The 144,179-nt window shown below is 44.1% G+C and overlaps 2 protein-coding genes, 1 long non-coding RNA gene and 1 pseudogene across 8 annotated transcripts; 2 read left to right on the top strand and 2 right to left on the bottom strand.

The window, feature by feature from the left end:
• Window positions 1-2,483: 2,483 nt before the first annotated feature.
• On the bottom strand, window positions 2,484-21,136 carry TRIML2 (tripartite motif family like 2). Of its 5 annotated transcripts, XM_063604046.1 has the most exons (9): window positions 17,097-18,633; window positions 16,418-16,821; window positions 16,075-16,170; window positions 12,290-12,484; window positions 10,267-10,407; window positions 9,435-9,509; window positions 8,555-8,577; window positions 8,292-8,392; window positions 2,484-3,159 (listed from the first exon to the last, which is right to left on the bottom strand). In XM_063604046.1, exons 2-9 carry the CDS (start codon window positions 16,604-16,606, stop codon window positions 2,591-2,593), a joined length of 1,389 nt encoding a protein of 462 aa, XP_063460116.1. In that variant the 5' UTR covers window positions 16,607-16,821; window positions 17,097-18,633; the 3' UTR covers window positions 2,484-2,590. The 5 variants fall into 5 exon arrangements, with proteins under 5 accessions (XP_063460116.1, XP_008975423.3, XP_008975422.3 ...); XM_008977175.5 differs by lacking the exons at window positions 9,435-9,509; window positions 17,097-18,633 and adding an exon at window positions 20,648-21,136 and having other exon boundaries at window positions 16,418-16,825; XM_008977174.5 differs by lacking the exons at window positions 9,435-9,509; window positions 17,097-18,633 and adding an exon at window positions 20,501-21,136 and having other exon boundaries at window positions 16,418-16,825.
• Window positions 21,137-32,903: 11,767 nt separating this feature from the next.
• LOC112439659 (U6 spliceosomal RNA) lies at window positions 32,904-33,003 on the bottom strand (annotated as a pseudogene).
• Window positions 33,004-48,382: 15,379 nt separating this feature from the next.
• Window positions 48,383-59,081, top strand: TRIML1 (tripartite motif family like 1). 2 transcript variants are annotated; one of them, XM_055112093.2, is made up of 7 exons: window positions 48,383-49,676; window positions 51,084-51,366; window positions 51,927-52,022; window positions 53,620-53,850; window positions 55,201-55,223; window positions 55,399-55,496; window positions 58,166-59,063. In XM_055112093.2, the coding sequence occupies exons 2-7, from the start codon at window positions 51,250-51,252 to the stop codon at window positions 58,714-58,716; spliced, it is 1,116 nt and encodes a 371-aa protein (XP_054968068.1). In that variant the 5' UTR covers window positions 48,383-49,676; window positions 51,084-51,249; the 3' UTR covers window positions 58,717-59,063. The 2 variants fall into 2 exon arrangements, with proteins under 2 accessions (XP_054968068.1, XP_003823548.1); XM_003823500.5 differs by lacking the exon at window positions 48,383-49,676 and having other exon boundaries at window positions 50,747-51,366; window positions 58,166-59,081.
• Window positions 59,082-68,059: 8,978 nt separating this feature from the next.
• LOC134730216 (uncharacterized) lies at window positions 68,060-70,601 on the top strand. Its single transcript, XR_010111882.1, has 3 exons — window positions 68,060-68,129; window positions 68,222-68,338; window positions 68,523-70,601. It is a non-coding gene; the product is annotated as an uncharacterized LOC134730216 (long non-coding RNA).
• The last annotated feature ends 73,578 nt before the right edge of the window (window positions 70,602-144,179 follow it).

Here is a 144,179-nt window from a genome sequence, read left to right on the forward strand (position 1 = left end):
CATGGTCTAGCTTATTATAAACAATTTTATTTTTATGTTGTGGGTTGTATAGCAATGTTTGATCCAAAGTATTTATTTTAGCTTGAAATTTACAGTAGCTAGACATGGAGATGTCTATTACTGGGTTTTGAACATTAATTATACATTTATTGCTAAATCATCTCACATTTCCCTTTATGAGTCATCATTATATTTTCTTAAAAAATCAGGTAAGGGTTTGAGAGCCATTGCTCTGAATTCTTTTTTTTATTTTTATTTTTTTGAGACAGAATCTTGCTCTGTTGCCAGGCTGGGGTGCAGTGCAGTGGTGCAATCTCAGCTCACTGCAACCTCCACCTCCTGGGTTCAAGCAATTCCCCTGCCTCAGCCTCCCAAGTAGCTGGGACTACAGGGGTGCACCACCACCCCTGGCTAACTTTTTGTATTTCAGTAGAGACAGGGTTTCACCATGTTGGCCACGATGGTCTCGATCTCCTGACCTCGTGATCTGCCGGCCTCAGCCTCCCAAAGTGCTGGGATTACAGGCGTGAGGCATCGCGCTCGGTCTGCTCTGAATTCTTCATCTCAGTGTTTCAAATAATTATCTCACTTCCAGCTCACTTATCTGACCTGACCCTGACTTTTCCGATAGAGCCATTTCCCCCAATTCTCCATGTGATTCAGCAACAAGATGTACTGTGGCTTTTCCAAGTGTATATCTTTACCAGAATATACTTATTCACATCTTTTTTTTTTTTTTTTTGAGACAGAGTCTCGCTCTGTTGCCCAGGCTGGAGTGCAGTGGTGTGATCTTGGCTCACTGCAAGCTCCACCTCTTGGGTTCACGCCATTCTCCTGCCTCAGCCTCCCAAGTAGCTGGGACTACAGGCGCCCACCACCATGCCCGGCTAAGTTTTTGTATTTTTATTAGAGACGGGGTTTCACCATGTTAGCCAGGATGGTCTCGACCTCCTGACCTCATGATCTGCATGCCTCAGCCTCCCAAAATGCAGGGATTACAGGATTGAGCCACCGCGCCCGGCCTTATTCACATCTTTTAAAAGCACATTTTGAGAATTCGAAATGGTCAAAAATGTCTCCCCAAAAGATAGATAAGTAAGATCCTACATCTTCCTTGACTCCCATGAGTCAACAGAGGCAATTTTCTGACATTTGCCTTTCGTTCCTTCCTCCTCTGCCCATCCTAAAGAACTTGGCCTCCACGAGCCAAAGCCCACCTACAGAGGGCTGTGTAAATGATATGCTGCTTCTATTTTCTGTGGGAACTGACTTGCATTTTGAGAACATTTGAGTAAAACTGGACCACCGTTCCACCTAGTCATGCTCATTACAACAGATCCCTGTGCGACAGGAGTCAAGGCGGAGCTTGCTTTTTGATCTTATGACGGTCTCAATTTAATTCCTTCTCCTTGTCACTAGATACGTAACAGCAATGTCACTTTAGAAAGAACAAATCAGCTCTCTGAGCATCAGTTTCCACATATGAGTAAAAACATTAATGCACACTCATAGGCTGTTAAAAACATTAAAGGAGATAAAGCATGATAGAACTTAAATATAAAAGTCCCTATGTAGATACTTATTTTCTCAGCATTATACAACCATCCCTGAGCAAGGATGTAAGAGAAGGCATTTGCCAGTAGACCACCAAACAGAGAAAGAAGAGGGCGAACACCAGGCATCATCGGTATTACTTACCTGATTCAAACCATTACCTATCGGGCTTCTTCTAATAAATCAAATTGTTCCTATCAGAAAGAGAGGTAGGCCGGGTGTGGTGGCTCACACCTGTAATTCCAGCACTTTGGGAGGCCGAGGCTGGTGGATCTCTTGAGGTCAGGAGCTCGAGACCATCCTGGCCAACATGGTGAAACCCCGCCTCTACTAAAAATACAAAAATTAGCTGGGCGTGGTGGTGGGCACCTGTAATCCCAGCTACTTGGGAGGCTGAGGCAGGAGAACTGCTTGAACCCGGGGAGGTTGTGATGAGCCGAGATCGAGCCACTGTACTCCAGCCTGGGCGACAAGAGCGAAATTTCGTCTCAAAAAAAAGAAAAAGAAAAGAAAATTTAAAAATATTCACATTTTCCACAACTCCTCCTTCTTATCCACATAAAATATCTATATAAATTATTATTCTCTATTTGGAATAAAACACTTTAGGAAGTCCTGATACTCACTGTCAGTAATGGGATGTCTCTGTTCCGCATGCTGGCACGCTCACATCTGAAGTCCCGCTTTCATTCCTGATTATACCTGGTTCTGCAAATGTTTTCAGAAATACATCGAGTTCCCAACTTAGTTCTAAGGACCCCAGACTGTATTTCTTCTCTAATTCCCCAACCTTACCATGCATATGCATTTTTTCTCATTAGCATAGGATCTCCCCGTTATTATCATTCATGATTCAGGTTAAGTGCAACCTCTGCCACTACACACAGGTGTTGACAGTTACACAGATGCAAAGGCTCTGGATATCGGGCTCCAACTCCTGGAACGCTTTTTATTGGGTTAGTTTACACAAATTATTTCAAAGTCTTGTTCTCCAACTTTCTGGTGTCTCGTGGTCTTGGATTTTACACACAGAAGACTAAGGGCTGACAGTAGCATCGCAAGAAGGACCATGTTGTAAGATGGTGAGGGAGTCTGGACTTGTGTCTCCATTTGGGATACAGAGGGAGAACACAGGCCTGAGAGCTCCTTGGAAGGCGCAATGGGAGAAATTGTAAATGAGGGACGTCTCGGTCACATTGTAGAATGATATCTGCCCGTGTTCGCAGTCAAGGAAAACCCCAACTGTGTCCAACTTCTTTTCCAGGAAGAGCCTTTTCAGAGGGGGGAAGACCCAGAGGGTCCACTCGGTCCCCATCACCGACCCCGTGAGCAAGACTTTCTCTCCGGAAGCTCTGGCCGTGCTGCCCTTCGCGTCTGCAGAGCCGTGGTATATGCCTACTTGCCACCTGGTTGCCTTTCCCACGTCCACCTCCCAGTAGTGCCTCCCTGAGGTGAAGCTCTCCGCAGCCAGCACCATGGCACTGAAATCCAATCTTTCTGGGTTGCCAGCCCCATCCTGCTGCCCATGTCTCAATCTCATAGTTCTCAGGTCCTCAGATAGTGCCAGGCAGGGATGAGCTGTTTCAGGATCCAATGTTAAATGTCCTATCAGGAGAGAAAACCCTCATTAACCTAGGAGTTCACCAATGCCAATGCCAGAGACATGATTTCTAACACGCCTGGGCTTCCCACTGAGTGGGCACAAGTCCCAGGCCCAGATACGGGAGAGGCAATTTGGGAGGGTCCAGGAAAAGGAACCGCTGAACCTCAACATGGACCTCATGGAGGAAAAAGTCCATAAGATATGGAAAGGGACACAGTCTACCTGAGCAGGAAGAATAAAACAAAGACGAATGAGCTAAGGAAGGTTTAGAAACACCTTCACCCAACGTGGCGCGGTGGCTCACGAGGTCAGGAGTTCAAGACCAGCCTGGTCAAGATGGTGAAACCCCGTCTCTACTAAAAAAATATAAAAATTAGCCGAGTGTGGTGGCAGGCACCTGTAATCCCAGCTACTCATGAGGCTGAGGCAGAAAATTGCTTGGACCCAGGAGGCGGAGATTGCAGTGAGCCGAGATCACACCACTGCACTCCAGCCTGGGCGACAGAGCAAGACTCCATCTCAAAACAAACAAACACACAAACAAACAAAAAACACCTTCACCCCAGAGGCTGTCAAACTGTCCTGGTGCCAAGTTCCACCCAGATATCACCTGGGGCCCAACCCTGGTCTTCTAGATCTCCAAGCCTGGAGCGGCCGCAGGAGTCGGCCAGCAGCAACTCATTCGTGGCCCTCCCGATGCCGTACTCTACACATCTTAAATATCCCCACAGGGTGACATAGAGGCCTGGAAATTGCTGACAACAGGCCCTGGACATCAGGCAGCACATCAGAGAATTTATCAGCGGAGGATGGAACACCTGTGTGGACCCTCCAGAAACTCACGCTGAGAACACGCAGGCTCAATGAATTCCTCACCCCTGCATGAATACGTCTTCTTCCTATCTCTGACTGTTCCTCTCATCTCCTTCTGCCCAGCCTCTAACTATTGTGATCTTTCAGGGCTTGGTCCTGGGACTTCTTCTTTCAAGCAGTATATTCTCCTTCACTGTCCCCAGGTAACTGTGCATAGCTTCAGTTTTAAACATCTTCTCTGCGTTTGTGACTCACTCCATAAACAGCTAAATACCAGTTGGAAAAAACACAGGAATTTCAAACATAATACACCCAAAATGGAACTTCAACGCCAGCCCTCTGCAGTCTCTACTTCTCAGTTCACAGCTCCCTCATTGCTTCAGTTGTCTAAGCCATAAACCTGGAAGGCCTTTATTTCCTACTTTCTGTAACGTGGAATCCAGCTTAATTTCTATTATTTGACTGAAGTAAATTTAATGAACTTAAATCTCTGAATTTGAAGCCCAATTCACATTATTAGGGTGGTCTCAACAGCTACACGTCTTGAATTTTAAAAAAATTGTCTGAGACTCTCAGTATTTCTAGGAGACTGGCAGAAACAAATGCAAATTATCTCTGGAAAAACGCACAGCTGTGGCTGGGCACAGTGGCTCACGCTTGTAATCCCAGCACTTTAGGAGGCCGAGGAGGATGGATCACTTGAGGCCAGGACTTCGAGACCAGCCTGGCGAAACCCCATCTCTACTAAAATTACAAAAATCAGCCAGGCCTGGTGGCGGCCTGTAATCCCAGCTACTCAGGAGGGTGAGGCAGGAGCATCGCTTGCATCTGGGAGGCAGAGGTTGCAGTGAGCCGAGATCATGCCACTGCACTCCAGCCTGAGCAACAGAGCGAGGCTCATCTCAAAAACAAAAACAAAAAAGGTTGAAGAAGAAACAACAGGAATATCTCAAGAGAAAAAGAACTTGATAAATTCAACATTGATTCATAAAAATTCTTAGTAAACCAGAAATAAAGGGGGACATCCTCAATTTGATGAAAGGCAGCCCTTAAAAAAAACTATAGCTAGGGCCAGGTGCGGTGGCTCACGCCTTTAATCCCAGCACTTTGGGAACTCGAGGCAGGCAGATCACGAGGCTGGGAGTTCGAGACCAGCCTGACCAACAGAGTGAAACCCCGTATCTACTAAAAATACAAAAATTAGCTGAGTGTGGTGGCACTCAGTAGTCCCAGCTACTCGGGAGGTTGAGGCAGGAGAATCGTTTGAATCTGGGAGGAGGAGGTTGCAGTGAGCTGAGGCTTTGCCATTGCACTCCAGCCTGGGTGACAGAGCCAGACAGCATCTCAAAAAAACAAAAACAAAAAAACAAAAACAAAAACAAAAAACACAAACAACAACAAAAAGCCCTATAGCTGTATCAGAATTTAGAGTGAAAAGACTTAATGTTTTCTTTCTTCCTAAGATCGAGAATAAGCAAGTGTCCACTCTCACCACTTCTATTCAACACACTGCAGGTCTGAGCCAGTATAATAAGGCAAGAAAAATTCAGAAAAGGCTTACAGACTGGAAAGACAGAAATAAAGCTATCTATACTCATATACTGCATGACTTTGTAGAAAATCCCGAAGGATCTATTTATAGAAATCCACTGTCTAATAAGTGAGTTTTGCATAGTTATAGGGTACAAATGTCAATATATATAAAACAATTCCATTTCTATATACTTGTAATGAACTAGAAATGAATGAAATGTCAATTAGAAATTGATATTTTAAAATACCGTTTACAGTGGCTGTAAAAAACATAAAATACTTAGGGATACATCTCCAAATACATATAACATTTTATGCCGAAAGTGACAAAACACTGATGAGAGAAATCGAAGACCTAAACAAATGGAGATATTTTGTATTCCTGGACTGAAAGCACTAAATATTGTCAAGATGTCAATTCTCCCCAAATTGATCAACGGATTCAATGTAATATGAATAAAAATCCCAGCGGTCCATTTTGAAGAAGCCAACAAGCTGATTTCAAAATTTATGTGGAAAAGCAAACAACCTACAGTAGCCAAAACTATTCCGAAAAAGAATAAATTTGGAGAATGCACAGTACCTGCTTTCAAGACTTCCTACAGAGTTATCAATCAAGCCAGTGTGCTATTGGCAAAGGGATAGAGTCAACCATCAATAGACCTATTAGAGTCACAAATAGATGTGATCACATATACCAGTTGATTTTCAACAAAGGGGCCAAGTAAATTGAATGGACAAAGGTAGTGTTTTTAACAAATGAAACTGGAACAAATGGATACATGTGAGTCAAAAAATAAAAATAGAAGGTGGGGGGAGGAGAGGGTTTGCATCATTCTGTGAACTGTAGACAGACATTAACTCTCTGTGGTTCATAGGCCACAATGTAAAACCGAAAACCAGAAAACTTTTGGAAGGAAATCTTTGTTGGCTTTGGCAAAATTTCTTAAATAAGACACAAAAAGCAGAAGTCATAAAAGAAAAAACTTGATAAATTGAACTTCATCAAAATGCAAAACCTCTACACTTCAAAAGACAGTATTAGGAAAATGAGAATATAAACCATGCTGGGAGGAAATATTTGCAAAATTTATCTGATAAATGAATGCTAAACAGAACATATAAAGAAATTATAAAACTCAAGAAACATACAACCCAGTTTAGACAAGGGGTTTGTACATGTATTTCACCAAAGCTGAGATAGAGGGAAAAGAAACACATGAAAATATGCTCAGCATCATTAGTCATTCTGGAAATGCAAATTAAAATGAGATACCACTACCCATCTATCGGGTCGGATGTAGTCAAACAAACTGACAATACTAAACCCTGGTGAGAATACAGAGCAACTGAATCTTTCGCACGTTATTGGTGGGAAGGCAAAATGGCACAGGCAGTTTGGAAAACAAGTTTGGCAATCCCACACTTAGACAGTCAGTCAAGAACTATGAAGCTGTGCCCACACAAAAATCTGCTGCTAATATTTACAGCACAGAGCTGGAAACAACCCATGTCCATAGAATTGCAAAAGGATAAGTAAATTATGGTATATTTATACAATGGAATATTATCAACAATAAAAAGGAACAAACTACTGATACATGAAGCAGCCTGGACGTTCTATATGTCAACTGCAGTATGCTGTCAGCCTCGAAAGGCCACACACTGTAGGATTCCATCGATAGGACACTCTGGGAAAGGCAAAGCTATAAGGACAGGAGATATAAACCCTTTGTTATACATGCTGAATTTCTTCCCCAGAAGTTTTAAATTTTTAAGCAGTGGAATCTGCCTGCAATCATGTTTCATGGCTGGGGAACTGGTAAAGAATCTGCAGCCAGGCGTGGTGGCTCACGCCTGTAATCCCAGCACTTTGGGAGCCCGAGGCGCGCGGATCACCTGAGATCAGGAGTTCAAGACCAGCCTGACCAACATGGTAAGACCTCGTCTCTACCATAAATACAAAAAATTAGCCAGGCGTGGTGGCTCACGCCTGTAATCCCAGCACTTTGGGAGCCCAAGGCGCGCGGATCACCTGAGATCAGGAGTTCAAGACCATCCTGACCAACATGGTAAGACCTCGTCTCTACTATAAATACAAAAAATTAGCCAGGTGTGGTGGTGCATGCCTGTAATCCCAGCTACTTGGGAGGCCGAGGCAGGAGAATCACTTGAACCCAGGAGGGGGAGGTTGCAGTGAGCCAAGATCGCACCACTGCACTCCAGCCTGGGCAAAGTAAAACTCTGTCTCAAAAAAAAAAAAAAAAAAAAAAAGATTTTGCATGGGAAGAGCTTTCATATGAGATCATACAGTTATTTTTTTGATCCTTATCTAATAGGTATAACATATTAAGCTCTCCAGTCTCCTAAAATTTTTATTTATTTATTTATTTATTTATTTAAAGACAGAGTCTCATTCTGTCGCCCAGGCCGGGGTGCAGTGGTGTGATCTCAGCTCACTGCAATCTCCACCTCCTGGGTTCAAGCAATTCTCCCACCTCAGCCACTCAAGTAGCAGGGACTACAGGCACGCGCCACCACAACCGGCTAATTTTCATATTTTTTGTAGAGATGGGATTTCACCATGTTGGTTAGGCTGGTCTCGAACTCCTGGCCTCAAGCAAATTGCCCGCCTTGGCCTCCCAAAGTGCTGGGATTACAGGAGTGACCCACTGTGCTGGCCTAAAATTTTTAAACTACTGGAATTTGTTTTCATTTATGGCAGGATGGTCACCTGATTCTCAAATGCAGAACAGTGCCCTGTGAGTATTCACATGTGTCAACTTACTCTGGAGTACTCTGAACATGCTGCTGAGTCCTCTTATGTGGCATAAACTCAGGTCTGTGATATGAGCGGGCTCCAGATGCTCAAGCAGCAGTGACTTGCTCCTGAAGAGAAAGGACAGCCTCAGTCATCTGCACAGACCACAGGCCCCTTAGTCTACTGGATGGATCCCATTACATCCTACCAGCAAATGCAATCTCCCTATCTCAATCAATATCTTACTGGACTCTGATTCTCACCCAATTGTATCCAAAATGAAAACTCACCTTTCTAAAGAGTATTTTGCATTCTAAGGGAAAGAAAAGAGACCAGGTTACTACTGGGTTTTTGAGCTGTTTTTGCAATCTGTGCCCAGGAAAATATCCTCTTACAATGAACTCAATTTCCATGTCATTTCTTCAGCCTCATAATGCTAGTTATCAGATGAACAAATTCTAACATGGAAATAGAAAAAGTCAGAAAAATGCATGAAATCATTTTGTCGTAGTCCCAAGGGAAAGGTTTTCTATCCCTCACCCCAGCCATCTTACTCGGAGCCATCATTTCTCAGTCTTCAGACGGGAGCATCTATCTGCTTTCCATGCAGGGGGTGGCCAGAGTTCAGCAGGTGAAGGGGCCACTGGCTGGGAGGGCAGTGGGAGCCAGGCAGAGCCACACCTGCCTGCACGCTCAAGAACTGAGCTGCTTCCTAAGGATTTACCTGCAGACGCTTTCCAGAAGAGCGCATTCACTTGCAATTATAAGCCCAGGAGAGGGATATGGACAGTCTTAAAAAGATAGTAAGGCCAGGCGCGGTGGCTCATGCCTGTAATCCCAGCACTTTGGGAGGCCAAGGTGGGCGTATAACCTGAGGTCAGGGGTTTAAGACCAGACTGACCAACATGGTGAAACCCCGTTTCTACTAAAAATACAAAAATTAGCTGGACATGGTGGTGGGCACCTGTAATCCCAACTACTCAGGAGGCTGAGGCAGGAGAATCGCTTGAACCGGGGAGGCGGAGGTTACAGTGAGCCGAAATTGCGCCACTGCTCCAGCCTGGGAGATAGAGCGAGACTCCGTCTCGGGAAAAAAAAAAAAAAAAGGTAACCCACTTTCTGAAAGGCAACGTATGTTACTATACAAAATTCAAAATATGCAATACTTACCATAGACTGAGCAGCTTCTGCACAGCAGAAATTCATTTCTCGCAGTTCTGGAGGCCGAATTTCAAGATCAAGGCACTGGCAGATTCAGTGTCCGGTGAGGGCTCCATCCCTCCTAGGTAGCCTCCATCTCCAGCCTCACAAGCTGAAGGGGTGAGGTCTTCCTTGGCCTCTTTTATAAGAGCCCTAATCCCATTGACAGGGGCTCTGCCCCCAGGCCCCACTCACTACCCAAAGGCCCCACCTCCCAATACCATCGCCTTGGGGGAGAGGATTTCAACATATATATTTTGGAGGGACACAAACATTCAGACCATAGCAGATAATCTCACCCTTGTTTCAAGATTATCACAGATGGCTATATATTTATTAATTTTTTGCCAGAAAGTCTGTGAATGTTAGCAACCACACATGTATATGTATGTGTATATATACTTATTATCCAAAGATCAAACAAAAAGCAGTCTGCATCTTTCTTTTTCACTTAATGAGTGCTTGAAATACTATTTTAGTGCCTATAGAGCTGTTTTATTCTTTATGATTACAGAATATTTCATTGCATGGAGGTATTAACCACACTGTGTCACATCTCAACCCTAACTTACTGCTGATAATTTTAAGGTGAGAATTCATCTCATGAAGCAGCTCCACACTATCCCACAAAGCTATGACCATTCTTAAAGCTTTTGGCAGCTGAAAGAAAGTCATGTAGCCTTCTTTTGTGGTTGAAGATCATTGGATATTGTGTTCTGGCAGCAACCCCTAATGAGTACTGTCCACTTCTCATTTCTCAAATACTGGAATGAATTTTATTTTCTTTTTCCCAGCATCTTACCTTGAGCAATGCCAAGGTGCCTTCCCCACACTTTTTCTCAAGCTCCACGATGAGCTTTAGGAGGCTGCGGACCTGTTCAGAAGCCCTGGCTTCACTCTCCTTCAGTTTCTCCATGTTCTCTCTCCCGACACGGCCCAGTCTCTGCAGAAGCATCTCTTCGTTACTATTCAACAACCTCAAGTTCAGGAACAAGAGTTCAGTAACTTCTCCTATAGATTAATTCAACCATGTCTTTAAAAACCTGCTTTTCGGTTGGGCGCAGTGGCTCACGCCTGTAATCCCAGCACTTTGGGTGGCCAAGGCCGGCAGATCATGAGGTCAGGGTTTGAGACCAGCCTGGTCAACATGGTGAAACCCAGTCTCCACTAAAAGTACAAAAATTAGCCAGGCGTGGTGGCGCGTGCCTGTAATCCCAGCTACTCAGGAGGCTGAGGCAGGAGAATCGCTTGAACCTGGGAGGCAGACGTTGCAGTGAGCCAAGATCGTGCCACTGCACTCCAGCCTGAACGACAGAGCAAGACTCCATCTCAAAAAAAAAAAAAAACCAAAACCAAAACCAAAACCAAAAAAAACCACCTGCTTTTCTGCCTGCTACCCCAGGAACAGACATAATTAGGCAAGGCCATGATATTCTTCTGCTGAAGCAGGATTCCTCTCAAGAGACAGTTGATTCTTTGCCCCCTATTATGTATGTTTAAGCCGATACAGATGTGTGTGCCCACAGCCCTTACTCACATTAATATGCACCTAAAACATTTCATGTTTTTTCTGTGGCTGTTTGTTCAGAAGGTTCCCTATTTTTTCATTAACTTGAAATGAATTAAAATTAAGGTATATAGATTAACTAATAAGAAATAAATAATTATGTTACTGATATCAATTTTCTTTTTATCCTTCCAAGTATACTTTACATAGATAGTCACATACGCAACATGAGTATGTTATTTAGGGGGAAAAAACATAAACATAAGTGATAGTTTATTATATTTGATTACTAATCTGACAACTTACTTTATTCTTGGAGAACATTCCTTATTCATATACACAGAGCCATGACATCCTCTTAACATGCTGAAGAGTATTCTTCCATGTATGTATGGAGCACATTTTGTGAGTCTTCTATTGACAAATACAGGGTGTTTCTAACCTCTTGCTATGAATGTTATAATTGTAACATCTGCTGCTCATCAACTGCTTAACATGGACAAGACACGATTTAATAAGCTTTAGCAGATTATCTCACTCAAATCTCACAATAATTTTATAAATTAGGGGTCATTGTTATATCCAGTTTACAGCTAAAGGAACCAAGTCAAAGGTTAAGCGCAGGTCGTAGGCCACCCGGGAGCCAGTAAACAGCTGGCTCAGATAGGAACTCCATTCATCCGGCTTCAAAGGTGAATTCTAGGCCGGGCACGGTGGCTCACGCCTGTAATCCCAGCACTTTGGGAGGCTGAGGCGGGTGGATCATGAGGTCAGGAGATCGAGACCATCCTGGCTAACACGGTGAAACCCCATCTCTACTAAATATACAAAAAATTAGCCGGGCGTAGTGGTGGGCACCTGTAATCCCAGCTACTTGGGAGGCTGAGGCAGGAGAATGGCGTGAACCCGGGAGGCGAAGCTTGCAGTGAGCTGAGATCGCGCCACTGCACTCCAGCCTGGAGACAGAGCCAGACTCCGTCTCAAAAAAAAAGAAAGGTGAATTCTAAACCATGGCTCTAAACTGAAACTCAGTTTCAGTGTTGCCTTACCCAGGTGTCTTTTTCTATGTGTGTAAGTATATTTGAAGCATAATAGAGTAATATGTGTACAAATATATTTATAGGTATATTGTGCTTTATTTATGTCTTTTTATATGCATGTCAAGATAAATTCATAGAAATGGAGTTGCCAGGTAGGTATATAATTCATTTAACACATGTGTGGTTGTCACTGGCTATGTTATTTTGGAACTGACATAATGTTTAGCTCTTCTTTTTCTCATTTCTCAAATGCGAGGATGTTGTTTTCAACATCTCACCTGTAGCATTTCCTGGAACATCTCCTCTAGCTCCGTGGCAAGCTTGATCACTTGATTCAGAAGGGTTTCTCTCAAGTTCAAGTCAGATACGCATTCCTGCTGTCTCTGGAGATTCTGCTCACACTCTTCATTCAACAACCGGAGTCTCATACTATACTCAGACTCAATCATCTTTTTAAAATTTTGTTCCTCTTCCTTCCTCATATAGACATGATAGACTTCAGGTTAAACATGATAGATTAACAACACACACACACGTCATAATAGATAGATATCTATATCTATATATAGATATATATATCTTACACTGACCACAATGTATTCTTTCCATCTCTAACCCCAATATAAAGACAAGGAAGGCTGGGCGCAGTGGCTCACGCCTGCAATCCCAGCACTTTGGGAGGCCAAAGTGGGCGGATCACGAGGTCAGGAGATCGAGACCATACTGGCCAGCATGGTGAAACCCCATCTCTACTAAAAATACAAAAATTAGCTGGGCGTGGTGGCGGGCACCCATAATCCCAGCTACTCGGGAGGCTAAGGCAGGAGAATCGCTTGAACCTGGGAGGTGGAGGTTGCAGTGAGTAGAGATTACGCCACTGCACTCCAGCCTGGCAACAGAGCTAGACTCTGTCTCAAAAAAACAAACAAACAAAAAAGACGAGGAAATGTAAAGTACAGAAGAAAAGGAATAAACCCAAAGGAGAAATAGAATTTGAGTCAACATCAGCCAAGACATCAACACAATTTTAGAACATAAAATGCAGACGAAGAAATGTTCATCAATGAATTGGCTGGGCGCGGTGGGTCACGCCTGTAATCCCAGCACTTTGGGAGGTCGAGGCGGGCGGATCACGAGGTCAGGAGATCGAGACCAATACTGGCTAACACGGTGAAACCCCGTTTCTACTAAAAATACAAGAAATTAGCCGGGCGTGGTGGCGGGCGCCTGTAGTCCCAGCTACTCGGGAGGCTGAGGCAGGAGAATGGCGTGAACCCGGGAGGCGGAGCTTGCAGTGAGCCGAGATGGCGCCACTGCACTCCAGCCTGGGCGACAGAGGGAGACTCCGTCTTAAAAAAAAAAAAAAAAAAAAAAAAAAAGAAATGTTCATCAATAAGGAAAAACTAAGGAAGCTACAGCCTCTGTCAACACAGAGGAGGAGACCAGGACATTGGAAAAGGGCCAATGGGATTTGCTGATGCTTGGGTAAGAGTTGTGGGGAAAAAAGGAGTCACGGATGAAAGACACCGAAAATTTTAGACTAAGCAACTGGAAGAATGGAATTACCAAAATATATAGAGAGAATCTATGGAAAGGCTGGATTCCAGAAGTGAGGAGTGTGCGTTAGTTCAGGATGTGATGAATTTGATTAGTCAATTAGACATCCAAGTAAAGATAGTAAGTAGGAAATTGGACATGAAGCCTACTACCATTTGGAAATCTGAGCTAGGGATATATATTTGAAAGTAGTCATCTTAGAGATGCTTAAATAGCATCTCTATTAAGCTATTTAAGATTCAGTGAAATTGTCCGGGCTCACGTCTGTAATCCCAGCACTTTGGGAGGCCAAGGCAGGTGGATCATGAGGTCAGCAGTTCGAGACCAGCCTGACCAACATGGTGAAACCCCGTCTCTACTAAAAATAAAAAAATTAGCCAGGCATGATGACGGGCCCCTGTAATGTCAGCTACCTGGGAGACTAAGGCAGGAGAATTGCTTGAACCCGGGAGGCGGAGGTTGCAGTGAGCCGAGATCGCGTCACTGAACTCTAGCCTGGGCAACAAGAACGAAAGTCCATCTCAAAAAAAAAAAAAAAAGATTCAATGAAATCAAGATTTATCAAGAACCTGACCACTTCTCACCACTGCTCTACCTGTCCCCCAGCTCACCATCATCTCTCCTTAATTATTGCAAGTCCCTTTGCACGTCTCTCCACCTCTGCTTTTACTATCTTGGTTTTTTTTTTTTTTTTTTTTTGAGACGGAGTCTCGCTCTGTCGCCCAGGCTGGAGTGCAGTGGCGCGATCTCGGCTCACTGCAAGCTCCGCCTCCAGGGTTCATGCCATTCTCCTGCCTCAGCCGCCTGAGTAGCTGGGACTACAGGCGCCTGCCACCACACCCGATTTTTTAGTAGAGACGGGGTTTCACCGTGTTAGCCAGGATGGTCTCGATCTCCTGACCTCGTGATCCGCCCGCCTCGGCCTCCCAAAGTGCTGGGATTACAGGCGTGAGCCACCACGACCAGCCTGCTTTTACTATCTTAATGTCTATTTTCATTTGGCAGCTAGCATGTATCTATGAAAATGGAAGTTAAATCATGTCAGCCTTCTGTTCGAAACCTTCCAGTGGTTTTGAACCTTGTATTTCACTGAAGGCTGCCACCCTAAATGACTGACCGCCTTCTTCTGATCTCATCACCTACAGCCCCCGTTTCCTTACACAGCTCCAGCCAGATACACGGCAGCCTCCAGGCCTTTCCTCTGCCTAGAATATTCCTCCCCAAGAAAACTGCATGGCCCAATCCCCCACCTCCTTCAGTGCCACCTTCTGAATAACAAGGTTCTGATCACTTTATTTAAAAGCTCACTCCATTGCTTCCTTTCTCACTTAAAAAAAATTTTTTTAAACACTTCCCAGGTAACATACTATACATTAAACTTATTGTGTTTATATCCACTAGAATGCAAGTTCCACGAAAGCAGAACTGGTTTTTTTTGTTTTCCATTGGTGAGCCCCTAGCACCTTGCATAGTCCCTGGCAAACAGTGGGATCTCAGTATTTGCTGAACACGTGGTACTTGGAACTGAAAAAGAAGGGGGATCAGTTGAAAAATCCTTACCTAGCCAGGCAATTCTCCTCCACTATCTTCCCTAAGTAGGCATTTATTTCCTTTAAAAATTGAGGGAGAGAAAAGACCCAGAATCGGGGATACCTTGCACAGAATAGGATTAAGTATGAAGATACAGGCTGAAATTAGAAGTGAAATATGCCTAACAGGTGGTGAACCCTCAAATCTGAATAGCTATTCTCAAATTGCTCTTTAAAGGGTTTTAGAATTTATGTGGCAACCAGAAGTACAAGAGATGCTCATTCTCCTATGTCATTGTTATAAACGGTGTCGTTAATCTTTTTGATCATTGCAAATAGCATTGCAAATGCCATTTTACTCACCATATAATTCGTATTTCTCTTACCACGAACAAAGTTCAAATTCTTTCAATGTATTTAAAATATATTTACAGTTTCTTTTCTGCAAACTCTTATTTGATCGTTTTTTAAAATTAAATTTCTAGTCTTTTCCTTACTGACTTTTTTTATTTTTATTTTTTTGAGATGGAGTCTTGCTCTGTGGCCTAGGCTGGGGTCCAGCAGTGTGATCTCGGCTCAGTGCAACCTCTGCCTCCCAGTTCAAGCGATTCTCCTGCCTCAGCCTCCCGAGTAGCTGGGATTACAGGCTCGTGCAACCACACCCAGCTAATTTTTGTATTTTTAGTAGAGATGGGGTTTCACCGTGTTGGCCAGGCTGGTCTCAAACTCCTGACCTCAAGTGATCCGCCCTCCTCAGCTTCCCAAAGTGCTGGGATTACAGGCGTGAGCCACCACACCCAGCTTCTTACTGACTTTAAAGAGCTTTTTATACATTAAGATATTAGCACTTTTCCTTCCTATAGATTTCACATTTTTCCTGCTTTGTGATTTGTCTTTTGACTTTGTTTATGATACACTATTTTCTAACAACATTACTGGTAATTTTCCCCCAAGAATCAAGATAAGCACTCACTGACCTGAATCATCGCCATTCTTTCTTGCTCATCAGTCAATATGCTTTTAGCTGCTTCAAGTTTCTCCCTCGATGTGTTCAATATTTCCTGGAATAACTTCTATAGAGAAAGCACAGAATTCCAGGTGAGATCATTGATTTAGAACAGTTGGATTCCTGACCTTAAACAGCCAACAACTCTGAGTATATATTTTCTTAGCCTTTAGGTTGAAGGTTCAACGAACTTATCTAATATTCTGTAATAAACATCAACTAAGGTAATGGTTTTGGAGGACCAGAATGTCTGTCCATTTCATCCATATAGGAGTCGGCCAGAGTGTTTTGGGATTTGCGTGAGTGACTCTTACCCTGTAATTCTCAGCAGCCTCTTGTATCCCACACACCATGTGATGTTTGTGCTCCTGGGACTGGAAGCATTTGCTGCAGAGTGTGATTTGGTCAACATCACAGAACAGCCGTGTTGGTTCCAGGTGTGTTTCACAATAGGTATCTTCTGTGATGTTGTGCTGTAACTGAGGGCTGAGCCTTTTGGACATCCTGGTAGGGGTCCCTAGTTGAAGACTGGACTGTATGCTTCTACTGAGGTATCTCCCTGCGCTGTGAATGAGAAAAAATGGTGGCTTCCTTTGTTTTCTGGAGCAGGCACATACACTTGGCAACTTCAGGGTCCACGAAGATCCAAGGAAATAAGTCCACGCAGACAGAGCGGGTCGGCGCTCTGGACTCCTCAAATCCAACGAATTTCTGGCAGCTGCCTGCTTGGGGAAAAAAGACAGAGTTAGGCCAGTGTTCTAAGACCAGCGGGTTTCCCTCAGGTCTTCTGACAATCTTGAGCAATAGGCTGAAAATTAATTACAAGGAACAGCACTCACTTATGAGTCATTCAGGGGAAAACAGTGCTCAAAAGGCATCGCGCTAATTACTGAAGGAACTTCAGGACTAGAGTGAGGTAACAGGGTACGAAAGAGGTTCGTTGATAGAATTACAGAAAAAAACCACAAGTATCTGAAAAAGTTATTAAAATACTTTCCCTTTGAGAGACAGGGTCTTGCTCTGTTGCCCAGTCTAGAGTACGGTGGCGTGACCACGGCTCACTGCAGCCTCTGGAACTCCCAGGCTCCAGCGATCCTCCCACCTCAGCTTCCGGAGTAGCTGGGACTGCAGGCGCGAGCCACCACTGGCGGCTCAAAACACACGCAACAGAAGGAATGGGGAAGCAAATAAGGGAAAACAGCTCCTCTTTTTTTTTTTGAGACGGAGTCTCGCTCTGTCACCCAGGCTGGAGTGCGGTGGCCCGATCTCGGCTCACTGCAAGCTCCGCCTCCCGGGTTCCCGCCATTCTCCTGCCTCAGCCTCCAGAGTAGCTGGGACTACAGGCGCCGCCACCACGCCCGGCTAATTTTTTGTATTTTTAGTAGAGACGGGGTTTCACCGTGTTAGCCAGGATGGTCTCGATCTCCTGACCTCGTGATTCGCCCGCCTCGGCCTCCCAAAGTGCTGGGATTCCAGGCGTGAGCCACCGCGCCCGGCCGAAAACGGCTCTTCTAAGAGGCCATCAATTAAAGAGATTTGCAAAACAGTGAAGCCAAAGCCACTCTTCTCAATAATTGTTTCCGAAATAAAATTTCAGGAGTGACGTGACGCGCTGCCCGCGGTCTGGCCGTGAGCGCCCTCGCTCCTTCCTCTTTGACTCCATCTTCGCGGTGGCGGCAGCCGGAACCGCGGTTCAGTCACCAACATGCAGTTCTTGGTCCGCGCCCCGGAGCTACACGCCCTCCAGGTGACCGGCCAGGAGACGGTCCCCCACGTCGCGGCTCAGGCAGCGCCACTGGAGGGCCTCGCCCCGGAAGATCTATCGTGCTCCTGGCAGGCGCGCCCCTGCAGGGCGAGGCCACCCTGGACCAGGGCGAAGTGGGAGGCCCCGACTGCCCGGGAGGCCAAGTCCGTGGTTCCCCGGCCCGCGCTGGGAAAGTGACAGGTCAGACTCTTACTAAGGTGGCCAAGCGAGAAGACAGGCCGGGCTGAGCCGCGGGTGCAGTATCACCGGCGCTTTGTCGACGTTGTGCCCATCTTTGGCAAGAAGAAGGGCCCCGATGTCCTTCTTAAGTCCTTTGTAATTCTGGCTTTCTCTATTAAAAAAGCCACTTAGCTCGAAAATTTTTTTTTCAGAAAAATGTTTTTGTTTTTATTATTTTATTAACTTATTTATTTATTTATTTTTGAGACTGAATCTCTGTCGCCCAGGCTGGAGTGCAGTGGCACGATCTCAGCTCACTGCAACCTCCACCTCCCGGGTTCAACCGACTCTCCTGCCTCAGCCTCCCGAGTAGCTGGGACTACAGGCGGGTGAAACCACACTCAGCTAATTTTTTGTATTTTTAGTAGAGACGGGGTTTCACCGTGTTGGCCACACTGATCTCGAACTCCTGACCTCAGGTTATCCGCCCGCCTCAGCCTCACAAAGTGCTGGGATTACAGGTGTGACCCACCGTGCCTGGCTTGTTTTTATTATTTTAAATGAATAACTGTAAAATGCAATTTTAAATTTCTAATACAGTAAACATAGATATTAACGCTCATAAACAAAAGCTTATTGGGATCTTCATCAATAATGAGTGCAAAGGAGTACTGATTCCAAAAAGTTGAGAATCTTGGCCTGAAAAGGCATATTCCCCACAAATAGGACTGTGAATGAATGCATCCATAATTTTGATATGTTTTGTCAGTTTCCCAAGCACAAAAGTTGTACAATTTTGCACTCCAAGCAACAAATTAAAAAGATGTTAAACTTTTGGATCATTGCCCACTGGCTGGGTGAGAAATAGTGTATTCATATATTTTCAACTTCCATCTGTTCTATTATTAATATGTCTAAGCCTTTTATTTTCATATGCTAAAAAACCATTTTCATTTCTTTTGCTGCAAACTCTATGTTCAAGCCTCTCTGTTTATTCCATCAGGTTTGGCCTTTTTGGAGGGAGGGTCAATTTTAAGAGACAGTTATAGATCCAAGTTCCTGTAAATTATATGAGTTGCAAATACTTTCTCCCTCCTTCCTTGTCTTTGATGCTCTCATCCTTTCTTCTGCTTAGGTCTTTGAAATCCCTGCTGGTTTCCCGTGTCTTAGGCCCCTGAACATGTCCGAGATGACTCCACTGAGTCACCAAAACAAAGAAATTCACCAACTCAAATTTTTCCTTGAGCTCTCAGCAGCAGTTAACATAGCTGACCACGCCCTTCTTCCTAGAATGTTTTCTTCTCTCATCTGTCTGCAGCTGACATTCCTCTAACTTGACTGGTCTTGTTCTCCGTGGCCTTTTCTGGTCCCACATCCTCTGAACCTGTCAATCTTGGGGTGCTTCAAGGTTGAGTTCTGGTCTCCCAGTCCTGGTCTCTCCCTAGGTAATCTTACTCGTTTTTGAAGATTTAAGTTTCACTCTCCGATTTCAATCTCCTGCCCAATTCCCAACATTTTTGCAATAGAATGTCTAAGGAGCACCCCAAATTAACATATCTAAAGCCGCTCAGGATCTCAACCCAATGGCTCTCTTCCCCCAAACTCATTCCTTTAGAGCCACCGTTTAAGCCTTCCTTTCACCAATTCAACTATTGTTTTCCAAATTTATATTCTGTCCTGCCCTCCTCGCCCATCTCCAGCTCCTCTCTGCTCAACCACCAGAATACTATTTTAAAACCAAAACCAAGTGAGCAGGTTTCTGGTCACTTTCTATGGCATTTAGAGTTAAGATCCAAGTGGGTAACCCCGTCCTATACAATCTGGCCTCCTGCCTTCTTCTGATCTCTCTATAGCTTTCCCCCATCACTGTCAATTCTAGCTGCCTCTAATTCATCACAGCCCTTCCCCCTTCCGTGGCCAACAGAGCTCTTCTCTCATATTTTTGCAATTCCAGCTGCCTCTTCTTTCTTCTCTTCAGTTCTCAGCTCAAATGTCTTCCCAAGAAAGACCTTTCCATCACTACTCAATTTGAAATACCTTCCCACTACTCATCTCCTTATTTTATTTTCTTAGTAGCGAAATGATTTTATCTTTCTATGAACAAGTTTACTTGTGGGTCACTCTCCATCCATAAGAAACTAAGTCCTTGAGATGCCCTGTGTCTACATCTGACATACTCGATGCACAATAAATATTGTAAACGATATTTTATGTTAAACCAGTAAAAATTGAAGGTGTAATGAGAGAGGGACAGAGACTAAATATTTTTACAGAAACAGCAAAGGAAAATTGACGAATTAAGTCCCCAGCATGTTGTCTACCCTTATTTTGTTTTTCCTCATATTTTTCTTCAGGCTTTTTCCTGATAACACACAGATACACACACACACGCACACATAGATTCTAAGATCAAGTTTAGAAATCTAAAGAAATAATTATTAAGAAAATGATCTATAGAGAAAATCTCACTTACTTTCTTTGTAGCAATCCTGGGTATTTCCTTTTTTTTTTTTTTTTTTTTTTTGAGACAGGGTCTTGCTCTGTCACCCAGGCTGGAATGCAGTGGCGCGATCTCGGCTCACTACAGCCTCGAGCTCCCAGGCTCAAGTGATTCTCCTACCTTGACCTCCTGAGTAGCTGGGATTACAGGCGCTGCACGACCACACCCGGCTAATTTTTGTATTTTTTGTAGAGACGGGGTTTCAGTATGTTTCCCAGGCTGGTCTTGAACTCCTGGGCTCAAGCGATCTGCCTGCTTCAGCAGGCTTCAGCCTCCCAAAGTACTGGGATTACAGGAATGAGTCACCACACCAAACCAAGGTATTTCCTTTAGGGAAAAAGCTGGAACAGTGGAGACTAAAGAGATTTTATCTGTTCAATTCCTCCCTCAGCCCCGCCCTCACACCATCAGGAAGGCGTCTGTGAAATTTATTATATTCGCACAATTAATCTCATTAGAACCACCTGAGTTTATTAAAACGCAAGCCTCTTCACAGGGTCTCTGATTCCAGAAATCTACGGTGGGGCCCGTAATTTACATTTTTAATGGACTCCCAGAAAATGCTTAATAGCTCTGACCTTGGTTGGATAAATATCTTGTTTTATCTCCAATGCCACGTACAGTGCCTAACACCTCTAGCTCCGTAAGGTTTCGGGTTTTCTTTCTTAATGAATCTAGTGTATATTGACAATTTCACAGGAAAGAAGCCTTCGAGCTAACACTCAAGACTGTGTTTGTTCCTTAGTAGAAAATAATGCCTGACTTGTTAGTTTCTAGAACGTTTGCTGGAGAAGTGTTCATTCCAGTATCTGTGGAAAGAAAAACCAAGAGTAGGGATAACTGCCTATGGAATCTGTCACAGATGGGAGGTCAGGGAACAATCCCAGATAATTCATATTTGATATTTGGCTTCAGTGAGGAGGAACTCTTCACAGCTTTCTAAGTTTTATAGTTTTGTCCCCGAGGGTTTTTATTGCATCAGTCAATCAATCCCCTGCTAATCAAACCAGGGAGTTTTTTTCTTTATGCTGCTGACAGGATAATGAGAATTCTTCTGCTTTGCTTATCTGATCTTTCAGAACCTGGTTCTACCTTATGGAATCTCAATACACCGTTTCTCTTTTTCTTTTTTCTTTTTTTTTTTTTTTAGATGAGAGTCTCACTCTGTTGCCTAGGCTGGAGTGCAGTGGAGCGATCTCGGCTCACTGCAGCCTCCGCCTCCCAGGTTCAAGCAATTTTCCCACCTCAGCCTCCCGAGTAGCTGGGATTATAGGCGCCCACCACACCCAGCTAATTTTTGTATTTTTAGTGGAGATGGGGTTTCACCATGTTGGCCAGGCTGGTCTCAAACTCCTGACCTCAGGTGACCCACCCTCCTTGGCCTCCAAAAGTTCTGGCCACCGCGCCCGGCCATACACCCTTTCTCTTATCTCAGATGATTACCTACACCCACTCTCTTTTCCAAAACCCAATTCCCCAGCTTTCTTCAAATAGACCACATTTATTCCTGTGCCCCGCTCCCCTCCTCAGCCAGTCCATCCTCCTTTACTTCTCTTATTTTTCTAATCCAATCTTCCTTTCTCTTCTAAGCCTGGGTACAGCCAACGTCTGTGAAGATACTCACACATACTTGTTGTCAGATACTCTGTCATTTATTCTCACCATCCCTTGAGCTTTCATAACTCTTGAGCTTACTCATTTTGACAAGAAAACTTTGTAATCTTTGAATCAAATGGAAAATAAACATCAAGCGTATTGTCAGGTTTTGAAGTCTCTTAAAGCCTGTTTTAGAGTATTAAATACTTAAATAAATACTTATTAAAGCCTGTTTTACTATTAAATAAATATTTATTTATTAATAATTAAATTATTAATTCTAGAAGAGTCAATATTTTAAGATAATTCTAAAAACATTACAAAAAAGTGTGCTAAACCCTTATTTACTGCTACATGCCCCACCTGTTGCATGCTCCAACCCCGTGAGGTACATCTGCAGCTGATGAAGTAGATGGCGTAGAGAGTAAATCATGGGATTAAGTAATTGACCAAGAGCACTGGGTGCAGAAAATTGAAGATGTGGAATTTGAATCTGGTGCCAAATTTCATGATATTTCCTTATTATAATTATTTGTCCTTATTAAATATTAATCAAATGGCTTGACAATTTACAAAAAAGATGCCTCAAATTTGTATGACAATTTATCAGGAGATGCTTTCATAGGGCTAGAGTAATCACATTACAAGGAACACAGATCATTTTAAGGTAGTTAGATTTTTCATAGGAAAACTTTTCATTAAAATAAAAATCCTGAAGAAATGTAGTTTTTTTTCACTGTCAAAGAACAAATACAATTAAGAATGAGTAAGTCATTGTTCTCATGAGTCATTTCATGAACTTATAACAGTCGTATCCCAGCCGGGCACTCTGGTTCATGCCTGTATCCCTAGCACTTTGGGTGACCGAGGCGGGTGGATCACTTGAGATCAGGAGTTCGAGACCAGCCTGGCCAACATGGGAAACCTCGTCTCTACTAAAAATACAAAAATTAGCCGGAAATTGCTTGAACCCAGGAGGCGGAAGTTGTAGTGAGCCAAGATCGTGCCACTGCACTCCAGCCTGGGCAACAGAGCAAGACTCGGTCTCAAAAAACCAGGACAAGACAAAAACAGTCCTGTCCCCTTTGTTAGCCACATCACCTTCACCACTCGCCCCGGGCTGGCATACTCTTGGCTTCTGGGTGGGATGAGTATGGCTGGTGCCAAACAAGGCTGTATTTGTTACTTTGGACCAAATCTGCGGCAGGAGACTACCACCTTCTCCCATTCCAGAAAAGAACAGCTAGAGGCAGGGGTGCGCTGGTTGTGGTCCCAGTGTTATCACTCATCTGGAAGGTGTGGCTTCTCTCTGTCTCCTTTTCTCCAAGGCTGCTCCATTAGAAGCAGGGGCTTGGCTCTCACTGGCTTACTTCCCACAGCTCTAAGAGGTCCAGAAGTCATGTTCAACTGCTTCTTCCTTGCTTAAGAAAGCATTAAAACTTAAGAATCAGGCCAGGCGCAGTGGCTCACACCTGTAATCCCAGCACTTTGAGAGGCCGAGGCAGGCGGATCACCTGAGGTCCGGAGTTCGAGACCAGCCTAAGCAACGTGGAGAAACCCCGTCTCTACTAAAAATACAAAATTAGCCGGGCGTGGGTGCATGCCCAGCTACTCAGGAGGCTGAGGCAGGAGAATCACTTGAACCCAGGAGGTGGGGGTTGCAGTGAGCCGAGATCGCGCCACTGCACTCCAGCCTGGGCAACAAGAGCAAAGCTCTGTCTCAAAAAAAAAAAAAAAAAATTAAGAGTCAAACATTATGGGGGCCGGGCGCTGTGGCTCATGCCTGTAATCCCAGCACTTTGGGAGGCCGAGGCAGTCGGATCACAAGGTCAAGAGATCAAGACCATCGTGGCCAACATGGTGAAACCTTGTCTCTACTAAAAATATAAAAATTAGCTGGGCATGGTGGCGGGTGCCTATAATCCCAGCTACTTGGGAGGCTGAAGCAGGAGAATCATTTGAACCCGGTAGGCAGAGGTTGCAGTGAGCCGAGATCACAGCTACTGCACTCCAGCCTGGGTGACAGAGCAAGACTCTGTTTCAAAAAAAAAAAAAAAAAGAATCAAACATTATGGTCGACCTCATGATAGCACAGTTACCCATTTGTTGTTGTAAGTCAGTGCATGCTTATCTGAACCCAACATGTTCAGTTTGCTTGCACTCTTTTGTAAGGAAGATAATCCTCCTAACAATTCCAGCAGAATTAAGAGGTCACCTTCACCTCACCTATTACAGCACCGGGACAAGCCCTATCGGTTTTCACCAGACAGAATACCCTCAGCAAAAGGAACGGGCTGGCTTTAGCTGAAATCAGTGAATCCTGAGCAAATAAACTTTGGATTTTTGCCAAAGTTCACAGGCTGAGGAAAGCATCATGTCTCATGGATGAAGTTAGACTGATGTGGGCTCTGATCCCAGCTTGGCCACACACTTGCCATGACCTGCAGCAAAGCCACTGAACGCTGAGCATCACTTGCACCATGCGTCACCGTCACCAGCTTTCACAAGTCTCTGAGCATTAGGAGAGGTTCGATGAAACACACGTAGGAGCGAGGAGGGTGATAACGAGAACAGAAATTGCTCTCTGAATGAGTATGCTTCCTCTCCTCACCCAGAGTCATTCTTTTCAGCAAAGTCAAGAGCACGGCCCTCTGCATAAGGGAGGGTGCAGCCGGGAAGGTGATGGAGGTGGTAGAGATGAATTATTGGCATATGGGAAATAAAGAGATCTTTGATGCCCTTTTCAGTTTCTTTTGTTTAATAATATATATATTAGTAATGTAGTAACTGCGTAATTGATATCAAGGCATATATTCAGCTTTTATTAATGTAATGTTTATCTGAAAACTTTTAGGCCACTGGTATAATTTTTTTTTTTTTTGATACTGAGTCTTGCTCTGTCACTCAGGTTGGAGTGCAGTGGCACGATCTCAGCTCACTGCAACCTCCAACCTCTGCCTTCTGGGTTCAAGTGATTCTCCCACCTCAGCCTCCCAAGTAGCTGAGACTACAGGTGTGCGCCACCATGCCCAGCTAATTTTTGTATTTTTAATAGAGACAGGGTTTCACCATATTGGCCAGGATTGTCTCGATCTCCTGACCTCGTGATCCACCCACCTTGTCCTCCCAAGGTGCTGGGATTACAAGTGTGAGCCACCGTGCCCGGCCACTGGTATAAATTTTTAGGAAGAATTTTTTTCTGTTCCATTATAGTCAATTTCAACAATAAAGCCTCATTGTCAAGATATTAAAATCGCTGGGCATGGTGGCGCCCACCTGTAGTTCCAGCTACTTGAGAGGCTAAGGCGGGAGGATCTCAAGCCAGACAGGTCGAGGCTGCAGTGAGCTATGATTGTGCCCCTGCACTCCAGCCTGGGTGACAGAGTGATACCCTGTCCCTAAAAGAAATGAGTAATAAAAATGTAACAAGATACTAAAATCTACATGCTGCTCACTATCATTGGAGGATATGCATCTTTACACCCTCCTGAAAGAAGGAGTCAAAAAGCCTGCTCCACACTTTAAAGTTATGTGATAATCTGGATACCCTTCAGGACCTGGACCTGTTTAAAAAGACTGGCATCAAATGTTGTAAGGGATTGGATCTCAGAGAAAAAAGCAGCTTTATAAATAAACTTGACCAGAAGTTATTATGCCGGCAATATTCGTTCAAACAGAAAATCTGGCCAGGCATGGTGGCTCATACCTGTAATTCCAGCACTTTGGGAGGCCAAGGTGGGCAGATCGCCCGAGGTCAGGAGATCAAGACCAGCCTGGCCAACATGGTGAAAGCCTGTCTCTACTAAAAATACAAAAAATTAGCCGGGTGTGGTGGCGGGCACCTGTAGTCCCAGCTACTCAGGAGGCTGAGGCAGGAGAATGGTGAGAACCTGGGAGGCAGAGGTTGCAGTGAGCCAAGATCGAGCCCCTGCACTCCAGCCTGGGGGATAGAACAAGATTCTGCCTCCAAAAAAAAGCAAAGCAAAGCAAAGAAAATTTTATGCCGTCAAAATATTTTTACAAAACCCAGTGTTAGTCTTGCAGAACTTAATGCAGTTGAGTTAATTTATTCAACCTACTCAATTTAGTACACAGTAGTGTTGTACTACTGTGAACATAGTTTCATAGTCTGATTGGAATGAATGAAGAAAGATGGCTGAGAGACAAAATAAATCAATAAATCAGTACTATCCATCTTCTCTCAAAATATAATGCAGGAAATCCTTCTCCAAATCCACCTTCAATAGTAGCCCTAGTAGTGATGTAAACAAGAGTATTTCCTCAGCATACTCAGTCCCTTTACTAAACTTTACACTACATTTCCTTGCTGCAACGGCTTAGCATGGATCCGTTGATCAGTATTGTCGGTGCAATCCTGGAGAGACACTGCTTTTTTGCTTCTCTTGTTAAAGTGGTTAAAGTGAATGTTAAGTAGAAAAAGGGCGTGGTTTGCTAGGGTGGAAGCAGCACAGAGATAGAAAACATCAGGGCCACCCTGAGTAATGAACATTTAAATTTAACCAGGTAGGATATAAACTATGGATTGCTTCTTAGTCATAAAGTACCTTATATAAAGAAAATGGAGGCCAGGCGCGGTGGCTCATGCCTGTAATCCCAGCACTTTGGGAGGCCGAGGCGGGCGGATTGCCTGAGCTCAGGAGTTCAAGACCAGCCTGGCCAACATAGTGAAACCCTGTCTCTACTAAAAATACAAAAAATTAGCTGGGCGTGGTGGCGGGCGCCTGTAATCCCAGCTACTCGGGAGACTGAGGCAGGAGAATCACTTGAACCCGGGAGGCAGAGGTTGCAGTGAGCTGAGATCGCTCCACTCCACTCCAGCCTGGGCAACAGAGTGAGACTCCATCTCAAAAATAAATAAATTAATAAATTAAAAAAAAAAAGAAAGAAAATGGAAACAGCCAGGCGCGGTGGCTCACGCCTGAAATCCCAGCATTTTGGGAGGCTGAGGAGGGCGGATCACCTGAGGCAGGGAGTTCAAGACCAGCCTGACCAATATGGAGAAATCTTGGCTCTACTAAAAGTACAAAATTTGCTGGGCGTGGTGGTGCATGCCTGTAATCCCAGCTACTCAGGAGGCTGAGACAGGAGAATCGCTTCAACCTGGGAGGTGGAGGTTGCAGTGAGCTGAGATCGTGTCATTGCACTCCAGCCTGGGCAATAAGACAAAACTCTGTCTCAAAAAAAAAAAAAAAAAAAAAAGAGAAGAAAAGAAAAAAAGAAAATGGATACAAACATGAAGTTATAGAAAAGTAGTGGAGATCATGTAGTAAAGTAAAAAGATCTTATGGATATAACTCTTTGGGAAAAGTTATAAACACAAATATTTTAGTAAACATTGTAAGACTAAACTAACTAATGCAAAAGACTGTTTTCTAAGATTCGGAAGTTTACACGGGATACATCTACCTAGGCCTAGTGTGCTTTCTCAGGTTTTGTTTCTTTAAAAACTTAATAATTCTCTTGGTATTATATTCTCAAAAAAAGTTGTCTGCAAATGATTTTAGCTGAGCATCCCTCTTGCAGGTAGAAGGAGGATAAATCTGACAGAAACATCCATGGGCTGTATGTAGTAATCACAGTTCGTGTGTGTGCATGTGAATAAAATATGTTTCTTTCACATTATTAAATCGTTTTTTCTTTTGAAATGAAGTCTTGCTCTTGTCCCCCAGGCTGGAGTGCAATGGCGTGCCCTCGGCTCACTGCAACCTCTGCCTCCCAGGTTCAAGCGATTCTCCTGCCTCAGCCTCCTGAGTAGCTGGGACTACAGGCGCCCGCCACCACGCCCAGCTAATTTTTTGTATTTTTAGTAGAGACGGGGTTTCACCATGTTGGCCAGGCTGGTCTCGATCTCCTGACCTCATGATCCGCCCACCTCGGCCTCCTAAGGTGTTGGGATTATAGGCGTGAGCCACCGCGCCCGGCCCACATTATTAAATCTTAATATTTATATCATTTCCACTAGTGTAGATGCTAACTTAAATGCTTGGTCTTGATCTCTGATCATTACCAAGTCAATATATCTAATACTTAAAATTAATGTTTTTCCCTCTGTTGCTGAGTCTGGAGAGCAGTGGCACCAACATGGCTGACTGCGGCTTTGACATCCTGGGTTCAAGCAATCCTCTCACCACAGCCTCCTAAGTAGAGACACACGCCATTGCACCTGGCTATTTTTTCACAAAGTTTTTTGTAGAGACAGAGTCTGGCTTTGTTTCTCAGGCTGGTCGCAAACTCCTGGCCTCAAGTAATCCTCCCCGCCAAAGTACTGGGATCACAGGCGTGAGCCACGGCACTGGCCCTGTTGGAACGCAGTGCTGGCTTTGAACTCCTGGCTTCAAGTAATCCCTCCCGCCAAAGTACTGGGATTACAGGCGTGAGCCACGGCACTGGCCCTGTTAGAACATAGAGCTAGCTTTGTCAATGCTTCTTCATCAGTAGTAGGTAGAATGTAGGGACTGGTTAAATGTTACGGTGATTACAATCTTGAAAGAAAGTAAGTGGTATCATTACTGCCAAATAACTTCTTCTTTAGCCTGTAACTATTTCAGTGTGCATTATGATTGTAATTAGAAACAATGGAGGCAGGAGCCAGGCCTACATTTTATCTATTATTCTATCTGCTTAGTGCAAAAGTCCCTGACTCCTAATCCAGGATTTTTTTTTCTCAGAGGGTTAAAAATAGTTTTCTTTTTAAAGATTTGTGGACTGGGCAGACAATTAATGGTACAGAATCCCCACGCATATTGTGGGAATGAAAAAAAAGAAGACAGGATGCAGAGTTCTAATGGCACAATTGGCAAACAGAGTAGGAGGCAGTCTCTAGTAGCATCATAAACGAAAACAGCCCCCAAATACCTAGGAAGAGCTCTTCCTTGTCTGTAACAAGCTTTGTTTGAGGAACTAATAGTAAAGAATGTGGTTACAGAAAATACAGTGGTGTCTGCCAAGCACCTCGGCAAATACAAATCCACACTGGAGAAAGGGACTACTTTATCTTCTGAGATACCTGCCCGACTCCTACTGCTCAGCCACGCTTCTCTCCCACACTCACCCCCAGTAATGACTCCAGAGGTCAAGTTCTGAGTTCTCACGATGGCAGGAGAATCAGCCTGTCAAGACGGTCACCTTGATTAACCACACGCTGCAAATCTGAGGACTCCGTGAGGGAAGGGCTCTGTTCCTATCCAGGGTTTAGGCACTGGGATTAGAGTTCTCCAGAAAGACACAATCAGTAGGATAGGTAGAGAGATGCATGAGAGGAGGTGTATTAGGGGAACTGGCTTATGCTATTAGGAGGCTGATAAGTCCAAGGATGCGACATGCCCTCCTGTGTCAGCTGGAGACCAGCCACGTGTGAAGGCCTTAGAGCCAGGGAGGCCGATGGTGGGGCTCGTGGCCAGGGCTGAAGCCCTGCAAACCCCGGGAGCTGCTGGTGTAAGTCCTGGGGCCCAAAGGCCTGGGAACCCCGAGTTCTGGTGAACAAGGACAGGAGAGGAAGAGGGCCTGCATCCCACCACAGAAGATGGACACACAGATTCGCCTTCGCTCTGTTTTTGCTCGCAGTGCCCACCCGATTGAGGGTAGATCTTCCCCATCCCCTCCAGTGTGACTCTCACCCTCATCTTTTCCAGAAACACTTTCACAGACACACCCCAAATAATGCTTTCCCAGGTTTCTAGGCATTCCTTAATTCAGCCAAGTTGACACCTAAAATCCATCGTCACAATGCGGGGGAAAAATGCATAGCCCCCACCCCAGCAATGTATAGACACGTCATTATGTTCTTGCCAACAGGTTCTACCACAAAGTTTTTGTGCCACTTTGTAGAGTCCTTTTTTTCTTTTTTCTTTTTTATAAGACAGAGTCTCGCTCTGTCACCCAGGCTGGAGTGCACTGGCATGATCTTGGCTGACTGCAACCTCCACCTCCCAGGTTCAAGCGGTTCTCCTGCCTCAGCCTCCCAAGTAGCTGGGCTAAAGGCGCCTGCCACCATGCCCGGCTAATTTTTTGTATTTTTAGTAGAGACAGGGTTTCACCATGTTGGGCAGGCTGGTCTCAAACTCCTGACCTCAGGGATCCACCCGCCTTAGCCTCCCAGAGTGCTGGGATTACTACAGGTGTGAGCCACCACGCCTGGTCACTCTGTAGAGTCTTAAAGAGAGAGGGTGTACCCTTCTCCTCTTGAGCCTGGCTTCAATGTAAACATAATGATAGAAACTGGGTCATCAGATATCCTGTAGGATGGAGGCTGTATGTGTCGAAGAAACAAGAGTCGAGGTCCCTGAATTCATTCTGCCTACCGGGTATTAAATGAGGAAAATGAACTTCCACCCTCTTTAAGCCACTGTTACTTTGCTTTTTACTGTCACACATAGCTGAAGCTAGTACATTGGATACATTGACTGTCCTAAAGTTAAGATCTGGAAGATCTAACATGGGCAGCTGAGCATGGGATTTATTTGAGTTTGGGATAACTCGTGGGATCATTCTGAGTTTTTTGGCAGTGATGGCGAGGGGAGGTGGCTTAGGAACAGGAGATAAAGCTATGGAAAAAGCAGTGTTAATCGTGGAGGAGGACTCAGACTGTCTCTGCCTTCTAGACTATGTGGCTTTAATAATGAAGAGCTGCAACATAAAACCTGCGAACCAAAAGCATTTTCTTGAAACTGATAGTTCCTGAAAAGAGAGAGGATAGAAGGAAACCGCTATTTCTATCTAAGTCCTGTGTGCCATGGACAGTTTCATTGGATTTTAATCCTGTATGGGTAAGCCTTGGTCTTTTCCCTTGACTGCTCCAAGCTTGGAGGTGCAGTACAGTGATAGAACAGCCGTGAATCCAGGCCAGCTCGCCTGCGCCACTGCTGACTTCGCCTGAAAATTCTCTCATCCATTCTTATCATCTTGCCGCATGCTCAGGCCTTCTCAAAACCACCTTGGGGACGTTCTTCATCTTGGAATGGTGCCTGTGAACAAAGATGGAGTTACTCTGTTTAGGTAATGCTAAGAAAAAAATTTGTTTTCCTTACTCCCTTCCCTCACTGGATGCCTGCAGTAAGTAGGCTGTCCCTTAGACACAGGCAGATAGAGAAGAGGCACTGTGGTGGGCAGAAATGTGAGAATGCCCCCAGGATTCTCACCCACTAGTACACATACACTTTCTCCCAGTTTTTCAAACACACACTAATCTGGGTGCTGGCCAGGAGTGGTGGCTCATGTCTGTAATCCCAGCACTTTGGGAGGCCGAGGCGGGCGGATCACAAGGTCAAGAGATCAAGACCACCCTGGCCAACATGGTGAAACCCCGTCTCTACTAACCTCCAAAAATTAGCCAGGCATGGTGGTGCGCACCTATAATCCCAGGTACTCAGGAGGCTGAGGCAGGAGAATCGCTTGAACCTGGAAGGAGGTGGAGTTTGCAGTGAGCCGAAATCACACCACTGCACTCCAGCCTGGGCAACAGAGTGACAGAGTGAGACTATCTCTCAAAAAAAAAAAAAAAAAATCTGGTTGTTGATGTGAGGGATTTTGCAGATGTAATTAAGGCCAAATCAATTGACCTTAAGGTAGGGAGACTGCCCTGGATAGGCCTGACCTACTCATGTGAGCCCCCAACAAAGACTGGGTTTTTGTGGTGAGGAAGACACAATGTGAGGGATTGGCGGCTTGGGAGAAGGATTCTGGAGAGACACACGGTGGGGATCTGACAGTGGCGGACAGTGGCCTCTGACAGCAACTCTCATTGACAGTCAGCAAGAAAATGGGGTCTTCATCCACTCCTGTAACTTTAAGGAACTGAGTTCTGTCAACGATGTAAATGAACTTGGAAGAAGACCCCAAACTTAAGAGAATACATGCTGTCCAACCTCTGAGACCCTGAGCAGAGAACACAGTCATGGGATGCTGGATTTCTGGCCTGCAGAACTGTGAGCTCATACATGGGTGTTGTTTTCAGATGCTAAGTTTGTGGTCACCCGTTACAATGCAACAGACAACTGACGCAGACACTCCACTGAACTGCTCAGTGACTAAGGAGATAAAGAGGATTAGAAGTGGATTCTTCAAGCAACGCCTACATCTTATGTTGGGTTCAGGAAACAAATCAAGCTGGGCGTGGTGGCTCACACCTGTAATCCCAGCACTTTGGGAGGCTGAGGTGGGTGGATCACCTGAGGTCGGGAGTTCAAGACCAGCCTGGTCAACATGGTGAAACCTTGTCTCTACTAAAAATACAAAAATTAGCTGAGCATGGTGGCGCATGCCTGTAATCTCAGCTATTCGGGAGACTGAGGCAGGAGAATTGCTTGAACCTGGGAGGTGGAGGTTGCGGTGAGCCAAGATAGCGCCACTGCACTCCATCCTGGGCGACAGAGTGAGACTGTATCTAAAAAAAAAAGAAAACAAATCAAGAATTCTGTTCTAACACAAAATTATTTTATTATACCAAAATGATAGCCTCAACACAAACCTAGAATAGCTTTGACACAGAATTTAACCTAGAAAGAAAATATACTCGGTGAGGATTTTTTCATGAGAAAGTAATAAATTTTACCCTTCGCCTACAAGGGTGAAACCCTCTCCCTGAACCAAAGTTCTTTAGAAGATACAAAGTATTTATTTTCCAAGAATTCACCCTATTTGTCACTATACCTGTTCACACGAGACAATGAACTAAATGTCTTCACATGTTCAGTGAAATGAGCACAAATTGCTACCAGTTTCAGTAGTTTTACATTTTATTTTAAGGATTTTCTTATTTTAAGAAAATGTGAAATGCTTCACGAATTTGGGTGTCATCCTCACGCAGGGGCCTTGCTAATCTCCGTATAGTTCCAATTTTAGTTTATGTGCTGCTGAAGCGATCATGGTTTCCGTTTTTTTCTGACCAGATTCTGCATAAGCATCTTCTATAGAGAAGCCTCCTGCAGGTATTGACAGATTCTTGCATTTTCTTTGTTTTTCTCCACTTCCTACTCATTCACGAGAGGTTTCACGTTTGACTACTGGTAGTTAACTGTGTAATCCACGTGGTTGAAGTTCGTTCCATGAAGTTAGTGGCGTACCCACTCTCAGTCTTACAGAGGCTAACAACAGGTAGTCACAGATTGTTACCTGTGGCTTTCCACTTAAAGGAGATAAATCCTTCTTCAAAGGAAATCCGACACACAGCACACACACACGTAGTTGAAATTCTCATCCAGCCCTTTGTTTATCCAGCATCTGTTTGTTGCTAGTCTCCATATATATGCACAGAACTGTTAGAATGCAATGTGTGGAGAAAAATAAAATACCCACAAACACACACACACACACGGTCCCCTCCTCTTGGGTCAGTTATTCTAGACTGCAGGTTGCTATGTCAGTTGAATTAAACATGACCAGTACTAAAAAAAAAATAAGATATTTGGGCCGGGAGTGGTGGCTTACACCTGTAATCTCAGCACTTTGGGATGCTGAGGCGGGCGGGTCATTTGAGGTCAGGAGTTCGAAACCAGCCTGGCCAACATGGTGAAATCCTGTCTCTACTAAAAATATTAAAAAATTAGTCGGGCATGGTGGCACGCCCCGTAATCCCAGCTACTCGGGAGGCCGAAGCAGGAGAATCCTTTGAGTGGGAAGTGGAGGTTGCAGTGAGCTGAGATTGCACCACTACACTCAGCCAAGGCAACAGAGTGAGACTCCATCTCAAAAAAAAAGATTCAGGGCACTTTTTCTGCAGCAAAGATAAAAGTGTTTCATCAGCTGCATGTCCCACGTCGTGTAAAACTGTGTTTCTTCCAGTGGGTCGTGGTCAATAGTATGAAAAGCACTGACATAAGGGAGTTACAGTCTAAGGCAAGAGACAAATGGCAACACTAAGGCATTGAAGGAGAGATAGGAAGAACTATGAGCTCTTGTATCAGAGGGGGAACTTAATTAACCAAGGAGACTTGGAAATGCTTCCCGGAGGAAGCTCAAGCTGAGAAGCAATAAGTGGAGTAGATGCCCTTTACCCTGAGGTATCTTCCATTAATCCTCGCAGCTCACTTCTAAAAGTAATCATCGTTGGGCAAATAGATGAACGAAAGCTTGCTTTCTTCTTCAAAATGATTGGTGGTTTAAAAGGAAAACTATTACCGAGTAAAAACAAATAAATTCTTTGTTTCTTCTTTTTTTTCTTTTTCCTTTCTTTTAATTTTTTTCTTTGTTTCTTCTTATCATCTGGAAGTGCCTTTGGTGTGGTCCTTTCAAAATCTTGAGGGTTTTGCAAAGGTTAGCATTTTACACGGAGGTTCCCATGGCTCTATAGCAGATCTTACATCATAGGTGAATTTATATAAAGGTTAGGGGAGCCACAAGGGCAGTATTTTTATATGTAGACTATCTGGAAGGTTTGTATTTATAAAGCCAAACCCCAAAATAGGTTTTCTTAAACTTTTCAGCTTGTTTAGAGTTGTCATATAATTCTAGTAAATTTTACCACTCAAAGACCCTTATGCTTGGTCTCGTTTACAAAGCTAGACCATTTTATATAGTGAGGATATAGTTATCAATTAACGTAGTCAATATTTTTAAATAGTTTAATTGTCTGACTTGAAAAATATCCTTCCTCAGCAAGAAATTCTTTTTTTTTTTTTTAATTTGAGATGGAGTTTTGCTCTTGTTGCCCAGGCTGGAGTGCAGTGACGTGATCTCAGCTCACTGCAACCTCTGCCTCCTGCGTTCAAGCGATTCTCCTGCCTCAGCCTCCTGAGGAGCTGGGATTACAGGCACCCACCACCATGCCGAGCTAATTTATGTGTTTTTAGTAGACACACGGTTTCACCATGTTGGCCAGGCTGGTCTCAAACTCCTGACCTCAGGTGACCCACCCGCCTCAGCCTCCCAAAGTGCTGGGATTACAGACGTGAGCCACCACACCCGGCCCCAAATTCTTATATGATAAATCAAACTTATAAAAATAGTGAACCTGATATTCTGAAACATATATATTTAAACCTCAACTTAGAATCACAAATCTAAATCAATGACTCAATTGTATGTTTTACATTGGAGTTACTTTGTTATTTGCATAACTGAGTTCTCCTAAATATCACAAACAAAACTAAATAGAGTTTTACATATCCAAAAGTATGAAGACTCTGGTTATGGTACTTCTTTCAGTTAAAAGGCACTAGCCTTCTAGGGAATCACTGTCATTGGGTTGGACATTTCAGCTGGGCGTGAACTCTAAGGCAGCAGATACCCAGGGTGCTTCTCCTCAGCACCCACCAAGGAACTGACCTCCCACCGCGTGATGTGGATGCTTCCCTTCCTATGTGATTTTTTGGTATTTCTTTTGCAGCCTGCTTGAAGTGACATAATGACCAGATACGTTTGTGAGGATGCTGACTGGGATTTGGTCAGAGGCCCTGGTAGGCCCACTGAATTCTTACTGTACATCAGTGACCTCATAACCTTTCAAGCTTTCTATTCATGAAGCTCAAAACACCCCTCTCAGTAACATACACACATCACTTGATAGATTTTGCATTTTCTTGGCTCTTAATATACTCAAATGGCTTTTTCATTTAAATCTAGAGTTTGATCTGGATGAAATACTGCATTTTTCCATATATAGGCATTTCTGCTACGTGCAATGTATTTTCCTAACAAACAAACAAAAAGACACCCCACTCTGCCAGATAATGTATTAAAATAATAGTGCTTCCATAAGAGTTAGAGTGGAACACTCAATCCCTACACAACTCAAACCAGATGCTTACAAAATGTTAACAGCCCTTAAAAAAAGGCCACATGTAGAGTCGAAGACACATAAACTTCTAACAACGACAAAAACAAAAATACAGGGTAACTATTGAATCTGCTTTTTTAGGAAGTGAAAGTTATTTGAGAAGAAATTTGGGAAAGGGTTGAGGCTGCCGAGTTAGGGTGGCCAGGACAAGAGGCACATAGGAACAGCAAAATCAGCATCTCCATGACGGAGTATCTGGTCAAACTGAGCCAAGAAGAGTGTGGTGTGGATGGCCGTCATGATCTCATCATAGCAGAGAGATCACCCCACTGAGGGCTTGCTGCACTTGGCTGCCTTAGTGTTCTCTGCCTTCGACTGCTCTTACTTACAACCAAACTTCAGTGTGCCAGGGAAAGGTCATGTTTGAATCAACATGATTTTCTTGTCATACTAAAACAAGTCCTTTACTTTGCATTATAGAAACATGTTATCTTTAGCCCTACAGTTGATTTCCAATCCTCGTAGGACAATTCCCAAGGATGTTTAAGATCTATTTGAACTTTGAGTTTCACCTGCTTTCTATAATCATGACAGTGGAGACTCCCCATTCTACATATTCTTTCTGGACAGTTACTTGTGATCTAGTCTTCAGCTACCTTCTGTATGCCAGAACTTCATCTCTAGTTTAGGTCCCTCTGTTCGTCTTCAGGCTCATAAGGATGTACATATTGATCACTGGAGCTCTCTATCCAGATATTGTGCAGGACACCTCAAAGTCAAGGTGTCCAAGATGAAACATGTACATATATATACACCATTCTCTCCCCGTGTCAAAGGCAACCACATCCACTCAGTTTTTCAGGAATGCCAGTATTGTCTAGGAAAGACTATCTACTTCATATTTCTATAGTTAATTACCAAGTTTTAGCTATCTAAGGCTTTTTTTTTTTTTTTTTTTTTTTTTTTTGAGATGGAGTCTAGCTCTGTCGCCCATGCTGGAGTGCAATGGCATGATCTCAGCTCACTGCAACCTCTGCCTCCTGGGTTCAAGCGATTCTCCTGCCTCAGCCTCCCGAGTAGCTGAGACTACAGGTGTGTGCCACCACACCTGGCTCATTTTTGTATTTTTAGTAGAGACAGGGTTTCAACATATTGCCCAGGATGGTCTTGATCTCCTGACCTTGTGATTCGCCTGCCTCAGCCTCCCAGAGTGCTGGGATTACAGGAGTCAGCCACCGTGCCCTGCATGTCTAAGACTTTATACAACATTAAAGTCCACTTATCTGTATCCCACTGCCACTACCCCAGCCCAGCTTCTAGCTGAGAACTGCAACCAAATATCAAGTTTTGTGACAGTGTAAACTATTTTGATCCCAACCTGAAGCCAGTCCAAATAAACAAATAAATAAATAAAAAATAATCTTTCTTTGCCAATCTCTTGTTTACCACTTTGGTGGATGTATATTTACTTTGGAATTAAGTAGACTTTTTTTAGATGTGCAAGGCCCTGCCTATTTTCTCCCAGATAACTTTTGCTGATGAGGAGCTTGACTTACTCCTCCTTCCAGTCCTTTCTACGTAATAATGGTGCCCTCTGAGCCTTCTTGTTCCTTCAAACCCTATTAGGATGGAAGAAGTGACGCTTGAGTAGAATCCTTAACTATTTCTTTGAAACTGTTTCTGGCTTTGGTGCTTTGTGTATCCACTACAGCCATTTTACCATAGTTTCTAGATCATGACCGTCCAGTGACTTTTCTGACTCTTCCATGAGGATAGTTTCCTTGAGGCAAGAACTCGCTATATTTTCTGGCCTTTATATAGTTTGGGTGCTCACATTTGGCCAAATTGGTGTTTACACTGTGGTGAGGAGAAGCTGCAGCCTGTGACCCTGGACTCACTGAAGACTCCTCCTTAATCAAGCGGCCATCCTTATTTGGAAGAGCCCCAAGCATACTCACCTGTTCATTTTTCTCTGCCGAGGCAGTTGTCCGCTTGTGAGACCATTGCCTTGTGTAGAGAATTCAGGATTTCTTGGGCCTCATTCTGAAAAGGATAACGATTATCCTCTCTTGGAGGTTGCTATGCTAGAGCTATAAAGTCAAAAGTAAGCACAAATTTAGGCGTGAATTAGAATGTGGAAATTAGCATTACTGTCAGTCAAAAGGGGGCTTTTGGGGCTCCTGAGTCTCCGTTGTTGACAGGTCAGGGATAGAAAATGAATGAGCTAGTAGGAATTGTTTTGAAGACCCCACGTCTTCAAAGACGGAAAGAATGATTAACAATGAACCCCTGAAATTTTCTTTTTTTCTTTTTTCTTTTTTTTTGAGACAGAGTTTCATTCTTGTTGCCCAGGCTGGAGTGCAGTGGCACAATCTCAGCTCACTGCAACCTCTGCCTACCGGATTCAAGCGATTCTCCTGCCTCAGCCTCCCGAGTAGCTGGGATTACAGGCATGTGCCACCACACCAGGCTAATTTTGTATTTTTAGTAGAGACGGGGTTTCTCCATGTTGGTCAGGCTGGTCTCGAACTCCCAACTTCAGGTGATCTGCCCACCTCGGCCTCCCAAAGTGCTGGGACTATGGGCGTAAGCCACCGCTCCCAGCCTGAAATTTTCAGAGTAGACAATCTGAAGATGACTTTTGCCTTCCCAGTGATGAATTTTGAGAGAGACTTGTGTTGCTGAGACAGAACACGAGTCTCACACAGGAGCATCAAATCTGTCAACACAAGCCTTCAGGCTTTTTGGGTGCATCTCACATATGCTATTCTTGAAATCCATTACATGACATCTCAGATGCTTTGCCATCTCAGCCATCATCCCCTACTGCACAGCAAACCTTGGAGCCATAACCAGATGTTCCTTTCCATCTCCCTAGAGGCACTCACAGCAAGGCCTGCATGCACCTGCAATTACAAGTGGTTTGATCAAATGATGCGACTGGATAGAATAAGTCAGCTCTTTCTTGAAATCTGGTAGATCCAAGCTAGCCTTCATACTTTTCAGGGAGGAAGAGAAGGATTAAGGAGAGAAAAATCAATAAAAACCTCTCATCTTGACCTGATTTTTTTGCAGCAACAGGAATTTGTCTTTAATGTCAGCTCACGATCACATGCCTTCATCTTCTGAGTCACACTCTGACTGAGTCACACTTGCCATTCTTAGCCTGTATAGAAGTTGTCTGGGACTTTCCTCCCTCCACCCTAGACCTCCCTCAGAATGTTACTGTCTACCCACACTCATCTGGGAACTCTCATTTGGAATGAGGGGAGGGAGGCACAGTTTTGCTAAGAGGCAGAATAAAAGCATGCCCCGGGTGCCAGCCTCCAGCTGCCTGGGAACCCAGTCTTTGTGAGGTGGTTTTATTTGTGAAAGTCGTGATTCTTAACTTCTTAACTTCATTGCATGTTAGAATCACCTGAAAAGTGACAACAATTCTGATTCTTTTTTTGTTTTTTTTAGACGGAGTCTCGCTCCGCTGCCCAGGCTGGGGTGCAGTGGCGCGATCTCAGCTCACTGCAACCTCTGCCTCCCAGGTTCAAGTGATTCTCCTGCCTCAGCCTCCCGAGTAGCTGGGATTACAGGCATGTGCCACCACACCCAGCTACTTTTTGTATTTTTTAGTGAAGACTGGGTTTATTCATGTTGATCAGGCTGGTCTCGAACACCTGACCTCAGGTGGTCTGCCTGCCTCGACCTCCCAAAATGCCCAGATTACAGGCGTGAGCCACCGTGCCTGGTCTTGCTGGCTCCTTTTGAAAGCCCTGTCATAAACTTACCTAGAAGTAAGCGCTCTCTTCTCTGGCCTTACCAACTGCGGCTACAAGTAATCAATGAGCATGGGAGGAGTGTCCCCAGGCAGCATCTGGCACCAATTATTATTGGATAGTTCAGGGGCCAGGGGAACCTCAGCCCATCCACTGCCAGGGACGGACTTGACAGGATCCTTGCCCAGCAAGCCTCCTTTTGGTCACAAAACTCAAGGAGTCTGGTTGCCAACCAAACTCCTTGAGTTCTGCATTTGTGGCTCATTCAGTTCTGTGGAAATGGCAGCATGGCTCTGTGGTTGATAGCCTGGACTCTGAAATAAGGCCACCTCTGGGCCGGGCGCAGTGGCTCACGCCTGTAATCCCAGCACTTTGGGAGGCTAAGGTGGGTGGATCACAAGGTCAGGAGTTCGAGACCAGCCTGACCAACATGGAGAAACTCCGTCTCTATTAAAAACAAAAAAAATCAGCCAGGCGTGGTGGTGGGCACCTGTAATCCCAGCTACTCAGGAGGCTGAGGCAGGAGAATCGCTGGAACCTGGGAGGCAGAGGTTGCAGTGAGCAGAGGTCGAGCCACTGCACTCCAGCCTGGGCAACAAAGGGAGACCCCCTCTCAAAAAAAAAAAAAAAAAAAAAAGGCCACCTCTGTGAATCTAAGAGAAGTCACATAACTAGAGTTTGTTTTCTCATCTGTAAATGGGGCAGGAACTCATGTCCACCTCACAGGGTCACGTGTTGAAAGTGTTCAGAATGGTGTCTGGCAAGAAGTGGTTGCCATTAGAACAACTAGTCTCGTTTCTTTCCGTTAAAGATCCTATTTTTTGCAGGGGGGTGAGAGGTAGAGTCTTATGGATAAATGTTAAGATTTCTGGGCCGGGCGCGGTGGCTCACACTTGTAATCCCAGCGCTTTGGGAGGCCAAGACAGGTGAATCACAAGGTCAGGAGTTCAAGACCAGCCTGGCCAAGATGGTGAAACCCCGTCTCTACTAAAAATACAAAAATTAGCCGGGCATGGTGGTGGGCACCTGTCATCCCAGCTACTCGGGAGGCTGAGGCAGGGAATTGCTTGAATCTGGGAAGAGGAAGTTGCAGTGAGCCGAGATCGCGCCACTGCCCTCCAGCCTGGGCGACAGAGAGAGATTGCCTCAAAAAAAAAAAAAAAAAAAAAAAAAGATTTCCCTAAGAAAAGCAAAAAGTGGACTTTCTCATTAAGGAAGTGGTGTGCACTTATAGTCCCAGCTACTTGGGAAGCTGAGGCAGGAGGACCACTTGAGCCCAGGAGTTCAAGGCCAGCCTGGGCAACATAGCAAGACTCTGTCTCTACAAAAACAAACAAACAAACAAACAAAAAAAAAAACAGATGAGGAAACAACGTGTATATACTTAAGCATCTGTTTCCCTATAAAATACTAGTTTAATGTGGGATGATTATTTATTTCCTAATATACTGGGTGTATTACACCACCTAGAACTTAAAAGGTTTTTAATAATTCCTGCAGAATTAAGTGATAGAAGCAAGCACAGAACAAGTGATCTTTGATCTCAAGGGTTTTTCTAAATTAATCTGCCATTATTCTTTACCAATATTAAATCCTATACACATGGTAGTAATTCAAATTATTTATCTCTAATAATCTCAAACCCCAGAATCTGCATTAGAATGAGGGAAGAAGTTAGACTATAACTCCTTTTTTTTTTTTGAGACGGTGTCTCACTCTTGTCACCCAGGCTGGAGTGCAATGGCATGATCTCGGCTCACTGCAACCTCTGCCTCCTAGGCTCAAGTGATTCTCCTGCCTCAGTCTCCCAAGTAGCTGGGATTACAGATGTCTGCCACCATGCCCGGCTAATTTTTCTATTTTTAGTAGAGATGGGGTTTCACCATGTTGGCCAGGCTGGTCTTGAACTCCTGACCTCAGGTGATCCACCCACCTCAGCCTCCCAAAGTGCTGGGATTACAGGCGTGAGCCACCACGCCTGGCCTTAGACTATAACTCCTAAATGTCAACCAAGTGTTTAAATTCTTATTTGTCTTATTTGTTTGAACTGCTTTTCAAAGTTTCCTGCCCAGGCTCCCCAACTTACACAATTTCTTTTTGACTTCTCCCCCATTTTTTTTAAATCTCTTTAAGAGACAAGTACATAAAGCACCCAGCAGAAAGCCTGAAACAAGGAAATTTTCTTCATTTAACGTTTATTAAAGCAAGGGGATGAACAATATAGCCTTTATTCTCCAGAAACAAAGCACCTCCCCCTAAGTCCTCAGGGAAGCTACGTAGATGGAAGCTCTAGAGAGCACCTCCCAGTGGCCAAGCTGGGCAACTGGTTGAGAGTGGCTGGGTTCCACACACCAGGAAACCTGTGCAGTTACAGTGCCCGGACCCTTCCCCACAGATATGGCCCCATGTCTTGCTGTGTAATGTTAAAGGCGAATATTGTCAAGCTGAATTGTGTCTTTAAATATTTCCGAGATAACAAGAGTATTGCGATTTTTGTTTGTTTGTAATATTTTGACTCACCGTCAATCAGATTATGCATTTTATTTCTGAAATATTCAGTGAGTTTTCTCACTCCTAAATAGTAGCTTATCTCTTCAGTTGAAATATGTGTTAGCCCGTGAAGGTCCAGATCGAATACCATTTCTCCCAGAAGTTTTTTCTAATTGTTCCAGCAAGAATGTCATGTTCCCGCCACTAAAATGCCAAGGCAGTTAATTAATTTAAATTCTACCACTCTCAGGGCACACGTCTTTTCATTTCGTAGATTTTTCTTCTTCTTTTGCACATATATCTTCTGCTCCCAAAGAAGAGAAATAATTTTTAGTCACTTTCAGCACTGAGCTCATTGCTCTCTGGATAATAGAGGCGCAATATCTATTCGTTAAATAAATAAAAGCTGCCATTGAAATTGCAAACTATTAAAAAAATTTATTCTATCACAGCTGAAACCAATCTTCAGAGACAATTTCATCCTTAAAGCTGAGGAAAATTGCTTCATTAATTGGCTTACTCCAAGTCACACCTCACATTTCTTAGCTCCTACTCTATTTCCAATATTTCTTCACTGAAAAAACTGCTGACAAATTATTTAGAAGGTATATGTGTGTGTGTGTGTGTGTCTGTGTGTGTATTTGGAGACAGGGTCTTGCTCTGTCACCCAGGGTGGAATGAAGTGACAATCATAGCTCACTGCAGCCTTGAATTCCTGAGCTCAAGAGATCCTCATACCTCAGCCTCCCAAGTAGCTGGGACTATAGGCACACATCACCACTCCTAGATATATATATATATATATATATATATATATATATATATATATATATATTTATATTTAGAGACAGGGTTTCTCTATGTTGCCCAGGGTGGTCTCAAACCCCTGCTTTCAAACTGTTCCCCCACTCTTCGTTTTATTTTTTAATTTTAATTTTTTTATTTTTTTTGAGATGGAGTCTCACTCTGTCGCCCAGGCTGGAGTGTAATGGCACGATTCCGCCTCCTGGGTTCAAGCGATTCTCCTGCCTCAGACTCCCAAGTAGCTGGGATTACAGATGCTCACCACCACGCCTGGCTAATTTAAAAAATATTTTTGGTAGAGGCAGGGTTTCTCCATGTTGGCCAGGCTGGTTTCGAACTCCTGACCTCAAGTGATCCCCCAAGTGATCCGCCCACCTTGGCCTCCCAAAGTTCTAGGATTATAGGTATGAGCCACCGTGCCTGGCCTCCCCAACTCAGTTTAGCACCTTCTCAATTTTTCCCTCCCCCTAGTCCCTGGCAACCACCCTTCTACTTTCTGCTTCTGAGTTTGACTATGTCAGGTAACTTGTAGAAGGGGAATCATGTGGTATTTGTTCTCTGTGCTTGACTTATTTCATTTAGTATAATGTCCTCAAGGTCCATCCATGCTGTAGCATATGACAGGCCTTCCTTTTCAAGACTGACTTGAATATGTACAGTATATTCAATAGAGTATATTCAATACAGTGTATTCAATATATGTATTGGTATGTATAGATCTCATTTTCTTTATCCATTCATTCCTCGAAGGACATTTAATTGTTTCCTCATCTCTGCTATTTTTTTAATTGTTTTGAGACGGGGTCTTACTCTGTTGCCCAGGCTGGATTGCAGTGGCACTATCACAGCTCACTGCAGCCTTGACATCTTGGGCTCAAATGATCCTCCCATCTCAGCTGGACTAAGGACCACAGGCATGGACCACTACGCCTGGCTAATTTAAAAAGAAATTTTTTTGTAGAGAAGGGTCTGGCTATGTTGCCCAGGCTGAATTCCTGCCCTCAAGCAATCCTCCTACCTTGACCTTCCAAAGTGCTGGGATTATGGCATGAGTCACCATGCCTGGTCCCTCATCTCATAGCAATTGCCCCTATTTTGGATTTCCACCAATGGGGTTCCAATTTCTTCACATCCTCCCCAACTTTTGTTGTCTGTTTTTTGTTTGTTTGTTGTTTTTTGATAATAGCCATGTAACAGGTGAGAGGTGCTCTCTTTGTGATTGTAGATTTGCATTTCCCTGATGATTAGTGATATTGAGCATCTTTTCATATACCTGTTAGCCTTTCTAGGTCTTCTTTGGAGAAATATCTAACTCTTTAGTCCATATTGTAATCTGGCTATTGGTTTTTTTGCTATTCAGTTATAGAAGTTCCTTATATATCTTGGGAATTAACCCCTTATCTGACATGTGATTTGCAAACGGAGTCAGCCCTCCATATCTATGGGATCTGCATCTGTTGATTCAATCAACCGTGGATCAAAAATATTTTTTAAAAAACTCATTATGGGGCCAGTCATGGTGGGTCACGCCTGTAATCCTAGCACTTTGGGAGGTGGAGGTGGGAGGTAGGCTTCAGGCCAGGAGCCTGAGGTCAGCCTGGGCAACATAGGAAGAACATATCTCTACAAATAAAATAAAATAAATAAAAATTATATGGGCATAGTGGTGTGCACTTGTTGTCCTAGCAACTCAAAAGGCTGAGGTGGGAGGATCACTGCAGCCCTGGGGGCTTGAAGCTACAATGAGCTATGATTGCACCACTGCATTCCAGCCTGGGTGACAAACTGAGACCCTGTCTCAAAAAAAAAAAAAAAAATTATGCTCCTTACCTTGTTTAAAATTTGTTCTTTCTAGCACTTATAACTACTTAATATATATCTGTTTTTGATCTTATGCCTCTCCTTACTAAAATATAAATTCCATGATGGTAGAGATTTTCCTTTATTTTTTCCTAATTTCTCATTTATAAAGAAAAAGCTGGGGTGTTCATGTTATTTGTATTTCTTTCACATGTATGTTTCTTTGATTTTCTGAAAATGTTATATAATATTTTATAATTTTATCACTCCTGTGCCTAAAATCTCTAGCAATTCCCATCGATTACAGAATGAATTTCAAAACTTGGCGTAACACAGAAGCCTATCGTGATTGGCTCTCTGCTCACCCTCACCTCCAGCCCGACTCCCACTTCGTCAGGTTCTGAACAGTCTGCCAAAACCTCTAAGTTTTCCATTTTTGAAGTTTTTTTGTATTTAGAATGTTAACTATTTGGATGCCACATGCAGAGTGTGGGGGAAAAAAAGCAAGAGCATTAAAAATACTTTAATACTTAAAAATAAATAATAAAAGTGAAAGTCTGCACATATAGGCTTTTTTGGGTCATTCTCTAAACAACACAGTATAACATCGATTTACATAGCATTTACATTGTATTAGGTATTACATGTAATCTAGAGATGATTTAAAGTATACAGGAGGATGTGCAGGGTTAATGCAAATATTATGTCATTTTCTTTCCGGGACTGGAGTATCCCTGAATTTTGGTATCTGCAGGAGGTCCTGGAATGAGTCTCCTGCAGACGCTGAGGGGCCACTGCATTTTCTTTCGTTCCGCAGAATATGCCTCTTCACGCTGTCGATCGTTTCCTCTGCTGTGCAGGAGCTTTTTGGCTTGATGTAGTTCCCTTTGTCTGTTGTTGCTTTTTTTGACCGTGCTTTTAGTGTCACAGTCATGAAATTCCATACTTCTTCTGTGCTTTCATCTACACAAATACATATGTCAACATCTATAGCATGACCTCTTATTTTTAGGAAAAATACATAAATAGTGGAATATAATTTTTATTATTTAGACAAACTATTTTTGAGGGCAAAAATTTATTTCCCCTTAATGTCATATAATGGATGTCATATCATGTTAATGTATGTAAATAGATCTGCTTTTTAAAAAATGTCTATGTAGTAAGATGAAGGGCTATTATTTTGGCCCGGTGTGATGGCTCACGCCTATAGTTTCAGTGCTTTGCGAGGCCATGACAGGCGGATCACTTGAGGTCAGGAGTTTGAGACCAGCCTGGCCAACGTGGTGAAACTCCATCTCTGCTAAAAATACAAAAATTAGCCAGGCATGGTGGTGCACACCTGTAATCCCCAGTTACTCGGGAGGCTGAGACATGATAATCGCTTGAGCCTGGGAGCCGGAGGTGGCAGTGAGCTGAGATCACGCCACTGCACTCCAGCCTGGGCGACAGAGCAAGATTCTGTCTCAAAAATAATAATAATAATAATAAAAGCTATTATTTTAAGTATACATTCAGGTAAGACTGCTCCATAATTTCAGAGTATATGTTTGACACCTGTTGCAAATTCTCTTTCCTAGAAATATATAAATAAGTTGAAAAAAGTAATAAAAAAGGAAAAATATGAGTAGAAATTCATACTTGGGAAAAAATAGACACACTCCCCCTGCCCACGCACACACACATATATCCTGTATTTATCTACCTGGAATATACTTTGGTATAAGTTGCTGGGTAGAGATCAACTGAATTTATTTTTCCAGATGACTCCCCGACTTTCCCTAAACTGTGTGTTGAGTAACCTATCTTTTCCAGACTGGCGTGAAATGACAGATACACAGAGGACCCTTGAACAACCTGGGTTTGAACTCCTCAACATGGACACTTATACACGGATTTTTCTCAATAAAAGTGACACCAAGAATGCCTGCCTCTCCTGCTCAGCCTTCCACTTCCTCTACCTGTCTGGCCTCTGCCACCCCTGAGACAGCGAGACCAGCCCTCCCACCCCCACCTCCTCCTCCTCAGCCTACTCAAAATGGTAACGACAAGGGTGAAGACCTTTATGAGGATCCGCTTCCACTTAGTGAATAGATTTTCTCGTAATAACATTTTCTTTTCTCTAGCTTATTTGATAAGAATAAAATAATACATGTAACACAAAAATATATTAATTGACTGTTTCTGTTATTGATAAGGCTTGGTCAACAGTAGACTATTAGTAGTTAATGTTCTGGGAAAGTTAAAGTGTATTTTTGACTGTGCAAGGGGTCAGCACCTGTAACCCCTGCATTGCTCAAGGGTCAATTGTATTTTTTTAATCTCGCTCTGTGCCCAGGCTGGAGTGCACCGGTGATCGTGTCTCACTGCTGGCTTCGTCTCCTGGGTTCAAGTGATTCTCGTGCCTCAGCGCCGAGTAGCTGGGATTACAGGCACCCGCCATCACGCCCGGCTAATTTTTGTATTTTTGTAGAGACAGGGTTTCACCGTATTGGCCAGGCTGGTCTTGAACTCCTGACCTCAGGTGATCCACCTGCCTCGGCCTCCCAAAGTGCTGGGATTACTGGGGTAAGCCACTGGGCCTGGCTAACTTTATTTTTAAAGCTAGGCTTTCAAGCAATGTATTTTTCAAATAAGCTCCCAACTAGTCCACTGCCTCATCAACAAATAAGCCCTTACTGTATCTATAAAGTTCCTTTTTTTCTGCATGTGCCAACCCTGATGGCATCTGGGTGATAGTTGTGACTGTGACCCTCTTGAAGCACCCCTAGCATCACCCTCTCAGGAGAGAAAGGCCAGAGAAGAAGCTACTTGAGTTGTTGATCTCAGAAGCCGTGTCTGGTAGTGTGATTGGGTCATATATTTTGGGAAGGCTGGTCTATTCTATGAATGCATTTCATCTATGAATTAAGCCCAAGCAAAATGTTGAGAAAGATGGTAAGGAAGTCTGCCTTCCCAAGAGTGAATGTGGTCAGTGATTTCAGATGCCTGTCACACCATCACTCCATAATGACAGCTGTCTGACTTCCTTCTCACAGCAATTGGACAATGTTCATTTTTTTTTTTTGAGATGGAGTCTTGCTCTGTCTCCCAGGCTGGAGTGCAGTGGAGCGATCTCGGCTCTCTGCAAGCTCCGCCTCCCGGGTTCACGCCATTCTCCTGCCTCAGTCTCCCTAGTAGCTGGGACTACAGGTTCCCACCACCACATCTGGCTAATTTTTTGTATTTTTTTAGTAGAGATGGGGTTTCACCGTGTTAGCCAGGATGGTCTCGATCTCCGGACCTCGTGATCCACCTGCCTTGGCCTCCCAAAATGCTGGGATTACAGGTGTGAGCCACCGCGCCTGGCCTGCAATGTTCATTTTATTGAGATAACTGGAAATTTTCACCCACTCACAAGTCAACAAGTGAGATGCAGTATAGTGTGTTGACAAAAGAGAAAGACTGGGAGGTAGGCGCTCCAGTTTCCTAGTCCTAATCTGGCGTATGTAGTAAGTGAGTATCAGGAGACGAATTTAATTTATTCAAGCGTCAGTTTTCCTCAGCATCTGTAGAAGGTAGTTGGACTATTATCTCTTGACTTCCAGCTAAATATAAGACTATGATTCCATAATAATATAGTTCCTGTATTCATTTATAACTCATTAACAGAAAAATCGAGCCATGTGCAAAGAATTCTTGTAGTCATCAATGAATAACACGTGGTTATTGTGTTACGATGCCTATAAAATAAAAAAAATTATCTGGAAGAGGGAAACGGGATAGAGCAGATCAGTGTGACTTGAACAGAGACTATGCCAGCCTCCCTATTCCAAATTGGAATACTGGCTCTGTGATGTGCTATAACTGTATTGTGAGGCTTATTCTAATGATTTTGGTAAATGTTAAAGACTCCTCCTGGGGTTGTGTTGAAATAACACACTGAATGGAGATGGTAGTTCATAAATTCTTTTTCTAGTGGTGGCAGTTAGTGTTATTGTAGTCTTTTTTTTTTTTTTTTGAGATGGAATCTTTCTCTGTCTCCCAAGCTGGAGTGCAGTGGCGGGATCTTGGCTCACTGCAACCTCCACCTCTTGGGTTCAAGTGATTCTCCTGCCTCAGCCTCCCAAGTAGCTGGGATTACAGGTGTGCAACACCACGCCCAGCTAATTTTACTTTTTTTTTTTTTTTTTGAGACAGAGTTTTGCTTTTGTTTCCCAGGCTGGAGTGCAATGGCGTGATCTCGCCTCAGCGCAACCTCCACCTCCTGGGTTCAAGCAATTCTTCTGTCTCAGCCTCCTGACTAGCTGGGATTACAGGCATGTACCACCACGCCCGGCTAATTTTGTATTTTTAGTAGAGATGGAGTTTCTCCATGTTGGCCAGGCTGGTCTCGAACTCCCGACCTCAAGTGATCTGCCTGCCTCAGCCTCCCAAAGTGCTGGGATTACAGGCATGAGCCACTGCACCCGGCCTAATTTTCATATTTTTAGTAGAGACGGAGTTTCACCATGTTGGCCAGGCTGGTCTTAAACTCCTGACCTCAAGTGATCCACCCACCTCGGCCTCCCAAACTGCTGGGATTACAGATGTGAGCAACCGCGCCCCGCCAACCTTTTTTTTTTTTTTTTTAAGACTCTTACTTAAGACTAACTCATAGCAATATTCTGAAGCTGTGACAAGTTAGGATCCTGGAGGCTATCTGGGTAGAGGTTTCATGATGCCACCCTGATGCCACCTCTCTTCCTCTTTGCAGTAGTATAACTCTTTGCTCTGTTATTTTTTCGTAGCTTAAATTCTCATCCTAGCAATTCACGTATGCTTTACAAGCGATGTATAGGATTAAAACATTTTGAATTAATGATTTCAGAAAGGTGAGTTTTGACTAGGAGAAAGGAAGGTGGAGGAAAAAACATTCTCAGCCAGAAAACTTCTTTTTCCCAAAGTTCGAGATAAGAAAACATCCAACATCCTGTTGGAGGTAAGTGGGAGAGAAGTAGCAGTTGGAGCCTTGAAAGTCAGAAACCCACGAACGGAACAGCCTGAGTAATGGACCCGACCCGTGGAAGGCTGCCCAGCTGGAGAGTGAGGGGACGGAGACAGAAATGTGGCGTGATGAGTGCGTGGGAAGGTCAAACTCGCTGGCCTTTGAGGAAGAGCTTTTGAGGTGCAACTTCCTGGCATGCAGTGAGCAGAAGGCAGGCCAGGACAGGAGCTGACTCCCGAGCAGGGGACACAGTGAATTTGTGGCGTTTGTTACCAATCTCGGAGTTCACGGTGCACAGTCTCCACACTAGGCATTTACTTTTTCATATGTCCGAAAAAATGTCTGCACACTTCATTTCTGTCCAGTAAGAACGGATAGAGAATCAGGGATTTGAAGGGGCCTAGTTTGGAAATTTTCAATGGGTGAAAATAAGTGAGCAAAATTACATTTATACTAAAATATAATTCTTTCCATCCGCTCCATAGTGGGATAGCCTCTTGAGGCAACTTCCAATTAGAATGTCATTTTAGATGCTTTCCAAGATGGCAGATGGGTGAGTACTAGGGTGTGCAGGGAAGAACAATAAACAGCTCTGGCGATCCATCGTGCATCTAACACCAAGGAATACTTCAGTGGAAGAGCTCTCATTTTGTTGGGATGAATAAAATTAAATAAAAGTACACAGTACCCAATAAAGGAACAAAAGCTTAGGCTTTGGTCAAGCAGAACAAAAGGGGCTAATGAGGAAAGGACTATGTATTACAGTTTTCTTCTCTCAGTTCTCAACTAGGTTTTATTAGTGGAGTTCCCAAAAGATTTGGACCAAATTTCCAATTCAGATATTATTAGAGATCATCAAAACTCAAATCTCTTTACTGGTTTACACCAAATCACCCAAGCTTCCAGCCTAAAACCCACATGCTCGCATGGTTCCACAGTGCTGTTTATGTACAATAACCAATTCTCAAAATGGTAATCCTGTTAGAAGCCAGAATCCTCAGCCTCTAGCATGTGTGCTTTTCACAGAGATAAGTCTCAAAGTTTGGGGTTGGTGAGGAGCCCAGTGTACAGGAGTTCCACATTAAGTCATAATTGGCTTTGTGTTGGACAGTGTATGTCAGCTGGTGAAATCAGGCACAGAAGAGATAAGGGTTTCTTGTCATAACAACATAGCAACAGGTCACCCGCGTGTTACTCAAAACTGTAGGACCACAGTGAGGGCTTTGCTAATCCCAGAACAGAGGTGTAACCTGGCCGCATATCCAGCCTCGAGAAAATGTCTACAGCAGATCTGATGGAGAACCTCAGGGAGGAACTCACCTGTTTCATCTGCTTAGACTATTTCAGCAGCCCAGTGACCACCGAGTGTGGGCACAGCTTTTGTCTGGTGTGTCTCCTCAGGAGCTGGGAGGAACATAACACACCTTTATCTTGTCCTGAGTGCTGGAGGACCTTGGAGGGCCCGCATTTCCAGTCAAATGAGCGTCTGGGGAGGCTGGCCAGCATCGCCAGGCAGCTCCGGTCCCAGGTGCTGCAGAGCGAGGATGAGCAGGGCAGCTACGGGAGGATGCCCACCACTGCCAAGGCGCTCTCCGATGACGAGCAGGGTGGAAGCGCCTTCGTAGCCCAGAGCCACGGTGCAAACAGAGTGCATCTCTCCAGCGAGGCTGAGGAGCATCACAGAGTAAGACAGCTGCTCAGCATGAACCCCACGACTCATCGCAGCTAACTCTGTTAGCTTTCCTGACGTTTCCTAACGTCCTCTGTGGGGGACAGTCACGAGGGCCCATCTGAGCACCACATCACAAACTGGCGTGGGTCCAGTTTACATCCTTTTTTTTCCCTTTTTTTTTTTTGAGACAGAGTTTTGCTCTGTTGCCCAGGCTGGAGTGCAGCAGTGCGATCTCAGTCACTGCAACCTCCGCTTCCCGGGTTCACGCCATTCTCCTGCCTCAGCCTCCCCAGTAGCTGGGACTACAGTCACCCACCACCACGCCCGGCTAATTTTTTGTATTTTTAATAGAGACGGGGTTTCACCATGTTGGCCAGGCTGGTCTTGAACTCCTGACCTCAGGTGATCCGCCTGCCTCGGCCTCCCAAAGTGCTGGGATTACAGGCGTGAGGCACCGCACCCAGCCTGCCCTTTGTTTTAGAGGCCTAGGACTGTGCAGTTACTGGTCTTCAAAGCCCCTTCATGACCTGGGACTCTGCTCATTTGCCAGAAAGGGTTTGTTTCTATTGCAGGAGAAACTCCAGGAAATCCTGAATCTTTTGCGTGTAAGGAGAAAGGAAGCTCAGGCTGTACTAACCCATGAGAAGGAGAGAGTGAAACTGTGCCAGGTCGGTGTCTGTCTGACTTTTGCTGCTTGTATATGACCCCATGAGGGGGACTAAAGGGAAATTTAGTGAAATATCAGGAAAAAAAAAAAGACAAATTTTTCCAGTCTCACCTCTAAAATATGCAGTTTCCTTGCATTGGGCTGCCTTCTTCTGAGCGTCCTCGTGGGAGTCTCAAGGCTCAGCTGCAATTCACCCCCTCTAGGAGCCTCCTTTGCGTAACTAGACAACGCTGTGGCTTCCTCTATGATGGCTCTGGTAGAATTATTTAAAACACAAGTGATACTTATAGACATGTAACATGAGACGGAAAGCGATTTTAAAAAGAAATATCTCAAAAACATGGAGGGGAAAATGCAAATTAAAAAAAATAAAGAGACAGAGATATAAAAGCAAAATAGTGGTTTAAATTATACCTGACAAGTCCTCAAGGTTGGTCACGGACTTGGATTTGAGCTCTCCAGCAGTCAAAGCAAAGGACTAAATATCAAATTATATATTTTTTAAAACCATGTATCTGATTCTCCCAATAGACTTTGAATTCTGTTTTTTTTTTTTTTTTGGAGATGGAGTCTCCCTCTGTCGCCCAGGCTGGAGCGCAGTGGCGCGATCCCGGCTCACTGCAACCTCCACCTCCCGGGTTCAAGTGATTCTCCTGCCTCAGCCTTCTGAGTAGCTGGGATTACAGACGTGTGCCACCATGCCCAGCTAATTTTGTATATTTGTGGAGATGGGGTTTTACCATGTTAGCCAGGCTGATCTCAAACTCCCGACCTCAGGTAATCCATCTGTCTTGGTCTCCCAAAGTGCTGGGATTACAGGTGTGAGCCACCGTGCTTGGCCATAGACTTTGAATTCTTAAGTGAGAGTATTTGCCATGTATATTTCTGTTCCTTTTTGGTTATCTGACACCTACTTTCATTGAATAAATATTTGTTGAATAAATGAACACACATTTTTTCATAATTTTTCTTAATTTTGTTTTATTTGTATCATAGTCCTGATCACTACCTGTCATATTTCTTACTCATTTTTGGTTTTCTCCACTAGAACGACCGCCTCCTGGGAATGGAGATTTTGGTTTTGTTTACTATTGTATCTATAGCACACATACCTGGAAAACATCAACCTCTACACCCAGCGCATCAATAGATTAAATGTGTTATATGTTGGATTTCAGGAATTGTTGCCATGAAACTCTAGGACTTGGCCAGGCATGGTGGCTCACACCTGTAATCCCAGCACTTTGGGAGGCTGAGGAGGGTGGGTCACCCGGTCAAGAGACTTGAGACAATCCTGACCAACATGGTGAAACCCCATCTTTACTAAAAATACAAAAATTAGCTGGGCATGGTGGCACACGCCTAGACTATAGTCCCAGCTACTCAGGAGGCTGAGGCAGGAGAATCATTTGAACCCAGGAGGCAGAGGTTGCAGTGAGCCGAGATTGCGCCACTGCACTCCAGCCTGGGGACAGAGTGAGACTCCATCTCAAAAAAAAAAAAAAAAGAAACTCTAGGACTTGTAAGGATTAAAAATCTACAGACAAGGGCATTTCTCTTACTAACTTTATCTCGTGTGTGTGTGTGTGTTTTGGCAGGAAGAAACAAAGACTTGTAAACAGGTTGTTGTGTCAGAATACATGAAAATGCACCAGTTCCTGAAGGAAGAGGAGCAGCTGCAACTCCAGCTACTAGAACAGGAAGAGAGAGAGAACATGAGGAAGCTGAGGAACAATGAGATCAAACTGACCCAGCAAATCAGAAGCCTAAGCAAAATGATTGGGCAGATTGAGTCCTCAAGTCAAAGCTCGGCTTTCGAATCTCTTGAGGTGAGAATAACATTCATGAGAGTAATGGGAAAAATTATAGTAACTCATAGTACTTCAAGCCATAGGAAATAATGTTTTCTTTATTCATCTTAAAAACTAAGTTCTGGTCCAAAAGTAGTTTTCCTAAAGAATTGACATTCTGTATGTCAATAAAGCCTTATAGAAGAGAGAGAGAGAGAGAGAAAAAAAATCCAGAGGAATAACTATCCCAAACAAGCCTGAGAGTGGCTTCAATTTCTTCTGTACCTGCCTCTCTGCAACCTCAGCTTTAATTTTTTTTTCTAGTTTATTAATGTGTATTTACTATGTGCTGGGCACATTAAATTTAATCTTCACAAAGACCTGATGAAAATAAGTACCATTATGATATGAACTCTAGGTCTAGATGACTGTCATCTACAGGATGGGTTAATAGCAGCACTGATTTAATTATTCATACCTGTGGTACTAGCGAGATCTGCCTGCCTGATAGTTAACAGACAGGAGAGCCCTCCTGTTCCGTGCAGGGAGCTCCTATTTCTCACCACCTTTGGTCTACTGCCCTTCTAGGCTGCTGCATTCTTCAGGATCTTTTTTTTTTTTTTTTGAGACAGAGTCTCGCACTGTCGCCCAGGCTGGAGTGCAGTGGTGCAATCTTGGCTCACTGCAATCTATGCCTCCTGGGTTCAAGCAATTCTCTTGCCTCAGCCTCCCAAGTAGCTGGGATTACAGGCGTGCACCACCATGCCCAGCTAAGTTTTGTATTTTTAGTAGAGACGGGGTTTCACAATGTTGGCCAGGATGGTCTCTATCTTTTGACCTTGTGATCCATCCACCTTGGCCTCCCAAAGGGCTGGGATTACAGGCGAGAGCCACCGGCACCCGGCCATGGACTTTCTTAAACATAAGCCATGTGATCCAACTCCAGCTTCAGGTCTGTTTTGTAGACTGGTTCCACAGAATGCTACTATTTAATTTAGTGTCTTCCAAACACACCACCCCGACCTGACACAGGCTTGGTTAGCCTCAGTTGTCACCAGCCCATTTTCCTTTGTTATCTCTGCCTCTCACTGGATGATCGAGACTAACAGGTTGGCTTGTTTGCAGAACAGGTTCCCTGGACAAGGTGATGATACGAGAAAAAGAAAAGGACAAAGTATTCTCTAGTCATTGTGAGAAACACCTTGTGTTCACCACAGCACATCCCTGGAAGAAACTGGGGATGCTTTTCTCTGCTCTATGTGCTCCCACTCATGGTGTGCTTCATGGGAAGCAGATTCTGTGAGCTTTGCAAGGACTGTATGCAAAATGAATTTCGTCTGTGTTATGATCAAAGCGCACCATGCTAACTTCTTTCTTTTTTACCCTTAGGAAGTGAGAGGAGCCCTGGAAAGGTAGGCTTTCATTCTGTGTTCAGTTGCGCAAGCTGCGGGGGAGTGGTGCTGATGGACAGTTTTGAGTGGGGATAGGAGGTCTGCGCTGTTGCTGGGGGAGAAATGAGGTGGCCTCTCCAGCTGGAGCAGGTCACGCGGTCTGTGCTGAGGAGTGAACCTCTCTGCTCTCTTGCAGGAGCGAGCCACTCTTGCTTCAGTGTCCAGAGGCCACCACCACAGAGCTGAGTCTGTGCCGCATCACGGGAATGAAGGAGATGCTAAGAAAATTCAGCAGTAAGTCAGCCTGATTTGTTACCCCTCCGGGGCTCGTAGAATTAACTTCAGCAAACGTTCTTCCAGTGTCAGACATTCACGATCCGACACGAGGCTCCTGGTTAAGGAATCCGGGCCAGCACGGAACACCAGGGAGGGCTGGGGCCACAGACCGTCTCTGAGCGTGAGCAGAGAGAAGCAGTGAGACTTGACTCAGGCTTTATCTGGCTTTGTTTTCTGTCTAAAGGGTCCTTTTTTTTTTTTTTTTTTTGAGACGGAGTCTCGCTGTGTCGCCCAGGCTGGAGTGCAGGGGCGCGATCTTGGCTCACTGCAAGCTCCGCCTCCCGGGTTCTGGCCATTCTCCTGCCTCAGCCTCCCGAGTAGCTGGGACTACAGGCGCCCACCACCATGCCCAGCTAATTTTTTGTATTTTTTAGTAGAGACGAGGTTTCACTGTGTTAGCCAGGATGCTCTCTATCTCCTCACCTCGTGATCCGCCCGCCTCGGCCTCCCAAAGTGCTGGGATCACAGGCGTGAGCCACCGCGCCCGACCAATCCTGGTCCTTTCTTTGTTGGTTTTGTCATTGTCTTTTCCATCCCCCCTTGCACGTGCAGACACGCCCCCCTCATGTAGGGGCGTCTACATTTCTAGCTCTGATCCCGTTAGGATAAAAGCTGACTTAAATTCTAAAATCCCAGTGAGGGCGCATTCAACGAACTGTCCTTGTAGAATGCTCCAGATGTTTAGTCTGGCCAACACCGAGAGACGTCAGGATTAGTTCTCAGCTTTTATGTTGTGGACAGTCTGACCTTCAGAGGAAGAGGCCTAATGAGCTTTGAACTCCAGAGTGCTGAATAAAGCCCTGCCACGGGCCCTGGCACTATGCTACTGGGCTCTGCGCTTACTTACAATGATAGTAAGGCAGATTTTGCCTTTGCTTTTGTAGAATTTTCAATGAAATTGAGGAGGAAGGCATTAATCACACAGATAATTAGTTATGGTGGGATCTGGTCTATAAATAAAAGTATGAAATGGTATGATTGGGGCCAGGTGCGGTGGCTCACGCTTGTAATCCCAGCACTTTGGGAGGCCAAGGCGGGCAGATCACTTGAGGTCAGGAGTTCGAGACCAGCCTGGCCAACATGGTGAAACCGCGTCTCTGCTAAAAATACAAAAAAAAATTAGCTGGGAGTGATGGTGGGCACCTGTAATCCCAGCTACTCGGGAGGCCGAGGCAGGAGAATCACTTGAACCCAGGAGGTGGAGGTTGCAGTGAGCAGAGATGGTGCCATTGCATTCCAGCCTGGTTGACAAGAGAGAAACTGTCTCAAAAAAATAAAATAAAATCAGAAATGGAATGATTGGGGCACCTGATCTTGTCTGGACAGTGAGTGGAAGTTGGAGTCCTCAGCCAGGCATGGTGGCTCATGCCTGTAATCCCAGCACTTTGGGAGACTGAGGTGGGTGGATCACCCGAGGTCGGGAGTTTGAGACCAGCCTGGCCAGCATGATGAAACCCCATCTCTACTAAAAATACAAAAAACTAGCCGGGCGTGGTGGCGGACACGACTACTACTCGGCAGGCTGAGGCAGGAGAATCACTTGAACCTGGGAGACGAGGTTGCAGTGAGTCAAGATCGCGTCATTGCAGTCCAGGCTGGGCAACAAGAGCAAAACTGTCTCAGGAAAAAATAAAAAAATAAAAGGAGGCCCCGTATGTGACTGTCGGTTCACAGAGTATGTGTGCTTCATCACATGGTCCCTGGGTGCTGCACTGAACTCACAGGAAGCTGCATTTGTCATGACATCATGAAAAAGGCTGATTAGGGATTGTGATTTGTGATTTGAACACTCAGTAACCGTGTAATCTTGGTGAAGTTTCCTAACCTTCCTGAACCTGTTTTCTTTTTTGTAAAAATTATAGAAAAGAATGCTTGCAGTGATTAAATGAGATAATGTACAGAAAATGTTTGGCACATTAGAAGTTCAGCCAAAGATAAGTGCTATTTTCTCTCCCACCCAAACTGAAGAACCAGAACCTCCCATGGCTAATATGATGCGAACAACCAAGGGTGTCCCTATGTGGACGCACAGCTCGGAGCTCTAAAGATGTCCTGTGAACAGAGCGACGCCCATTCCACCCACAGGGATTCTCCTCCCCACCTCAGGCAGGCTAAAGCTCCTTCTCCACATGGCTCTTCTCTCTGTCTCCATTTAGAGCTTCATGCTATGTGTTGTGGAACAGTCAAAGAAGAGCTCAGAAATTTTGTTCTCAACCAAATACTGTTTTTTTCTGAGACTGAGTCTTGCTCTGTCGCCCAGGCTGGAGTGCAGTGGTATAATCTTGGCTCACTGCAACCTCCACCTCCTGGGTTCAAGCAATTCTCGTGCCTCAGCCTCCTGAGTAGTTCGGATTACAAGCACGCGCCACCATGCCTGGCTATGTTTTGTATTTTTAGTAGAGACGGGGTTTCACCATGTTGCCCAGGCTGGTCTTGAACTCCTGACCTTGTGATCTGCCTGCCTCACCCTCCCAAAGTGCTGCATTACAGGCGCGAGCCATCACGCCCAGCCCCAAATTACATTTAAAAAACCAGGACTAAATACTAAGAATTCAATGGAAATCTCACATACGTAAGAGGTTTTTCAAGCATGCCCAAGGGAAATCTCTTCTTTCCTCCTCTTGCAGCGGAGATAACGCTGGACCCAGCCACAGCTAATGCCTATCTCGTGTTGTCGGAGGATCTGAAGAGTGTGAAATATGGGGGAAGCAGACAGCAGCTACCCGACAACCCGGAAAGATTTGACCAGTCTGCGACTGTGCTGGGTGCTCAGATCTTCACCAGTGGGAGACACTACTGGGAGGTGGAGGTGGGAAACAAGACCGAGTGGGAAGTGGGCATCTGCAAGGACTCTGTGAGCAGAAAGGGGAATCTCCCCAAGCCACCTGGGGACCTGTTCTCACTAATAGGTTTAAAAATCGGAGATGATTACAGCCTCTGGGTCTCGTCACCTTTGAAAGGTCAGCACGTCAGAGAGCCTGTGTGTAAGGTTGGTGTCTTCCTGGACTATGAATATGGACATGTAGCATTCTACAACGGGACGGATGAATCCCTCATCTACAGCTTCCCGCCGGCTTCTTTCCAAGAGGCCCTCAGGCCTATCTTTTCCCCCTGCCTCCCAAATGAGGGGACAAACACAGACCCTCTCACCATCTGCTCACTGAATAGCCACGTCTGAGGGGCGTGCCCTGAGCCGTCACAGCGGGCGATGTCTGAGACCAAGACATAACTATTAAGACGATGAAGGCATCGACAGTATTAATGTCAGGTGATCTGAAATAAACTCCCGTACCCCCACCCCACCCCCAAGAGTTTCCATTAACTTGATCCCATTATGAACAGCCACATTACACAATCAACTTCAACCCCAATAGAAGAGAGCTGATCATATTCTGTGTCTTTGAGTAAATGTATTCTCTGGGCTACCCCATGTGTGTGCTGGTCACTCAAATATTGAGCCCCTATTACCATGAATCCTACTGCCATAGGTCAGATTTTATAAATATATGTCACTTTTTCAAGTGTATTTAATTATTTGACTCTGAAAAACTGTGCTGCTCGAATGTGTCTTTGTCCTCCATGCAGAGCTCCGCATGCTGGGGCAACGCAAATCCATCTGGGGAAACTGAGGCATGGGCACATCTTTCCAGGGTGTGTGAGAGGGCTCAGGTCTCATCCTTCTCCCAAAAGCCATTTTCCTTCCCATCCCATGAGCCTGCAGTGTTTGTACTCAGGAAGGCTTATATGTTCAGAACACTGCAAATATTTGTGTGAATGTCGTCATACCATTCATGCTTCCATAATCACAACAGGCTGGAACCTTCCATTAATACATTAAAAGGTGACAGAGCAAAGTGTCTATTCAGTAAATGTATCATGACACAGGATGCCAAGCGACTATATTGCATTGTATATAAGGTTCTTTTCGGTGCTTTTGTGGTTTGCTGTAAGCAGAAGGCTTTCAATCTCCGGAAGGCCAAAGAGCCTACCCTCTTCTTATCTCAAAACGTCAGGGTTGGCCGGATGCGGTGGCTCATGCCTGTAATCCCAGCACTTTGGGAGGCCGAGGTGGGTGGATTACCTGAGGTTGGGAGTTTGAGACCAGCCTGACCAACATGGAGAAACCCCTTCTCTACTAAAAATACAAAAATTAGCTGGGCATGATGGCACATGCCTGTAATCTCAACTACTCGGGAGGCTGAGGCAGCAGAATTGCTTGAACCCGGGCGGCAGAGGTTGCAGTGAGCGGAGATCATTCCATTGCACTCCACCCTGGGCAACAAGAGTGAAACTCCATCTCAAAAAAAAAGAAGTCAGGTTTTGTGAGGAAGCGGTGGTGGCTGAGGGGAGCTCTTTTGGCTGGTGGTCTGCATTAGGCTCGCTGTCTTTAGTGATCTATCCCTGCAGGTGTTTGTTTGTTTGTTTTAAGATGCAATCTCGCTCTGTCACCCAGGCTGGAGTGCAATGGAGCAATCGCAGCTCACTGCAACCTCCGCCTCCGGGGTTCAAGCAATTCTCCTGCCTCAACTTCCCAAGTAGCTGGGATTACAGGCACTTGCCATCATTCCCGGCTAGTTTTTATGTTTTTGTAGAAACAGGGTTTCACCATTTTGGCCAGGCTGGTCTTGAACCCCTGACCTCAGGTGATCTGCCCATCTTGGCCTCCCAGAGTGCTAGGATTACAGGTGTGAGCCACCGTGCCCAGGCTTTTTTTTTTTTTTTTTTTTTTTTTGAGACGGAGTAGTCTTGCTCTGTCACCCAGGCTGGAGTGCAGTGGCGCGATCTCAGCTCACTGCAAGTTCTGCCTCCTGGGTTCACGCCATTCTCCTGCCTCAGCCTCCTGAGTAGCTGGGACTAAAGGCGCCCGCCATCACGCCCGGCTAAGTTTTTGTATTTTTTGTTTTAGTAGAGACGGGGTTTCACCGTGTTAACCAGGATGGTCTTGATCTCCTGACCTCGTGATCCACCCGCCTCCACCTCCCAAAGTGCTGGGATTCCAGGCGTGAGCCCCCACGCCCGACCCAGCCTTTGTTTTTTAATGGAATGTTCCCTTGCTGGTACTGCAGAATGTCCCCGGTCAGATCACAGAGGGTATCCCTTTACCTCCTCTCATCTCTCAGATAAGCCATTGTCCTAAGGCAGGCAAGACAGTGGATACGATTTAACCACCACTCCAGACTGTGTAATTACTAAGATGTTTAGGAAAAATGTTTATCAGAGTTTTGTCTGTAAATTGGAGACTCGGTTGGAAAGAAATTAATAATTCAACCTGTTAATCAGCACACAAGGCCTTAAAAAGAGGTCTGTGAAATAAGAGGGTTTACTGTAGGGTGCGTTTATCCTTCTCACCCATCTGAATCTGCTTTCTCTTGCCACTCTATACGTTTCAATCTTGTATCCTCGAAGGCAGGGGAGCAAAGAAGAAGCAGGCTCAAGAGTCTGGGAAATGCTGTCTCCTGTGCTTTGCATTCACCATTTAATTCCCACCCTGAATTCAGCATTTAATTCCCACCTTGACATCACGCACAATCAGAGTTTGAGACTTGCAGAGGGGAGCCCAGCACGTCCTCCTTAGACTATCTGTGGCCCACTGTGTTTCCTTCTTATTTATGTATTTATTTATTTATTTGAGATGGAGTCTGGCTCTCTCGCCAGGCTGGAATGCAGTGGCGCCATCTCGGCTCACCGAAACCTCTAACCCCTGGGTTCAAACGATTCTCCTGCCTCAGCCTCCTGAGTAGCTGGGACTACAGGTGCTCGCTCACCACCATGCCCAGCTAATTTTTCTATTTTTATAGAGACAGGGTTTCACCATGTTGGCCAGGATGGTCTTGATCTCCTGACCTCCTGATCCGCCCACCTCAGCCTCCCAAAGTGTTGAGATTAGAGACGTGAGCCACTGCGCCCGGCCTTATTTTATTTATATTTAAAAATTATTATTATTTTTTGAGACGGAGTTTTGCTCTTCTACCCAGCCTGGAGTGAAGTGGCATGATCTCGGCTCACTGCAGCCTCCTCCCCACAGGGTTCAAGTGATTCTCCTGCCTCAGCCTCCTGAGTAGCTTAATCCCTATAGGCACGCGCCACCACACCCAGCGAATTTTTGTATTTTTAATAGAGATGGGGTTTTGCCATGTTGGCCAGGCTGGTCTTGAATTCCTGACCTCAAGTGATCCACCCGCCTCAGCCTCCCAAAGTGCTGGGATTACAGGCGTGAGCCACCGCACCTGGGCCCCACTTATTAGACAGATTTTATATCTTCATTTCTCACCTCAAAAAGCTAAGAAACAAAATGATAAAAAGCAAACAGCAACCATTTGGAATACATCTTTTCTCAATTACCAAAAATCCCAGTTTTGTGGAGGTACTAAATAAATACAAAAGTAATACATTTTACTTTGTGGGCATTACATCTCATTGTAGCATAATCCAGTGATACATCCTTTCCTTTCCTTCTTTGTCCCAAAGTGGTAGATACTGACAAAGAGTCTAGCCTAATTTTTCCTTTGGCAAAATCATCCCCAGTGGCTCTTTGCTGCACCATTGTGTACACAGGGCCTGCCACTGATGAGGTGTGTGGGGAAGGTTGAATCTATAGGATCAACCTTTGGAGTTTGAATAAACCACCAAGAAAACTTTGCAAGAAAATTGCCACTCACAGTTTCTGGATACAAACTCCAAGGTGATGAGACGTGGGGGTGAGAAGGGGAGTGAGAGTTGGGGGTGAGAAGGGGAGTGAGAGTTGGGGGTGAGAAGGGCAGTGAGAGTTGGGGGTGAGAAGGAGAGTGAGAGTGGGGGTGAGAAGGGGAGCGAGAGTGGGGGTGAGAAGGGGAATGAGAGTGGGGGTGAGAAGGGGAATGAGAGTGGGGCTGAGAAGGGGAGCGAGAGTGGGGGTGAGAAGGGGAGTGAGAGTGGGGGTGAGAAGGGGAGTGAGAGTGGGGGTGAGAAGGGGAGTGAGAGTGGGGGCTGAGAAGGGGAGTGAGAGTGGGGCTGAGAAGGGGAGTGAGAGTGGGGGTGAGAAGGAGTGAGAGTGGGGCTGAGAAGGGGAGTGAGAGTGGGGGTGAGAAGGGGAGTGAGAGTGGGGGTTGAGAAGGGGAGTGAGAGAGGGGGTGAGAAGGGGAGTGAGAGTGGGGATGAGAAGGGGAGTGAGAGTGGGGGTTGAGAAGGGGAGTGAGAGAGGGGGTGAGAAGGGGAGTGAGAGTGGGGGTGAGAAGGGGAGTGAGAGTGGGGGTTGAGAAGGGGAGTGAGAGAGGGGGTGAGAAGGGGAGTGAGAGTGGGGGTGAGAAGGGGAGTGAGAGTGGGGGTTGAGAAGGGGAGTGAGAGAGGGGGTGAGAAGGGGAGTGAGAGTGGGGGTGAGAAGGGGAGAGAGAGTGGGGGTGAGAAGGGGAGCGAGAGTGGACCCTGGGAAGTGTGTTCCCCCATGTAGACACTCATCCCTTGCACTGCTCAGGGTAGGGTCTCGCTGCTTTGGCCTTTGACCTCGTGATAACGACATTCTTTGGATATGGAGGTGTCCCCACAGAACCTGCCACCATTCCTTAAGCTGTTCCTTATCCTCCCTTGTTAATTCCTCTCCAAATCCCTGTCTTTCCCCCCTTTCCTGAGGGGCCCATTTCCCCGGGAGATAGCTATTCCAAGTGGAATCTGCTTCTCTACCTCTTCGAAATTAGCTAGAAGAGGTAGGAAGGACATCAGGAGGAATCTTCTGCATCGGACTGCAATTTGCTTTATTTTTAAATTTTCTTCCTCCTGGAGCACTTTAAAAATAAAATATTGTCAATCTCTTATGCTGAAATCTGATATCCAAAGCAACTTCAGATAAGATCTTTATCTACTCTTTTGCTCTGATTAGTCCCAACTTCCTGGTGTACCTCCCCCTGCCCCTGCCACAATCAACCTATTATGCTTGGACAGTACCGGTACCTTATCTGACCTTAGATTACTTTACAAGGCCCTCTTACACTAAGTAACTGAAGAATGTGGCCAATCCAGCCTTCTATATTCTTGGATTTATCCCTGGCTTGTACCTTGGAAGGATGAGATCTAATACGCCACCACAGGAAAATGAAAAAATGCTGAAATGTGCAAAGGTTAAAATAAAAATTGCATGCAATTTTACAACATGCAGATAACCAGTGCTTATATTTTTGTGTATATTTTTCTAACCCTTTGTTTTTTTAATGTATGTATGTTTTTAACAAAATGAAAAAAAGGTTACCTTAATATTACATAGTGAACTTCCTTCAATCATTAGATAGTTCTTTAAAATATGAACTTTCATATTCCTAAATGTATAAGCATGTGTCTTCTACAAATTAGCACATTTTATTACATTTCTTATCCAAAAATCTATATTCAATAAATGATACGATATTATCTAATAAACACTTCATATAAAAATTCTCACTTGTCCTTGTAATGTTCTTTATAGTTGTTTTTCAGTCTTCCAGTAACCAGAAATAATATAAGAGCATGCATTGAATTTAATTGTCTCAGAAACTATGATTTTTTTTTTTTAATTTTTTTTTTTTTTTTTTGAGATGGTGTCTCACTCTGTCACCCAGGCTGGAGTGCAGTGGTGCGATCTGGGCTCACTGCAACCTCTGCCTCCCAGGTTCAAACAATTCTCCTGTCTCAGCCTCCCCAGTAGCTGGGACTACAGGCGCACACCACCATGCCTGGCTTATTTTTGTATTATTATTATTATTTTTCAATAGAGACTGGGTTTCACCATATTGGTCAGGCTTGTCTCGTACTCCTGACCTCGGGTGATCCACTCGCTTCAGCCTCCCAAAGCACTGGGGGATTACAGGTGTGAGCCACCACACCCGGCCTGATTTTTTTTTTTTTTTTTGAGATGGAGTCCCACTCTGTCGCCCAGGCTGGAGTGCAATGGCATGATCTTGGCTCACTGTAACCTCCACCTCCCAGGTTCAAGTGATTCTCCTGCGTCAGCCTCCCTAGTAGCTGGGTTTACAGGCACGTGCCACCACACTCGGCTAATTTTTGTATTTTTAGTAGAGATGGGGTTTCACTATGTTGGCCAGGCTGGTCTTGAACTCCTGACCTCGTGATCCACCTGCCTTGGCCTCCCAAAGTGCTGGGATTACAGGCATGAGCCACCACGTCCGGCAGAAAATATGATTTTTAATGGGAGTAGTATTTCATTATATGACTGTCCCTAATTTATGTAATCATTCCACTACTGTGCAGCATTCAGATTTTCTGTTGGTAACTATTATACCTCCCACTGTGGTGAACACAGTGCACATAAGCCCCTGGGTGTCTCTCTAATTCTTCCCCAAGTGTGTCTCCGGCAGGCAGGAAAGCTCACTGTGTGTCCTGCACCGTGTGCGTGTTGGTTGTACCCTCCCTTCGTTCTACCTGCACTGCAAGGCGTCCCAAAGGCTTCCCTCACACCCCCACACCGAAGGGACAGACACACTAGTTCCAGACCAGCGAAAGACCATGTTTGCCCCTGCCTTGTGGTTTCACCAGAGCATTGCGTTTATTCCCCAAGAAACTACACTGAGTGGAATTGGAGTAGGGCTTAGACTTTGAAACTAGACACTCAGGCTGGGCGGTGGCTCACACCTGTAATCCCAGCACTTTGGGAGGCTGAGGCGGGCGGATCACCTGAGATCAGGAGTTCGAGACCAGCCTGACCAACATGGAGAAACCCCGTCTCTACTAAAAATACAAAAATTAGCCGGGTGTGGTGGTGTGGACCTGTAATCCCAGCTACTCAGGAGGCTGAGGCAGGAGAATCGCTTGAACCCAGGAGGCAGAGATTGCGGCGAGCTGAGATTGCGCCATTGTACTCCAGCCTGGACAACAAGAGCAAAACTCTGTCTCAAAAAAAAAAAAAAAAAAAAAGGCCTGGCGCAGTGGCTCACGCCTGTAATCCCAGCACTTTGGGAGGCCGAGGCGGGCAGATCACGAGGTCGAGAGATTGAGACCATCCTGGCTAACACAGTGAAACCCCGTCTCTACTAAAAATACAAAAATTAGCCAGGCGTGGTGGCGCGTGCCTGTAATTCCAACTACTTGGGAGGCTGAGGCAGGAGAATCACTTGAACCCGGGAGACAGAGGTTGCAGTGAGCCGAGATGGAGCCACTGCACTCCAGCCTGGTGGCAGAGAGAGACTCTGTCTCAAAAAAAAAAAAAAGAAAAAATAATTTAAAAATTACAAATGATAAAATTAGGCCCAGTGTCTTAGAGAGTATCAAATAAATAAGGGCCTGAAACTTAAGTTTCTCTAGCTCCATTGTACATCTGCCTCTGGGTTAGCCAGATACGAAGATGAAGCACAAAGGCAGTAAAGCCAGGTCTGCTGGGTTCAAATCTCAGCTCCACCACTCACCACTTACTAACTGTACCACCTTGTCTCCCTGTGCCTCAATCCCCTCATCAGGAAAATGTGTTTGAAAATAATATCTGGGCCGGAACATGGTAACCTCAGCACTTTGGAAGGCCCAGGCAGGAGGATCGCTTGAGCCCCGCTCAAGACCAGCCTGGGCAATATAGTGAGAGCCCAAGTAATACTATTACCAAAAATAAAAATAAAAAGAATGAGCCAGGTATGGTGGCACACACCTGTGGTCCCAGTTACTAAGGAGGCTGAGGTGGGGGCATCACTTAAGCCTGGGAGGTCGAGGCTGCAGTGAGCCGTGATTGTGCCATTGCATTCCAGCCTGAGCGACAGAGCGATACCCTCTCTCGAAAAAAAAAAAAAAAAAGGAAATAATACTGCTTCACAGGGCTGTCTAGGGCTGTCTAGGGCTGTCGTATGCATGAAATGACATAACACTTGTACTTGGAGCATCACTTCATTTCAGGTGTAAGCACCCAACAGTGCTAACTATGAATCGCTCCTCACCAAGCTTGGACGTCTACACTAGCATGACGCTGTTTGCGGTTTTAGACACTGCCGATTCCTCACAGTTCTGACCAAGAACCTGAAACTGAGGTCGGAATATTGCCTTCTATTCCTCCCATTTCTGCCTGGGGGTCCTGGTTCTGTCCTTACTGTCCTTACGGAAACTCTACCTCACCAGTTTTGCAATGGCCTCTGTGGGGTCCCCCAGTAACCCTTCTCCCCTACTTCACTTTCTTTCTGTGTCCTGACCAAGAATCACAGAGTGTCCTGACAGCTCTTCACCCAGCCAGGTGCAAGCTTCTCCCAGCACGCCCAAGCCCAAACCGGGCCCAAACCAGAGTCTCGAACATTCCCAGACACTTATTAAGGTCTCGAGGTTGTCGCCCGAAACACGGAAAGAAACTGGCCCTGGCCCCTAACCAAATTTCTTAAAACTCTCACATTCCATAATCCCTGAACCCCTCACTGCAGACACACGCAGGTAGAACACCTTTTTTTTGAGATGGAGTTTCACTCTGTCACCCAGGCTGAAGTGCAGTGGAGTGGTCTCAGCTCACTGCAGCCTCTGCCTCCCGGGTTCAAGCAATTCTCGTGTCTCAGCCTCTTGAGTAGCTGAGATTACAGGCGCATACCACCACGCCCTGCTAATTTTTGTATTTTTAGTAGAGACGGGGTTTCACCACATTGGCCAGGCTGGTCTTGAACTCCTGACCTCAGGTGATCCGCCCCCCTCAGCCTCCCAAAGAGCTGGGATTACAGGTTTGAGCCACTGTGCCCAGTCTCTCTCTCTTTTTTTTTTTTCTGGTTATTATATAAATACTTTTAAAAAATGTAATTTAATTTTCAGTTCTGGAATGTATGTGCAGGACACGCAGGTTTGTTACATAGGTAAACATGTGCCACGGTGGTTTGCTGAACCTATCACCCCGTCATTTAGGTATTTAAGCCCCGCATGTATTCACTATTTATCTTGATGTTCTCCCTCCCCCTGCCCCACCGACAGGCCCCAGTGTGTGTTGTTCCCCTCCCTGTGTCCATACAGAGCACCCCTTTCTCTCCAAGGATCGCTGTGGCCTCTGTAAGCTCCCCTCATAACTGCTCTGAACTGAGCACCCTGCTGATGAGGGCTTCTTTCTTTGGAATCCCAATCGACCCCATCCTGGAACAGTTCAGAGTACTCCCTTGTGGGAATTCCCCCGCCGCTGCTTTTGGGGTGATTCCAGCGTTGGGTTGGCTGGACAAAACAGCCTCGAAGCATACTGCCCCAAATCTGGTCCTTCTGAGTTTCTGATTCCCTCACTCTTCATCTCTTATGACGCCTTCCTAAAAATTCCTGAGAGTTTCAAACATTGTCTTTCATTTGACTCAGGGATTCATCCCCTTCCTGTTGAAATAGTAAACTGCTCCGCATCGACTCACGCATTCACCTCCTTCCGGTCTAAACAGTGAACTCCTCCGCATCGACTCACGGGTTCACCTCCTTCCGGTCTAAACAGTGAACTCCTCCGCATCGACTCACGGGTTCACCTCCTTCCGGTCTAAACAGTGAACTCCTCCGCATCGACTCACGGGTTCACCTCCTTCCGGTCTAAACAGTGAACTCCTCCGCATCGACTCACGCATTCAACCCTTCCGGTCTAAACAGTGAACTCCTCCGCATCGACTCACGCGTTCACCTCCTTCCGGTCTAAATGGTAAACTCCTCTGCATTGTAAGTCAGTGTCTAGAGTGGTGATTTGCTTTCTGGGGTGTGTTTTTCACAGTGATGGTGGATCCACAAATTTCAAACAAATTCTCCACCAGTTCTGTTCGGTTCTATTTTGGTGGGGCCCACCCGTCATCACAGAGTATCTGGGAGCCCTGCCCTCTTGCAGATGGGAATGAAGGCCCAGGTGCTCTGGAGAGATGACTCTCCTCTAGGTGAGGGGTGTGAGTGTGAGAGGAGTGAGGTGCGGTGTGGGAGGGTCCTTGCAGGGTCCGGCTGCTTTCGGAGGCTGTTTTTCTCAGCTCCCCGTTTTGTCCCTCCAAATTGTGCCCCTTTCCTTCCAATTGTCACTCTCCTTTCCCCCAACCCTCCCTGTCTCCCAATTGTCTCGCTTCTCAGAAAGGAAACACTGGTTCTGTAAACCTGTTTGAGAAGAAAAGCTCACGGAGGTTTCTTGGCCTCTGTGCTTCTGGAGCCAGGGGAAAAAATAGCCCCAGGCTGAAGACAGGAGGGACCAGATTGCTGCTTGGTGATGCGATCTCACTGCAGAGGCAGCCAGGAGACCCTCCTGAGACGAATCGGAGAGTCCATGCTGCTTTTACACACATCCTAGCTCTTTTATAACTAGCCTTTTCCTATTAACGGACATCATTCAAAAGCCAGTTTTAAGCAACATAAATATTGAAAACAATACTATACTATTTAGAATTAATTATAAGTTTTGTTTTTAAAGCCTAAATCTTTTATTGTTGTTTGAACCCTGGGCACTGAAGCTAATAATGTAACTTTTCTCCCTTCTTTCTTCTTTGGCATAGATTTAAAGAACTGTTAGACTCATTTAAAATGCTATTAGGCATTTTAAAGAGTAATTGTTAAATGTGTTGTCTCTTGTGGGACTGGAAATGTTCTGTTCTTATCTGGCGCTGGTTACATCCTGTTTTTCATTTGGGAAAGTGCATTGAGCTGGAAATTTATATGTTCAATTTATGTAAATTGTACTTCAGTAAAAATTTTCAAAAAAATGGCTGCCTTTTATAGCAGGTGTCCCATGCGCATATATATATATATATATATATATATATTTTTTTTTTTTTTAAGAAGATGATCTCAAGACCAAGACCTGTTTAAAGGTGGGGAAGGAAGCAGGATTTGGCAGAGGGATAAGTCTAGCTGCCATGCAGGGACAGCTACAGGCTGCCTCAGCCACACACAGGGCGCCCTGGAGCTAAACTGGCTCTGCAAACTAACCTGGCTGGAGTTGGACTGAGATATCCTAGCCGTTAGGCACTCTTGGGCAAGGTGGCTCCCCCAGCCGAGGCAGTTTCTGAAGGGGCTGACAGCTGCAGTCAGTCTATCTGCCCAGGGGATTCCCAGCAAAAGAGGCAACCAATTGCTGGGAGGAATCTGGGACATGCATCAAAGTGTCCACGTTGGCCTGGCGCAGTGGCTCACACCCGTAATCCCAGCACTTTGGGAGGCCAAGGCGGACAGACCTGGAGTCAGGAGTTCGAGACCATCCTGGCAACATGGAGAAACCCCGCCTCTACTAAAAATACAAAAATTAGCTGGGTATGGTGGCACGTGCCTGTAATCCCAGCTACTTGGGAGGCTGAGGCAGGAGAATTACTTGGACCAGGGAGGTGGAGGTTGCAGTGAGCCGAGATCGGGCCACTGCACTCCAGCCTGGGCAAAAGGGCGAGACTCCATCTCAAAAAAAAAAAAAAGAAAAAAAAAAGTGTCTACCTTAATTCTGGAGACCAGGACTTCAGGAGGGAAGAGGTGGAGCAGAGTTCTGTTGGCCTTTCATTTTAAAACTCCATTTTATTTATTTATTTATTTATTTATTTATTTATTTATTTATGAGACAGAGTCTCACTCTATCACCCAGGCTGGAGTGCAGTGATGCAATCTCTGCGCACTGCAACTTCTGCCTCCCAGGTTGAGGGGATTCTTGTGCCTCAGCCTCCCGAATAGCTGGAATTTCAGGCACGTGCCACTATGCCCAGCTAATTTTTTTTTTTTTTTTGTATTTTTAGTAGAGAATGGGGTTTTGCCATGTTGGCCAGGCTGGTCTCGAACTCCTGTCCTCAAGTGGTCTGCCCACCTTGGCCTCCCAAAGTGCTGAGATTACAGGTGTGAGCCGCTGTGCCTGGCCCAGCACTCTGTATTATTTAATTTTTAAAAATCCATGTAGGTGGCCTGGCACAGTGGCTCACGCCTGTAATCCCAGCACTTTGGGAGGCTGAGGCAGGCGGATCACGAGGTCAGGAGATCGAGACCATCCTGGCTAACACGGTGAAACCCCGTCTCTACTAAAAACACAAAAAAATTAGCCGGGCGTGGTGGCGGGTGCCTGTAGTTCCAGCTACTCGGGAGGCTGAGGCAGGAGAATGGCGTGAACCTGGGAGGCAGAGCTTGCAGTGAGCTGAGATCGCACCACTGCACTCTGGCCTGCGTGACAAAGCGAGACTCCGTCTCAAAAAAAAAAAAAAAAAACTATGTTTACATATAGAGATATATATATATCACATACTGAATGTACAAAGCTGTTCTTAATTCTTCAGGAGTTACATACATTGTTGTTTTTTTTCTTATGAGCTACTATAAGGAAGAGGCTGAGAATGTCTTTAAAAAGAGCAGGCTGTGGAAGATCTAGTTGGTAGATCTTAGTTAGTATTCTGCTCTAGAAATCAGATTCTATTTTATCCGCCTCTTCTCATCTCCACCGCTTTTATCTTCCACTTCATGGGTAAGATCTTGGCTCTGTGTTTGGATTCAGATGCTTATCTTTTCCCAGAAGCTTGGCCCTCTGGGGACTGTCATCCTGCCTTCCTCCCCTGATGGGTAATGGCTGATGGCTGCAGCTTTGTGCTTAGATGAGCAGCCACTGAGCCAGGCTGAGCTGCTGCTGGGCAGCCTCGGTGTGCATATGCAATCAAGCAAAGAGAATAGCTATGACTGCAAGTCTCTTCTGTGCATATGTCCTTTCTCGCTAATAACGATGATGATCTCTTGGATAACATATCCCAGATATTTCATGAATTCTCACATTTATGAAACGTCTGTAACAGGCCAAGTATGTGTATAACAGTTACACTACTTTTAGAAGGGTTAAAGAAGTTGCCTAGGCCGGGTGCGGTGGCTCATGCCTGTAATCCCAGTGCTTGGGGAGGCCAAGGCAGGAGGATCACTTTAGGCCAGGAGTTGAAGATTAGCCTGGGCCACATAGTGAGACCTCCATTTCTACAAAAATAAAATATATTAGCCGGCTGTTGCGGCACATGCCTGTTGGCCTAGAACTCAGGAGGCTGAGGAGGGAGGATCACTTGAGGCTAGGAGTTCAAGACCAGCTTGGGCAATATAGTGAGACCCTCATCTCTACAAAAATAAAATAAATTAGCCGGATGTGGTGGCACATGCCTGCAGTCGCAGCTACTTGGGAGGGCAGGAGGAAGTCGAGGCTACAGTGAGCCATAATTGCGCTACTGCACTGCAGCCTTGGTGACAGAGCAAGACTCTGCTCCATAAGTAAATAAATAACCAGGCTGGTTGAAACAGCATTTGAATCAAGATGGTGGTCAATAGAACGCTGGGAACCACTGTGTTATTTTAATGATACTAAATTCGCTCATACAGAATTTCTATGAGAAAAAAAATCACAGGGGGAAGGAATAAGATGTTACAAGAGACCCAATTTTTTTCTTTCTCATGTTTCAGTTTCCTTCCTCTTTTTCTCCATTTTGCATTTGGTTGACCAGCACAGAAAAAAAAATTTTTTTCTAAAAAGTAAATTTATAAAAGTAAATTTATTTACTTTTGGGGGAACAAAATGTAGAATCTTAAAATGGCAGCAAAGTTTAGTCATAAAACAGAATCAGTAGAGTAAAATCTCACATTCTTGGTTATTAATTAACCAGAGGGTCCCATGAGTATTGCAAGCCAAGTATCAGTGCTCTGGACTTGAAATAACCAATAGTTTTCTCAATAGGGCTGAGGGTTTGCCGACTGCTGATGGATATTCATCAGCAAACCCCTGACATCCTGGTGTCAACATCTTGGGTAGCAGATGTTAACCTCTGGAACATTAATAAAAAGTGGTAGATCAAGGCCATACTGATGAGAAATTGGGGTATTATGGGAAGTCAGTCATTAAGAAGAATAATCCCTATAGTTTATAAGGATATATTTTATACATGTTTGTCATTTTACCACCTTGTGAAAGGTCATTTTTAAAAAAGACCAAGATGGCCGGGCGTGGCTCACACCTGTAATTCCAGCACTTTGGGAGGCTGAGGCAGATGGATTGTTTGAGCTCAGGAGTTCAAGACGAGCCTGGGCAACCTGGTGAAACCCCATCTCTACCACAAATACAAATATTAGCCAGGCGTGGTGGTGCATGCCTGTAGTCCCAGCTACTTGGGAAGCTGAGGCAAGAGAATTGCTTGAACTCGGGAAGCAGAGGTTGTAGCGAACCAAGATCACACCACTGCACTCCATCCTGGGCAACAGAGCAAGACTCCGTCTCAAAAAAAAAAAAAAGTCTGGGTGTGGTGGCTTACCCCTGTAATCCCAGCACTTTGGGAGGCCAAGGTGGGCAGATCATGAGGTCAGGAGTTCGAGGCTAGCCTGGCCAACATAGTGAAACCCCGTTTCTACTAAAAATACAAAAAAATTAGCCAGGCATGGTGGCGCATACCTGTAGTCCCAGCTAGTCGGGAGGCTGAGGCAGGAGAATCACTTGAACCCAGGAGGCGGAGGTTGCGGTGAGCTGAGATCAGGCTCAAGCCTGGGCAACAGACCTAGACTCTGTCTCAAAAAATAAAAAGGAAAAAAAAAAAGATGACTTTCGTCTTTTTCTTCTTTTGAGATCTACACAGGAACAGCTTTGAGGGCTGCTGTGCCTACACCTCAGCAGAGAGAAAAGACCACTGTTGGAGAAAGTTGTTAATTAAGGAACTTATTAAATGATAGAAACAAAGGAAAACAATTTTGTCAATTTGGGCCAATGCTGACAAGCTAATTATTTTGCTAACCGAGATTCAAGGAGAGGAAAAAAAATCAATGAGCTGAAAAGGCATCTTATTTAATCTAAGAAACCTATTCAAAAAAGTTTGAGAACAAATTTTCTTTTCTTTTTTTTTTTCAGACAGAGTCTTGCTCTGTTGCCCAGGCTGGAGTGCAGTGGTGTGATCTCGGCTCACTGCAACCTCTGCCTCCTGGGCTCAAGCAATTCTCCTGCCTCAGCCTCCTGAGTAGCTGGGATTACAGGCACCCAACACCACACCCGGCTAATTTTTGTATTTTTAGTAGAGACTAGAAATACATGAGGTTTTGCCATGTTGGCCAGGCTGGTCAGGTCTTGAACTCCTGACCTCAAGTGATCCACCCACGTCAACCTCCCAAAGTGCTGGGATTACAGGTGTGAGCCACCACGCCTGGCCTAAATTTTCTTTTTCTTTTTCTTTTTTTTTTTTTTATTTGGTATCTCACACTGTTGTCCAAGCTGGAGTGCAATGGTGCGATCTTGGCTCACTGCCAGCTCCGCCTCCCGGGTTCACACAATTCTCCTGCCTCAGCTTCCCGAGTAGCTGGGACTACAGGCACACACCACCAAACCTGGCTAATTTTTTGTATTTTTAGTAGAGACGAGGTTTCACCATGTTAGCCAGGATGGCCTCAATCTCCTGACCTTGTGATCCACCTGCCTTGGGCTCCCAAAGTGCTGGGATTACAGGTGTGAGCCACTGCGCCTGGCCTAAATTTTCTTTTTTTGAAAGAAATAATGAAACCTCATTAAGTCACTCTGTGCTAACTGGATGTTGATGATCTCATAATAGGTAAAGGCCAGGTGCTATACCAAAGATAACCCCAAATAGTGTAGATTAAACAGCAGAAAACTTTCTCTCAGGTAACCTTTCTTGGTGAATTAGTGGTCTCTGCTCCACAGAGTCATTCAGGAACTGGGACTAGCAGAGTGTCTCCGCCACGCCCAGCACAGGGTTTTAAAGTCAGCTTCAGTCATGACCACTTCAAGCTGCTAGAAGCTGGGCAGGTAAGGGAGCCTGGAAGTTCAGAGCGAGAGGCTGTTCTTTTTTTCTTTCTTTCCTTCTTCTTTCCTTCTTTCCTTCTCTCTTTCTTTCGAGTTTTGCTCTTGTTACCCAGGCTGGATTGCAATGGCGTGATCTTGGCCTACTGCAAACTCCGCTTCCCGGGTTCAAGCGATTCTTCTGCCTTAGCCTCCTGAGTAGCTGGGATTACAGGCATGCACCACCATGACCAGCTAATTTTGTATTTTTAGCAGAGACAGGGTTTCTCCATGTTGGTCAGGCTGGTGTCAAACTCCTGACCTCAGGTGATTCGCTTGCCTCGGCCTCCCAAAGTGCTAGATTACAGGCGTGAGCCACCGTGCCTGGCGAGAGGCTGTTCTTTACCCGGATGATGCAGAAGCTTCAGCATCTCTTTGCCTCAGGTTCCACTGCTCATCCGGTCCAGGTGTCTGCGAAAACGGCTAGGTATTGGGTGCAGCCAAGCGCTAAGAGGAGAGCACATTTAGCGACCCCAGCAACCTCTGCAGCAGCTGCACTAAAACCTCACACACGTTACCTGCTTGACGGGAAAAATGCTTTGAAAAGCTTGCAGGCTTTCAATCCCTTATCCCCCTTGGGCTCAATGTGTTTTGAAAGTCAGGAATTTTTGGTTTATAGAAAAGTAACACATTACACGCACTTTCCACTGTGTAGGACCCCAGTGGGGTCCGAGGCAGCACCCTTTACACAAATCGGTCAGTATTCCTGGAGTGAAACATAAAAGTATTCATACGAAATGGGATCAGTAAAGACTAAAAGCATCCTCCTGTCAGTGCAGGGCAGGTTGTCTCCGAATACACTTTTTTTTCCCTCGGATTGAGGAAAACACTTTTTAGGCCTGGATTGATAAATTGTTGATAAGAAATTATGGAACTGAATTAATGGTAAAACCATGTAAGTTAAGCATGATTGAGTAATTTTAAAGCAAAACTTCTAAAGCAATTATAATGACACAAGGTCAGAGAATTTTTATTTAAGTTCTATCCTTTAAAATTATGGTTCTTTATATATAAATATAGTATTTGTGTGTATGGCAACTATAATAATGACAGGGTGGCTTAGAATTCTAGGAATAGGCCATGTGTGGTGGCTCATGCCTGTAATCCCAGCACTTTGGGAGGCTGAGGCAGGTGGATCACCTGACATCAGGAGATCGAGACCAGCCTGGCCAATATAGTGAAACCCCATCTCTATTAAAAATACAAAAATTAGCTGGCCGTGGTGGCGGGCGTCTGCAGTCCCAGCTACTCAGGAGGCTGAGGCAGGAGAATCACGTGAACCTGGGAGGCAGAGGTTGCAGTGAGCCGAGATTGCACCACTGCACTCCAGACTGGGCGACAGAGTGAGACTCTGTCTCAAAAAAAAAAAAAAAAAAAGTCTAGGAATAAAGGACTAAAAGAAGTCCCACACTCAACAGCAACGCAGCTAACGAAGGTGGAAACGACGGCCCAGGAGGAGAGAGGATGGGCACAGGATTGGGAGAGTCCCTGTGTGCCCTGAGCAAAATTTCTAAAAGTAGATAGTGTTTAAAAGGGAGGAAATACATTTGACATTGTGGCTGTCATGAGTGCAAGAGAAGCTGGTCAGTGGATGGTGCTAGGAAGCACCACTGTTCTCATCCGTAACTGACTCTCACCCAGCTTAACCCCAGGACCTCCTCCTGTAAGGCTGGAACCCCACTAGACCTTTGCCTCCAAGGGCCGCCCTGAACTTTCCTTTTCCTCCTTTTTGGAAGAGAAACTCAGAAATGCATGCGTTTTCATTCGGAGCTTGCTAACCATCCCTCAGTGCTCTCACATTTGGGTGCTGATTTGCATCTCTGCACTTAGCATCACACAAAATGTAGAAACGACCACTTTTTCCTGATGCCCAAGAAAAACTGGCTGAGATGCAGGAGTATCCCCAAACAGGAACTTGTGCCTGATCAATGTGAGCAGTGTGAATTTGGTCCTTCCGCTCCAGATGAGCTCAGCTTCACTCCAGGGTCCTGTGAGAAGCGAGGGCTGGAAAATCTCTGTGTGAGAAACAGTATCACTTGAGGAAGTCTTAAGGCTTCTTAGAGCAGTTTCAGGTTCAAAGCAAAATTGAGAGAAACATAGATTTCCCATAAACTCCTGCCTCTGCACACATGCATCCTCCCCCATGATCACCTTTGCCCACTAGAGTGGTACCTTTGTCAGAACTGATGAGCCTACACGGGTACATCTTTATTATACAGAGTCCAGGGTTCACACTCGGGTTCACCCTTGGGCTCAATGTGTTTCAAAAGTGCTGCACATTCCTTGGGTTTGACCAGTGTATAATGACATGCATCCACCACTATCGTATTGTACTGAGTCGTTTCTCTGCCCTAAAAATCCTCTGTGCTCTACCTATTCATCCTTCTCTACCTAGTAACCCTTGGCAACCATTGATCTCTGTAATGTCTCCATAGCTTTGCCTTTTCCAAAACACCATATAGTTGGAATCACACAGTATGTCACTGACATTTTTTGGAGCAAGGATTTAGTGACTATTCCTTTCTACTAGGATAGACTGCTTCCTTGCCTACATCTTCTGCTGTGAGACAGCTTCACAGTTGTCTCCATTTTGCTCTTAATGTGGGAAGAGTATTCCCATTTCTCACCATCTGTCCAAGAATACCCAGAGATGCCTGACAACTGAAAACAGCTTATGTTTAATAGCTTGATAGGCTACGATCCGATGGCACGACTCCCTAAGGAGGATCTGATCAGATCGCTCATATGAAAATACATTCAGTTCTGCTATTCACTTGTTTTGAAAATGCAAATTTGCTCCAACGCAATTGGTGTATTGGAAAACAATTCAAGCAGAATGAGAATTTCATGTTTGTGTATGCATGATTTCATCCATGAAAAACACTAGGTGAGCAGAGACAACTGCGCTTAGCTGAATCCAGCTGCCCAGGAAGGCATAAAACACTCACACACTCACACACACGCACACGCACAGACACCCCTCAACATCTGCCAGCCACCTCAGTTCACTAACAATGTTATGAGCCACACCCATGCACAGTGTTAACAGCTTTCTGTTTGATTTCCTTTCTTTTCTGTCCCTCCTGATAACTCTCCTTCTACTGCTTCAGAATAACTCATAAGCTATAATCCTTCTGATGCCCACTTCCACAAGCAAACTTCAGATATTTTTCAAGGTACAGTGCCATATTTATTGTAGTATTTATGTATTTCTTCACCATTTAACAAGTGTAAAGCTGTGCTACAGTGTTTATTAGGCTCCTTCTTTTTTAATGTGTCAGCTGACAACGTTTCTAGGTGTTGTGCCCAGGACCCCATAAACCCAGTAGTTTGTTGTTGTGTTTCTTTATTTTTTTAATTAATTTATTTTTGAGACAGAGTCTTGTTCTGTCACCCGGCTGGACTGCAGTGGCGCAATCTCGGCTCACTGCAACCTCTGGCTCCTGAGTTCAAGCTATTCTCCTGCCTCAGCCTCCCGAGTAGCTGGGACTACAGGTGCATGCCACCACGCCCAGCTAATTTTTTTGTATTTTTAGTAGAGATGGAGTTTTACCATGTTGGCCAGGATGGTCTCTATCTCTTGACCTTGTGATCCGCCCGCCTTGGCATCCCAAAGTGCTGGGATTACAGGCATGAGCCACGACACCCAGCCAAACTCAGTAGTTTTTTATTACACAATTCTGTAGATTGCAGCGATTTTTAGGAACACATGTGGCACTCCAGCAGCAGAAATGACTGTGTATGACAGGATGCAAAAATGGAATTCCTTTTCTCTAGGATTCCACTGAGAGTCTAAGATCATTTATGTGTCGACTTCCTCATTTGCAAAGGAGTTAGAAAAAGAATCACTTTTTAATTTACTTTTGCATGGGCAAGTACTAAAGTTGAAGATGGAAATTTATTTGGAAATTGGAGGTGCTAAAGCAAAATATCCAGGAGGCCATTAGACTGGTGTTGGTTCTGTACCTGGAACACTTACACAGGCAAACCAAAGTTCAACTTGGAAGCATTTCTTGAAACTGATTATTATTATTATTTTTTGTTGGGGTTGGGAGTGGTGGGGGGGGCGGAGACAACAACCAATAATCAGCCAATCAGAAACAGCCAACTAGCAACCAGTCACAACCAACTAGCAACCAATCAGTGAACTAGCAACCAGTCACAAACAGCCAACTAGCAACCAATCACAAACAGCTAAGTAACAACCAGACACCAGCAGCCAACTGATGATTAATTATAAAAAGCCAACCAGCAACCAATCACGAGTAGCAAACCAGTAAGCGGTCACTAACAATCAACTAGTAGTCAATCACAAACGGCCAACTGGGAACCAATCTCAAACACCCAGCCACAAACAGCTAATTAGCAACCAATCACAGGCAGTCAACTAGTACTCTATCACAAGCAGCCAACTAGCAACTGGTCACAAACAGCCAACTAGCTGTTAGTTATGTAAGTAGGGACTTTTCACAAGATCATACTCAAATGAGGCCTGGCTGGAGTCAGTCGAGTAATTCCTTTGTTTTCATGGTCAGCCTGTAAAAGCTTGCTGCTCAGTCTGCTGGAGCAGAGCTCTCTGCACCTCTTCTGTGTCTGAGTGCTGCCCAATTGCTGAATGCCTTAATGCTCAAACTCTGTTAAATTTATTTGGTCTAAACTTTTTCTTTTCATGGAAACTTTCTTTGGAAAGAGTAACTTGAGCACCTGGGTCCCTAAATCTCCCTTCTCTGGGAGAAGGATGGGTGTACTGTCCCCTCACATCATGCCTGGTAAGAGGAGCTCCAGGCCCCTGCTACAGCTGACTGTGCGTCCACGGAGCTTGTGGTTACACAGTGGAGCAGTGCCTGCCTCACAGCTGAGAAGAGCCAACAACCCGGCTCCAGTGATCTGAAATACATGACCAACACTAAATTTTGTGTATCTGCCACAACTGCTTGAAAGAATCATTTAGAATGGTGTCACAGGTCCTGAGAATAGAGATGATGACCGAAGAGAGTTGTGGACAAGATGTAAGGACATAAGTAGAGGGCAGAGAGGACACAAGATGCCATGCTCCTGGCTGTGAAGATAGGGTAAGGGACCACAAGCCAAGGAATGCAGGCAGCCTCTAGCAGCCGGAAAAGGCATGGAAACACCTCCTTCGCTTATCTTCCAGAAGGAATGCAGGACTGCCTACACCTTATCTTAATCGAGTCAAAATAATGTCAGACTTCTGAGACCTCCAGAACTGCGAGATAATAAATTTGTGTTGTTTTAAAACCACAGAAGGCGTGGTGGTTTGTTAGCCCAGCTATAGAACACTTAACACGAATCAAGGGTGGAAGCAGAGGAGAAGGGGAAGAAGGGGGAAAGACCTTCAATTCGTCTTGGAAAGTAAGGCTCACAGTCACACTGCACACTGAGTACAAATTTACCTCCAGGGACTGAGGCCAACCTAGCTCAGGACCAGGGCAAAAGCACCTTGAAGTGCTGAGACCAGTCTCATCATATCACCACCAATAGCACAGGGAGGCTCAGTTCCAGCAGACACACGCTGTGACTCCATTGATGACACAGTCTGTCTGCAATTGGCAAACTCTTCTTTGTCTGTGAGTAAAATGATGTTGTTTACAAGCAAAGTTGAAAGCATAAAAGATTTTCGATAAACTCCTCAGGGCTCATTACAATTGGAATCAATTTTATGCACTCTGGTTTGGGTAGCATCCTTCTATGATTAGAGGGTGGATGCCAAGCAGCCTATCGTGTTAAAAATAGGAAAAAGACTATAGGATTGTCTAAGCAGAGTGGAAAAACAGGCTGAAAGAGTTCAGTGGGTTTGTGTAACTTTGTCTTGTAACAAAGTCAGCAAGTGAAAAGCTAGGGAAGGTTTTTTCCTCCTCTTCTGCCTCAATTTTCTTTTTCTTTTTTTTTTTTCTGCCTGAATTTGAATATAGATTTCATCTATTTAAACAGAAATACAGTGTATCCTCTTTGTATACTGATCTCTTGTATTCCCCGCTTCTTCACTTTTGTTTCTTCCTCATTACTTACAAGCAGGATGGAAGTCAGGTAGAGCCGACTGCATTCCAAGTCCTTCACTTTCTCTTCGGGTAGCTGGGCCCTGGGTCTGGCATCTTGTGAATGTAAAATGAAGGTTGCCTTTTGTCTGGTCCTTCTTTCGTATAACAGATCATAGTGATTGGCACTCGTCACACACACATTTTTATTCCAGAGTATAGTCTCAGAAAATCCTGCTGAAGGTTCAAGCCAAGAAGACACTTCTATGCCAATTAATCCTAAAACCACCCTTGCATAATTATAAATAATGAGAGAACTCTAACATGACCAACTCCATCTTGCTTTTAACCTTAACTGCTCACTTGTTTTTGTTTTGCTTATTATAGTAGAGAGACCAATAAAACTATGAGAGGAATGTAGTCATAGTTAAACTTGGAGTCAAGGGAAACTGATCCCCTTTCTTGTCTGGAGATTAAAGGTACATTCATAAAACAAAATTAGAATTATGGTAGGGGATTAAACTTCGCTAAGGACTAGGAAGCATTAATGACCTGCCATTGCTTAGTGATTATTAAACTCTTTCTTTGCTGCAATAACTGTTGTTCTTGGGCCAGGCAGGGATGGCTCATGCCTGGAATCTCAGCACTGTAGCAGGCCAAGGCAGGAGGATCACTTGAGCCCAGGAATTGGGGACTAGCCTTGGCAACATAGTGAGACCTCGTTTCTACAAAAAAATTTTAAAAATTAGCTGGAGGCTGGGCGCAATGGCTCACACCTGTAATCCTAGCACTCTGGGAGGCCGATGCAGGTGGATCACCTGAGGTCAGGACTTTGAGGCCAGCCTGGCCAACATGGTGAAACCCTGTCTCTACTAAAAATACAAAAAAAAAAATGGCCGGGTGCAGTGGCTCATGCCTGTAATCCCAGCACTTTGGGAAGCTTAGGCAGGCAGATCATGAGGTCAAGAGATCAAGACCATCCTGGCCAACATGGTGAAGCCCCGTCTCTACTAAAACTACAAAAATTAGCTGGGCACAGTGGCCCCTGCCTGTAGTCCCAGCTACTCGGCAGGCTGAGGCAGGAGAATCGCTTGAACCCAGGAAGCGGAGGTTGCAGTGAGCCGAGATCGCACCACTGCACTGCAGCCTGGTGACAGAGTGAGACTCCATCTCAAAACAAAACAAAACAACAACAACAAGAAGAAAAATTAGATGGGTGTGGTGGGGTATGCCTGTAATCTCAGCTACTTGGGAGGCTGAGGCAGGAGAATTGCTCGAGCCGGGAGGCGAAGGTTACAGTGAGCCGAGATCATGCCACTGCACTCCAGCCTGGGCAACATGCAACAAGACTCTGTCTCAAAAAAAAAAAAAATTAATAATAATAATTAGCTGGGTATGGTGGTGAATGCCTGTAGTCCCAGATATTTGGGAGGCTGAGGTGGAGGTTGAGGCTGCAGTGAGCCATGATTTCACCACTGTACTCCAGCCTGGATGACAGAGTGAGACTCTGTCTCAAAAATAAACAAATTAATTAAATACCTTCCATCTCACTGGCTTTTTCAGGGAGGCAGTGGAAGAACCTGTCAGTCTGTGACAATCCCTCAATATTGGCTATCAGTGACTTTTATGGTCTGGACGGTCAAAGAGAAAAATGGCGCCAGAAAACCCCAGCATGTCCCTATTTAATTAGGAAAAGGGGAATTAGTATTACTGTATGCCTACTATTTGCTAGGTACTGATTAAAGTGTTGGTTACTTAGAAGTATTTCATTTCTTTATCATGTTCATAGTTCTACCAAAGCGTAGATTTAATTGTCAAATAGCACAATCTCTAGCAACTGGTATAACTTACGCCATTAATAAATGCTAGGTATTTGGAATACGAGTGGAGTTTGAAACTTTATTTTGCTTTTTAGAAAGTGGTGGATTTCAATTTTCTTAACCTTTTCAAGCCTCATTTATTCAACTGACCTTTTACCCAGTGTCTGCAATGGGTCTACCACTGGCCTGTCCTGAAGGGGTAACAGATACAAGACAAAGTCCCTTCTTTGCAGAGAAAACCATTAGCCTTTAGTTTCTTCCATGTCAAAATTTGAATAGTAACCATCTTGCAGTGTGTTGTGAGAATCAAATGAGATAAGTTTTTATGAGAGTGCTTCACATTTAGAAGAAACTCAATAAATGTTAATTTCTTGCTTTCCCTAGCGGCAGCCTAGGGGGAAGGAAATTTTTCAGCTGGGAAACTTTTATTTGTGCTTCTCAAATAATATTAACACTACCTTGGGGGTGAGTGGTTCTGAATAACAAGCATGGGAACAATATTAGAATGAAGGTACCTCCATGGATTGGTGAAAATTGTAGTGAGATTTTGGTCAATATTCAACATTTGACAGTAACCTTATTATAAGAATAATTCTAGTATATTCAGTTTTCTTGTTTGGTGAGATGTGCTGAAGCGTAACCTCACTGATGGAGACAAAGTGAGAAATAGTAGTGATTTGGAGTAGAATTAACAGAAGTGTGTATTACTGATCCTGGGCTTATTAAACGGTCTGTTACAGCCAATGCAGTATCTCCTGTAAGATGTGCTGATAAGAGTAGAGTAATACTGTGACCATTCATTCGCAAATGGTAGGACCAAAGTTCTCTCTCTTTTTTTTTAAATGGAGTTTCGCTCATGTTGCTGAGGCTGGAGTGGAGTGGAGCGATCTCAGCTCACTGCAACCTCCGCCTCCTGGGTTCAAGCGATTCTGCTGCCTCAGCCTCCCTAGTAGCTGGGACTACAGGCAAGTGCAACCACGCCTGGTTAGTTTTTGTATTTTTAGTAGAGACGGGGTTTCACCATGTTGGTTAGGCTTGTCTCGAACTCCTGACCTCAAGTGATCCACCTGCCTCGGCCTCCCAAAGTTCTGGGATTACAGGTGCGAGCCACCGGGGCTGCCCTGGACCAACGTTCTTCTAACAGGACGAATATGCTTAACTCGCATGAAACTAGACTGCAGTCTGCTCTAAAGGTGTGCCTCCTTCTTTGGCGAATTTATAAGGAAGTCCCCACAGCCCTCAGGACAGAGACTGAACAAGGGACGTGACTGCTGTGAATACTCCCAGCCAAAGGCCATCAGGACACCCGGAGTTGAACAAGGTAACAAGGAGACCATCCTGTGGGGACCCATGGCACGTCTCAGGAAGAGGGTGACAGCACGGGCTGGCGCTGGGGTTTGAGCTTATGCTAGGTGATTTTGAGTGAGTCATCAATGAGACATGGTTTTTCTCTGGTGCTGAGAGCAAGCAGTGGAGATTCTGTGATAAAACGTTGTAATAATTTTTATCTAGGAGGCAGGAGGAACACAGGAGGGCTTAAGCTGTAATCCACACAGAGGCAGTTGTTCACGTTAGCGGAAGAATGGGATGTTCGGGCAGTATTATGGTTTGCACAGTCTTCTTGTTTTTTTTTTTTGAGATGGAGTTTTGCTCTTGTTGCCAAGGCTGGAGTGCAGTGGCGCGATCTCGGCTCACTGCAACCTCTGCCTCCTGGGTTCAAGCGACTCTCTTGCCTCAGCCCCCTAAGTAGCTGGGATTATAGGCATGCGCCACCACGCCTGGCTAATTTTGTATTTTTAGTAGAGACGGGGTTTCTCCATGTTGGTCAGCCTGTTCTCGAACTCCCAACCTCAGGTCATCTGCGCACCTCGGCCTCCTAAAGTGCTGGGATTACAGGCGTGAGCCACCGCGCCCGCCCAGTGTTCTTGTTTTATTCTGTGCTCAGACATCTTTATGGAGTGGTCTTGTTTTTGTCTCCCTCCATCACAGTCACAGAGTGACCCTGTTGATGCTATGCTCTGTGAAATTGTTTACTTTCACCAGAACACCTGGCCCAGCTGTGAGCGTCAGGCCAGCTCCTATCAAACGAATGGCAGGAGCTGCTCTTTTTCTTTTGTGTTTTTCCTGCCCTCACCACATGGCCTATTTCCTTCCAGTCCAGTAGAAATGGGCAGTGACTGGCCCAATAGTAGGAGCCCTTAGCCACTGACATCTGGAACAGGCTTAAGGCTGGTGAGTCTGCAACACTCAGCAAGGAGGTAGTCTGCCAAATAGCAGGAAAAAAGGGGAGAAATGGAGGGATTGAACAGGGAGATTAGAGAGAAAGAGAAGGGTGGAAAGGGAGACAGTGGGAGAGAGGGAGACAGAGGGAGAGAGGGAGACAGAGGGAGAGAGGGAGACAGAGGCAGAGAGAGGGCCCATGGAGACACGCTCCTTTCCAAGTCTATAAGCTTCCTTCCTTTGTTTGCAAGAAAATGTAAATTATATGGGACTTACACGTAGGAATGCTCTTTTGAAATCCACCTATTCTATTCGTGCGTAATTTTGTACACTTCTCTTGGAGTTTGGTATATGATTGGCCACCCAGCAATGCAGGAGGTGCTTAAGGGACGGAAAGCGCCTCTTTTTTTTTTGAGACAGAGTCTTGCTGTGTCTCCCAGGCTGGATGGCACAATCTTGGCTTACTGCAACCTCCGTCTCCCTGGTTCAAGTGATTCTCCTTCCTCACCCTCTTGAGTACCTGGGATTACAAGCATGCGTCACCATGCCTGACTAATTTTGTATTTTTAGTAGAGGCCGGGTTTCTCCATGTTGGTCAGGCTGGTCTCAAACTCCTGACCTCAGATGATCCGTCCGCCTTGGTCTCCCAAAGTGCTGGGATTACAGGCGTGAGCCACCACTCCCGGCTGGAAAGCACCTCTTAAACCTGAATTGGGCCGGGCACAGTGGCTCACGCCTGTAATCCCAGCACTTTGGGAGGCCGAGGCGGGCGGATTGCCTGAGGTCAGGAGTTTGAGACCAGCCTGGCCAACACAGCAAAACCCTGTCTAAACTAAAAATACAAAAAATTATCCGGGCGTGGCGGAGGACGCCTGTAGTCGCAGCTACTCGGGAGGCTGAAGCAGGAGAATGGCGGGAACCCGGGAGGCGGAGCTTGCAGTGAGCCGAGATCACGCCCCTGCACTCCAGCCTGGGCGACAGAGCAAGACTCCTTCTTGGGGGGCGGGGAAAAAAAAAAAAGGAGATGGGGGCAGGAATAGGCATTATGCCGGGAGCAGAAGGGAATGCTCCCTGTAGTTCAGAAAACAAAACCAAACAAAACACACTCCAACACAAAAAGATGACTTGAGGGCAGTCAGGATCGAAAAGTTGAGAATTTTTCACAATGTTTTGTATCCTGCTGGACTGTGTTTCCTGAGAGAATGATAATGAAGTTTTCAATAGAGGGCTTAGAAATACAAAAATTGTTTCTTGAATACAAATATGTTTAGTAAGTTGCCTTAAATATATTCATGTATTTAAACTTTATTTTCTGTATCTCAATTTGGTCACCCCAAAATTAGGTTTAGAGTAATTTTTTGAGATATGCTGTAGTGAAGTGAGGAGAAAATTCGTTTGGTGCTGCCGAAGAGCTATCCCAACGCAGAGCTTTGCAATGAGACTGGAATTCCATGCAGGAAGGGATTCTCCAGCCAAAAGGGGTTTAGAATATGCCTCCTCCTAGCTCCCATCATTGCTGCAAATCTATAGGAATACTGATCACACAGAGAGAAAAGAACTAACTGGTAGTGTCGCCACAGACTAGAGAGTTTGGATGAGAAAAGGCGGGCACTGTAGGGTGCATAGCACCGTGGAAGGAAACACTCAGTGATACGATAATGACAGAAAGAATAGGCTTGAAGCAAATATATATGCAAACACTGAAATTTGCAGGGGTTAGAAATTGCCCTGAAGGAAGAGGTGGACAACTCTGCCAGACACTGTCTGGGAAGATCAGTGCGGAATACACGGCCAGGATCCAGCCAGTCAGAACTGACTCCCCCATCAATCACATCTTTGCAGAAAAATCTACACCAGAGCTTACTAGATTCCTAGGTTAGTGAAAAAGATTTTTTCTTTTTTTGGTAACATTGCAAAGTAAACATTATATCATGTTCATTATACATAAGTAATGATTTCAGCTATTGTTTGAAATCCATGGTCAACATCAAAAAGCCTGTAGGTTCTGTTTTCTAAAAATGATAGGACAAGCTAAGAAACCCTACCCCCATCCCCTTATGCAATCTTGAGGAATCATGCTCAGAATAAATTAGATGAAACACTTAGATGTATTAGATATGAGTCATTTCTGCTTCTCAGGTTGAGAAAGTTTTTTGCATTTAAACTGTGAGACCAAGCTGAAGACAAAAACTATCTAAATATATCTTAATATTATGAAAACTACTATTGATATGACAGGATCAACCTAGGATCAACATGCTCAGAACATTTATTTTAAATTTCATATAACTTTCTTATTTGTAATATATCGGGCAGGTGAATGGTTCAAAATTCAGGTACAATAACACATACAATGAGAAGTAAATATTTGACTTTTTTTTGGTACTATTGAGAGGTAACAATGTGCTGGCGGCCCTCGCTGGCTCTCCGTGCCTCCTCGGCCTCAGCATCCGCTCTGGCCACACTTGAGGAGCCCTTCAGCCCGCCGCTGCACTGTGGGAGCCCCTTTCTGGGATGGCCTAGACCGGAGCTGGTTCCCTCTGCTTACTGGGAGGTGTGGAGGGAGAGGCGAGGGCGAGAACCGGGGCTGCCCGCGGTGCCCGTGGGCCAGTGAGGGCTCAGCGGGCCCTGCATTCAGAGCAGCTGGCAGGCGCCGCCTGCCCCGGGCAGTGAGGGGCTTAGCACCCGGGCCGGCAGCTGCAGAGGGTGCGCCGGGTACCCCAGCACTGCCGGCCCGCCCAGGCTGCACTCCAATTCTTGCCGGGCCTCAGCTGCCTCCCCGCAGGGCAGGGTTCAGGCCCTACAGCCTGCCATGCCTGAGTTTCCCCTCTGCTGCTGGCTCCCGCGTGGCCCGAGCCTGCCCTACGAGCGCCGTCCCCTGCTCCATGGCGCCCAGTCCCATCGACTGCCTAAGGGCTGAGGAGTGCAGGCGGGCAGCATGGGACTCATGGGCAGCTCCGCCCGCTGCCTCGTCACGTGACCCACTAGGCAAAGTCAGTCAGGCTCCTGAGTCAGGTGGGGACTTGGAGAATTTTATGTCTGGCTGGAGGATTATCTATGCGCTAATCAGCACTCTGTGTCTAGCTTCAGGTTCGTGGGTGCACCAATCAGCACTCTGCATCTAGCTAATCTGGTGGGGACTTGGAGAACTTTTATGTCTAGCTAGAGGATTCTAAATGCACCAATCAACACTCTGTGTCTAGCTCAGGGATTGTAAATGCACCAATCAGCACCCTGTCAAAATGGACCAATCAGCTTTCTGTAAAATGGACCAATCAGCTCTCTGTAAATTGGACCAATCAACTCTGTAAAATGGGCCAATCAGCAGGATGTGGGAGGGGTAGGATAAGGGAATAAAAGCAGGCTGCCTGAGCCAGCAATCCCAATCCACTGGTGTTGCCTTTCACGGTTTGGAAACTGTGTAGTTTCAGTCTTTGCAGTAACTCATGGTGGTGTTAAACTGTTGGGGTCTGTACTACGTTTATCAGCTATAACACTCACTGCTAAGGTCTGCAGTTTCCCTTCTGTTGCCAGCGGGATCACGAGTCCACAGGGAGGAATGAACAACTCCAGACGCGTGGCCTTAAGAGCTGTACCACTCACCGTGAAGCTTTGTGGCTTCACTCCTGAATCCAGCGCGTCCACGAACCCACCAGAAAGTAGAAACTGCGAAACCGTTCAAACATCAGAAGGAACAAACTGGACACGTTCTTCTTAAGAAGTGTAACACTGACTGTGAGGGTCTGTGGCTTCATGCTTGAAGTCAGTGAGACCAGGAACCCACCAATTACAGGCACAGTAGGATGAGCCAATAACCCCAACACTTCCCCGCAATAAAACAGGACACAAATGAGGCCAGTAACAAAGATAGTTTGAGTCCAGGGCAGTGCGAGAAGGCACTAGATATGCTGGGACTCATCGTTGCTTTGGACCAGGGACAGGATTTGGGTACGAAGTTTCTGCTGCCCTTGTGGTGGGGAGTTGGGTTGGGCATCACTTTCATACAGCGAGAGGAAACGGTGGTGTCATCTATGTTAGCACTGGCTGCAGTGGAGCTTAAAAAACATCTTGTTGCAAGCTCTCACGTGGGTTCAAGTCTGAATTTCCACTGCTACGTGGTCTGAAAGCTGCAAGCAGCAATTTACATTTAAAGCACATGGAGTCCATACTATCCCCAGGTACTTCAGAGGAGCAAACATCAATACTCTCTCGAAGAATAAGTCTTCAAACAAGGCCTCCAAGCACCCCACAGGGTTAGTGGCACCAACTTTTAACTAATATAACTAGTAAGGAGAAGCCAAGGGTACATATGAAGAAGTTGTTTATGAGCATTTGCCAACAAAAAAAGACCTGCAAAGATGTCAGATACTGTAAGGACAGAATACAGAATATAAAATGGGTATTCTTAATATGTTTCAATGAGTAAAGGCAGAAATAAGGTGAAGAGTCAGGATGAAGGGATCACCGAAGATAAGCAGTCACATTTGGGCAAAACTAGAAATGTAAACTATAATAACTGAAGTAAAAAGAAAACTCAATGGAAGGGTTAAAAAATTGCTGGAGATGAGAGAACAATTAGTAAACTCAGTTATTCAAAAATTATACTATTACACAAAGAGATCAATACATTAAAAATAGAAAAGTTTAAGAGACAAGTAGAAAATCCACCATACATATAATCAGAATTTAAGAGGCAGATTGTTGAAAAAAAAATGCAAGGAATAAAATTTTTTTTTTTTTTTTTTTTTTTGAGACGGTCTCACCCTGCTGCCCAGGCTGGAGTGCAGTGGTGTGATCTCAGCTCACTGCAAACTGTGCCTCCCAGGTTCAAGCGATTCTCCTGCCTCAGCCTCCTGAGTAGCTAGGATTACAGGCACACGCCACCACGCCCAGCTAATTTTTGTATTTTTAGTAGAGACAGGATTTCACCATATTGTCCAGGCTGGGCTCGATCTCCTGCCTCGGCATCCCGAAGTGCTGGGATTACAGGCGGGAGCCACTGCACCTGGCCAAAATATTTCAAGAAGTAATGACTAACAGTGTTTCTGGAATGAATGAAAGACCCAAATCCATCGTGTGTCTTTCATTCCATTTGATTTCTCATTTGGTTTTTCTTTTTGCAGCTGGGAAGTTTCAGGGTTATTGGCTCATAATAGTACCAAATCATGACAGATCCAAAGAAAGACAAATAAGAGCCAGTCAATATTAGGACGTATTAACAGTGCAACAGCAGAACAACATAAACAATAAGGGATCGTGAAAGAAGAGACACTTTGCCACTGGGCATGGTAAATAAGCATATATAAAGATGATGTCAACATCTTGTATCACCAAGTATTACAAATTTTTAAAAAAGGAAATAGCACTACACACCTATTAAAAAGGGGAGCAGGCGGGGTGTGGTGGCTCATGCCTGTAGTCCTAGCACTTTGGGAGGCCGAGGCCGGCAGGTCACTTGAGGTCGGGAGTTCGAGACCAGCCTGCCCGACATGGAGAAACCCCGTCTCTACTAAAAATACAAAAGTATTCGGGCGTGGTGGCAGGCACCTGTAATACCAGCTACTTGAGAGGCTGAGTCAGGAGAATCGCTTGAACCCGGGAGGCGGAGGTTGTGGTGAGCCGAGATTGCGCCACTGCACTGCAGCCTGGGCAACAAGAGCCAAACTCCGTCTCAAAAAAAAAAAAAAAAAAAGAAAAAAAAAAGGGTGAGCATCCCAAACACCAATGCTGGCAAGAATGTGTAGCAATAGGAACTCTGATTCATTGTGCTGGGAGTGGATGTACTCATAAAATGGTACTGATACCATGGAAGGCAGTTCGGTGGTTTCCTACAAAACTAAACATTCTTTTACTACATAGTCCAGCCATTATGCTCCTTGGTATTTACCCAAATGAACACATCAATGTTTATAGTAGCCTTATTTGTAACTGCCAAAGCTTAGAAGCAACTAAGATGTTGTTCCTTAGGTTAAAAAAGAAAAGAAACTGTGGCACCTCCAGATAATAGGATATTATTTAGTGCTAAAAATAAATAAGCTACCAAGTGACAACACCACATGGAGGAATGTTAACTGCGTATAAATGACAAAAACAAAAACCAATCCGAAAAGGTGATGCACTGCATGATTCCAGTCATGTGATGCTTTGGAAAAGGCAAAACTATGGAAATGGTAAAAAGGTCAGTGGTTGCCAGAGGTTAAGGGTAAAGAGAGATGATTAGGTGGAGAACAGAAGATTTTTAGGATAGTGAAACCATTTTGTCTGATAATATAATGGTGGATATGTGTGATTATATATTTGTTAAAAACCATGGAATGTACAACCCTAAGAGAGAACCCTAATATAAACCATGAAATTTGAATAATAATGATGTATCATTGCAGGTCTGTAGATTTGTCAAATATGCACCACTTTCGTGGGGGATGGTAGTAGTGGGTTAGGTTGTGTGTGTATAGGGACCAAGGGTATATGAGAACTCTCTGTACTTTCTGATCAATTTTGGTGTGAAGCTAAAACTGGTCTAAAAAATAAAGTTTATTAAATTACAAAAATCTAACAGGGTTAAAAGGAAATGGGAAAATTAATTTAAAAATGTATATGGGCCAGGCGCGGTGGCTCATGCCTGTAATCCTAGCACTTTGGGAAGCTGACATGGGCGAATCATGAGGTGAAGAGATCGAGATCATCCTGGCCAACATGGTGAAACCCTGTCTCTACTAAAAATGCAAAAATTAGCCAGGCGTGCTGCAAGGTGCCTGTAGTCCCAGCTACTCGGGAGGCTGAGGCAGGAGAATCGCTTGAACCCGGGAGGCAGAGGTTGCAGTGAGCCGAGATCGCACCACCGCACTCCAGCCTGGGTGACAGAATGAAACTCCATCTTAGAAAAAAAAAAGAAAGAAAAAACATGTATATGGCAGCGTAAATATCAAGAACAAATGGGAGAAACTCTTCAAGTGGAATGAGGTGGGAACATATCCTTCCTCAGACATCAAGACGCATTATAGTCCATAGACTATAAGACAGTGGCACTAGCACAACAATAGACCAACAGAGAAAAGAAATTTGATAGATTGTCTGGAAATAACACAATGAAAGTGTGGAGGTTTGATAAGTGGTGAAATTATCCTGTATGTGAATGGGGATAATATGCACTAGTCCATTGAATTAATCTTTTCTCTCTGACTATTTCTCCCTCCCGCTTTCTTTCTCTGTGTGTGTGTGTGCATATATGAGTGTGTGTGCATGCATGTTTGATGGGGACAGGAGGCAGGGAAACGCTGGGTAGAAGAAGGTGGTTCTTCAGCAAAGGCCCCACCTTCAAGCCTGGAAACTGTGGCTCTAATGAAAACAGTTATCTCTGTTTTCCCGTCCAAATGTTGCTTTATTCAAAACCACCCCGGCCCATCACCGTCATGCCCCGCCCCCCCGACCCCGCATCCTGTACTCATAAAACCCCCAAACCCCAGGTTCAATGAGCAGGAGGGCGGCACAGCAGCAGAGCAGCAGAGCGGCAGAGTGGAGGAGAGAAGAGAAGTGTCTGAACGTGGGGAGGAGTTTGGCTGGGGGCGGTCATAGAAGAGATTTGCCATGAGATGGCTGAACTCCAGGGGAAGATCATCTTCCCACTCCATCCCCTCTCCACCTCCCCATCCCACTGAGAGCCACCTCCACCTCTCAATGAAATCCCTGCATTCACCATTCTTCAAGTCCATGTGACCTGATTCTTCCTGGAAGCTAGACAGGAATTCAGGACCCATTGGGTACAGGAACGAAAAAGACTGTCACGTTGACTCTTCACTGAGCTGTTAAACACTTCAGCTTTCCCTGGGTGGCAGGGCTAAAGGACATTGTAATACCCCTAGCCACTGCTAGGGGGTCAGAGCCCAAATGTGCTCACCCCAGCTCACCTGTGTGCTCTCCCTCCCTTAAAGGGTTTGAACACGCAGCAGCCGAATAAATGAGCCACGTGCCATCACATGTTCCGTGAGGGGGTCAGAGAACTCTCCTGTTTCATGTTGACAGATGTTGTAAGCATTAATGGTTTTAAATGCAAAAGGAAAACTCAGAAATGTTAAAGGCAGTATAGAATAATTTCATTATGGCCTTTGAATAGGAAAGTATTTCTGAAACAGCATATAAGATGTACAAGCCACAAAAACATCTTGATAAATTTGACTACATTAAAATTAAAAACTTCTTTTTATCAAAAGATACAATAAAAAAAGCAAAAATGTGATACACATGCAGGGAAAATAATTTTTTTCTTTTTTTTTTTTTGTGATGGAGTTTTGCTCTTGTTGCCCACGCTGGAGTACAATGGTATGATCTCAGCTCACCGCAACCTCCCCGTCCTGGGTTCAAGCGATTCTCCAGCCTCAGCCTCCCGAGTAACGGGGATTACAGGCATGCGCCACCACACCCAGCTAATTTTGTATTTTTAGTAGAGACAAGGTTTCTCCATGTTGGTCAGGCTGGTCTCGAACTCCTGACCTCAGGTGATCCACCCGCCTCGGCCTCCCAAAGTGCTGGGATTACAGGCAAAAGCCACCATGCCTGGCCTAATTTTTTAAAATACATGAAATTAATGAAGCATTATGATCCAGAATATATAAAAGTATAATATATCAGTAAATCAACAAAAATGGGGAAAAAATGTGAAAAAATTTCACAGTAGAGGAAATAACCTGTTAGAAAAATCTGTAAAAGGTACTAACAAGTACTTTACAGAACAGAAATATAAGTGGCCAGTAGATATATATAAAAAGATTCTCAATTCGTAATAATCAGTAAAAGGCAATTTAATATTTAATGAAATCTCATGATACACCTAATACATAGGTAAATACGACCAGGATATAGAACAAGGATATCCCTGGGGCAGTTGCTAAGAGTGTGAATTGGTGCAATGACTTTCGAAATCAATTTGGCATTATCTTGTAAACTGAATGTGAGTATGCCCAATTCTAGTATGTGCTGTAGGAAAAATGTCTGCCCCTTTGCACAAGGAGTCATACAAAATAATGCTTCTAGGAGCATTGTTAATAATAGCAAAAAACAAGAACAAAACCTTGCAAGGAACCAAATGTCTATTGGGTCTATTTGTGGGAAAATGGATAAAGAAATTGAGGTTTATTCATGAATTGGACACTACATAATGGTGAAAATGAATAAACTTGAATTACACATGTCAGGGTGATCAAAACTCAGAAAGTTAATACATTGAGGAAGCAAGTTGTGGAAAGACACGCAGCATGATACTGTATTATAAATTCAAAGCCAAGCAGACTAGGCAGTGTGTCAACAGCTGTGCAACACGTATGTGAATGGAACTCTTGGAGAAAACCCAGGGCCAGGGATAAAGTAACAGAAGCGAACAGGAGCTTCAGAGATAACAGTGACGTTCCATGTCTTAGTGTGGGTGAAGGGGTCAATGGCGTTTGTTTCATGAAAATCTATCTCTATCTGCTATCTGTCTGTCTGTCTATCTATCTATCTATCTATCATCTATCTTCTATCTAATCTTATCTATCCATCCTATCTACAGATGTATATGTTTGTGTGTATATAAATATACATCTGTCACAAACATTCTCTTATGTGTATCAAATATTTTCATAATAAAAACATTTACAAAATCTCCTACTCTTTCTAGTCCTGTTATTCCATAGTTTCCCCTTCTGTGTCTTGTTTTGTAAACTTAATGTGTGGGCCGGGTGCAGTGGCTCACGCCTATATTCCCAGCACTTTGGGAGGCTGAAGCGGGTGGATCACCTGAGGTCAGGAGTTCGAGAGCAGCCTGGTCCAACATGGTGAAACCCTGTCTCTACTAAAAATACAAAAATTAGCTGGGTGTGGTGGTGGGTGCCTGTAATCCCAGCTACTCAGGAGGCTGAGGCAGGAGAATCACTTGAACTTGGGAGGCTGAGGTTGCAGTGAGCTGAGGTGGTGCCACTGCACTCCAGCCTGGGGGACAAAGTGAGACTCCATCTCAAACAAAAATAAAAAAAGAAAATAAAAAAATAAACTTAATGTGTGGATGTTGTTCCTTCCCAGTATACATTATTTTCCTCCAGCTTTATTTAGGTATAATTGATAAATTAAAATTATATATATTCAAGTAATACAATATGGTAATATGAGATATGTTTACATTGTGAAATGACCACAGTCAAGTTATTTAACAATCATCATCACACATAGTTACCTCTGTGTGTGTGTGTGTGTGTGTATTGTGTGTATGTGGTTAGGACACCTAAGATCTACTGTCTCAGACAATTTCAAGTATTCACTGCCTCCTTGTATATATGGATGCAGTGTATACTTGAAATTGTCTAAGAGAGTAGAAGCTTTTTATCTTCTGTCTTTCTTTTTCTTATTTTTGAGACGGAGTCTCTCTCTGTTGCCCAGGCTGAAGTGCAGTGGTGTGATCTCGGCTCACTGCAACCTCCGCCTCCCAGGTTCATGCCATTCTCCTGCCTTAGCCTCCGAGTAGCTGGGACTCAACGCCCGGCTAATTTTTTGTATTTTTAGTAGAGACGGGGTTTCACTGTGTTAGCCAGGATGGTCTCTATCTCCTGACCTCTTGATCCGGACCCTTCTGCTGTTAAAGCTTGAAACTTGTATTCATTTTATCTGAGTTAGGTCCTCAGGAAAGAACCTTCAGGCCTCTCAAAAAAAAGTGTCGAAGAACTCAAACTCACCAGATCATATGCCTTCTTGTTTTCTTACACATTGTTATATTTATTTCCTGCTGTATAAATCCCTAGTTGTAGTCAGTCAGGGAGAGGATTTGAGACTGAGCTCCCATCTCCTTGGCTGCAGCATCCCATTAAAAACTTCTTCCTTCACTTTGGGAGGCCGAGGCGGGCGGATCACGAGGTCAGGAGATCGAGACCATCCTGGCTAACACGGTGAAACCCCGTCTCTACTAAAAATACAAAAAAAATTAGCCGGGCGTGGTAGCAGGCACCTGTAGTCCCAGCTACTCGGGAGGCTGAGGCAGGAGAATGGCGTGAACCCAGGAGGCGGAGCTTGCAGTGAGCCGAGATCGCGCCACTGCACTCCAGCCTGGGCGACAGAGCGAGACTCCGTCTCAAAAAAAAAAAAAAAAAAAAAAAAAAAAACTTCTTCCTTGGCAGTACTTGTTGATTGGCTTTCTGTGCAGTGAGAACAGGACCTAGACCAAACCCCTGGTGTTTTGGCAACAAAATGATGTGTAAAATCTCTATGCAGATAGCTATAAACATTGCTCAGAGAAAGAAATACTGCACAATTTATGTAGGTTTTTTTTTTTTAGATGGAGTCTTGCTCTGTCGCCCAGGCTGGAGTACATTGGTGAAATCTCAGCTCACTGCAACCCCTTTCTCCCAGGTTCAAGCAATTCTCCTGTCTCAGCCACCCAAGTAGCTGGGATTACAGGCTCCCACTATCATGCCTGGCTAATTTTTGTATTTTTAGTACAGATGGGGTTTTACCATGTTGGCCAGGCTGATCTTGAACTCCTGACCTCAAGTGACCCCCCCACCTTGGCCTCCCAAAGTGCTGAGATTACAGGTGTGAGCCACCTCCCCCAGCCAGGTCTTTCTTAATTAATTCAAGGTGGACTATATATCCAAATGTAATTGCTAAAACTATAAAGCTTTTCAAAGAAAACATAGGAGAATATCTTTGTTACCTTTTAGTAGGCAAAGATTGCTTACACAGAACTTGGGAAGCGCGCACACACACACACACACAAACCCAGATAAATTAGACTTATTTGGCATGTAATTATTTACTTTGAATCATAGTACATTTATGTACTGTAACGGAAAAGGGTCTATTGTCTATTCCTGAGGCACTAACTTCCCTTTCTTATGGACGTTTAAGTCTGCAAGTGAATTTTGTATTTTTCAAAAGCTATTTTAAACCTTTATGTTTTTCCACACTAACCCTACCTTTAACCCACTTTCCTCTGTTAATTTTTTTCACTTAATGTATCCTAGTGATTGTTCATATTACTACATAAAATTTCTTTCTTTTCTTTTCTTTTCTTCTTCTTTTTTTTTTTTTTTTTGTTGAGACAGGGTCTCTCCGTCACCCAGGCTGAAGTGCAGGATCTTGGCTCACCACAACCTCCACCTTCCAGTTCAAGCCATCCTCTTATCTCAGCCTCCTAAGTAGCTGGGACTACAGGTGTGCACAACCACGTCGAGCTAATTTTTTGTATTTTTGGTAGAGACAGGGTTTTGCTATGTTGCCCAGGCTGGTCTTGAACTCCTGACTTCAAGCGAGCTGCCCGCCTCAGCCTCCCGAAGTGAGCCACTGCGCCTGGTCTAGTACATAAAATTTCTTTCTTTGTTATTTTTAATTTTTTCAAAGTTGTAAATGTACATATTTCAAAGCCTCAAATGGTTCTATAAGGATTAATATGTAAAACTGTAGTACCATATTTGGCCGGGCATGGTGGCTTACGCCTGTAATCCCAGCACTTTGGGAGGCTGAGGCAGGTGGATCGTGAGGTCAAGAGATTGAGACCAGCCTGGCCAACATGGTGAAACCCCGTCTCTACTAAAAATACAAAACATTAGCCAGGTGTGGTGGTGGGCGCCTGTAATCTCAGCTACTTGGGAGGCTGAGGCAGGAGAACTGCTTGAACCCGGGAGGCAGAGGTTGCAGTGAACTGAGATTGCACCATTGCACTCTAGCCTGGGCAAAAAGAGAGAAACTCTGTCTTAAAAAAAAAAATTAAATTGTACTATATTCATCTCCTAGTTCTTATTCTTCAGAGACAATAATTAAGCTCACATAGCTTTTCTTTTGGTATTTAATGTAATCGCATGATTTTAACGACTATACTGCTAGTTCTGTATTTTGTTGTTGTTATTGAGTCCTAAGCTTAACTACTGACTTCTCACTAGATCAAATTTATTTTATTTCATCACATTTCACATACATTTACACATTTTCATGTACGATTCTACCAATTTACTTATATTTGTTAGATAAGTATTCAATATTTGTATTATGACTATATAAGCATGATTTACACTACAGATATGTAGAATATGGACTTTAACTCTCCCAAAAGAGGGCTGCTAATAATTTCTCCCATCTTTGTATGTGTAAAGTCTATTCTTTCCCACATGAATCTGGACTGATCTTGTGACTAGCTTTTTCTCAGTAGAATGTGGCAGCTCTAAGCCTTGTCCCTCAGAGTCATGGCAACTTCCATGTTCTGTCTTTGGGAGACTTATGACAGCTTGTAAGAAGTCTGACTATTATCCTGGACAGAGAAGCCCAGTCAGTCCCCAGCCATGCTAGCTACCACTTCAGCCAGGGCACCAGACAATATGAGTGGAGTGGGGTTTTGATGGAGAGCTTTTTCGTGATTCACATTCCTCCTTTTTTTTTTTCTTTTTTTCTTGGACTAAGGAATTCTTTTTTGGATTGAAAGTCTAAAATCCTTGTAACTTTCATATTTTATTTTGTACTTCTTAGAATCATGCTCTACTTTTTGGGAGATCTAAATTTTAATTTTTAATTAATTTCTTGGTTAAGTTTTTAATTACAGACCTCATATTTTTCTCTTATTCTCCAAAATAATTCTCCTCCTCCTCCTTATCCTTCTAGACCTATTTTTCTTTCAGGGATGCCATATATCCTCTTATTTCTCTGTGGACATTAGTGACTATTTTACAGAGTTTTGGCTTCCTGCATAGTCTCAATTTTCTCCAAGTTACTTATTATTGTTTTTTTGTTCTATTCTATTTTTAAGGTGAGAGGCTATCTTCAGTTGCCTAGAGACACATGGTTGTCTGCTCATATTTAAGATTGGGGTATTAGTGGCTGGGCGCAGTGGCTCACGCCTGTAATCTCAGCACTTTGGGAGGCTGAGGGAGGTGGATCACCTGAGGTAAAGAGATTGACACCATCCTGGCCAACATAGTGAAACCCTTTCTCTACTACAAATGCAAAAATTAGCCGGGCCTGATGGCGCACCTGTAGTCCCAGCTACTTGGGGAGGCTGAGGCAGGAGAATCGCTTGAACCTGGGAGGCAGAAGTTGCAGTGAGCCAAGATTGCACTATTGCACTCCAGCCTGGCGACAGAGCAAGACTCCATTCCCCCCATCCCCCCTAAAAAAAAAAGACTGGGGTATTAGCAAATTGATTGGGCAAGGCTTAAGCCTAGCCCCATTGCAGAGAGATTTAGTTGGGCTGACTTGTTGGAGCCTCACTATGCCAGTCTCTAAATTTTCTTCCTTGGATAGGTCAGATTTCTCAGAGAAGTAGCTTCTGGTCTGCTTGGAGGACAAGATCCTGGATATCAGGCAGGCATTCTGCATATCAGGTGGGGGAAGAAGGCTGGATATGTGAAATTCTGTATGTGAGCAAAGTCCAGTGTGATCCCTTTCTGTTAATGTGGCATCGCAGGTCTTGTCTGGTGATCCTCTGATCTACAGAGAAGAAACCTCCATCCAGCCTTCTGTTGGATGACATGAGCCAATTGCTCAAACAGACCTTCAGCTTCTTGGAAACTATCCTATGTTTAATTGCACTTCCTAAGATTCCTGGAGCCAAAAATTACTGAGCCTTTTGGGATTTCTGCAAACTGGTTACTTCTGGCCTTTTCCTACCACTGGCTTAGTATTTATTATGTTCGGATTTGCTCATTTAAATATTACTTCCTTTTTTTCTTTCAGAATTTTGGTGCTTTTTATTTCTTTTCCAGGTTTTTGTTCTTGTGGGGTTTTATCTTGAAAATAATCCCTCTGTATCATTTCATGGTATTTTTGGAAAGATTTGGTATTTAGACAACTATCATAAAATGAAGTCTCCTTTGTTTAATGGCCTTATAAAAACATTATGCTGTGAATAAATGAGAATTTACTTATCCAGTCAAATATTTTGTTTTTTTAAGTATGTTGTTAGACAATTAGAAAATGTCCCAGTTGAAGACTAAGAAATGCTATTTCAAATTTGTGTTTATTTTACTATGTGAACCTTGAGCATATTTTCATTAGTTTAGAAAACATTTGTTTTTCTTCACTTGATCTTAGCCAAAAGGCTGAGAAGCAATGACATTTGTTTTTCTTTAATGTGAACTACCTATCATGCTTTTTCCCTCATTTTTCTGTTGAAATTTTGGTGTTTCTCTTCTGAAATTTTATGTCATGTGCTGTTAGTAACACATAATTCCTTTAGGCTGACTCTGAGCACACTGCCTATGAGTTAATCTGCTCTGCAAGGAGCAGCACTGTTCAGTCAAAGCTGCTGTCTAGGCCGGGCGCGGTGGCTCATGCCTGTAATCCCAGCACATTGGGAGCCCAAGACAGTCGGATCACCTGAGGTCACGAGTTCGAGACCAGCCTGACCACATGGTGAAACCCTACTAAAAATATGACAAAATTAGCCGGGCGAGGTGGCGGGCACCTGTAGTCCCAGCTACTTGGGAGCCTGAGGCAGGAGAATCATTGGAACCCGGGAGGCGAAGCTTGCAGTGAGCCGACATCGCATCATTGCACTCCAGCCTGGGCGACAGAACGAGACTCCGTCTCAAAAAAAAAAAAAAAGCCTGCTGTCTGACACCAAAACAATGGACGTATTCCAGTTTGGTTTTTGTCTTTTGGCTTCACTTATGTTGTATGCTTCTGTGTGTTTGTAAAGTAGAACTCTAATAAAATTTACTTTTAACTTCTTCAAACTGAATATTTATTGGATGAGAAAATTATAATATCACTTGAAAACGTTGTAATGTTTCAATAGTTTTCAATTTTGTCTCCATATTAAAAATGTTTTCTAATAAATAACACTCCTAACATATTCTGAAATAAGACATCAATAAGGAGCACACGATCTTGTGAACACTCATGACGTGATGCACCAGCCCGTTCCCTTGTCTGCCCCAGCTTCACGCCACTGCTCCTCAGTCTCCCCCTCACCCCCCAGGGGCTCCCCTCTTTCCGCCTTTCAGGTCCTCTCAGCTCTTTCAGAGGCGCAGAGTGGTGTAGAATGAAGATTCTGTGGGGGAGTCATAACTTAGAGTCTTCCACTTGAAACCCAAACCAAGAAGTGTGGGGAGAGAAGGCTGGGGACAGATTACTGGAGATTGCCAGTACCCTAGAGTCAGGGGGAGCAAGAGGAGCCCCTGGGAGATACTGAAAAGGAATGATTACAGCAGTCAGAAAAAAAGTTGTCAAGACAGCACCACAGAAATTAAAAAGAAGAGAGTTGACTGGGCGCAGTGGCTCATGTCTGTAATCCCAGCACTTTGGGAGGCTGAGGTGGGCAGATCACGAGGTCAGGAGATCGAGATCATCCTAGGCAGCATGGTGAAACTCTGTCTGTACTAAATATACCAAAATTAGTTGGGCATGGTGGCACGTGCCTGTAGTCCCAGCTACTTGGGAGGCTGAGGTAGGAGAATCACTTGAACCCAGGAGGCAGAGGTTTCAGTGAGCCAAGATCACACCACTGCACTCCAGCGTGGCAACAGAGTGAGACTCCGTCTCCAAAATAAATAAAAAATAATAATAAAATAAAAAGAAGAGAGTTTTTAGAAGAATAGTTGGAAGAACTAACAGTTTTAGAGATATCAGATAATAATACCACCAGCAGTAGTCTGCTGGAGAATTCTATCCTGATCAGAGGAGGGTCATTCCTTTTGTTGTAACCGGGCCTTCACCTGATTGGATGGGGTGCACCTACAGTCTAAAGGATAATCCTCAGAGTTTATTGATTTAATGGTAATCTCAGGCAAAACCACCTTCCAAATAGACACACAAAATTAACTGTCATGGAGTGGTAGAGAAAAAATGTACCTGTTTAGTGAGATGAATAGAGAAAGAAAGGGGAATGGGTGCAATAAATGAGATGATCAATTGGGGAATTAAGTGGACTAGAGAAAAAAACAATACTATGCGAGAAGTTTTTCTTTTTATTATTTTGTTTTTTAAAGATGAATGAAACATAAGCATGTTGTTTTGCTGGGGAAACGCAGTAGCAGAGATGAAGAGCAGGAAGGTTTTCAGGGTCGTAGTGTCGGCTGTCACTTCTGAGCCTCAATTTTCGCAGATTCTCACAAGAAGTTCTGGCCCTGATTCATGGATTTTTGCTAGCTATATCTACTAGTATCTCCCACCATTCCATATGCAATACAGTTAAGTTTAGTTTTTCCATTTCCCTTTATCAAAACCTTCCCCTAATTTCACCTTTCACATGTCTGTCAGTGACGTCAGTAAACGCCCAAAGGTCTATGACCTTGCAGAAGAAATCACAAACACACGCATGAACATGAACTGTTTCACCTTAAGAACTCTACCTTGTTATTAGCCGACCGTGGTGGCGGCTGCCTGTAGTCCCAGCTGCTCGGGAGGCTGAGGCAGGAGAATGGCATGAACCCGGGAGGCGGAGCTTGCAGTGAGCCAAGATCGCGCCCCTGCACTCCAGCCTGGGCAACAGAGCGAGACTCCGTCTCAAAAAAAAAAAAAAAAAAAAAGAACTCTGCCTTGTTGATTGTACATACTTACTGGAATCTTTTATTTTTTATTACCAGGATTTGCGGTCGCAGGTCTTTTTTCCTGATCACAGTATTGATATATCACGAGAACCATCAGGATAGCTCCCCAAGGAAAGGTTTCTCAGGAGGTTTTGCAGAGGGGGAGTGATTTTCATGATTCTCAGCAGTTCTTGAAGAGAGAATGCAGAATCTCAGCTCTGGTATTCCATGGAATCTCTGTTGTTTTATTCGCAGAGTCGCTTTGCCCATTTTTCCTCCTTGCATTTATTAGAGAGAAAGGCATCTGGTTATCACCATTGGCCTAAAAAGATTTAGTAATTAAGGATCTTCTTAAAATTCGCATTCTATAGAATTAAGATGCACAGATGAGAAGGTGTTTCATGGAAAATAAACTTTGCAAGCAAAATATAAAAACCCATTTATAATAGGAAGAATTGTGAGTCAGCTAGCTATCTCAACCCTTCAAGGCACACAGAGCACCACAGAAGTGAATTACACTGAATTATCCAATATTTGAATCTTGCCGCTGATTGAAAAATGGTAATTTTTACAACAAAATTGACTAAATAAAGTGTTGCTCCATTTGTACACTGGAGAATATACAGCTATTATAGAAAAGGTGGAACATCTATAGAGATGCTCGTCAGCCAACAGTGGGATTACTTCTCAGTAAATCCATTATAAATTGGAAATACTGTAAGTCAAAAATGCATTAGGTACCCCCAAGTAACCTGACTTGATCACTACACATTCTCTGCACGTAACAAAGTATCACACAAGCCCCATAAATATCTACAAATATTATATATCAATAAAAAATGCCTTTAATACCCCTAGCCTCCTGAACATCTGCGCTTAGCCTACCTTAAGTGTGCTCTGAACACTCACAGCAGCTACATCTGGGCAGAAGCATCTGGCAACACAGTGCACTGCAGAGTACTGGCTCCTTACCCAGGTCATCACATGGCTGACTGGGAGCTGTGGCTCGTTGCCACCACACAGCATCGAGAGAGTATTCTGCCTCTTTCTACTGAAGCATATTGCTTTTGCATCATCTTAAAGTCACAAAACTGTAAGTCAAACCATCATGTCAGGGAATGTCTGTACATGCTGATAAAGAAATTTTTCCAGGGCCAAGCGTGGTGGCTCATGCCTGTAATCCCAGCACTTTGGGAGGCCCAGGTGGGTAGATCTCCAGGTGGGCAGGTCACCAGGTCAGGAGATCGAGATCATCCTGGCCAACATGGTGAAACCTCGTCTCTACAAAAAAAAAAAAAAAATACAAAAATTATCTGGGCGTGGTAGTGCATGCCTGTAGCCTGTATTCCCAGCTACTTGGGAGGCTGAGGCAGAAGAATCGCTTGAACCCGGGAGGCAGAGCTTGCAGTGAGCTGAGATCGTGCCACTGCACTCCAGCCTGGTGACAGAGCGAGACTCCGTCTAAAAAGAAAGAAAGAAAGAAAGAAAAATTTCCAATATCCACTGGAATATAAAATGTGCAAAGGTATAATATACTCCATGTACTGGAAAAATATGTTCATACACTGAAAAGAGATTTCTGAAAAAATGTCCTAGAAACTGGCAGCAGCGCTTGTCTCCAGCTAGAGGGAACTAGGTGGCTGGGATGCGGAGAAAGGCAGGAAATCTACTTTTCCTTATATGTGCTTTGGATTTTTTGAATTATGTACATTTTAAAATATGTACTTCCAGTACATGTTTTAAAAGGAATGAAAATTTTCGTTATCAATTTTGGGGAAGGAAAGCAAAGAAGCAGCAGAGACACTGGGGCAAGAACATAAGGTAGTTTGGGAAAGGTGGGATTGTGACGTGCTGGACCTCCAGCATCCGAAGTGATGGTCACCCACACGAATAAGGCGGGCCTGGTCTGGGCTCCAAGCCAGAAGTAAAGGCTGTCACTGAGCCAAATCCTTCCGAGGCCATTCAAAACTTCCCTTTATCTAGCGGCACAGTACCTGAGATACAACCTGTCCTCTATGAATGCCATTTTCACCTAATGACTGCCGTGAAGAAGAGTCTAGTGACCTTCTAGAAGAGTCTACAGCTTACAGTGGCCTGCAATGCTGGCTATGCAACAGGCTGTCCTGTGATGTCTTAACAATATAGCACTGTGCGGTCCCTCCCTGGAATTAATAATCAAAGTTTCCAGAGCTGAGGTCCAAAAACCACTGGATTGCAGTTTTTAACAGGCAGGTAGGTAGCAGGCAAGGAGAAGGGGTTGGCTTAGTACCAGGAAAATTAAATGAAGAAAGTGAGGCATCTACTCTAAAATTGGATCCTTCTTTCCTGACCTACCTTCAGCTCGGGACTATGAACACAGTCTCTGAAGAGCCCTGTGTGCTTCTTGCCAGAACATTTTTCTGAAAAAATAATAATAGCTGCCATTCATTGAGCACATGTTTTATTCCAGCACTGAGCAAGGAGTTTTAGATTGCTGACTTTCATTCTCACAGTGCCTCAGTGAGGAAGGCATATCTGTCTTACAGATAAGCATCGCAAGCTGAGAAAAGTAAGATAACTGCCCGAAGTCAGGAGAGCAGTGGATCTCTGTATTAATTACTCTGCTGCACTGCCTTTAAGTTTCAGAGACTTGCGAGCTCAGAGGAAATCCCGTACTCTAGGAACAGGGTGGGGGGATTGGATTTGGAGGGCCCAGGAAGCTGGCTGCGTGCCGCGTGCTCGGGGGTGCTCTCTGCCAGAGCCTGAAGCCTTGAGCTCCACTTCTGCACGGCAGCATCTCAGACTCCAGGGCCGTGCTCACCTTTGTACAACACCTTTACTTTCACATTAGTGCTTTGCCCTTACAGGGGTCGGCTAGGCTAGCAGAGAGATAGGGATGTTTACTGGGGAGAGAAGCACATGATCACAGTTAAGAGGCTTAACTTACATTCCCCTCCAGCTCCTACCCACTCACATTGAGATGTCAGAGGGTCAGGGAAGTTCTGGGTAGAGAAAGGTGGGTCCCTGGCTAGGGGTCCACCCTCAGGCCTGTGCCCACAGACCTAGGTGAGGACGGGCACTCCTGTCTTCATGCCCAAATACTGCATTTTCCAAGACCTCCCTGGCCCACTACGGTCCCGACCTGTGCCTATAAAAACCCTGAGACCCTAGCAGGCACAGACACAACCCACTGGACTTTGAGAGGAACATGCCCGTGTTAGAGTACACAGGCAGCTGGACGTCCAGAGGAGCAGAAGGGGGAAGAACACGCTGGCAGGCCATCAGCCGGCGGAGATGCGGGGCGGAGGGGAATCTGGCCGGGGCCATTGGAGGGGAGTCCGGCCACCCAGCCGGATTTTCCAAGGGAAAATCACCTTCTAAATCCATCCCCTTCCCCCTCCCCACCCACCTGCTGAGTGCTACTTCCTCCATCATTTAATCCCACTCCATCCCCTTCCCACTCCCCACCCACCTGCTGAGAGCTACCTCCAACATTCAATCAGACCTTGCACTCATTCTCCAAGCCCACATGTGATCTGATTTTTCTGGTACACCAAAGCAAGAACCCAGGGTACAGAAAGCCGCCTGTCCTTGCAATAAGGCAGAGGATCTAATCGAGCTGATGAACATGACACCTACAGATGACGAAAGCTGAGAGCACCCTGTAACACACGCCCACTGGGGCCTCAGGAGCTGTAAGCATTCACCCCTAGACACTGCCATGGGGTTGGAGCCCCACGACCTGCCCGTCTGCATGCTCCCCATACAGGTCTGAGCAGCAGGGAACTGAAGTCAGCCACTCCCCGTTTTGCACGCCATGTGAGGGAGACAAGGGAACTTGTCCCGTTTCAACGTGAGAAAAACTCTAGAATTAGTCCATTTGAAAAATTGAGGCTGTGGCCTGGCGCAGTGGCTCACGCCTGTAATCCCAGCACTTTGGGAGGCTGAGGCAGGTGGATCATGAGGTCAGGATATGGAGACCATCCTGACCAACATGGTGAAACCCCGTCTCTACTAAAATACAAAAAATTAGCCAGGTGTGGTGGCGGGTGCCTGTGGTCCCAGCTACTCGGGAGGCTGAGGCAGGAGAATCACTTGAACCCGGGAGGCAGAGCTTGCAGTGAGCCGAGATCGCACCACTGCACTCCAGCCTGGGCGACACAGTGACTCCATCTAAAAAAAAAAAAAAGAAAAAGAAAAAGAAAAATTGAGGCTTATCTCCTCACCATCTCTGACAGCCCTGCTCTCCTTGGTCCCCTCTCAGGAAGCCCATGCATCAGGACCCCCACCCTCCAGAGGTGTTCTGCCCATCCCTCCTCACACAGCTCCCCACTTTCCCAACTCGCCACTATGGCCCCAGACAGTCCATTGTTTGGTGCACAATTTATCTTAAACTTTTGAAATCTTCACTGAATATTTTTTTTTCTATCTTCTTGCTTTAACCAAAACTTGGATATCCACTGAGCACAGTGGTTGCCTATAATTCTTTTTTTTTTTTTTGAGTTGGAGTTTTGCTCTTGTTGCCCAGGCTGGAGTGCAGTGGCGTGATCTCGGCTCACTGCAACCTCCACCTCCTGGGTTCTCCTGCTTCAGCCTCCTGAGTAGCAGCTGGGAATACAGGTGTCCACAACCACTCCCTGATAATTTTTGTATTTTTGGTAGAGACGGGGTTTCGTCATGTTAGCCAGGCTGGTCTTGAACTCCTCACCTCAGGTGATCCACCTGCCTTGGCCTCCCAAAGTTCTGGGATTAGAAGTGTGAGCCACCGTGCTCAGCCAGTTGCCTATAATTCTTTAGATTGAAGCAGCTTATTCTTTCACAAACTGAAAACTTCAGAGTGGCTACTTTCATAAAATTGTTCTGCTGCCTGAGCGTGAGGCCAGTTCCTTTTGAGGCTCACAGCCTCCAGGAAGCCTGCCTGTAACGTCCCTCATGCTCATCCAGGACTCCTTGCCATTCGACACTACTCATTGGAGATTTAAAAGCCCGGGTCACTTTTTTCTCCACCCTGAACCCTGTTGCATCATCCAAAATGACTTCGGAGTTCATGGGGTTGCCACATTATGCACCCGAATTTCTAAGTTCCTTGGCCTCCTTATCTTGAGAGACAATGGATTTCATTTCATTTCAGCCACAGCTTCCCACTGGACTTTGCCATAAGAAACTGTCCTATGAAATCTGAAGTTTAAGTTACTGTGTTCACAATTTATCACTCCAAAAACTCTCTTATTATATCTCAAAACTCTGTCATGCCCAAATCCCTGTCTGTTATAAATTAAATGTCTACCTTTTCTGCCTTTTCAAATGGGAGGATCAGAAGTACTGGTAAAGAATTTCACAGCTTTAGAGATGAGTGCCGCTCTGTAACTGCATGGTATCTAAGCTCGATCATCAGGAGTCCCTGTCTCCTTAGCCACCTTGATCTCATTCTCATCAGGAGATACTTCCGACATTTTCTATTCTCTTCTGACCCCCAAGCTCATTTCATCCCCTGTAGTTAACCTTGCAGACACAGAAAAGGATTGCCCACGCTGTTCTCACTCCCACAAAATCAGCCCTGCAGAAGAATCCCTATCCACGCCCACCCTTTCCCTTTTCTCCCCTTACAGTGACACGGCATATAAAGCTAATGCTTTCTACTTCATTATATTTTTTTAAAGTCTGTGCTCTGAATTGTATTTCCTTCCACTAACTCAGTAAGCGTAGTCTTAATGATGACATCTCCCTGCTATATTTTCAATCTTTCCTTGCTCATCAGCATGAAAGTGTATTTATTTCCTTCCCAACTTGAAAAAACAAAACTCCGGTTCCTTGGCTTCATACACCTTTTTAAAGTGTTGTCTATTTAGTTGTAAATGTTGTCTCCATCATCCCATTAAACTGTTTTCCCAATGAATGAAAACCTACTTGTTGCTGGGTCCAACCCTTTAAAAGCTTTACTTCTATTTTTACTCTATCTTAAGAGCTAAATTGTTTTGAATTCCTAGACACCACTGCTGTCTCTACACCACACCAAGCTCTCAGGCTATATTTCTCCATCTTTTTTCTAGGCATCTCTTTCTCTAATATATATATATATTTTCTCTAATATATAAATAAATATATATATATTTTTCTCTAATATATAAACATATATATATATATATGTTATTATTTTTTTTTTTTGAGATAGAGTCTTGCTCTGTCGCCCAGGCTGGAGTGCAGTGGCATGATCTTGGCTCACTGCAAACTCCTCCTCCTGGGTTCAAGCGATTCTCCTGCCTCAGCCTCCCGAGTAGTTGGGATTACAGGCACGCACCACCATGCCCAGATAATTTTTCTATTTTTGGTAGAGACCGGTTTTCACCATGTTGGCCAGGATGGTTGCGATCTCTTGACCTTGTGATCTGCCCGCCTCGGCCTCCCAAAATGCTGGGATTACAGGCGTGAGCCACCGCGCCTGGCCTTTCTCTGTTCTTTAAAAGCTGTTCTTCAGGTTTTGGTTTCAGCACATCAATCTCCTTTCTTTACTGCATTAAACAAAGTTTATGGGGGGCCGTTGTTGGGACTGCGCTCCTACACTGGGCCCCACAGACCCGTCCAAGCCACATAATCAAGCTGAACTTCAAAACCGTCGGCTTTCCAAAGACAGGAGACTTGCAGCCACCAATCAGAAGGGGCCCAGTTGACCTGAGCCGGCCTGGTAAAGAAGTACCATTTGCTTTAACCTTATGAGAAAAGTAACTTTTGAAATTAGCAGTCTGCTTTCATCCCAGTTTCTGCCTTCCTCAGTCCTTCTCTGCCTATAAAGCTAAACCCACACGTTCAGCTCATCACAGCACCCACGCTATTTTGTAAAATGAGATGGTGTCTGGTCCTATAATAGCTAATAATAGCCAATGAAATTTCAACTAAATTTGTTGTTAATTTTTTTTAACAACCAATTTATTTTTATGGCTTCAATTTCATCGCTCCCAAATCATTTTCTGGAACTAAGTCCTTTCTCCTGAACTTCAAACCTACATATCCAGCAAGTCCTGTAGACTTCCAGGAACCTCCAACTGAATGTTGCAAAATATTAACTTATAGTCTTTTCCCTCTAGCCTGTCTTTCTTTTTTTTTTTTCCCTTTGGTTTTTAATCCATTTTTTAGCTTTATTGAGGTATAATTGACAAATTAAAATCGTGTATATTTAAGGCGTACAACATATTTTGACATAATACACACTGAGGTAATCACTACAATCAAGTTAATTAGCATATTTACCCCACTAGCCTTTCTTTTTCCTCTTCTAATACAGATGAATGACATCACCAACAATCCAGTTTCCAAAGCCAAAAATTCTTCTTCTCTTACATTATATCTAATTCATTCTGAAAATTTGAAAATTCAGTCTCTGAAGCTGCTCTTAAAAGAATTCCCTTCCTAGTCAGGCACGATGGCAAGAGCCTGCAGTCCAAGTTACTTGGGAGGCTAAGGCAGGAGAATCCCTTGAGCCTAGAGTTCAAGTCCAGCCTGGGCAACATAGCAAGACAGTTACTGAAACACTTCAGCCTCTGTGTAGGTCCTGCTGCTCGCCACACAGAAAGTCAATGACTGAGACGATGAGTATTGCCAAGGAAGACGGCTTTAATCTTTGCTGCAGCCAAGAAGATGGAACTCAGTCTCAAATCCATCTCCCTGTGGTACTAAAACCAGAGGTTTTTATAGCAGGGAAGAAATGTAACAGTGCGTAAGAAAACAGGAACCAGGGAGGGGCAAGGAAGCCATCATGATGAATGAGGCATTCAGCATCTCATTGGATGTGCTGATCTGGTGACTTTCAGTTCTTTGATACTCTTTTTCTGAGAGGCCTGAAGGTCTTTTCCTGAGGGATAAACTCAGAAAAAAAAATATGTTAATAAGTTTCAAGCTTTAAGACCAGGCGGGTCAATTTCTGTGTTTATAAAAAAACACAAAACCACATCTCTAAAAAACAAATAAATACATGAATAAGAAAAGAATTTCCTTTCTGTCTAACTGCACTGTCATTTCCCTGACCTAACTACGGTCATTTATCAACTGGATCATTACATTAATTTCCAAGTTGGTTTTGCTTCCAGTCATTCTCATTCCAATTCATTCTCTAGATTTTTCAAAAATTAAGTCTTATAGATGAATTTCTTCCCCATAAATTTTCAATGGCTTCTTAAATAGGTCCCATATCTCATGATCCATCAGCCTGTATCTTGAGAGGCCATATTGCACTATCTTACTGCTTCTATCTATACACACACACTCTCTCTCTCTCATTCCACACTTCACCCATATTGGATAATTCATGTTCTCTTTTGATGTCAACCCTTTTGCTCATGTCTCATTTGCTCAGAAAACTTCCCTGTTTGTCCTATGCCTCTTCTCTTGCCTCCAATACACTGCCTTGTCTGAATGGGGTCATCTTTTAATCACCCTTTAGCCTCCTCTCCGACACCATTTTACCTGAAACCTTCCTAGAATCTGTACCAATAATATTAATTCAAGTGGAGTCTGCTCTTTCTCATAATCACTACTCACACCGTCACCGTGGCCACTCCACAAACTACGCTGGGGTGGAGCAGTGGGATGGGGAGTGAATTTAATTTGGAACATGAGGTGTCTGAAGTACCCTTGTTTATCCATGAATAAATTTATAGATATAATGGTCTGAAGCTTGAAGAGATCTGGGATTGAGATACAGATCTGAGAATTTTTGGAATATAGATGAGAACTAAAACCATTGGAGGGGATGAGATATTTGGAGAGTGTGTGCAGAATGGGAAGAGGCGAGAAGAGAAGACAGAAGAGGAGAAGGGAGGATAGGAAGCAGGACGGACGGAACACTGAGCGTGAGGAGGGTTCGTTGGCCCCACCCAGGAACGTGGTTGGTTCTTTGGATAACCAGCATTCTGATCTCTTGGATAATTACATCTTTCCCCATTGTGTTCAGCCTTGGTGTATCAAAAATCAATTGCTGTGCCCTGCTGTAGCTGAGGAATGTGATTAAAATCTCCTAGATCATCTTGTCTTGAGTAGAGTAGCACGAGGACAGGAAAAGACACAATAGTTGTAGAGTATTTATTTTAGATCAGGAAAACTGTTGAGGCTCTCGCATGAGTTCTTGCTGCTCAGATTCCTGAGGCTTCATGGTTTCCCATCCTCTTATAAATAATTCTACTTCTTTTTTTTTTTTTTTTTTTTTTTTTTTAGAGGCGGAGTCTCGCTCTGTCGCCCAGGCTGGAGTGCAGTGGCGCGATCTTGGCTCACTGCAACCTCCGCCTCCCGGGTTCACGCCATTCTCCTGCCTCAGCCTCCCGAGTAGCTGGGACCACAGGCGCCCGCCACCTCGCTCGGGTAATTTTTTGTATTTTCAGTAGAGACGGGTTTTCCCCGTGTTAGCCAGGATGGTCTCGATCTTCTGACCTTGTGATCCGCCTGCCTTGGCCTCCCAAAGTGCTGGGATCACAGGCGTGAGCCACCGCGCCCGGCCCATAATTCTGCTTCTTAAGCCTTCGCTTACAGCCAGGGAGTTACAGATATGGTTCCAACAAAGTCCATTCCTGCTTAGAATGCCAGAGCCAGCTTTTTTCTTTTTTCTTGCCGTGCAAGAACTCAGTTACACTAAGGAAAAACGACATTCATGCGATGTTAGATACTAGGAGGAAACTCCAAATGAGATAGAACAGCTTCTAAGGGTGCCATTCAAGATGTTTCAAGAACCAGAGAACTGATGACAAAAGGAAAATGAGTATTTCAAGATGAAAGTCATTATTAATAGAGTGGTTTAAATATTTTACTAGTTTTATTAAATAAATTAATGAAAAATATAAAAATAAATTTAAAGTTATATCTCACTTGTATTTTTAGTTACTCATCAACTTTTGTTTTTTAATTGTGTTCTTCTTATAGATTGTTTTGTATTTTTCTTTTCTAACCTTTGAATGTATGACTTTTTATTCGTATTTTCTATGCTAGTAATGAAAGCATTTAAAGTGTATTTTAAAAAATAAAGCTAATTTATTCCATTATTTTAGTATTTGTTATTGCTCCTTTAAATATATTCTTTTATTTTAGTTTTGATTTCATCTTTGACCCAGGAGATCTTTAAGAGTGAGTTTTGAAAATATTAATGTATAGGAACAGGAAACAAAACACCACACATTCTCTCTTATTAGTGGGAGCTGAATGAAGAGGACACAAGGTGGGGACAACACACACTGAGGCCTGTGAGGGTGTGTGGGTGGAGGGAGAGCATCAGGAAGAATAGCTAATGGATGCTGGGCTTCCTACCTTGGTGATGGGATGATCCGAGCAGCAAAGCACCATGGCACATGTCTACCCATGCCACAAACCTGCACATCCTGCACATGCACCCCTGAACTTACACAAAATAAAAGTTGAAGAAAAACAAAACAAAACAAATTGAACATATTTGGCCAGTTCTATTTTATCTTCTGGGAATAGTTTCTCCTTTTTTGTATTATGGTTAAAGAATGTGGTTATTTATTTCATTTTGGAAATTATCAAAGTCATGTTTTTATGTGTAATTTCAGATACGCTTTAAAATAAATGTCCTACAGACACTTGTTTTCAGCTTACAGAATTGAACAGACACAAACATAAACAAAGTCTTTTTCATTATAATATTTAGTCAGTTGTATCCATTATTTCTGGTCTCTTTGATCTGTTACAGAACTGGATGAGTGTGTTGAAATTTCTTAGGATGGTTACATTTCCATTGATTCCTGCAGTTTTACTTTAGTGTGGGAGATTAAAAAGTAAAGACTCATGAGAGTTACGTTCTCCACTGTGAATTATGCTCCTTATAAATTACAAAGTGCCCTTCTCATTTTCTTTTCATTTGCCTTGAATCCAATGTGGTCTAGTATCAGCAGCTGAACTGCGGTTTGTTTCCGTGTTTAATCGTCTGCTATGTATTGTTGACTAGCGTTTACATGCTGCCCTGCTTCGTCCCTTCCTTCTAGGCAGAATATTTTTTTACTGCTTCGTCCCTTCCTTCTAGGCAGAATATTTTTTTACTATAGCTTTTTTTTAAAAAAACAATATGAAACTTGTTTCCCCTTTTTTAAAAAGGTGAGTTTATCTACTTAACCTTATAGTTATGTTTGGATTTAATTTTGCTTTATTAGATTTTCTCTTTTTAATGACTGCTGTTTGGAAACCGCCTGGTTCCTTGATAGCCAGGGCATCACTGAGGTCATTTTTTAACCTTTCTCATTACCATAGTACTTAAAATCATCACCATCATTTTAAAGAATAAACAACATGATAATCTCTCTCTCTCTCTTTGTGTATATATATGTGTGTGTGTGTGTATGTATATATATACTTTCTCTATATATTCATATAGATAGTATACCTATTGACACAACACGAATACACTATAGATGTGTGTGTGCGTGTGTGTGTGTGTCAGTGTATGTTTGTATTTCATATTTATAACACCCCAACATGACACATGCTTTTTACTTAGGTACACATGTTAACATAGTTTTAGAGATGAGAAATTGAGGAGAAGCAAAATTAAGAAACCTGTTCCAATGTAACCTGGCAAGTTGGCAGATCTGGCATATTAATTAATGCATTATGTGCTATTACTTTCGTGGCCTCTGAGCACTTTTTTTTTTTTTTGAGATGGAGTCTCACTCTGTTACCAGGCTGGAGTGCAGTGGCGTGATCTTGGCTCACTGGAACCTCCGCCTCCTGGGTTCAAGTGATTCTCATGCCTCAGCCTCCCGAGTAGCTGGGATACAGCTGGCCAACGTGGTGAAACCCATCTGTACTAAAAATACAAAAAATTAGCCCGGCATAGAGGTGCATGCTTGTAATCCCAGCTACTCGGGAGGCTGAGGCAGGAGGATAGCTTGAACCAAGGAGGCGGAGGTTGCAGTGACCCGAGATAGTGCCATTGCACTCCAGCCTGGGCAACAAGAGTGAAACTCCATCTCAAAAAAAAAAAAAGGAGATTTTATTTTTAGAACAATTTTAGATTTACAGAAAAATAGAGAGATGCAGAGTTCTCATACCCTGCACCTGGTTTCTCCTATTATCAACCTCTTAACCTTTGTTACAATTAATAAACCAATTTTGATACATTACAGCAGTTTCTTGAATGACATGTTTTTCCCAATGTTAGTTTGTTACAATGTTAATTTTTTTTTTTTTTTTTTTTTGAGATGGAGTCTGGCTCTTGTTGGCCAGGCTGGAGTGCAGTGAGCGGCATAATCTCGGCTCACTGCAACCTCTGTCTCCCGGGTTCCAGCAATTCTCCTGCCTCAGCCTCCTGATTAGCTGGGATTGTAGGGGCCCACCACCACTCCTGGCTAATTAATTTTTGTACTTTTAGTAGAGACAGGGTTTTGCTATGTTGGCCAGGCTGGTCTCGAACTCCTGACCTCAGGTAAACCACCCGCCTTGGCCTCCCAAAGTGCTGGGATTACAGGTGTGAGCCATAGCGCCTGGCCTACAATGTTAATTTTTTTAAAGTGGCTTCCCAGCAAGGTCACCTGTGTGGAGTTTACAGGTTATCCCCATGTCTGTGTGGATTTTCTCCAGGTTCTCACGGTTCTTCCAGCTCCCAAAGCTGTGCTCATCGGGTTCACCAGCAAGTCTCCATGGTACCGGGGTGAGTGAGTGTGGGTGAGTGCGGGTGTGTGAGAGTGAGTGTGGATGGGTGAGGGCGAGTGTGGGTGAATGAGGGTGAGTGAGAGTGTGGCTGAGTGAATGTAAGTGAATGAGGGTGAGTGTGAATGTAAGGGAGTGAATGTGAGTGAATATGAGTGAGGGAGGGTGAGTAGATGAGTGTGGGTGAGTGTGAGTGTAAGTGAATGTTAGTGGTGGGTGAGTGTGGATGTGAGGGTGAGTGTGGGTGTGAGGGTGAGTGGATGAGTGTGGGTGAGTGTGAGTGAATGTGAGTGGTGAGTGAGTGTGGATGTGAGGGTGAGAGTGAATGTGAGGGTGAGTGTGAATTTGGGTGAGGGTGTCATCTTGCCCTGGGAGGGCGTCCTGGCCAGGAAGGGTCCTGCCTGGCACCCTGAGCTGCAGGGATGGGCTGTGGCCACCCGCGATCCTGAACTGGATAAGCAGGTAAGTCATTATCTCACTTGTTTTTATTAATCTTTCTTAAATGTACATCTAGCTGACATTTATTTCAATGTTTAATACGAGAACTGTTTTGGTCTTTACTTAGAAGTTCAGTCATGTTTCTGTGACCAGAAATACACTACAGGAACTTCACCCTGGTCTGTGGCATTAGCCTACGGGAAAATTTGTTTTGTTACAGTAATTTAGCTTCAAATCACAGTTTCCACGAACCTATGGCCAAGGTGGACTTACCGTAGACAGGATTTGCATGTGTGGTTACTGAGAGCTGCTGCGCACGAGGAGCTGGGCCAGATTCCACGGGGATGGCAAAAATGGATCAAGAAATAATTCTGTTCTCCAGCTATTTATAATGTAACATAGAAAATAAGACACACATAAATTAACTATAAGGTCATTTTTGCTCAGTGTGGTGGAAGTAGTTTAAATAAATACTAGAATATGGCCAGACACAGTGGCTCACACCAGTAATTCCAGCACTTTGGGAGGCCAAGGTGGGCGGATCATGAGGTCAGGAGATTAGGACCATCCTGGCCAACATGGTGAAACCCCGTCTCTACTAAAAATACAAAAAACTAGCCGGGTGTGATGGTGGGCGCCTGTGGTCCCAGCTACTCGGGAGGCTGAGGCAGAGCGAGACTCCATCCCCCCACAAAAAAAACACACACTTTATGTTTACATATTTATATTTATTTAGTTTATACATATATAAACTAGAAAATAGGGAGATAATTAATGAAGAGAAATGGTAGTTTGGAAGAAACAGAAAAAAACATAAAAGTAGGCTGGGTGCAGTGGTTCACACCTGTAATTAGCATTTTAGGAGCCCGAGGAACAGCTGAGGTCAGGAGTTCGAGACCAGCCTGATGCAGATGGTGAAACCCCATCTCTACTAAAATACAAAAATTCAAAAATTAGCCGGGCATGGTGGCGGGCACCTGTAGTCCCAGCTATTCAGGAGGCTGAGGCAGAAGAATCTCTTGAACATGGGAGACAGAGATTACAATGAGCTGAGATCGCGCCACGGCACTCCAGCCTGGGTGACAGAGCGAGACTCCGTCTCAAAAATAAAAATAAAATAAAATACTAGAATAATTGATAGAAGGATGTTTTTGTGACCAGAAATATGCTATAGAACTGAATTCTTCTCTATATCAATTAGCCTGTTGGAAAATTGGTTTGATTATTCCAAGAACCTGTTGAGGAGGTCTAAGGTCTCCTCCTCTATTGAGGAGGTCTGAGTGAGGCCTTACTGTCCTATTAACTAAAGTCTGTGTTTTATCCTGACATCTTTAGTTTTACCTGATGCCTTTTTCAGTTCCAGGATCCCACCTTGCCCTGAGTTGTCACGCCCCGCAGGCTCTCCTTGGCTGGGGCTGTTTCTCAGATTTTCCTTGTTTTCGAGGACCTTGACAGTTTCGAGGAGTACTGGTCAATCATTCTGCAGGATGCCCTCTGTCGAAATTTATCTGATGTTCTTCTCATCATTTGATCGGTATTACGAGTTCTGGAGAGGAAGACAAGAGCGGCAAAGCCGCGTTCCTCTCGCCTCACATCAGAGGTGCATACTACAGGATTCCTCACAGTGGATGTTGACCTTGATCCCCCTGCCGAGAAGCGTTGGTGAGGTTTCTTCATTGCAGACTCACTCCCCCCACCCCACACTGAACTCCTCAGAGGGAGGTCACTGTGTGCAGCTCACACGTACGGAGCAGTGACTCACGCTTCCCTTCTGCAGGTGCAGTGTCCATCGATTGCTAGGAATCCTTCTGTGAAGGAGATTTGTCTCTTCTCCCCATTCATTTATTTACTTGTGCTGTGCAGTCATTTATTTATGTTGGTGGAGACTCACTCCCTGCCCTTTCCGAAGTGCTCTGTGTTTAGGTGATAAATTACGTACCCATTATCTTTGTTTATCACCCACAGCTCCAGCTCATCTTACTTCTTACTTTTGTTTTGCTTTGGCCTCAGATTTGCCACTTATATTACATTTTCATGGTTGTGCTTGTGGCACATTCCGTGTCGCGTGGTGCAATCCTGGAATATTGTGGGGAATACATAATTCTGTAGGTCACGCCTGAGTACGGGAAAGAGAAGTGCACGGAAGTGTGTGTGGTGGTCTCATGCTGCACAGGTGTGGCAGCAGCCTTGTGTCTCTGGGTATCAGAAATTATACATGGAGTAGCATAAATTGGAACCATGCAAATAAATTTATTTACGAATCATGTGGCCGGGCACGGTGGCTCACGCCTGTAATCCCAGCACTTTGGGAGGCCGAGGCAGGTGGATCACAAGGTCAGTAGATCAAGACATTCCTGGCTAACATGGTGAAACCCCGTCTCTACTAAAAATACAAAAATTAGCCGGGCGTGGTGGCGGGTGCCTGTAGTCCCAGCTACTCGGGAGGCGGAGGCAGGAGAATGGCGTGAACCTGGGAGGCGGAGCTTGTAGTGAGCCGAGATCGCCCCACTGCACTCCAGCCTGGGCGACAGAGCGAGAATCCATCTGAAAACAACAACAACAACAAAAAACTAGAATCATGTACTTTCAGCTTTGCTATCAGTCATCTCACCCTTGGAAAGCCAGAATAAGTTACTCTGGGCAACGTCAAGGAAGATTTAATTTCAGATTGATGTTGTTTCCTCAGATAGTCCATTCTTCTTTCCTTTCAGTCAGTCTCACAGGCGTTTCCCCAAACAAACATCCCTGCTTGCAACTGTATCTCCTAACACAACCGATCACAAGAGCACGCAGCCAAGCTGAGGGCAGAGTATGGATGCGTGCATCTTATTCACTAACCTGCTAAGGCACTCATGCTGGATAAGACCCTCACATCTTCCCCCATTCCTAAATCCCTAATGCATCTGTCCCCTCAATCTTAGCAAGCTTAATGCTTAAAATAAACAGTTTTATGTAGAAAGTTATCCCATTGACATTTCTGGTCTTCTCCTCTACAAAGAAACTTGATATAAACATTTGTGTATAGCATTTTCAATGAGCATATGCTTTTATTTTTCTTGGATAAATACCTAAAATTGGCTGGGTCATACGGTAGGTGTGTATTTAACTTTGTAAGAAATCGCCAAACTCTTTTCCAAAGTTCCGTGTATTCTACATTCCTACTACCAGCGTGTGAGAGTTTTAGTCCCTCCACATACTGGGCAACACTTGGTACAGTCAGTTGTTTTAGCTTTAGACACGCTAGTGGGTGTGCAGTTGTATCTCATTGCAGTTTTACCAAATGGCTTTTTTGGTGATGTGTAATATAGTCTGATGGAACTCTTTCAACTTCCTTATTTTTTAAAATTGATACATAATAATCATACCCATATATGGGGTACATGTGATTATTTATTTATTTATTTATTATTTATTATTTTTTTTTAGACAGAGTCTCGCCCTATCGCCAGGCTGGAGTGCAGTGGCGCCATCTGGACTCACTGCAACCTCAGACTCCCAGATTCAAGTGATTCTCCTGCCTCAGCCTCCTGAGTAGCTGGGATTACAGGCGTCCCCCAACACGCCCAGCTAATTTTTGCATTTTTAGTAGAGACGGGGTTTCACCGTATTGGCCAGGATAGTCTGGATCTTCTGACATAGTGATCTGCCCGCCTCGGCCTCCCAGAGTGCTGGGATTACAGGTGGGAGCCACCGTGCCTGGCCATAGGTGATATTTTGATCTCTGCATACAATGCAGTGAACATGTCAGGATACCTATCATCGCAAACCTCATTTCTTTGTGTTGGAACATTTTATTTATTTATTTATTTATTTATTTATTTATTTATTTATTTATTTTTTGAGATGGAGTGTCGCTCTGTCGCCCAGGCCGGAGTGCAGTGGCGCAATCTCAGCCCACTGCAAGCTCCGCCTTCTGGGTTCACGCCATTCTCCTGCCTCAGCCTCCTGAGTAGCTGGGACTACAGGCACCCACCACCACGCCCGGCTAATTTTTTGTATTTTAGTAGAGACGGGGTTTCACCATGTTAGCCAGGATGGTCTCGATCTCCTGACCTCGTGATCTGCCCGCCTCGGCCTCCCAAAGTGCTGGGATTACAGGTGTGAGCCACTGTGCCCAGCCGTTGAGAACATTTTAAATCTAGTTATTCTGAAATACACAATAAATTATTGTTAACTACTGTTACTCTACTGTGCTATTGAACACTAGAACTTATGCCTTCTGTCTAATTATGTTTGTACTTGTTAAGCAACTTCTCTTCATCCCTCTCCACCAGTTCCCAGCCCCTGGTAACCTGCATTCTGCTATCTCTTTCAATGAGATCAACTTTTTAAGCTCCCACATATGAGTGAGAACGTATTTGTGTTTCTGTGCCTGGCTTATTTCCCTTCACATAAAGTCCTCCAGGCTCATCCATGTTGCCGTGAATGACGGGACATCATTCTTCTTATGGCTGAATAGTATTCCATTATATATATTTACCACATTTAAAAAATGAATTTAGTTTATAAATTGTCATAAATTTAACAAATTTTAAATCTGTTCATTTATTTAACAAACATGTATTAAGTCTTTTATATGCCAAGCTCTGTGTTAATGCGGCATTGGTTATACAAAGATGAATTAGATATTTATTTTTGTTTTGGTAAAGTTTGCAGTCTAGGAGCAGATGTGTTGGACATGTTCAAAGTCAAATTACAGTATATTGAGGTGTGAACTAGGTGGAAATTTGGGTTTTGAAAGTGAAAATAAGGAAAACATAAAAACATGAAAGGATCTCAATATTAGGTTATATAGAGAGAGGGGAGGCCAAGGAAAGAAAGTGGGAAGTAGAAACTGGAGATTGGAGGAAACTAGGAGAGAGAAAATTCTGAAGATTTCGAAAGAAGAAAGTTTCTCAAAGCAAGGCATGGTTAACAAATACAAATCTGAGGAGATGCCTACTGGTGTGAGATCTGAAATGAACACCTTGGGTTTGGAAAAGGGAGTCCACAAATGATCTTAATATGAGTATTTTTTTGTGTTGTAATAAAGGTGAAAGTCTTTTATCTAGCAGTAAGCTAGAAAACTTTTACTGATTTTTAAAAAGAAATTCTCTAGAAGGTTTTGATTTTTTTCTTTCCGTAGGTCACATATTTTACTCTTACTTTCATTCTCAACATTTCTAATACAAATACTATATATATATATATAATTTTTTTTTTTTTTCTTCAGATGGAGTTTTGCTCTTGTCGCTCAGGATGGAGTGCAATGGTGCGATCTTTGTTCACTACAACTTCTGCCTCGGCCTCCCAGGTTCAAGCGATTCTCCTGCCTCAGCCCCCTAAGTAGCTGAGATTACAGGCACCTGCCACCACACCCAGGTAATTTTTGTATTTTTATTAGAGACGGGGTTTTGCCATGTTGGTCAGGCTGGTCTCGAACTCCTGACCTCAGGTAATCCACCTGCCTCGGCCTCCTGAAGTGCTGGGATTACAGGTATAAGCCACAGCGCCCGGTCAAATACAATATTAATTTGGATTATATTTAGCTGTGTGTTGCTGACAGTCATACACACTATTGAGATTTTATTTCTTTTATATCATTTTCTTTTTGTTAAAGTCAATTTTAGAATTCGTATAGCATTTTTGAATTTTTGTTGTTGTTGTTATCAAACAACAATGTTTCATTCATTTCTTTTTCACTATTTGTTCCCAGTGTTTTTGGTTATATCTAAGTGTATCGTCTGAATTCTTAAAACACTAACATTTGTGGCAGTTGTTGCCGTACTGATTTTCTTCCCAGTTTTAAAAAGAATGACTGGGATTTTAAAGGGAGTTTAACATTAACTTTTAGTTTAAAATAATTTTGTTTCATCAGAAGAGAAACTATTTTTTCCTTTTTCAAAATATTTAAATTGGGAACGAATATCGTTCTTTTAAAAAATATTCTTCTGGCCGGGTGCAGTGGCTCACGCCTGTAATCCCAGCACTTTGGGAGGCCTAGGCGGGTGGATCACGAGGTCAGGAGATCGAGACCATCCTGACTAACACGGTGAAACCCCGTCTCTACTAAAAATTAAAAAAGTAGCTGGGCGTGGTGGCGGGCGCCTGTAATCCCAGCTACTCAGGAGGCTGAGGCAGGAGAATTGCTTGAACCCCGGAGGCAGAGGTTGTAGTGAGCCGAGATCGCTCCACTACACGCCACCCTGGGAAACAGAGCGAGACTGCATCTCCAAAAAATATATATTTTTCTGATGTTAGTTGAAAGTATATGTGTGTGTGTGTGTGTATTGTGTGTGTGTGTATATATATATTTGTTTTCTTCTTTCAGTCTTTTTAACCTGTGGTAATGGTGTCTATTCAGATTACTCTCTTCTCACTCAGCTGTAGATGCTTAAGACCGTCAAGCTCTCTATCTTGCCCTGTTCGGGTGGAGGCAGCGTAGGAGTGGATTTGGACCATTCCCGGTGTCTGAAACGATTGTTATTCATCCAGCGTGCCTGCAGTGAACTTCCGGCGTGTATGTTCTTCCCCTGGCCCTCTGCTTCTTACTCTCTGTAGTAGAGTGTAGCAGATCCTGTTTGTGACTTGTCCATATTCTTTTGGCCCACTGTGGAGGTCTGATGCAGCTTGGTGACAACTCCTTCTTCGTCCACCTCCATCTCTCAGAATGATGGTGTGAGGCTTCCTGAAATACACCTCACAGCTTATCTGAAAAGCTCCCCAATAAACTACTTGAACCCAATTCTTGCCTCAGAGTTTCCAGTTGAAAAAACACAGACCAAGACAGTGGGCTATGGTTTTGCTTTCCTGAGTGCACGTTGATTTCTCTTAGGAGTACCAGATCCTGCCTGGAACCACGCTCACCTGGCTGTAGTCTGAAGTCTTCCATTCTTTTATATTGACCACATTTTCCATTTCTACTTTCCTCTGACTGATCCCACTTCCCAGAAAACCCACAGAGCAGATCCTGTTTGCTGAAACCTTGCTCCAAAATGAATAGACTATTTTTTCCTCCACAGCTTAGTTGCCAGATCATGCTCCTTTGGCTATAGGATGGAGTTGAAATTTGCTACAGGCCTTTGCACATGAATTCGTCTGTTGGAAAATTTCTGAGGAGGCTATGAAGACTTGTGTGTTAGTCCCACTTGGTTGGCCCCATCCACTCTTGTTTTTTTCCTCCCCTTTCACATGGACTCATTTATTACATTCTAGAATGTCTCCAATATGAGTTTTCCTGCAGAATGGTGCACTTTATAATAATAGGTGGTTTCTTGTTCTTGTTGCTGAATGATTATGTTCCTGCAATAAATTCAGTTTGTTCACAGTATTTTAAAAAATTAAATCTATTACTAAAAAGTCTTCATTAGTATTTTCTTTGATTTTTTTTTACAGATATATTCAACATACATGGGTGTATAATTTTTAGACATTATTTTATTAAGGTTTGGAAATATATGTTTGCCAACGGGAATGAGTTAGGTAACATTTCAACTTCTACAATGTTACACAGGGGTTTACTTTTTAGAATTAATTTTTTGGACACAAACATTGTAGCATAAAATCTAATTTGCTGCACATATTTCAAGTGCTTTGAAAATGTTTTATATTTCACTTTATTTATGAGTCTACCGTATGAAAACTGTGGGTTTTTGTTACATCAATTTTTATAGTTTACTTTTTGGATACAGTTAGAATAATGAAACAACTCCCTTGACTGTACCACAGATACACAGAATACAAGTATCTCCCATACCTAATGGTAGTACAAAATGGGGTTGTGGAAAAGTTGCGGCAGAATGAAATTTCTCAGTCCTTAGATCTTCGTCATTGCTGAGTCATGTTGACATTTTTGATTAAAGGTCAGTTGGTTCTTTCATCTTCGTCCTTGAATCCTCTTCTGCCTTCTGCTTTAACCGTTGGCTCACTTTGAGTAAGGCCTTTGCCCAATTCTGGAAACTGCTGGCTTATATTATTTTCCCACTCTACTAAAACTTCAAATCTTTCTATTCATACACATAAGCAAGAATGACCCCAGCCTGTTTTTGAGAAGGTTCTTATAGCGGTGTAACGAGAGGTGCATACATGCTGATGGGCTGCAATGAGGTTCTAAAAGGGATGCCCACATCACTTACTGGAAACAAAAAGGCGGGAGTGTTGCCCTTGTGCAGAAAATAAATACTTCAGTGCTGATTAGGAGTGGCTTTACTTCACCAGAAAGTCACAGGGCAAGGCTAGTGGTTAAAATTATCTCTATGATTTTATATAAATGTAAAATCATAAGGCTGAATTATAATACATGGTCATTTTTATAGGTTAAAAAGATGATTCAATGTCAGCAATTTAATAGGATTCAACCTAATACTATTTCCTTTGTAAGTGAGAAAACGGAAGCATAGGAAGGTTAGATGACTTCTGAGATCACACAGAGCTGGCAAATGAAGTAATACACGTTAGCTTGTTATACTGTGATACTTCCCAACATGAAACCCCTGGGAGAATTTTCGGCATACTGATTTTGCTTTGATAAAACCATTCTTGCTTTTGTAAAAGCTAACTGTTTTAATAAATTAGGAAAAGGAAAAAATGGGTGCCAATTCCAACCATTGAGAAGGTTTATATAATTTAATAATCCCCATTAAATTAGGTGATATAGAGTTTATGCTTTATACATTTTAAAGTTACGTTTCACTTTCTACCTGACCCTAGATTTAGATATCAATTGCTATACATTTTGCAAGAAATATAGAAAATATATTGATTCGTCTTACTTGTTTTTACTTCCTGTCTTTTCCCTCCCTCCCTCCCTCCTTCCTTCCTTTTCCTTCCTTCCCTCTTTTTCTTCCCTCCTTCCCTCTCTCCTTCCCTCCTCCCTCCTTCCTTCCTTCCCCCTTCCTTCCCTCTCTTCTTCCCTCCTCCCTCCTTCCCTCTCTCCTTCCCTGTCTCCTTCCCTCCCTCCTTCCCTCTCTCCTTCCCTCCTTCCCTCTCTCCTTCCCTCCTTCCCTCTCTCCTTCCCTCCTTCCCTCTCTCCTTCCCTCCCTCCTTCCCTCTCTCCCTCCCTCTCTCCTTCCTTCCTTCCCTCTTTTCTTCCCTCCTTCCCTCTCTCCCTCTTTCCTTCCTTACCCCCTTCCTTCCCTCTTTTCTTCCCTCCTTCCCTCTCTCCTTCCCTCTCTCCTTCCCTCTCTCCCTCCTTCCCTCTCTTCTTCCTCTCTCTCTCCCTCCTTTCTTTGCTCTACTTGGGGTGTGTGCTTAAAACGTTCTTTAATTAATCGCTTACTTATTTTAACTTCCTTCTCGAACAAGTGTTTAAATCTAAAACTATAATGTTAAGCACTGCTTTGATTAGATTCCGTGGGAAATGATACAAAGTATTTTGATTTTCACAGTTTTCTAAACAATATGTCATCAAGTATTCAATTTTCTCTTGACCAAGTTATTATTTAGAAAAATACTTTTAAATTTTCCAGTATATGGTATTTGGTGTTTAAACTCATACAATTAATTAAAAAATTCTACAGATTCCATTTGGAATTTAAAAAGTGGTATAATTACATTAAAAATTATGCAGAAAAATGAAAAAGCCATCCCCACCGGGCTAAAGTAAAAATTTAGGTCCATTTGGTAAATTAATCTTTTCTCACATGCATACTTACATTTATAGAATTGTACAAATAAGTTTTTTTTGCAAACTTTACAGTTTGTTTTAATGTATTTCCACCAATTACTCCAAAAAGAAAGTTATTCATTTACCATTTATGCCGTGAGCATTTTCCATATTGCTTGCATAAATGTTTGTAATTATTAATTCTATTGGGAAGCATAGTATTCTAATGACTGAATGTGCTAAAACAATTTTTTTAAATCATTGGACATTTAATTTATTTCTATTTGAGGGCTATGATAAACAATGCTCAGTTGAATTTATAACTCCTTCCCTGTTTTAGATTATTTTCTAAAGACATATTTACATAAATGGGGTTCTGGCCCAGAAAGTATGAATATTTTTATGGCTCTTAATGTAATGCCGAATTGCTTCCCTAAAGCACTGGAGCATTTAAAAACACAATCAGAAACGTGTGAGAGTACCCATTTCTTTATTCCCTTGCCAGCATGAGAAATTATCATTTTAAGCCATTTTTTTCTAATTGAAGAGATCTTAAAGGGTAATGTGTTTTAATTTGCATGCGTTATAATTTTTTGTAAGTGTTTATATGTTTCATTCCTACTTCTGAATCTTTTGTTCATGTCATTTGACCCTTTATGTATTTCCCTGTTATAACGTATATCATTATGGCTGACTTTAATAATTATTATTACATCAGTGCAATCTGTTTTTGCATATACTGCATTTTATTCTCTTCAGATACTACTCATGATACATTTATTCATTAGTATAGTGAGAACAATACTTAGTGTTTGCTGTTCAATACAGACCTTCGAAGACATATTCAATATCACCTACATTCTATTTGATTAAATACATTCAGACACTACATTACATTGACAATACATGTAAAAATTATAACGGTATAATGTCTGAGTAGCCAGAAAAACATGAAAATCACCCGTGTAGCCAGGAAAACAATCCATCCACCGTCACCTCTCAGTGTTAACATTTATGCATTAACAATGGTTTTCGTTTGATTACCAGCTGCTTTGCAGGGTGATTACATGCAAACCACGCCTATCTGAATCTTGGGGAAAACTAAATCTATTTTTAAACTAACAGGGTAGAAAAGAAAGATGGCCCAGTGTTGGCTCCAAGCAACCTCCATCTGGACCTCTTCCTGTGCATAGAAGCGCTCCCAGGGTGTGGAGGTGGGGCCGCCTGAAACCAAGGGCTGGAGTAGCACAGACAGTTGATGTGTTCTGGACCGTTGTTTTCACCACGGCAATTAGCAGATCTGAAACGGAAAACGTTCCCTTGCGACCCTAGCAGGGGTGCAGCGGGGGTGTGGCTCGCTTCTTCAGAGCTCGGCTGCTCAAACCCCCGCGGGCGCAGACAGAGGGCGGTGCGGCTCCTCCCCACGGCGGTGTCTGCGGTGAGTGTTTACGGCTCCTGAAGCCCCGGGGGCGTGTGTTACAAGGTGTCTATAGGCGGCTCGTGTTAAGCAGCTCAATAGACCCCCTTCCTTACCGCAAGGACAGAGGGATTTCTGCATGCCGGGTTCTTGCCTTGGGGTACCTGAAGAATCGGGGCACACGTGGGCTTGGAGAATGAGTGTCAAGTGTTATTGAGTGGAAGTAGCTCTCAGCCTGTGATGGAGGCAGAAGGGAGATGGTTTCCCCTGGAGTGGGGCCGCTCGGTGGCCCCGGCCAAACTCCGCCTCGTCCTGCCAGTGGATGGTCACCAGCGTGCTCCTCCCGAGGTCGCCTCCACGACCAGCCGCTTGCACCTTCTGTCCATGTGCTCCTCTGGACGTCTGTGTGATTGCCTGCTAGAGTCTCGGTTGTTGTGTTGTTGTTTCCTTGAGGCGGAGTCTCGCTCTGTCGCCCAGGCTGGAGTGCGGTGGCGCCATCTCGGTTCACTGCAAGCTCCGCCTCCCGGGTTCCCGCCATTCTCCTGCCTCAGCCTCCCGAGTAGCTGGGACTACAGGCGCCCGCCACCACGCCCGGCTAATTTTTTTGTATTTTTAGTAGAGACGGGGTTTCACCGTGTTAGCCGAGATGGTCTCGATCTCCTGATCTCGTGATCTGCCCACCTCGGCCTCCCAAAGTGCTGGGATTACAGGCGTGAGCCACCTCCCCACCCCGCCCACGGTCTCGGTTTTTATAGGCCCGGGATGGGGGCGTCGCAGGCCAGGGTGGTCTTGGAAAATGCAACATTTGGGCAGGAAACACCTGTCCTCACCTAGGTCCGTGGGGGTGGAGCCCTAGCCAGGGGCCATTCCCTTCTCTACCCAGCACTTCCCTTCCTGGCTTCGGTATTATTTAAAGGGACCACGCTCTTCCTTTCCCAGCACTAATGTATCAGATCCAGTCTAAACAGATTCCCACTGAGTCCAGATGGGGGGATTAATACCCTTAGGCCTGTGTGCCTGGTGGCTGTCTCTGGAGTAGAGTCTGTTCCCGCCATGAAGCTGTCGAGGCGGTCCCTCCAAGCTGATTGCGTTGCTGTTGTCGCTGCTCTTTCATATTTCTCCTGTGTCTCCTTGAGCCCTAGATCGGGACCTGCTCCTTTGGCAGAGCGTATGATCTGAGGGGTTGTAATCTGGGTTGGAGGCTTTATCTTCTTTTAGAACTTGGTCCCCTGCTGCCCTAGTAGTCCCTTTTCCCCATCTACCAGCACCCAGCAGCACCCTCCTCTGTGGCCGCTGAGCTGCTTACAGAAAACCAAAACCAAAATCAGGAGTGCTTTTGGAAGCAGAGTCAGCCTCCAGGTCTTTGCTCCACATTCGGCTTACCCTGTGGATGGCTGAGGGGAGTGAAACCAGGGAGCTCAATTAACATCTGGACCCTGGCCCAACCTGGAAGAGATCTCTTGGACTTGTGAGAATTAATTTAGGTTCAGAAAGTGCTTAGAACAGTGCCTGGAACAACGTCAGCTCTTAATAAATGGAAGCTATTATCTTCTATATATAGGTTAGTTCTGTTTCTCAAGTTCTCCCTGGATAAAGTTTTCACGTGATCAACAATGGCTGCTTGTTAGAAATTGTTGGAATAAAATAAAAAGCATGCCCAGTTGGACTGTGTGTTTAATGTGTACGGTATTTTTTAAAAATAACTTTTCCTATTAATTCTTTTGAACCTTTTTGATTTTTTTTTTCACTGAGAGCAGAGGAAAAAGCTACATTCTTCATCAGTTCTAAATACTATAATCAAGAGTTAGACTCATTAGAATGGAAGGCTATGCAAACTTTAACTTTAGATCCTGTAGAATGTCTAAAGTACAATAGGTGCTCAGTGAACAGTAATACATAAAACTTATATAACTTTTGTACCAAGTAGATCTGTAAGTGCTTGCTTTACCTATATTAACTCATCCATCTTTTAACTCACTCCTGTAACATTAGCAGCAATGTATTTTTTAAAATTTTCTAAATGAGGAGGCCGGGTGCAGCGGTACACACCTGTAATTCCAGCACTTTGGGAGGCTGAGGCAGGCGGATCACGAGGTCAAGACCATAGAGGCCATCCTGACCAACATGGTGGAACCCTGTCTCTACTAAAAATACAAAAATTAGCCGGGCGTGGTGGTGGGCGCCTGTAATCCCAGCTACTCGGGAGGCTGAGGCAGGAGAATGGCGGGAACCCGGGAGGCGGAGGTTTCAGGGAGCCGAGATTGCGCCACTGCACTCCAGCCTGGGCGACAGAGCGAGACCCTGTCTCAAAAAAAAAAAAAAATTTGTAAATGAGGAAAACCGAGAAACATGGCCAAGGTCATTGAGCTGGTAGGACACATCTGGAATTCAAACCAAGATATATATTTTGAAGAATCTATATGAATAAAAGCCCCACTTTTGAAATTAAAAAATTCTGACAGAATCAAGTAAATGCAAATTAAAATAGTAACCAGACACCATTTTACTTCTATCAGGCTAACAAGAAAGAAATTATGACAACACTCAATAACCATGAGAATGTGGATCTCAGGAAATGCGCAAACATTCTGCTAGAGTGAAGTAAGTGAAACCACTGTGTAGAGCGGTTTGGCAGCATCTGGTAAAGCTGGAATGTACGCTCCCAAAACCTGGCAGTTTCACTCTCAGGTAAACACCTGAGAGAAAGATTCTTGCACAAGTGTTTACGAAGGTGCACAGCATTGCATGTAAAAGCAAAATAATTGAAACAGAGTAAATGTCCTTTGTCAGAATAAATAAATTAATTGTATCATTGGTATATAATGCAATAACATATAGAAGATAAAAGGAATGAAGTAGAACTACATGTCTCATGCTTTTAGAGAAATCTCATACAAGTTGCAGAGCAATGGTAAAAGCAAATTACAGAATAATACGTACAGTATGTATGGCACCATTCTACAAAAATTATAGTATTAATCACTTTATTGTTTTCAAAAAACATCTGGTGAAGACATGGGTACACTTCAAAAATGACTGTTAGGACTAATCCATGCTGATGGACGGCAATACCATAGTGATGAAATATCATAGTGATTAACACATGAGTGAAAAGAAAAAGAGTGATACGTTTCAATGTCTTTCTAAATGCAAACTTTGTTATCAATAATTAAAATTTTCTTAAAGCTTCCAAATTGGAAGCTTCAGGTCTTTCAGGTCTATCCATAGAGTATTTCTTTCTTTATCTTTTTTTTTTTTTTTTTTTTTTTTGAGACAGGGCCTTGCTCTGTCACCTAGGCTGGCTGGAGTGCAGTGACTCAATCTCTGCTCACTGCAACCACTGCCTCCTGGGCTCAAGCAATCCTCCCATCTCAGCCTCCGAATAGCTGGGACTATAGGTGCACACTACCACACCTGGCTAATTTTTTGTATTTTTTGTAGAGCCAGAGTTTCACCATTTTGTCCAGGCTGGTCTCAAATTCTTGGGCTCAAGTGATCCAATCCACCCGCGTCAGCCTCCCAAAGTGCTGAGATTACAGACATGAGCCACCACGCCCAGCCAACTGAGTAATTAAATTGAATACTTATAACTGATTTGAAAAAATATGAAGCTACAATCCAAAGAACTCATTTATCAAAGTGCTTCCTTCTAGGTTGATGTATAAAATAGTTCTCTGGGCTGAGTGCAGTGGCACATGCCTGTAATCCCAGCACTTTGGGAGGCCGAGGCGGTGGATCATGAGGTCAGGAGATCGAGACCATCCTGGCCAACATGGTGAAACACTGTCTCTACTAAAAATACAAAAATTAACTGGGCGTGGTGGCACGTGCCTATAATTCCAGCTACTCGGGAAGCTGAGGCAGGAGAATCACTTGAACCAAGGAGTCAGAGATTGCATTGCACCACTGCACTCCAGCCTGGCGACAGAGCGAGAGTCTGTCTCACTAATAATAATAAAATAAAATAGTTCTCTGGCCTGGTGTGGTGGCTTATGCCTGTAATCCCAGCACTTTGGGAGGTTGAGGCGGGTGGATCATTTGAGGTCAGGAGTTCAAGACCAGCCTGGCCAACATGGTCAAACCCCGTCTCTACTAAAAATACAAAAATTAGCTGGGCAGTGGTGGCTCATGCGTGTAATCCCAGCTATTTGGGAGGCCGGGGTGGGGGGCGGATAATACCTTGAACCTGGGAGGCAGAGGTTGCAATGAGTCCAGATCTTGCCACTGCACTCCAGTCTGGGCGACAGAGTGAGACTCTGTCTCAAAAAAAAAAAAAAAAAAGTTCTCCAAGTTCTCAAATATTTCTAAACTCTGATTGATGATGGGTAGCAAAGAGAGAATGTGTATACTTCTAGCATGCTGACTAATTTGTGTGTGTGTGTGTATTTCACATTAAGCTTCATCCTGGAAGTTTTGTAGTTCAATCACTCTGATTGTGTGGCGATGTGACTGTGTAACTACAGCTAGTACAGCTTCAATTTTGATTGGTAGAATACGGAAGCTGGTTTGGATGAAATTACAATAGTCACTCAGCAAATGTGTGGGCTTGGTTCCAGGACCCTGACAGATACCAAAATCTGCAGATGCTCTAGTCCCTGGTGTAAATGGTGTAGGATTTGTGTGGAACCCATGCACACCCTCCTGTATACAGTCATTTCTAGATGACTTACAGTACCTAATACAATGTAAATACTATGTAGCGCTTATACTGTATCCATTTTTATTTGTATTGTTTTTTGCTATTGTATTGCTATTTTTTATTTTACTTTTTTCAAATATTTGTGGTCAGCAGTTGGTCCGCTACACCAACTGTCCTTCAAGGGCAGCAATATGCGTTACATCTATCAACACTAAGCCTAGGAATCGCTAACCACAGCTGCTGATTAGAGAGCATTTTACTTTATCAGAGAACCAACAAACTGCTCTTGAAAGGAAGGAATTACTTACAGGCGCATCTGGGAAAGACGGGAAAGAGAGGCGGGTCACAGGCCTTCAGATGTAAGCACCTGTTATTGGGAGGACGGCTCACTGCACATGGGTCTCCCACAGTTCAGATGGGATGTTGGCAGAAGCTGGAAGTACAGAGTGAAAGTCCACCAAAGCATTCTGGCTTCTCTTATTGCAACTATGAATAATGATTCTTTGGCCGGGCACGGTGGCTCACGCCTGTAATATGAGCACTTTGGGAGGCCAAGGCAGTTGGATCACCAGATCAGAAGATCAAGACCATCCTGGCCAACATGGTGAAACCCCGTCTCTACTAAAAAATACAAAAATTAGCCAGGTGTGGCGGCATGTGCCTGTAGTCCCAGCTACTTGGGAGGCTGAGGCAGGAGAATTGCTTGAACCCAGGAGGTAGAGGCTGCAGTGAGCCAAGATCGCACCACTGCACTCCAGCCTGGGTGACAGAGAGAGACTCCATCTCAAAAAAAAAAAAAAAGATAATAATAATAATGATTCTTCATTAAATAAATAACAATTTCTAGGACAAATGTAAAGCCAGCTGGGTCACTGTACAATGTGAGAAACCAGGACTCTCTTAGGCAAAGAACGTCTGTAGTCCCCCTATTAATGACCATCTATGGGTCTAGCATTTTCTACATGTGGATGTTTCTACCAGTGTACTCGCCTGTTAGCTGACTAATTGCATTTCCTGGTCATTCCTCTTTCTGAATTGATTTCTGACATTATGGCATATCTTTAATTTCCACCTTTTAAGAACTCTTTTCTTTTTTTCTGAGACAGAGTCTCCCTCTGTCACCCAGGCTGGAATGCAATGGAGCGATCTTGGCTCACTGCGACCTCTGCCTCCCGGGTTCAAGAGATTCTCCTGCCTCAGCCTCCCGAGTAGCTGGGATTACAGGCACCCGCCACCATGCCTAGCTGATTTTTGTATTTTTAATAGAGTCGGGGTTTCACCATGTTGGCCAGACTGGTCTCAAACTACTGGCCTCAGGTGATCCACCCACCTCGGCCTCCCAAAGTGCTGGGATTACAGGTGTGAGCCACCGTGCCTGGCTAGGATGCTTGGTTTTCATTATTTCCTTGAATAGACCTGTAGGAGCTTTGCCATCATCAAGGCTGCCCTGTTAATCAAACCTCAGAGTAATAAACAGACAGCCTGGTTTCCCAGCCAACAAAGATGCATGCATTTGACGGCTTTTGAATATTAATGTTGTTGAACACCTCCTGGGGCTAATCGACACAGGCACAGAAGACTTCTCCAGGCTCTTCAGTACAATTCCGAAGGTCTACACGTCCTTCATTAGCATCCTGCAAGACTTTCAGAATGTTGTATGAAGATGAATCTTTATTTACAAAATAAGCTTTGAAGTGATTTGAAGAATACGTGAAGAGCTTCTTCTGAGCCAAGTATTCAAGGTATTTGCTTCTTGGATCCAAGGATGTCATTCATGTGGGGTGCTTAAGTCTCAAGTTTCCTTACATCTCAGGAAAAGTGAGTGGAATACTTTCCTAAATTCATTCCTTCATGGATGTTGTGCTGGAGAGTCACAACTGCCTCTGCACATTGTGTGTGACTGATTTCCTGATACTGATTTCCTGATACTGATTTTCTTTTAAGAAAAATCCTAGCATTTGGAGGTAACAGTTCTATGGGAAGCTTTCATAAATTCTTCCAGTCAGGCACGGTAGCTCACATCTGTAATCCCAGCACTTTCGGAGGCCAAGGTGGGAGCATCACTTGAAGCTAGGAGTTTGAGAGTAGCCTGGGCAACAAAACAAGACCCTGTCTCTACAGAGAAGAAACAAACAGGCCGGGCGTGGTGGTTCACGCCTGTAATTCCAGCACTTTGGGAGGCCAAGACGGGCAGATCACCTGAGATCAGGAGTTTGAGACCAGCCTGACCAACATGGAGAAACTCCGTCTCTACTAAAAATACAAAATTAGGTGGGCGTGGTGATGGATGTCTGTAATCCCAGCTGCTTGGGAGGCTGAGGCAGGAGAATCGCTTGAACCCAGGAGGCAGAGGTTACGGTGAGCCAAGATCTCATCATTGCACTCCAGCCTGGGCAACAAGAGCAAAACTCCGTTTCAAAAAAGAAAAAGAAAAAAGAAAGAAAGAAACAAATCTTCTACCTTCCATTCCAAATGCCTAATACTGTGTAGGTCTGCTGCTATTTACATATGCAGGAGACAAAAGACAGCAGAAATGAACTTGTATTGATGAGCTCTAATTAATCCTAAAATGCTGGTTTATCTTCTTTGATACTGTAACTGGCAGGATAAAGTCCTTCTTTCTCCACAAGGCAAGGAGTGCAGAGAAAGCTGTTGCTTATTCAAGAACTCAAGAGGGTCCCGACAAGCAAAAAACTGTCGTCGACGGTCACTTGAGAGTTCTCTTTGACGGTCACTTGAGGGTTCTCTTTGTTTTGCTTATTCTTTTGGGTGTTTTTCTTCTGAAATTGTATTACTAGTTCGGTGCCAAGAACTTTTCACAACTAAGTTTTTGTTCTGTGTTTCTCCCTTCCCCTGAAGTAGCTTTCATCATTCATTTATTCTTTCTTTCTTTCATGTATGTTCTCATCAATGTTTCTCATGATGCACCGACTCCTTCCCAGGCACAGGAATAAAACAGTTACAGTCTCTGATCGCAGAGTCATGGTTTTGTGGAGAGCGAGGGCAAAGAGGCAAGACCTGGGCTTGACACAATGCAGCCATAAGGTTTGGTAAATATTTGGTTAATATCATCCATGTCCAAAACTAATGTAAAACCTGATAGCTTTGCTGCTTCTAGAATAGGATTACGAAGACTGATAGTAGTACCTATTTAACCTTTTATTTTATTTTATTTTTGAGACAGAGTCTTGCTCTGTCGCCCAGGCTGCAGTGCAGTGGCGCGATCTCGGCTCACTGCAAGCTCCGCCTCCCGGGTTCACGCCATTCTCCTGCCTCAGCCTCCTGAGTAGCTGGGACTACAGGTGCCCGCCACCACGCCCGGCTAATTTTTTGTATTTTTAGTAGAGACGGGGTTTCACCGTGTTAGCCAGGATGGTCTTGATCTCCTGACCTCGAGACCCACCCGCCTCAGTCTCCCAAAGTGCTGGGATTACAGGCTATTTAATCTTTATGTTTGCTTCTCAATATCATGAGAATCCTGTGAGACTCTTGTTAGAGAATGAAATTAATTAAAAATATGGAGTTTTAAGAGTCCTTAGGGAATCTTCAGGCAAAAAAATAAAATTTGTTTTTTATAGTAGTGGTTTCACCCTTGCTCTCTAAGTGGTACCTATAATTCGCATTAGAACTTGTAGCCAACCATCGTCTAAACTGAGTATCTCTTGTTAATGGAAGTAGCATATCTGTGTCTCAAGTGGTAACTGAATGAAGAAAAGCACACACTTGATTCTATGAAATTCTATGAAAAAGTTTTCAACAAATAAAGCATATTGTTCAAATTAAGGGAACTCTATGAGGATTGAATTTTTGAGTAGATTAAATGTTGCCTGGGGAAATTAATGAAGAATATATCACAGGAAGAAATCCTGCTTTGGGAAGTCGGCCCCAATTTACATCGTCTGTTTCCGGTTACCCCTCATGGAACTGACCTGGGGCAGGTGATAACTGACCCTGCCTCCAGGTGTTCATTTGCTTGTTCGCAAATATCCAGGGCACCCATGGATCCAGTGGCCTGTCCCACATAACGATGAGTGTGATAATATGTTACCTTTGAGTTATTTTTGGTATTTTCACTTATACATGAACCTCTTTATTGACTATAAATTCTTTAAGGGCAGGGACAGCAACGTTGGTCTATTTTATACCTCACTTAATAAATTTCAAAAAGCCGACTGAAAACAAGGCTAGGGCCAGGCACGATGGCTCACGCCTGTAATCCCAACACTTTGGGAGGCCAAGGCTGGTGGATCATGAGGTCAGGAGTTCGAGCCCAGCCTGGCCAACATAGTGAAATTCCATCTTTACAAAAAACACAAAAATTACCTGGGCTTGGTGGCGCACACCGGTAGTCCCAGCTACTCTGGAGGTGGAGGCAGGAGAATCGCTTGGACCCGGGAGGTGGAGGTTGTGGTGAGCCAAGGTCATGCCACTGCACTCCAGCCTGGGCGACAGAGCAAGACTCTGTCCCCTCCGTGGCAAAAAAAAAAAAAAAAAAAAAAAAAAAAGGAAAACATGGCTAGATGATCAATATTCAGAAAAATGATTTTACATTTAACCTATGCTTTTTTTTTTCTTATTTTCAGCCTTTTTCTTTCTTCCAAATCTCAGGAATTCGTTAAACTTTATTATTTATGAGCTTAAGTCAAACTTTTACCAGCTCAGCTATAAAAAATACTGAATAATAACTTAATTAAAAGCTTGAAAACATTTTAGAAAATCATGACAGATGGCAACTATTCCACAGTTAAGGGGCATTTTAAAATCACTGATGAGATATAGGGCTAGAAATAGTTTGCAACTTCGATCAATTCTCTTTTTATTTGCTTAAAAGTGGGTGTCAGACTCATTATAATGCTTTTAGAAGGTTGGTAATAATTGATATTTGATTGTAAAAAAAACCTTGTAAGCAATCTCATTTTATTCAGAAAACAATAATTGTCTGGAAATTCAATTTAATGCTATGATTATAGTCAGAATGCTTTATTTGAAATCGCAGACTCAATAGAAATTAAGATTTCACTTTCATACACTCATTATTTTTTTCTTTAAAAACAAAAGAAAAGCTTTTCCCAAATATATGAAGCTATTACAGAAGAGAAGGGGGTAATCAATTTCTAATATATAACGCCATGGCAATGAAATGAACTATAATTTAAATAAAAGCATCTTCTGTTAGGTCAGCAAAAATGCAAAGAAAGCATTTTACTAGCATCCCATTTCTCTCACAGTCAGAAAGATGAGGCTAATGAACAGACTATAAAGGTTAATAACAATCTCATTTTGTTCTATTTATTCTCTCAAAACATATTGCCATATTTTGACAAAGTCTTCTTGCCCCTTGAAAAAACAATTTCAAAGTAACTTTAGGAAATCAATCAATTTCTCCAGACAAGAAAATTGTATGTTTGGTTAAAAAAAGCACTTCATACCTTGGATTAATTTGGTTCGATTTGTAACACTGAAGAGCACATGCCACTTACCTTTTATAATCTCTGAACCTCAGTTCACAATCTGAAGAAGTTTAGAGTGTCAGACCAATAGTACATGTGACTACAGTGGGGTGATTACTGAAGTGAGCGAGATCACCCAGGAGCTCGTGTGCAATGCATTTTAGAGGTTCGTTCATTTTTGGCAGAGATAAGAGGTCACAGTCTTTTTAATACACATTTTTTGTGGCTTCTCTAACATATTTTCCACAGTGACTATTCCAAGCCTCCTGTCCTCCTCAGTTTTCAATTGCATGTTTCTTCCGTGTTTAGCTTTTTTATTTGGAAGAATATAAATTATTTATTTAGGAGGTTACTAAATTTCCCCCACATTATTCTTGGCTTTTTTTTTTGAGATGGAGTCCTGCTCTGTCGCCCAGGCTGGAGTGCAGTGGCATGATCTTGGCTCACTGCAACCTCCACCTCCCGGGTTCAGGCGATTCTCCTGCCTCAGCCTCCCAAGTAGCCAGAATTACAGGTGTGCACCACCACACCTGGCTAATTTTTGTATTTTTAGTAGAGATGGGGTTTCACCATGTTGGTCAGGCTGGTCCTGAACTCCCGACCTCAGGTGATCTGCCCAGCTTGGCCTCCCAAAGTGCTGAGATTATAGGCGTGAGCCACCGCGCCCAGCATGTTGGCGTATTTTTTATCAGCTATTTTTCTGGTCTCCTTTCTTTAAAAAAAATATTAGAGTGGGGTAGAGGGAAGAGCAGAAATTTGAGGTTGTGCTAAACTTGGCTAACTAAGTCGGTAATTCAACCTTGTAAGCTTCAGTTTTCTCATTTTTAAAATGGGCATAATGGGCTGGGTGCAGTGGCTCACGCCTGTAATTCCAGCACTTTGAGAGGCCAAGGCAGGAGGATGGCTTGAGCCCAGGAGTTTGAGACCACCCTAGGCAACATGGCGAGACCCCCTTCTCTTTGGAAAGTAAGGAATTAGCCAGGCTCCGTAGTGCATGCCTGTGTTTCCAGCTACATGGGAGGCTGAGGCTGGAGGATCTCTTGAGCCGAGGAGTTCAAGGATTCAGTGAGCTGTGATCACACCACTGCACTCTAGCCTGGGTGACAGAGTGAAACCCTGTCTCTAAAACAATAAAAAAAAAAATAAAAAAGGGCGTAATGGTACCTACTTCACTAGATTGCTGGGAGATGCCTTATAGAAATGCTTAGCAAAATGTCTCTATTTAGCTGGTGCAAAATAAAAATCAACATTCGTACTTTTTTTAATGAAAAAGTACAAATCTCTGCATTCCTTATTACTCCTTTCTTTTGCATCTTAAATCTTTCTCCTGCCCCTGGCTTCTTCCTGTGGGCCTTCAGACATACAGCAGCCTTTCTCCATCCTCCCAACAACCTGCCCCTCATTTGATTCTCTGATCTGATCAAAAGCCGCCATCCTATCTTGCTGCCTTCCTTCTCTGGCATGTCAACAGCCACTGCCTCCATTTCTTCCTCCTTGTTCTCTATTCATTCACTGCAATGTATCCTCTTTCCACGGAACTCCTCAGAAACTGCACTTTCAAAGATTTCTAACAATCTATTAAATGCCACATTAAATGACCTTTTCTCTGTCCTCTGACTATTTAATATCTGCAGAAGGGGTATACTCATACCTTCTGGGAGCAATCTTCTTTCTTGATGAATGTGGCTCTCGTTGGAATTTGTGGTTATTCCAGACCATGCAAAATATATATATATTTATATCTATATTATATATAGATATATCATGACAATAGCAATTTCCGTCAAAAAATATTTTCAGGGAGAAAGTGAACATGCATTTTAGTACAGAGTATGTACTGGCTTGGTAATATCAGTTATTAGATGATTTAAATCCTCAAATTAAACTCTAATTATCAAAGTAGCAAGTACATTTTCTCTAGGAAATTACACAATACAGCAGTGGATAGAGGTTTTTTTATTTTGTTTTGTTTTGTTTTTAAACTTCACCTCTTCTTCTAGTCTTGCCATATAGCCTCGATTCATCAAATAAAATACTCAGGTCAAGAAATGTGAAACTCTGAGCTTGGCTTGGCCATAAAACTTTTCTTCTCCCAGATCAGGGCTGCTGCAGGCTGGAAGTGTGCTCTGTGAAAGGGGAGTCAGCTTGTCCCCTCCACATCTTTGCCTTGTGCGTTTCTTCCTCTCTTCCTTAGTGAACCGGAGCTTCAGCTGGTGCAGCACAGGTGGAAAGGTGGGCAAAGTGGGAGAGGCCAGACCTGACCAGCACCGAGTCAGCAGCACAGAAACCCTCCCCAGTGCCATCACCACTTGTCAGCCATTCCCTTTCCCTCTACATCTTCTGGGCTAGCTCCAGGCCCCAGGCCACCAGCTCCTCAACTAAAAAGCTTGCAACTAAAAGCAAGCTCTCCATTGGCCCCCTTGCAGCCGGCCCTCTCTCTCCAATCTAGAGGACAGGAGGAGGGGGCACTGCCCTCCCTGGGGAATGTCTTGGGGTTGGTAACTCAGGGATGCTCTCTAAAGAAATAACGGCACGAATAGTCTCCTCCTTCCTGCTCAGATCTCTGAATGTCCTTGGCCCGATTGAAGAGTCCAATAGCTGTGGAGATGGAGCTCAAAAACTCCGTTTGAATGTCTGCCCACATTGACATAGGATCTCACTTGGGAGCACCAACATAATTGCCTTTTGGTACCTAGAAAATCATTACTTTAGAAACCTGTAGCCCATACTCACATGCATATACTCACATACACACACTCACATACATACACTCACATACACGTACTCACATACATACACTCACATACACACACTCACATACATATACTCACATGCACATACTCACATACATACACTCACATACACGTACTCACATACATATATTGTGGACATCTTTTCATCTTAGGATATTCTTCTCTTGTTATTTATTTATTTTTTTGGAGACGGAGTCTCGTTCTGTTGCTCATGCTGGAGTGCAGTGGCACGATCTTGGCTCACTACAACCTCTGCCTCCTGGGTTCAGGTGATTCTCCTGCCTCAGCCTCCTAAGTAGCTGGGACTACGGGTGCGCACCACCATGCCCGGCTAATTTTTGTATTTTTTAGTAGAGATGGGGTTTCACTATATTGGCCAGGCTGCTCTCCAACTCCTGACCTTGTGATCCCCCTGCCTCAGCCTCCCAAAGTGCTGGGATTACAGACGTGAGCCACCACACCCCGCCTCTTCTTAACTTTTTGTAAGGGAGGATACTGGGTCTCAGAGATGTTAAGGATCTTGCTTAAGTATACACAACTAGAGAAATTTGTAAAAGTGGGATTTAACCCTATGTCTGCCTGATGTCAAAGCCCATGTCTATATCATAACTGTGTATCTCTTTCCTACATTTATGTAGTGTCTCCCATCTTCTCAAAAATTGCCCCAACCTCCTGGCAGTGTAGATTTAGGTAAAGCTTACAATTTTTGTTTCAATGTTACTGCGTCTCCAGGGCAGGACAGTGAATGTTGACACATTCACAGAAGGTATGTAAACCCAGCTAGTTACAAGTTACGTCGCCTACACACATAGGAAAGAAGCGTGAACAGACCGGGCTTCTGCCCAGGAGAGGTTGTGGACCTCTGAGTTTCTCATTCATTCATTTCTTCAATTATCCAGTGAAGGGAACTGAGCACTCTGCCATAGTAATGAACAAGAAAGACAAAGTCTATCATCGAGTTTATTCTTCTGCTGGGAGAGATGAATACGTACAAGAGAATTCAGGTTGTTACAAAGTTAGATGTCTATAAATCAAGGTAATGGGGGTAATATGTCACGGGGATGTTGAAGGAAGCCTGAGCTCCTGCGTGAGGGGAGCCAAGGAGCTAGTCCTGTGAAAAGTCAAGGGAAGAACCTTGCGGTCGGGAGTGTGTGGGAGCCGCATTGAGACTGGATGCACGTGGCCCCACTTAGCAATTGTTGGAAGGTGGGTTCAGGTCTCTGGGTTGCAGGCAGCCCATGGTGGAGCCCTGGGCTGGAGCCTCAGAGGGGGGTGCCTGCATTGGCTTCCATCATTTAAAGCTCCTGAGGCCAGGTGTGGTGGCTCATGCCTGTAATCCCAGCACTTTGAGAGGCCAAGACAGGAAGATCACGAGGTCAGAAGTTCGAGACCAGCCTGGCCAGCGTGGTGAAACTCTGTCTCTACTAAAAACACAAGAAATTAGCCGGACATCGGGGCACATGCCTGTAGTCCCAGCTACTCGGGAGGCTGCAGCAGGAGAGTCACTTGAACCCAGGAGGCGGAGGTTGCGGTGAGCTGAGATCAGACCATTGCACTCCAGCCTGGGTGACAAAGCAAGACTCTGTCTCAAAAACAACAACAACAACCAGAAAAAAAAACTCCTGAAATAATGGGGTGGGGGCTGTCCACAGACATCCTCTTCCCTGTGCATCCCACCAGTGCCTGGGGGGCTGCTCCGTTCACCCCACCCCTTCACCATCATACCTAGGTAGAATGCCCTGCCTTCTCCTTTGTCTCATGTCATACTTCACAACAGTTTTCAAGGCCTGATGATCTCCATGTTTCAGATGAAAATCTAATGCTTGAAGCGGGTAGAGGGACAGGCTTTCCCGACTGGATTTCTGATTCTACTTGCTTGTGATTTCAGATGTAGTGTCTATAAAGAAAGAGACTTACGGATTGTGCCTGGTAGAATTCTAAGATGGACCCCCAAGACTCCTGGCCCCTGGAACCTCCTTCCAGTTATTCAGTCAAATGCTCATCTAGTTACTGCTGCGAAGGGAGTGTGAAGATATAATTAAGGGTCTAAATAAGTTGATTTTAAGAACAGGAGATTATCTACATGGGCCTGACCTAATTACATGAGCCCCCTCTAAAAGAAGAGAATTTTCTCTGGCTGGTCACAGAGAGAAAGTCAGAAATGTCCTCCGGCTGGTCTGAAAGAGCCAGCATTCACATACACGCTGCCCGTGGAGTGGGCCATGTGGTGGGAACGGTGCCTGCCTCTGGGGCATAGGGGGCATCCCTGGCTGACAGCCAGCAGGAAAATAGGACCCCCATCCTACAGCTGTGGGGAAATGACCCCATCAATGCCAGGGAGGTTGGACCAGGACCTCACGCTCCAGGGGAGTGCCACACCTGGCCAACACCTGATTTCAGCCTGGTGAGACCGGGAGTAGAAAATCCAGCTCCACTGTGCCCGGACTTCTGACCCACAGAAACTTTGAGGGAACCGGTTTACATTGCATGAAGCCACTATTTGTGGTAATTTGTTACACAGTATTAGAAAATGAAAACACAGGCCAGGTGTGGCGGCTCACACTGTAATCCCAGCACTTTGGGAGGCTGAGGCGGGCAGATCACCTGAGGTCAGGAGTTTGAGACCAGCCTGCCCAACATGGTGAAACCCCATCTCTACTAAAAATACAAAAAAATTAGCCAGATGTGGTGGCAGGGGCCTGTAATCCCAGCTACTTGGGAGGCTGAGGCAGGAGAATGGCTTGAACCTGGGAGGTGGAGGTTGCGGCGAGCTGAGATCGTGCCATTGCACTCCAGCCTGGGCAACAAGAGCAAAACTCCGTCTCAAAAAAAAAAGAACAAGAAAACACATAGACTGTTCACAGATTTTAGGAGCTCAGATTATATGAAGAAAATTATTATGGCTTTAAAGAGAGGGTTCGGAAGCAAGTCTTCAAGTCAGGAATCAGATGGTCAAATCATCATGTGAAATCACAGTTAAAATCAGTAATGTGATGATTTATGGACGGCATGTGGAGCCCATTCTGCATCTTCTTATAACTCCTTTATTACTGCAAATATTTGAAAGCAAATAAAAATACTGTGTCATAAACAATACCCTTGGGCCAGGCGTGGGGGCTCACACCTGTAATCCAAGCACTTTGGGAGGCCGAGGCGGGCAGATCACCTGAGGTCAGGAGTTCAAGACCAGCCTGGCCAACATGGAGAAACCCTGTCTCTACTAAAAATACAAAAATTAGCCGGGCATGGTGGCAGGCACCTGTAATCCCAGCTACTTGGGAGGCTGAGACATGAGAATTGCTTGAACTTGGGAGGCAGAGGTTGCAGTGAGCTGAGATCGTGCCACTGCACTCCAGCCTGGGTGGCAGAGCGAGACTCCATCTCAAATAAATAAATAAATAAATAAATAACCTTGTTCTGAATGCTTGTGCCCACAAATCCCTTTATTATTTATCAGGAATGCACATTTTATCAGACCACACACGTTTCAAGTTCAAGGCTCCACCTAAACATTGACATGTTAACACTCCTGCCATCCTCCAGAAAATGTTAACATTCAGCATATAAAAGATAATATGGCAGCACAGGCATAGATTTCTTGTTAGCCTGCAGAATTGTAAGTATTTAGCTTGATAACCTGCAGAATTATAAAACGGTAAAATATTAAATAATTCTGAGTAAAGGAGAAGCATCAAAAACATGTACCAATTCTGCCTATCTTCATTAGCTATATGCATACAACACAATGTGAATCACTCTTTGGCAAAGATGCAGTTCATTTGATCGGTGGAGGACACCAGCTTCAGATGGAAAAACTATAAATTTCACCTAAAAATCAAATACATCTGGTGCATCATCAGAGTGTTGAAATGTAAAAGACGCGTCTTATACCGATGTTCATTTTGGGGAAGCTAAAATGGAGGAGCTTGCCAGTGTATCCATAGAATGTTGAAAATATACTGGGTGTTACCATTAGGAAATAGCACCTTTCTGAAGGTTCTCCTGAGTTGCTTTCAGTAGCAAGTGAGTGCAAGAAAACACCGGCAGGTGAGCATGGTGGCTCATGCCTATAATCTCAGCACTTTGAGAGGCTGAGGCGGGCGGATCCCCTGAGGTCAGGAGTTTGAGACCAGCCTGATCAACATGGAAAAACCCCGTCTCTACTAAAAATACAAAATTAGCCAGGCATGATGGTGCATACCTGTAATCCAGCTACTCAGGAGGCTGAGGCAGGAGAATCGCTTGAACCCGGGAGGCGGAGATTGCAGTGAGCCAAGATCGCGCCACTGCACTCCAACCTGGGCAATAAGAGTGAACCTCCATCTCAACAACAACAACAACAACAACAAAAGAAAAGAAAAGAAAAGAAAAGAAAACACTGGCTCCTGTTTCTGCCATCACAAATTGGGAAGAAGCTAGGAAGATGTGCAGAACATTTTCTGGGTAGGGTGGGCTGGGCCATGTCCACATAACAAAAAGGAAGCCGACCTTTGAAAATTATCTAGCTCAGGCGACCGAGGAAGCCAAACCAGATAACTCAGACTGAAAATGAATCTCTTCCAGAGTAATTTGTACTGCCAGTTCGTCAGTGCTTGCACAAAACAGATGTTATGAAATGCAGATTTCAGAGGTCAATAATAAAATATCTGCAGGGTATTTCCGTGATCATCGATACAAGATTTGTACTGAGGAATGTGGAATCTTCCAGGACCTAATCATGCACTAATAATTTCAGCCTATTCTTGAATGTGATTTAACCTAGAAAATAAAATGCTAAATGGAAAACCTTATTCAAACCGAAATTGTACATGATGGAACTGTGTACAATTCTGTGACAGTGCACTTGCACATTTTAGTGTCGCACTTTGCTGAAAAGTTCCTTAGATGGGTTTCAGTCGAAGGTGCTGTAGAAGTTTATTTGTACTGTACTCAAAGTAAATGCGTTCTCTCCAGACTGCAAGACTGCAAGCACAGTCAATAAGATGAATGAGTTTCTCGAACTCATTTAGTGCCTTGTCTATAATAGTCCCATTACCAAGTCCCATGTAACTTGGCAACTTTTCATCGAGGTGGCCTCAGGACCGAATAAGCAAGGAGAAAATACAGCTTCTTGCCTTGGCACTCCATGCTGGACCTGATGCTCCTGGCGGGCTGTGATTGAAGGTAGGTCTTACTGCCCGGCCCTCTGAAGCCGCCTTTTCTAAAAATGTTGTACTTTGGAAAAGCACTTCCGCATTACAACTGAAAAGGCAAAGCCGGACTCAAATATCCAGTTCTGCATTAACCTTTAGGATTGCCTCTGGATTTCCGAACCAGTTAACTCTATTCCCTTTCTACATGGACATTTTAATGGAAAATGGTTTTGGCTGGTTTCCTGTACTTTGTGTACTGCCCAAGGGATAATAGCTTGACATAGGCAAATAACAACGGAAAGAGTTAACTCTAAGCTGAGGTTCTGTGCTTCAGTTGCCAGAAAGAATGGATTAATTAGATGTGGTTCACTAGAATAATTTATCTAGAAATCTAAAACCTTTCTTGCATAAAAATTCAAGCCCAAAGA

This window comes from Pan paniscus, chromosome 3, assembly GCF_029289425.2.
Source record: "Pan paniscus chromosome 3, NHGRI_mPanPan1-v2.0_pri, whole genome shotgun sequence".
NCBI lineage: Eukaryota > Metazoa > Chordata > Mammalia > Primates > Hominidae > Pan > Pan paniscus.

Bases quoted from the DNA above. Each gene is read 5' to 3' on its own strand.
- TRIML2 (XM_063604046.1), bottom strand. From the start codon at position 16,606: ATGTCCAAAAGGCTCAGCCCTCAGTTACAGCACAACATCACAGAAGAT. The intron at 16,171-16,417 runs GTAAGAGTCACT...CTTTCTCTATAG, and splicing joins AGGCTGCTGAGAATTACAGG to AAGTTATTCCAGGAAATATT. The intron at 9,510-10,266 runs GTAAGATGCTGG...TGAATCTGCCAG, and splicing joins GCACCTTGGCATTGCTCAAG to TGCCTTGATCTTGAAATTCG.
- TRIML1 (XM_003823500.5), top strand. From the start codon at position 50,959: ATGTCTACAGCAGATCTGATGGAGAACCTCAGGGAGGAACTCACCTGT. The intron at 51,367-51,926 runs GTAAGACAGCTG...TTTCTATTGCAG, and splicing joins AGGCTGAGGAGCATCACAGA to GAGAAACTCCAGGAAATCCT. The intron at 55,224-55,398 runs GTAGGCTTTCAT...GCTCTCTTGCAG, and splicing joins GTGAGAGGAGCCCTGGAAAG to GAGCGAGCCACTCTTGCTTC.